This window comes from Xiphophorus couchianus, chromosome 19 (assembly GCF_001444195.1).
Source record: "Xiphophorus couchianus chromosome 19, X_couchianus-1.0, whole genome shotgun sequence".
NCBI lineage: Eukaryota > Metazoa > Chordata > Actinopteri > Cyprinodontiformes > Poeciliidae > Xiphophorus > Xiphophorus couchianus.
In genome coordinates this window covers 8,697,392-8,841,570 of record NC_040246.1, presented here as the reverse complement: position 1 = coordinate 8,841,570, position 144,179 = coordinate 8,697,392, and the positions used below count along the sequence as shown (strand labels likewise).

Genomic DNA, 144,179 nt, shown 5'->3' with positions numbered 1-144,179 from the left:
CTCGCTTTTGTCTGGTCTCACATTTGATGAGGGAGCAACTGTAGTGTTTTAATTTAAATGTGAAATTCCCAGTTCTCTGAAGGAGAATGATGCTATTTCCCCCCTAGTGAGTCTTTGGAGAAATCCTCAGCTCCCCTGTGCCTCTGTAACTCCTAATTTATTTCAAGAGTGTGTGTGTGATTAGAACCCCCACCTCCCCAGCCCTTCCCAAATTACTGTATCACATAAAACGCTATAATTAAATTAATATTGGATGTAATAATTACTTTGTGGATTCTCATTTTTCATACACACAGCTGTTTTGTTGCCTGAACCATTAGCATTTGTCTGCTGCAATTAACAAAAGCTCTAATGAGATTTTGTCTTATGGATGTGTGTGTGTATTTGAGCGTGAGTTCATGACGTTCCCGGTGAGAGGGTGTGTGTGTGTGTGTGTGTGTGTGTGTGTGTGTTCGCAGTGCGTGATCTGGCTTCACATAGGAAAGGGTTAGCGGCCATGCACCTCACATGCACCAAATATATATCAGCTCTGCATTTCATGACACGTTAAAAGGGTTTTGTCACCGCTGGATTTTTATGGGTATCTCAGGACAGAGTAATTTAGCCTCAATGAGAACATGAACTTTAAGAAAAAGGTGGAAAAGTTCTGACTTTTTAATGAATAAAGGTTGAAGAATCTCTGTGGCGCCAGGAAAGGTACATTACTCTCCATCCCAACTGTAATGTATTCCACTACTTGTGAAAAATAGCTACATTTGTCTAATGCATGTCATGGAACTGATTTAATTCTGAAAGATGACCCGTTCCGGCACTTTCATTCACATTCTCACACTTACCAAGGACATGAGTCATTTTCTTTCAACTACAAGAGGTTGAGTTTTACATCGATATTTAGGATGAGTTAGGGAAACTGGTTCAGAGGAATCTTGAGTTTTATTTCTGCACGAGATACATTTTATTGCACATTTAAATACAGAGCTGCTGAAAAGAATTAATTCCCTGTGAACTTTTCTACACGTCGTAACGTTACTGCCAAATCCTCAATGCATTTTGTGGGGATTTTATGTGGCTCACTAACACAAAGTGAACGTGTTTTCAAAAAACATTTTAGTCAACATCTGAAAAGGGATCAGGACATTTTTTCTGAAATCTTTTGCAGCTTCCTGGACAACCATACATGGCATTTTCGAAAAAGCTCAATTTTGTTCTCATCCAACCAGATGACACGTTGTATCCTGTTAAGCTGGAGCTTCCAACCCCAGTCTTTGAGAGCTACTGTCTTGCAATTTTTCGATGCACCCCTGTCCAACACATCTGAATCAGATAGATGGCTCATTACCAGCCCTCTGCAGAACTTGATGACTTCCTGAGGAACCAATTTAGGCATTTGATTCAGGTGTGCTGAAGCAGAGATGAGGCTAAAAGTTGCTACAGGAGTGAAGTAGAAGAGATCTGCCCTAAAATCTGACAAAAGTGGGGGAAAAAATTCTTATAGTTTGCTTTTAACAATAAGCAAGCTATAAGAATTTATCGAATTTATAAATGTCAGCTGCAAGACAGACATTCAGCTTCCATGCACCACAAATCTGGAACAAACTTCCAGAAAACTGCAAAACAGCTGAAACACTGAGTTTCTTTAAATCTAGACTAAAACCCCAACCTTTCAGCGTTGAGTTTGAACCATAATAAATAGAATATTGATCAACAAGTGACGTGTATTGATGACTTTGATGATGGCAAAATGTAATATTTGTCACTGGTTTCTCAATTGTTGACTGTATTCTGTTTTTTTAATGACTTTTTATCTTTGTGTTTTTAAGAGGTAAAAACACAAAGATCTTTGAGCTGCCTTGTTGCTGAAATGTGCTACACAAATAAACTTGATTGACTGATTGATAATGACACCATCATAAAATATTAAGTCAAATGTTATGATCAATAACTCAGTACTTAAATAGCGTTTTTACCAAATATGTTTTTACTCTTGAGTAACTTCTTGGACTTTTTACTTTTACATGAGTATAAATATTTTGTAGTACTCTTACTTGAGTGCTATGTTTGGTTACTCTACACTCCTCTGGAGATAACTGTCCATTAACAAGTACAGCATGTGTCACTGCAGTGTATTTTGACTCTCAGATGAACCTGTCTTTTCTTCAAACAGGACAACAGTCTCCATCTCTCTGTCTATCTCCCTTCTGGTGTCTACAGCAGACGGACTCCTGCACCAGTACTGTCACTGCGGATGAAAATGTCCCCTAGTTATCTGCCTGGGTAATTGCTGTCTTGTTTGGTTAGGAGATTAGAGGGCTGAAACTCTTTGTGTGGTCTTGGAGATTGAACAAACAGGCACCAGAGAGAAACCCATCCCAAAAAAACCACAAGACTCACACTTGTCTTGTGTGAGACATGATGGTAAACCAGATGGACTAGCACAGGTGATAATTGTAGTGGTTGGCGTGTTGACGGGAAACATTAGGGCTTTAACAATGTGGCTTTATTTAAAAGCTTTTCTGCTCTGCGATGTAATGTTACCAGAAGTTTGCAGACTAAGGAAGAGTTTTTGGACAATTCTGCTCCACAACACTGAGTTATCACACCTGGTAATTCTGCTCTGTCTTAGCAGAAAAGAAAAACACTAAAGATACTGCATAATTAAGTTTACAAAAGCCCCAGTAGATTAGTACAGGATCGGGATGCAAATATTACTGCAACAGCTGGTATAATGTAGTGCAGTTCTAAACTTTCAGCACTCCAATCCTGATTTGATTTAACAAGCTGTTTAAAAATAAAAATACCCCATATGAAACCACAGGGTTTTTTCAGGGCATTGGAATTACTTTGATGTGGAAAAGTGTGGCAGTCTCAAAACTGGGCATATAAAATAAATCTGCGGTGTAATTTGTGGGTTTATTCTGACAAATTTGTGGTTTTCTTAACAATCAAAGTATCATTTGTGATTATGTACACTGCAAAAAAAGAAAAAAGAAAGTTTGTATCCATCCTTTAAAATATTTTGTGAAAGGGACTTATAACATTATCAATCACAACATTCAAATTAGCTGGGGTTTTTTTTTTGGTGAAGCAACTCTATGTTTTGTTTACACATGGTTAATTAGAGGGGTAAAAAATAAGTTATGAGGTCAATTATCAACAATTTATATCAAAAAAGAGAGAAATCAACCTATCATTAGCCTACAACCTTAGCAAACTGCGCTTGGTATTTCATGAAAATTTGTCTAAGCTGTATGTCAGATGTTTTTTCTTTTTAGGAAATACTTAAGTGTTTTTGTGAAGTGTTATTAAAATATTACAGCAGCTTTCTAAACCCCAAAAACATGAGTTTGAAAAGAAAACATTGTAGAAACTGTGAAAAAATATATATTTACCAAAATAAGTTTATTTTGACAATAAACTGAAAGCAAAGTAATAATTTGTTCATTGCCAGTTCTGTGCGACCTTTGACCTTATCTGTTAAACAGATTTGGGCCTCTAAACATGAAGTTTGAAGAACCCCTGGAATGCTGTATAGAACTGAGGATCCTGCTAAAGTCTGGTTTTGGTCTTTCAGTGTGCTGTTGCTAGTCAGAAGTGACAACCTATATTTCAACAGCCTGCACTTTTCCTCTCTTTCTCTGAGGGTGGTATCCCATCACTGCCATGCCTCAATCTACCCTCTGCACAATACTACACTCAGCTCCTTACTATTAAGGCAGATTTCCATTCCAATCTTCTTTTGGTACGCATGCTTTTATTTCTCCACTCTCGCTCCTTTTTTTTTTTTTTTGGTCTTTCTTTCTGCTGTCCTCCCTTCCATGAAAAGCAAAGGGAATGTCAGCCTCCTCTTGTCACGGTGCCTCCAATCAGCGAGGCCAAAGCTCAGGGATCATGTTTGATACTGTCAGATGGCCTGGAAAATTAAAAACCCAATTAAAGTGGCAGTCCAGAGGTCAGCTCCTCTGCATATCAAAAGCTCTCCTCCAGCTATTCTGCCCAAATTATATCTGTTAACAGCTCACTTTGCTTAGGCTGCAACAGCACGGCATTTTGGGCCGTAATAAGTGCTTTCCTCGCTTCTTGTTCCATCAAAGGAAATAGAGATGAAGAAACCATTACAAATAATTTTTCTTCAGTCCTTCATCAGAGAAGAAAAAAAGGGTTTTTTTTGGAGTATGTTACTAATGTTGAGATAGAAAGGAGTTTATTTTTAGAGTTCTTTCTTTTTCTTCTCCGTTACCCACACGTGACATGCTGCATTCCTGCTCATATTTGTCTTTAGCTGTTGAGATATATCCACCAGCCAAGCTCCCAATTTCTCTTCCACTTCCTCTATCCCTCTTGTTCTTTTGTGTACCCTGTTTTACCCACAATTCATTAATTCCTGTACAGCGGTGGGGAGAGGACAGAGAGGAATGGCCAGCCAGGCTTAATGGCATGCGTCTTCGGCTGGGCTATTAATATTCAGCCTTAATGCTTCTGATAACCGGGCTGGGGTGGAGGGCTGAGCGGGGGGCACCAAGAAGCTTGGTCCAGACAGCCTTATTAAGCAGCTGGAGTGGAATGATGCTCACTCATGTCTGTGAGCAAATGCACAAGTAAACACATCTGCATGCACGCACATTACAGTACGCACATCCACTTGCAGTCAAGACCAGTTGTCTTTGGGACTTCAGACAGGATGAGGGTGTTCCCACTAAAGCGCTTCCCACATGTTAAAGGTTTGGTACATTGCACATCATCAGCAGCATGTGATATTCCTCATCATTTCTGTATAGATTATTAATCTCATGTAATAACTTTGTCCAGATAAATAAAAAAGAAAAAAATCATGTTGACATTCATTTTATATATACATTTTTTTATTTTCCTTCCTTCTGTTTCTCTTTGCATAGCAACTACTCTACATTTGGTCTCTTAGCTCCAGCTCATTTACATTTAATGACATGATAATACACATTAGCAGACTATTTCAAATAATTACAGCCTTTCAGTCGCTTTTCGCCTTCACCTCTTTCGCCCAAATGTTCTTCCACATCTTACATCCTCTGTCCCCCCCCTCTTAAACTTTTATATTTCTCATGGAAATAATAGAAAATGCTTTCCCAAAGAAACAATATGTAATAATATGTCAGAGGGACGGGAGAAAAAAAAATTGAGCAATTTTTGAAAACGGTGCTGAGCGGCAGGTTGAATAGGACATTAAGTTCTTTCTTTGGTAGTGGTGGGTATGTTTTTCCTGTCATGGTGATGTGGACTTATGTGGATGCTAACAGAAGGTAGCGGCTCTCAGAAGGTAGGTAAAAGCTCTCCTGTCAACTTAAAAATGGCTTTTTTAAATATACTAATATGTGTAAATACAGGCCGAAGATGCACTTTAGGCGAGGCAAGTTTATTTGAATAGCACATGTCAGCAAAACAAGATAATTCAGGGTTGTTTACGTGATTAAAACATAACAAAACAAGCAACAAAGATTACATTTTTCAAATGTCATTATGAAAACTATTGGAAATAAATTAAAAAAAATTATCATAGCAAAATATTGGAATAAAGACAAAACTAATCTGTGTTCCATTAGTTCAATACTTGTATGCTCTGTCACCCATGTTTTAGTTTTAAACTCCAACATCCTGCAAATGCATTCAGGTCGGCAAGAAGATTAAATAAAATCATAATATAAATAATATGAATACAAAAGTGTTTCAGAAAGGAACGTTTTTGGTTTTTAAAACATCTTTATGTGCAACGTATCAGCTGCCCCATACAAAAACACAGAATGTAGCAAAGCTATACATTGCATAGTCTTCTTAAATGCCATTTATCAGCTCCAGGAATAAAAATAAAAACACAACAAAATAGCACAAAGGGAAGTGCTGAATCGCATTCACCTCAAAGCAGATCCCTTTTAGCCGTGTTTGAAGGCCTAATGAGAGAACACTGTTGGCACCCACTACTCCCTGTGGTCCGCAAAATACTCTCCAGTTCACGGTGTCCTGCAGAGTGATCTCTGAACCTAATGACTCTGAAAGTGGGCTGACCATGCCGTTCCTGTGCTTTTGTAACAGATGGCAGTAGATAATATGGGTTGAGTCGAACACCATTAACATTTAGGCCAAAGGTGTGAAAGATGAAGAATGTTTTAACCCTATTACATTCTGCAACACCTTAGGGAACACCCATGCTGTCGAACAAACATCTTTTTGCCTCAAAAACCCCCTATCTGTCAAATACAATTGCAGACATGCATCTTTGATGGGTGAGTGTGTAGCTGTATTTTTCTGTGTAGGAGGGAACGGAGTAGTTAATAATGAGAGTTTTCTAAATGATGGCTTTTTTTCACGTCCACAACATTGCGGGAATAAACCACGTGGAAGAGTAAGCAGAGCTCCCTCGTGGTGCCTGAATGAATCTTTTCCTTGCTGTTGCACTGTAGTGGTCAAACAAATTAAACTCAACACCAGTATGTAAGTAACTTTATGTAAATTATGCCGTTAATGTTCTGTATCGTGCTGGTGACTATGGGCTGGTGTGTGTCTTTCCTGATGAATCTTGTCTACAGGCTGGGCTGGAAGTTAATGTTCGTTTGCCAGGAACCATCAACAGAGTGGCCTCATTTTTTTTTTTTTTTTTTACCATCGACTGTCTTGTTCTGTTTGTACTTTATCATTACTCTTTTTGTTTTCTCACTGTTATTTAACTATGTCAGAAGTGGGAACAAAGTATCTACGATCCACTTACGTTTTGCTTAGAGGATAGAAAAAATTTATATAAATTATAGATGCAGTGCTTTGTTTAAGTATTTATACATTTTTAGCTGCGAATATTGTGAAGGTGAACCTCTGCCCCAGTTTCAAGTCTTTGGCAGCCTCCAAAAATCTTTCTTGTAGTGCTGCCCTGTAATTAGTTCCATTTGTATTTTCATCACCTCTGAACAATTTCTCTGCAGCTGCTGAAGAAAAGGCTCCCATAGCATGATGCTACCACCACCATCTTTAACTCTGGCAGGTGATATGCTCAGGGCACAATGTTAACTTAGTATTTTGCATATAGACTGATTTTCTTTTGTCTAATCTTACAAAAGCACCTTGCTTGCTGTGTCTCTACAAAGGCTTGTTGGAAAAGACAAGTGGGATTTCTTCATCAATGGCCAGATTCCACAATGAAAGATTTGGCCTAAGGTTGTACTGGACGTTAAGGAAAATTTTACTTGGGCGGCCTCCCTTGCTGATGAAAACGATTTTTAAAAACAAATTGGGTGAAATCTGGTGGAGGAGACCTTGTTTAATTGGCTGAGCTTCAAATCAATCACAGATAGCCGGTTATTATTTGCTGATATGTATTTGTCACTGAGCTTACACAAGATTAAACTCATACAGTCAGATTGTAACTATGTCAACACAACAGAACAAACAAGGAAGCAGGAATTACTTGTACTTTTACTTACCAGTTCCTTTAATTGTAGTTCCTTTTATTTAGATATGAAAATATTCAAAATCTTTTTAATCTATCTACGATGAAAGCATCAAATCAAATTAGTAGCATTCAAATTTTCAGCAAACAAATATAAACATTTTAGATCAATGGCCTGTGTGCTATGATTTGTGGGATGATCATGATGCCTTTTCTTTACTGACAAACTCTCAGTTTCTGAGCAGAGTAGCAGGCGGCGAAGCGGCAGGGAAAATGGGTACATCACCTGTTGCAGGAAGGCAGAATCGGAGGAAACAAGGCAAATGAACACTAACAGCGCTAGAAAGGAGGAAAGGCCAAAAACCAACCAAAACAATAAACAGAAAGGAAAACACTAACCTAAGAACACAAAATCCAGATGCACAAACAGACAAGAATAAGCTTTAATATGACGTGTAGTGCAAAAATAGGGGAGCACAAAGATAAATGTCGCTTTGTTAAATTCAACCATTTCTGGGCGCTCCCTGCTGGTTTGGGGATCTGATTCAGTGGTTTAGTTTGCTTCTGCCTTGAGATGGCTCTACATAAAAGCCAGGTGTGTTTCTCCTTCCAGCATGTCGAGCTGTGGACCTCTGGCTCTGCTGTGGGTCATGAGCCTCCGTGGTTCTCCTACTGATCTTCTGGCCCGGCCTGTTTGGGTGGATAACCATGTCTTGGTAGGTTTGCTGCAGGTGATGAGTTGATAACTTCTCCCTGAGTTGTTCAAAGATTGACATATTTTATTTTAGAACTAAAGCCTGCTTTAAACAACAGGAGGCAGATTGAAAAGAAATGCAAAGGGAATTTTTCAGATTTTTATAGGAAAACATTTATTTCAAACCACGTGTCCTTCTCCTTTCATTTCACAATTAGCGACTTTGTGTTGTTTAAACACATTAAATCCCGACAAAATACACAAAGGTTTGTGGTTGTAATATGACAAAATATGAAAGAGTTCAAGGGATATTAATATTTGTACAGAGCACTGTATTTTCTTTCTGCTTGATTCTCTCCTGGCATCCGCATTATCTCCCTTCCATGTCTTCCTCCGGCTGATACAATTCATACAGCCACGGAGGACCGCAGGATTTACGCAGGATTTTTGTTTCAGCCATCTATGGAATTAAGAAGTGTATCCTTGCATTTCATTAAATCCTGCCTAATGAGATGACTGTCTCTCCCCAAAGAGCAGATGATAAAGTACTCCATGCCACGGTGCATAAATTAGCAGGGTGAGGTTAAATGCTGGAACTGACTCATGTTTCACAAGAGGACCCTATCCAGCAGTTAAATCAACTCACATAAATACTGCCAACTGCAGCCTTAATTCTCCTACCTTCGTAGAGCCTCCATCCAGACTAATGGATCTTTTTTCATCGTAACTAAATCAAAACAGAGTGGAGCAGAAGTAGCAATTTGTAGATTCTCTGTGCACTTGTTCGGTCGATAGCTTTTTGTTGCAAAGAATCGCAAGGAATCGGATTTCGCCATTTTATCCTTGTAGGAGTGTTTTAATTTTAATACTAACACAGAGTTTCAAATTCACAATTCTGTGACACCTCTATAGAGGTCGGTAGCTTAATAACAGACAAGTTTGAAATATATGTAGCTAGTTTTCTAGCTGCAGATTTTAGGCAGTAGGATGAAAAAAAAGAAATGTAAACTGTGTCTTGGAACTTACATGTCACTAGTTAGTCATATATATTTTTGACTGGAATATTTACAAATAATTATTAATTGCTGCCATTTTTGTTTGTGTCCTTTCTACTTTTTTTCTTAAAAAATGACGATGAATATTGCTTTGATCTGTTTCAGCCTGAATTACATTCCAATTATGAGAAGCCACATATGGCTCGTGCACCTCGACAGGGCCATTTCCGATGTTACAGTGTCATTACCGGTGATGAGGAAACACGCCAGATTTCCTTCTCCACAGATGCACAGTTGTACACGCAGGCTGAAGTGCTTGCAGGGATGGGAAATGAAAGAAATCCTTGAGCCAAAAGTCTGATTTGATCATGACATCTAATTGAAGGATAATTTTCACAAAGTCTTTCAAACACCTGACAGCTCCTCAATTTCTGTCCGTCTTTTCACCATACATTTTTTTCCCTCCATGTTTTAAAAGATGCTCCTGGCTGAGTTACACTTCATGGGGGGTGCTCTGAGAGTTTTTGCTGATTTTTCAGGTGTTCTAAGCTTTTGGATCCACGTGGCTATAATGGACTTATTCACAAGCGGTCCTTGTCTCTCTAATTAGTGGTCCCCCCTCGAGTCGTAACAAGGGCACTGACGAGAGAGCCTTTTCCCAATGATAATGTGAATGGATACCTGCAGGGGGAGATTTCTGCACTGTTCCTCATCCTGTCAGCCACTCTGGGTAACACTGGGGCTTAATGAACCTGAAAACAAGACACTGTGTGTGGTGAGGGAAGTGTGGGTGCATGTGTGTGTGTGGGTGCCTGTCAGGTGGGTACAGTAGAGCAACTTAGAGTTTGGAACAGTACCATTTCTGTAGTTGAACATGTTCCTCTATATATTTGGAATTATTAAGGTTGTGACGGTACATCCAGCTCAAGACGTGAGATAATGCACAATGTTGTTTTGCAAGAATAATACAAGATGTTACCACTGTTTCTGGGCAATTTTTTTTGTTTTGTTTTCGCAAATAGAGTAAAGATTTTATGTGCTTTGTTTTTTTTCCCTTAGTCTGAGAGTGCAACACCCTAATCAAACAAAATCCAAGTTGTTATTGGTAAATCATGAACAAGGATTTTATCTTAGGCAGGTGAAGCTTGCAATGCTTTACATGTTAGTTTGGGATCTTATGTTTCCTCCTGGGTGAAACAGGAGGAAACATAAGATCATTTGTGCTAAAGTTGGAGTCCTTTCTGGGAATATTCACCGCTGATCCATTTTTTATCACTTTGTGGATATTTGCTTTCTCTGTATTTCCCTGGAATGACAAAACTTTACAAATGGTATTGTAACCAATTATAGACTGATTTTATTTTTTCATTTGTTCTGGAACTACCTTAGATCAGGCCATGATGTGTCGCCGATTAACATCTGTTAGTCTACTTCATGTTGCCAGGCAGGTTCTTTGTGATTCTACCGGTCTGGAAATAAATAGGCCTGGGTGTAGTTGACTGAACTTATTGAACTTTGTTGATGACAGTTTATTCATACTTTTCTAGGGCGAATTGAATGATATATACAACAGAGAACTATAGTTGGTTTGAATAGCCTTTTTTCCTTTCGTGAACAAAATAATTTGAAAACTGTTTTCTGTATTCCTCCAGGCTCTCTTTGTTTTATACAGCAATTGGTTTGATGATCTGAACAGCAAGTGTGCCAAGTGAAGGTGAGCTAAGCTTGTCCATGAGATTTAAAGATTTAAAGATGTCTTAGCTGTAACACTACAAAGGGAGCCAACAACATTCTTTCAATCAGAGAGATAAGGTGTATGTTGTGTAAGTGAAAGATGATCCGAGTTAACCCACACTCTGCTTTCCCGCTAGCCCACTGCTCAACATGTATTGCGATATGTGTGTGCTGCCTGCGAGATGGTCTGACTGATAACTTGACGTCGCAGAGATGCCTATCCTGGATGCATGCAATGTCACAAACGTCACGTGTGATCGATCGAACACCGCATCGTCTAAGTGAGAGGTCATTGCTCTCCATATACAGCCTCAGGGGAGGAACGGGCGACAGAATGCCTGGTCAGCACACGGTCACATTTTGGATGCATGCCTCTCCCTCCCTGCCCTCCTGAGTGTGTAATGAGCTGAGTTGTTGTTGGTGAAGCACACGTCACTCCATGTGACATTAGGCTCAATCAGTGCTGCCATAGATGACCCCTTGCTTTACCTTGGAATGCTTGGCCCTTCCAGTGTGGGGCTCCAGCTACCTTTTTGAAGCTCGTTGACATTGAATGATGTGTTAGTTTATTATGGGAGATAGGTGTCATGTCAGACAAGCATTAAATCCTTGCAAAGTGAACCTTACATTTTTTTTCTCTCTCCAGTAAAACTGCTGCTGACCAAAGTGAGTATGCAGCGATTGGCCAAATTTATGACACACCACAAAAAAACTAGACGAAACAAGATGGACTGGAGGAAAAGCAGGTGAATTATCGACAACTTGTGTGTGATGGAAGCAGAGAGACAGAGAGAATGAGCAAAAAACACAAACAGAAAAAGGGAAAGACGGAGAGACAGAGATAGAGAAATGGAACCACAGATGTGGCGGGGCCTCGGGCTTTACAAGTCATTACGGTGTAAACTGCTCCAGTGGCGATGTTGTGGTGAGAGCACAGGGGTCACCATCTCATGGGTGTGTCAGGCCATGCATGCACGCATACGCATAAGCAGACACACACAAAGAGGAAGCTGAAAGAACATCTGGATACATGCCACCTGCCTGGAGGAAGTCATCTAGTTTACACACAGTGCAGGAGGGGCTTTGTCCCTTCCTGGATGTGCAACCTTCATGCTAGCTTGCACCACTGGGAGAGGATGGAGGACGAAGTGGAGAGTGAAGAGCGTGCAAACCCAGACGCACTTAACAGGGATTAGGTGTTCAGGTAAACACGGATGTCGTGACGGGAAATGGCCGCACCGCTGTCTCATCTGCAGATCTTTTTTGTAAATCATGTGCAACTCCCTGGTGTGTGCTTAAAGGGCTTTTACTCAGCAAACCATTTGTACTGAATTGAATTAAAAGTCATTAATAGAAAAAACTAAAACATGGTTGAAAGTAGAGAACCAAATTCCATGAACAAAAAATAAAATATTATAAGTTACAGTGCTGTAAAATTGTATTTCCCCCCTCAAGGAATTATTCTATATCTATTTTTTTTGTTGCTTTTTTTCACGTAAAACTCCACACCATTATCCACAAATGGAGAAAACATTCGCTTACTATGCAAAGGAATTTGGGGGACTTTTATTTATGATTCAACAATAAGAAAGAGGCTGGGGAAAAATCTATCATTTGTCCTTAAACAACTTAATGATTTCCCAAGACGTGAGCAAAATTATTGTGTGAACAGATGACATAAAAGAGGACTTTTTGGATGAGGTACTTCCATTTATATTTGGCATAAAGCTAATATAGCATTTTAGAAAGAAAATATTTTACATGAAGGTGAACAAGGTGATGGTAATGTGATAATCTGGCATTGCTTTAGTGCTACATGATCTACATGGCTACCATATTTAATGTAACACTTAATTCTGCTTTTAACGATCAGGAGCATGCCTTTGAATAGTACAATATACAAACAAGAAGAAGGTTTTGGAGTGGCCTATTCCAAGGCAGGACTTAAATCTTATGCCCGGAAAACCCTAAAAGAAGCAAAACGCTGCTTATTGGCTGTTGTAGCTGCCAGAGTTGGCACAACCAATTAGGTTTAGGGGCCAATTTTGTTTCCACATAGGACCAGAAAGTTTTGTTTTCCCACTTAATAAGTGAAATAACTTAAAAACTGCAGTTTGTATTTTCTCAGGTTGTCCATGTTAGATTCTAACATTTGCAAAATCATTTGAAACATGAATGAAATCAGACAGAAAAGTGACTCAGTTCTAGGTATTGACCATCTGGCAGGAGCTCAAGCTAGCATGCCTCAAAACAAATGCATTCATTAGCTTAATTTATCATGGTGGTAAGCTCAATTTACTTTTGCTTGTGCGAGGCTGGCTCATTAAGATTCAGTCTGCCGTTTCCTCGGGCCGTCCTGTGATCATTTACGCAGCGTTCAAGCATTATGGAGCCAGATAGGAAGCACTCCTAGGTGGAGGTTATCTGCCGGACCTGCTGAAATAAAGAAAGAGGGGTTGAGAGAGTTTTTGGAGGTAAATGAGAGAATGGGATATGGGGGTGGGGGGTCAGCAGAGGAGTGATCTAAAGAAGAATGCCGTTGAGAAGAGGTGGCATGAAAGGAAGGCCTGGGCGAGTGACAGAATGGATGTTACAAGGCTGGGATGGAAGAGGAATGGAGAAACAGCGAGGAAAGAGAGGCACGTGACTAAATGTATTCTGATAACTGAACAGCAGATGTCTCGCATGGAGCTCCTTTGTTGCCTGAACAGCAGGACCCTGCACTTCAGTGGGCTCACTTCACACTGCATTCATTTGCCTGCCAGCTGCCAATTTAGGGTAGCGAGAGTGAAAGAGAAAGGAAAGAAAAAGAGGAGATGGGAGGGTGGCTCACACCAGTCCATTTCTCCCCTCCCACTGCACGTCTTGCAGAGAGGCTGCCATTCCGTCCTCCCTTTCCCCCCGGTGGCCTGTACAATTAGTGATCTGCATAACCACCCACACCTTCACGCACTGCTCTTACAGAATGGGGGAGAAGCTGTCTTTGTCTTTTGGCTGCTGTACAATTGAGTTGCTTTGGACTTGGCTGGAAGCCAGAAACCGTGGCACAAAACTGCATGGTCTTGATGGATGATGGATGCTCCTCGAGTCCCGTTTGCTCACGCAGCCGATTTGGCAGGTTGGAGATGAACTGCATCAGCTGCCTTCAACAGCCCTTTTGTTGAAACACCTTCTAAGCCGTGGCAAGGGAGAAGTTTGTGAATTGCACGCTCCCATTGTGATCCCAGGTACCTCGGCTCAATAGACGAGCGCTCTCATTAAGACCGCAAAGCCCACAGTTCATTAACGCCTGGGTGAAAACAAATTTGCACCCCTCTGCTAAGTGATGTGAGCCGAGGGGTTATGGTATCAGGGCTTTGGTGAAAGTGGCTATATGAGGCAGGATTAAGGTGACTGCATTCACATCGTCACAGTTCACCTGATGCTTGCAATCTACCTGAGAATTAAATTCCATCTCACGTTGGGTCTCCTTGTCTTACATGATTATTTATTTATTTTTTTTAAAGTATGAAAACTGTCAACTTTTGCTGCAATTAGGATTGCAAATCTTTTCACCAACTCTGTGCATCTAGAAAATGAAAGTTTTTCCAAATCTTCACACTCAGTCAGAGTGGATGGAAAATGTCTTTGTGTATCAATTTTAAAGTCTTGCCTCAGATCCGCAATTGGATTTAGATCTAATCTGTTCCATTGTATTGCTGGCTCAATGTTTAGGGTCATTGTTCTGCTGGAAGAACCTCTGTCCAGGTCTCAAGTCCTTTCACTGCGTCTGCCGTGCTTCACTATGGAGATAATGTGTTCAAGTTGATGTGCAGTGTTAGTTTCCCATCACATTGTGTTTTGCTTACAGACCACTGACCACAGTTCTCTTTGGTCCACTGACTGACTGAAGCACCCTCTTCCACATAGTTGCTGTGTCCCATGCAGAGTTTGTAGCATGCTGCAAGATTGACTTCTTCTGGATTTTTATCAACAATGGTTTTCTTGCCATTGTTCAATAAATCTCAGATTTAAGGAGTTCCTAACCAGTGGTAGGCTGATTCTCCCTGCAGCTACCTAACAAATAACACAGGCCTCTTGGCTTGCCACCATGCTTAATGTTCCCCTGTTGATTTAAGTGAGCGACGGTATCTTGATAAATTTTCAGGTTTAACTCACGTTTTCTGTTGAATATGTTCAAGTATTTAGTTGTAGGGGCTGCACAGTGGCGCAGTTGGTAGCACTGTTGCCTTGCAGCAAGAAGGTCCTGGGTTCGATTCCCGGCCGGGGTCTTTCTGCATGGAGTTTGCATGTTCTCCCTGTGCATGCGTGGGTTCTCTCCGGGTACTCCGGCTTCCTCCCACAGTCCAAAAACATGACTGTTAGGTTAATTGGTCTATCTAAATTCTCCCTAGGGGTGTGTGTTGTGTGTGAATGGTTGTTTGTCCTGTATGTCTCTGTGTTGCCCTGCGACAGACTGGCGACCTGTCCAGGGTGTACCCCGCCTCCCGCCTGGAACGTAGCTGGAGATAGGCACCAGCAACCCTCCCGACCCCATTAGGGACAAGGGTGAACAGAAAATGGATGGATGGATGGATTTAGTTGTAGCTTGAGAAGATATGAAGATATGCTTAAGAGGATGTGAAAATTGTGCTTCCGTAACTTTATTGCTGAGTTCCTTATTAAGACTTGTGCAGTGCGTCGTTCAGGTTCAGAATGCACACACTGATCAACCATCACCAGCTCATCTGTGTTGTAGTGGCTTGTTGCCGCACAAAAGGCAGCAAGAGAAGATCCCTCTCATCGCCCACCTCGGTGTCAATTCACAAGACAAGCGAAAGAACAAGCATTATCCCTACTTCCTGAGTTGGCAAGGAGTGTGATAAAAACTTTTTGATTAAAGGAAGCGAATAATCTATTTCATTCTGAATCGAGAAGCGGGAAAAAGAGCGGAGGATTAATCTTAAGGCCGTCGTTTTACTGCCTATCCCCCCTCCTGTCTTGGAGCTGAAGAAGCGTGGGTGAATAATGGGGTGTCCATCAGCCGTGGGCTCAGGCCCAGATTGGGATTTTCTCTGGGGATAATACAAAGCAGGGCGACAATTGATGATTCATAATGTACAGTTTTAGCCTGGCGATAGCGCCAGCTATTGTGGTGGGCATTAGTATTACAGTTTCTCAGCAAGTTGTTTCTGTCTGACAGCAATCTTTGCTTCCCCTGCTGAGGCGGGGAGAGCCACAAATTTAAAAACATGTAGTTTTGCTTAAGAGTGTCTGCACAAGCATTTTCACCCAGTCAGACATGCACAATAATATAAAAAATGTCTCTGAAAGAAAGGAGGGAATCGAGCAACAAGGAGCGATGAATAATGGCGCCATTTTATGTCTACTTACTTACATCTGCTCCCTCATTTTGTGTGCTGAAGCTGCTTGAATAATCCTCCTAACAAAGTTGTCTGGCTCTCCAGTCATGTGAGCAGCACCTGTCTAAGTGGAGGTTGAGGCGGCGCTGGAGGATCCAAGGAAGGGACGCTATCCATCAGTAGTTCCATTTGATATTTAATTTAGACTTTTATGAGCCTTAGAGGATGGACCATGTCATTTTTCTCTGCTGTGCTCTCTGTATGGATGGAGGATAAATTCTCTTCCTCCATGGGGCCAGCATAAGCAAGGCCCAACTTAGATTTATAACTGTGTAGTGCTGGTGATGGTTGTCACAATTAGTGGCCTACATACAGCACCAAGCACACAGGTTTATGTGGGTAATGTTATTACATGGAAGCAAAAGTTTAGGGGATAAAAGGAGAAGATTTAGGTTAGAAGGCTGCTATAAAAGTTGACTATTATCTATAAATTTGAAAGCAGATATTTACATTCGCTGTATAAAATGATAGCTATTTTTGTGAGACATCTGGAATTAAATCCCATTTTAGGTCAGATGGGAGTAGGACTAATAAATAATTTCTATTTGGTAAGTACAAGGATAATGGTAGACATAATTATACTTTTTTTTTTCCTATAGTCACTTTGTAACTAATTGGCAACCTGCTTAAGGTTATTGTCCATTTGGAAGACCTGCTTGTGTTCAATCTTGAGATGTTGCTGCAATGTTTTCACATCATGTTGTTTTCTAATGATCCTATCTATTTCATTAAGTTCACCGGCTCCTCTTGTCTTTGTCTTCAAAGCCGTTAATGGCCACCAAGGCCAAACACTTGAATTTGTGTTTCATCAGATCACAGAACATAACTCCAAAATGGAGATTTTTTTTTGCTACTTTTTATTTAGCTTGCGATATAGTTGCTTCTTCTTTGCTGATCAGCTTTCATGCCTTGTTGCTAGTGATGATGTCACTCAAGAAAGCAGCATGTTTGAGGTGTTGCCTTAAGATATATTCAGAACAGAGCCTTCAATTAACTCAGATGTGGTGAATTTGCTTATCAAAAATCTACCAAGACATCATCATTACTTTTCTCAAATTATATAAAATTATAGAAATCTAATGTAAATTGCTAGATGTGAAAAATAACTTTGTTAATCCTAATTCACTAAAATAGGAAAAGATTAGTCAGACAGTAAAAATATAATGGTTATACATATTTTTATGCAGTGTAAGCAGGTAGCTGGTGTCTACTGCAATCTTTGCTCAGAACCATTATGATTCTGTCACATAAGAAAGCACTAGAACAATAACCCTGTTTAAAAGCTGCCCATTTTGCATTAATCAAGTGAGTTAGTGAAATTATACACACATTTTAACTTGATATATAGATGGACTAAAATAGGTGCTTCTCTAAGAGGGTAATAACGAGTTTTATAAACTAATTCTTTCCTAATGCTCTGTTTGACTGTAATTTATAGCTTCATTTATTACCCCTTTTGTATTAGTAATTATTTCTAAAATACCAAAGAGCCATCTTTTCTTTCCCTGCTCTTCTTAGCCTCTGATTTATTGTCTCAGCTCTGGCCTGATGCCGTCTTCCCAAGGTGTGACATTTCAAAATATTTATAGCTCTGGCACATTAAAGGGCTTCCTTTGAAGGTGACCGACTGCTCTTCCACACCGATGTAATTAATAGAATCTCAGCTCACTTGCCAGATCTTATTTATCCACCTCCATTCTGCTGAAACACTGCAGAAAACAGCAAGGTTTCGGCTATCTTTTTCACCCCATAAACAGCCCTTTTAATGCCCGCAAGTCCCAGGATGCATTGCACGGAGGGGTGAAAGGGAAGCCATTCCCGACGCTCCGAAAGTTTAATATTTTATTGATTAGATTCAAGCCCCCTGTCCAAAGTGGCAATTAAAATTCAATTAAACTGACTGAAAGCATCATATTAAATTTCATTTCTTTATGAGCTTCAATGCTGGAGGACTTGAGTATAATCACACGCTTTTTAGATTATATTATCCTGTTCATTCACTATAAAAGTGACACTTTTAGGTATACTTTCAATATTTCTTGAGTATAACCCTCTAATGAACACATTTTATAGCCATTAAATCAACTATTATCCAGCATTGCAATAAAGAGAAATCTCTGCTTTTCATTCTGCGCTCCAGATTAGAAAAGATAGAATGTTGCCTTTTTTTTTTTTTTTTTACACAGGTGTATGAATTAAGCAGTGATTTGAAATGATATGTTACAATTACCAGTTTCATTGTATGTACAAATATGAAATGGAAGGGAAATAATACATAGTGTTCAGAAAGTGTGTCTCCACCAGCTTTGCTTTTAGATAATAAAGTTTTTATGCATTTTTATGTCAGAGGTATGGAGGGGAGGGTTCAGTTGAATTTAGGTCTGAACTTGGACTGGGCCATTCTAACTTAAGAACATGCTTTGGTGCAAACCAATCCACTGTAGTTCTAGCTAAATGTTTAGTGTTTTTTGTTCAGGTCCCATTTTATCTTCTACCACAGCCTCAGGTTTTTAGCAGCATCGAACAGGTTTTGTTTTTCTTGCCTGTATTCAGCAATATTTTATAATTTGTATTTTACATCTTCCCATCTACTCTAGCCAGTTTCCTCGTTGCAATTAAAAGACACATCCTCAGAGTATAATGCTGCCACTACAGTGTTTCTGTGTGAACTCAAGATTTTTCCCCCTACAGATTTGTTGCTTACAAATGAACATAATACTTAGAAGGTTTTTATTTGTAAAAAACCCCCAAAACAAACAACAAACAAAATAAACAAACAAAAGAAAATTATGGAAAATCTTTCTTTTACTTCATTTGTAGTCTAACTTTCATGCTGGCATAAATGCCATTGTATTGCATCTAGGATGTTAAAGGGTAATATAATAAAATTCAAACATGTTTGATGAATTATAAATTCTTTGCATGATTCATGCTTCAGAGTTTTTTTTTTAATGCTGTTAGAAATAAAAATAAAAAAAAAATTGCTAAAAGCTTCTAAAGGAATTTTGTTTACAGAGACCTGATTATCTGGTTTATTTATGTTTTTGGTTGTAAGTGGTTTTTATTTCCCATTTTATTTGTTTTTGGATGTTGTGTTTTATTTTGGATGTTTAAAATTTCTTCCAGTTCCAGTGTGGAGTGCTCTGCACAAAGTAAAAGTTGAGAAGGCAAACATGCATTATTTTGTCATTATAAATAGATGACTTGAAAATGGTCTCAAAACAATACTATTTTCTATCATCACAGTCAGTTGTGGGACAATTTATTGCCCTGTCGTCATACTCCGACCTGGGATGTGGATCTTTGCAGCTTATCATGGACTTCTTGGCTGCTTTTTTGAATTAATGCACTCCTTGTCAGGCCTGCCAACTCAGGACTTTGCAAATTTGTGCCATTCTCATTGACGAAAAAATTTTTTTTCTTCCACTTTACACTTATGCTGCATTTCTGTTTGTTTCTCACATAAAATTCCCAAAAAGTGTATTAAAGTTTGTGGTTGTAAACAGTCTTTAAACACATAAACCAAACCAAGCAAGGCCTATCAATATAACACAGACAGTTAATAAAATTCCCTTGTTGTTCAGTGTTCTTTGTTATTAGGATTTTGCAAAGTTTTACATCTACCGCTGTGACATTAGTCTTTTTTACAAGCAAATTACTGTCAAGTCAGGATAAATGTTAGTGAGCCATATATATTTTAGTTACATCTTATAAAGGCAGGACTTTGCAGGCTTGTTAGTACCTTTGCAAGGCAACTCTGAGTCAGACTGGTGGATATTGGCTTCCTCAAGGGAACCAGGAATGTCTGCGTAAAATTAATTTGCAATCGGTGCAGGAGTTGTTGAGGTATAATGCTTGGAAAGAAATGGCAGCATCATGATAGCGTTGACGAAAAAAAGGGATGCAAAGATTGGGCTTCATTTCTCTGAAAAGATAAATGTTTTGTTTTATGGCAGAATCTCTAATATTTACGGAGCAGTATTTTTTAAAGTGGCACAGAGCCGGATGTGGTCAGGATGTCTCCATTACTACAAAAAAGAGAGAAAAAATAGACTTGAACTTCTGATCTGTTAATTGGTCAAGCTCTCATCCTCGGCCCACGGAAAGGCAGAGCAAAGCCCTTGATCCCTCAGCATCCGCCACAGTGAGCAAAACTGTTCAGATGTAAACAGAGAGCTGTGCAAGAGACTGAGAGAGCTTGCTATTACTGAGTGCATCTCTGTTTCCCCCCCCAGACTCTTCGCTCTGCGTGATTATTCTCTCAAGCTCCCCGAACAGCCCGCCTCTGTAATAAAGATATTCATTTACCTGATATGGAAATCTTGTTCACAACTGATCCCAAATGACTGTGGAATAAAGTGGGGAGGTGAGAGGCGACGGAGGTGGATAGAGGAGGTGATGGGACGGGAGTGTGGAGGGAAGGAAAATATTAAATATTAAATCGGAGTGAGTCAGTGTAACTCTGGGAGTCAGAAAGATAACAGAACATGACTTTGAACAACTTGCAGGTGGGATTTTATTGACATGTGGGGCAACTATTTTCAACTCAGGAATCAGTGAAAGTAATAAAGTATTCTTAATAATGGTTGATTAAATGAATGGAGATCAGTGCAGATATTTAAACGTGCCCTCTATGTGTTTTTATCTGAATGCAGTGAATGAAGTGGCTTTTATTTGAAAAGTATTCAACTGACTTAATTGTTTTCTCATGTTGTTACATTAAACCACAAATAATATTGTATTTTGTTGGGATTTTATGTGGTAGAGAAACAAGAAGTAGTTAAAAGTTTTAAAAAAGAAAAATGATTCATGGTTTCCATAATTCTTTTACAAAAGAAATAAAGTTTGTTGTGCACATGTGATCAGATGCTCTTAATTGAACCACATTTCACTACAACTACAATGCTGCTACAGGTGTTTTAAACGTTGGTCTGGACTTTACTATTCTAAAACATAAATGCTCTGGCTATATATTTATTGTCCTGCTCGAAGGTAAAGTTTTTTGCTGCCTCAAACAGGTTTTAGTTCAGAATTGCCAGGATTTAACTATGTTCCTCTTCTACCTCTTTTACTGACAGTTCCTCGGACCCGACTTAAGAGGAAAGGAGATCGGGCTTTTTCTGTTGTTGGTCCTCTTCTATGGAACAAACTTCCTTTCCAAATTAGATCTGCCCACAGCCTGGATCATTTTAAATCGCTTCTTAAAACTCATTTTTATCCTTTAGCATTTAATTAAACTAGTGTTTTGATACTCTGTTTTTATTCATTTGTGTTATTGTCGTTCTTGTACAGCACTTTGGTGCAGTTTTATGCCTGTTTTAAAGTGCTATATAAATAAATTTGACATTGACATTGACATACCATGTTTTACTCTGGGGGTTTAGTATTCAGTGTTCTTCTGTGTTCAGGGAGTTGTTGTATAAAAGTGGAAACTACACTTCTCCCCACCACATTGCAAGTATACAGTCCTTTGTGTTTGTCTTAATAGCATATACATAATCTCAAAACAGATTGAAGATTAAAATTCATTGACATTTGTTTATGTAATGCAAGAAAACGTTAAAGAGCTTCATGAATATGAGCACTGTTGCACTGCAGTATTGGAATTGTCTTTAGTACTACTTAAGATTTTAGTTAAAAGACATTGTCTTAACAATATGCTGTACTTTATACTAACCAGGACACATTAGTAAGAAATAGACAGTTTGCAGTGAGGTTACAAAGTTTAAAGAAAACTCCCACTTTTGTTTTTTTCTCATATGAGAAGCAGGTGTATTCTCACATTTGGATGGAGCAAATGAGATACAGGGTGGTGATGATCGTGTCCAAGTTAATCTCCCCTTCTTTTATTTTGTTTAAATGTACAACTCATTCATTTCAGGTTTTATTGTCTCTGTCAGAGGAACACTGCTTTCCCCCATAACATGGCCACCATGCTCAGCACATCAGGCAAGTTCTTGATTCTGTATTCAGTAATTTAAAGCCTTTATGGAAATGCAATTTCAGGGCTCAGTGCTTGTTTTTCTAAATTGTACTCAAGGAATTAGCTACTCCAACCACAAATCAGTTGAATTTATGCCCAGTTGTAATACACTTTATGGGCCCATGGTACATTGCTTCAAAAACAGCAGATGTGGAATTATGATAAATATAATGAGGGTTTTTTTTTTCCTCTTTGCTTGCCTCTTTCTGTCTCTCACCCTTCTTCCTTCACTCTCTCTCGGCTGTAGGGAAGGGGGTGAGGGGAGGAGGACGTGAAGCGTGTTTATGTACGCCATACAATACATTTAATGTCTTAGTAAGGGCCGCCAACAAAACCTGATTAATGTCCTCATCTCTTTTATTAGAGATAAGAGTGGCACTGCAGTCAGAAGATAGAGAGGGTGCTATAAATCTCAGGCAAAATGAGCAGTCAAATAATCACTCATCAGAAATGAAATCTACATACATTAACACTCGCAGACGTTCTGCTGTGAATATAAACATAGGGCTTACGGGTGATGAAGCCGCTTTCATTTATCCATATACTCTCAGTGTGGGTGGAGGTGGAGGTGGAGGCGGAGGCGCCTGAACACTGTAAGCTCTCAACTGGCAATGATGTTTAAGGGGCTTCTGTCCTGCTAAGCTACGGTCCACCAGACTGAGCATGTGTCCAGAGAAGCAGACATGCAATCATTAGAGCAATGGATGAGTTGGATGGCAGAGGCAATTAAGCATCTCCCTGAATAGGACATAATGTTGATCCATCCCTACGATTAATCAAGGCATGCATTAGACAGTGATGGGCGACCCCATGCCTTTGTGACAAAATGATTCTTCATCTCCTGTTTGGGGAAAGGGGTCCTGAGGTCCCTAATGCGCCTTAGAGGTGCCCCAACGAAATCCTGTCATCCATTTTGCTTCCATCGCTGACAGCTATCAACCTGTCTTCTGCTCACCAAGGAACATTATCTGATCTCCCAAGGCGGTTAGCGACAACGACTAAGATCATGGGTGGTGGCAGCGGACAAGCAGACAGATATGTGAAGCACAGAGACTGTTGCCCTGCTTCTGTGAAATGGTAAATCCACATAGATGGAGCTACGCAAACTTTACTGGAGACAAAAAATGTTCAGATGCACACAATTTTTTTTTCTTGTATGTATTAACAGGACGTTTTAAAAGGACTCGATGCTGCTTTATACTTCCAATTTCCAGCATCTCAAATAGAAATCTCATTCTTTCCTTTGCAGTTGTTGATATAATTGAATTTCTTAACATGTACTCCTTGAATGAATTTCATTCAGGTACAGTTTTAATATTCCATCATCATTAAATATTAATAAGAAATGAAAAGTTCAATTCAGGTTTTCTATTAACTTATTCTTCAACCTTCATAAGACTGGCATGCAACAGAGTGTCTCTAGTCAGAAGCTTTTACAGCTATGTTGTAACACAGACTGCTACAGGATATTCTTTCTGCCCACCGCCATCAGAACTTTCTACAACTGTATGAAGAGCCTTGAATAATGTGAGTTACAACAATATTAAATTTCCCTTTTGAATCCATAAATCTTTGAACTGAAATTATTTGAATTGAAACCACTCTAAAGTAGTACAGACGTTACATCATTTATAAGTTGATTCACAAATCCTTACTTATTAACTCACAGGACTTTCCTGTGAGAAATGTTGGATTTAAACATTGCTGGACTAAATTAATTTAAAGAAGTGAAAAACAAACTGAGGCTGACCTTTAATTTGATTTGACTCAATCAGACTTTTTTAGGTTTACACCTTCAGCAGATGCTCTCTGACTGATAATAATGCATATTTCACATTAATCACTTATGATCTAGACGTCACAATGTGATTTATTTAGCGTTGCACTTACAACAGTGCATTTGTCACCCTGAAGAAATATTAAAGCTGAAAGATGATGATTTAGGACTGTATTCCTCCAAATGTTTTTTTTTTTTTTTTAACAAGCAACGCGTTTATATATTCCTAAAATTCAGAACGTATCCCGTCATTCCAGGCACTTTGTTTTATTCTATCTCTGTTCCTCTCGTCCCATATGGCCACCTATTCAGCTGTATTGCCGTAGCATGAGATCATTACCTTCATCATTGAGCCCAGGCATCTGAGCGCCTGTTAACCTGGAACAGACCCGGCTGTGCTGATGGTACAATATGCTCCTTGTTATTCTAGGATCATTGACGCTAAATCCCTGGCAATCAAGTCAGTTTTGTCGAAGCTCATTGGCTCAGTGGGATCTCATCTCATCTGTGTGCTCGAAATGAAGGCGAGAGTGTTCGGGTTAGTTAGGTCGTTAGGGAGAAAATCTTTGATAATGGCGCATGTTACATTAGACTCCTACAAACCAACGATAAGTGTTTCAGTGTCTGTGTAATATAATTTACAGAATGGTTACGGTAGATAAGAAATTCCCCGGAGGTATGAAGTGGAGATGAATCGTTCCTTGTTAATCTACATTTGTTCCATGCTATATAACCAATATGCACTTATAGATTCCTGCTGCAGATGATACGTGCTCTGAAATATTCGCTTAAACCATCCATCTCTCTTAGCGGCAAGATGTGTTTGGTAATGCTATGATCATACATGTTTAAAACTTTAGTTTCAAAACTTGTCAGAAACATGACATGGTAATATACAGCTCTGGAAAACAGTAAGAGACCACTTAAATCAGTTTCTCTGATGTAACTTTTTATAGGTATACGTTTGAGTAAAATGAACATTGTTCTTTTATTCTATGTACTACTGACAACATGTCTCCAGAATTCGGTGTCGCAAAAATTTGGTATTTATTTGTAAAAAGTAAGAAATGGTCAAAATAACTTGACCTTAAATAATTTTCAGACCTTAAATAAGGCAAAGAAAACAAGTTCATGTTTATTTAGAAACAACAATACTACTCATGGAGAGTTCAGAAATCAACATTTGGTGGAATAACCAAGAGGATTTCAATGGGGTTCAATGCAGTGGACTCTTCATTGTTTTTCCAGAGCTGTGTTTTCATACGTACATCTGAACACCAACTAATAAATTAACAAGATTAAAGATTTGATTAGTAAGACCTGTTAAAAAGAGGTAAATGCATATGTATGTAAACTTTCAGAATATAATAGCTTTTAACCTCTTGACTTGTACATTATGGAGTGATAGTATAGGTCAAGTTGTGAAAAGGCAAAGAAGGCTAGACATTTTTTCTGTTGGGGTAATCAAATCAGGAGATATATATTGTAGATTCTAGATTTTTATTTGTATATCTGTTTGAGATTGCATCCTTTTATCACATTCCAAATTTTGATCCATGTACTGCTTTAATGTACATCAGATATTAAACTTTGTCATGTTTGTGTACAATGTAGCAATCCTAATAATTTTGCTTGTTGCGCTAAAAGGTGTGATTCATACCTCATACCTCATACATACTGCATATCCAGGACTTGTGAACATATGTTCCATGAATGTTTGCAATTTTATTGGTTTTTTGAATCCATCTGATTCTGGACTTTACAAAAACATTATGAATTCAATTCAAATATGCATACATTCTAATTGATTCTACTTATCAAACAATTCATCAAGTTCAGTTTAACATTCAATTTGTTTTTTTTTGTTTTTTTTTAAAGATTTGCATCAAGCCAATAACTTGCAGTATTCACCCCTTCACGTCGCGACACTATGAGAAGGAGTGTCGCAAAAAGAGCTGCAAAAAATGAAGAATGACTTTGCAGCAATCGCTCATCCTGAGCATGCATATTGAGAGAGAGGGCACGAAAACTCCCCTCAACAGGAAGAAAGATCCAGCAGACCTAGTTTCTATCACATCAAATTCGGACAAAATATGTTGAAAAGTGGTTGAAAAATAATGACATGTGAAACAGTTTAATTTGACTACCATGGATTTGGACTTCTCTGGTGGATGATTCTGAACTTTTGAGTTTACGTGATTCTTTAAGCAAATCTGCTGCATCATCTTTTGTTTATCCTTCTTACTCTGGCATGTCAGCCTTTCGGAGGAGGAGCAGGCCATCATCATGGACGTAGCATCACGCGTCTCCCACAGCCTTGCAAGGTTCCTGGAGGAAAGACATGTTGTCAGTGCACATTCATCACACAGTCCAACGTTGGAAACAGATTTCCCTCATAAGCAATTTTGCTCGTTAGAGTCACAGCGCAGACTTGCTGATTGGAGTAACTCTGAGGCTACAACTCTGAGAGCGAAAGAGAGAGGAGCATGACTGAGAGGAGGAGAGAGTGGGAGGGAAGGAGAGGGCCTGACACGTTTTACAGTGATGTGAAAGCTGAGATGTTGATTAATGTGTATTGCTCCTGTCACATAAACTGAATAAATAAATATCAAACAAAAGCTGGAGGAGAAGCTCATTTACAAACCAGGAAATGAAAGTTCCATTTAGTTTGGGAGTAAGACGGACTGGGATGACAATCTGTGGACATGACTGTAAACAAGAAATCAGCACTGTGAAAGTCAGGACTGTGAGCCCATGTGCCTGAAAAACCTTGTGGCGTTATTACAAGCATTCCTTAAACTAACGTAGTTCAGTTGTTTTGTCACCGACAAAATATTAGGTGGAGATCTAACATTGTGTTTCCAGCTCCTTTTCTGTAATAAATGGCCGTGCTGGTTAGCATGCAATCAGGTCCCGAATGCCTTCAGAAGCAGTGATTGGTTTCAAAACAATCGAACGGGGCTTACAGTTAAAGTGGGGTGCAAAGCAAACATTGTTTATGAAATTTAAAACCCCACCCAACATGCTGCAGGAGATGGATGATGATAACAGAGTATTTCACAACGGCACGACCCTGCTCTGCTCATTAGGGATAGGCCTGTTTATTTTGATCTTCGTGTCCCATTCACAAACACGCTTGTTTACATAAATAAACAATTTTATGTTTGCTGCCATGGAAACAGGGTTTACACAGGCATAGAAATCACCGTTTAATGGAGTAAGATGTTTACATGCCTGAGAGTGCATACTTCAATTGTCACATTATGGCTTCTTATAACTATGTGGAAGGAAGCGATTAAAAGTGACAGCTCTCAAAGTTGCAGCAGCTCCATGGAAAGCAGAAAAAACATAGCTATAAATCAGTAACTACTTGGTTTAATATTATTAATTTTAAGTAATATTCTGGTAATGGTATTAATTGATTTATTACACAATAAATATGACAAAGAATTATTTTAATTCTAACCACTAAAGTATTATAATTATTAAAAATCATAATTCTAAAAAAAGCTTTCTTTTGCTTTTGTGATTATTATTAATAATAATATGATCATATTAAAACTACTCCTCATAATAATGATCTTACTTCTTTTGACTGAGTACTTTCTTGACATTATTAAGATAACAATGATAATGATTAGTGTCAATGATTATTATTACCACTAATATCTCTTTGTAATAAGGAAACAATGAAGGGATGGCTGATCAGAACCAACATACAAAGAACTGCAGCAGTTTCAATAAGTCAAACAAGAAAAAAAATGACATTATCATATATGTGGGAAAGAGACAGTGGTATTTGTTGCCTAAAAGGAAACTGTATTGCATAGCTGTGTTGAAAGAACCACTTATAAATACATAAATGTTTCAGATGAAGCACTAGTTAAAACCAAAAGGTTTCACTCTTACTCTCATTTCCTTTAGTCTTAATTTCCCTTTAGTCATTATTGGCCCTTTCAGCTGGAGCTGCGCTCTAAGATAACAGTGCAAATTCAAAGCAAACCCTTTTCACAGATTTGTTTGTTTTGTTTTACTGATATTTTGATTGATTTATTTTCACCTTTATTGAGATTATCCAATAAGAATCAGTCAGTATGGCTCCGTTTGATTCTGAAAGGCTCTTTTTGAACTTGGTTTAGTTGTTCACTTGTTTCTGCTGAACAGTAGTTATTTTGTGATTTTACATATTGTATTCATTATACTATCCCATTCACATTGAATATTTCACATTATAAATGAGGCAGGAAGACATTTCAGCCAGTTGATTAGACATCATTGATCCTTACTAATTAATCTTTGCCAAAAACACACAAAAAAATTCTTCTGCAAATATGGAAAGATAAACTCTCTTTGTTAACGAGCTCGTTTTATCAGGTCAGTGATGGCAGCTAGCCTACCCCGCTGTCATTCTCCTCATGAAGAAATGCACTCATGCAGTAACTCCTCTTCTTGCTTCCCTCAGCTCCTTTTCTTCCCTCCCTGGATTTGCAGATTCCATCTCCTGCCCCGGCATCTAGAGAGAAGTCATTTTACAGTTCAATCAGGAATCCTAATAAACTGACCTGTGTTTTAATGACTAATTCATTGTCTCCTTTACTACCTTCATGGGTATAAAGCAGATTAATGACTTGAGCAAGGTTAAAAACAGTACCACTGTGCTTTTCCTTCAACTGTTATCAATCATCCTTTAGATTCTTGAGAGAGCTACGGAAATTGAAGAAAAATTAGCAATCTTCTTGATGGATGGCAGCATAGGACAGAGTGTACATTAGATTAGTGTTATAGAATGAAATGGAAGACAGCTTGTGTTTTAGGATATGCTGTTTATATGGCTCAGGCGCCGATGCTGTATTTCAGAATAATGCCACAGTTTAAGTAACATTAAAAGAAAATCACTCACTTCTATTTCTCCCAGCTATCGGCTCCCAAACCTAGGATTTCCCAGGCCAGTTTTACTGCAGACCCTGCCGTGCAGGATAACTCTTCAAAGCCCCGGTAAAAATTCCCAATGAAATTTCAATAAATGTTACAAGTATTAAACAAAGTGCCACAAAATCCACCTGAGAACAAGAACAAGAAGAAGGTTTGACTGTGTGAAAGGAAATTATAAGGACATAGGACAAGAGAAACAAATTATGCACAGTGATTTGTCCACAGGAGAGTGCATTACTAAGCTTATTATATACTTTTAAAAGTTCCCTATAAAGGTTTGGATATTTAAGAAACATTTAATATTGTCCAAGCCTTAAAGTTGTATGTTAGTCAACATGTCTTTTCCAACTCTAAACGGGAATATTGTTTCATTAAAAAGATCATGTACCCAGGAAGACATGATTCATAATTTTTTTGTCGTGTGTTGCTCACTAAAAACAACAATGAAGTGGAATGACAGAGGTAAAAACTACAGAAAAGAATGATGAGGAGCAACAACAACAAAGAAAAATCAATAAAATCTGTCAATATTTGGAAAGCATCCCTAACTCTATGAGTGCCACTTAATATGATGTAGTTTAGTCCTTTGCTGGAGGATTGTAACAATGTTTCTGATTTTTAAGATATTGCTCAAGAAGCGTTTTGTGAAGCAAATTAAGCAACTTTATTTTTACAAAACATTCCCAATTAAATTTCATTTGCATTGGTTTAAAAGGTATAACCAAATTTCCAAATATTCCAGACAGTACCATTTTTATCTTAATCTAAAAGTGGAAAGAACATAATTTCACCATGATCCGACCCTTGATCATGGTGCAATTATGAGCAAGTGTACCTTTAGTACCAAGAGACAACTTTTTTGACAACTTTTCTTTGGTGAAGAGCTCTAAGGTTTTGACGTTTAACGTTTAGCTCGCTTCATGCTCTATCAGATTCAATTTGGGACTTTGGGACTTTTGCCTTTGCAAAACCGATTTCTTAGATTTTATATACCTACATTTGGAAGTGAACTTTATTTGTATTTAGAAGGTTTACCTCAGGATGGTTTTACCTGTAGTAACATCCTTGTTTCCGTATAACTGTCCTTAAAATTATCTGGAGATTCTAACTCATATGTTTCATTGCATTTTCTTTACAATATTTACAAGGAAGAGCTTTAAGGAATAACTCCTGGGAAAACTTAGATAACAGTGTGGAAAGTCAAGAACAGGATTTCTCATGAGTTCTACTTCTTTGACAGTTTCTTTACTTTTTCCTCATACTGTACTTCTTTTTTTGTTCAGAAATCCCATGGAAGAGAGAGGAAGACGAGAAAAAGGCAAAAGGGGGGATGGCAGGGAAAGGAGAAGACAGGGTGTAAGGCTGCGTCTTTGTTTACCATTCCATATTCCCATCTCTCGCTCACACGTATGCCTCTGCTGCATCTTTGGGCCCTTCCCACTCCTGGCCCAGTCATTTCTGACAATGTTAATGATTTAGAGGAGAGCCCTCCACAACGGATGATTTGTGACATGCAGGAAGTCTCGAAATGGGGGAGGACTCGGCAGGTTTTTTCGGTGGGGAGTGTTTGGGATCCAGGGATGCCTTGAAGATAGTGATTCATTATATTTAAGACAAGTGTGACATCCTACTTCAAGGAAGCAGCACACTTATGTGTGGTGGTGGTGGAGGGAGGGGCGGGGGGGGGGGGGGCTTTTTTGGGGGGTGGCCAAAGTAGGGAGGGGTAGGTAAGTACAAAGGAATGCCTTGGTGTTTTTTGGAGATGACATCGGAATAGGAGGCAGGCATATGGAGACGGCAGCCTGGAAAATAATGGGTAATGGAAGAATTTAGCCTCAGGCTATATGCCTGCTTTGCCTACTTCTGTATAACTAGTATATTTATAATTCAAATACATACCTTTAATAATTAACCACTAGTGAATATTAAAGGAGAATGTGGGATATCTTTTCTGCAGAAGGAGTCAGGTAAAAACAGTATTAAATTTCAAATTTGACAACTGTACAGAACAAAGGATGAGAAAATGAAAACTGAAATGTTATTTGACATTTTTGGGCCAATTTTACTTTAGGTAAACAAACAAAAAACAGTCATGTAAGAGTGGGATATATATTTTTTCATTTGACAGTGAACTTATGTTTCATTAAAGATAAAAAAAATAATTAATAATACCACCAAACATGGCTCAAAATGAAGACACATCTTAGTAAATAAGAATTTTATTATCTCAAAAGTGAATTCCTGTTCACTTTTTGAACAGTAATTCAGTTAAAAAAATTTGAGATTTAAAGTGTTGATTTCTGTTAGTTTATAGTATTACAGCTTACAAAAACTAAAGTACTATATAAGGTCAATAAAAAGGTATTTTTAATACAGGAGTGTTATGTTAGGACCTACACAATCATGATGAAAGCTGTTGGCTTGACAGTTTTTCAGCAGACAGTCTTTGACAAAGAAGTTACCACAAAATGCTTTCTTTTCCTGGAGTGGTTTCTCCTAGTATAATGGAAAGTTGAGTGGAAGAAAAAACATAGGATATAAAAAAGTGCACAATTATAAATGCCACCTTGACTGGATAAATAAAGTCCATTCACTAGTTTCAGGAAGATTCACAAAACCAGGATTGCAACTGGTGTTCAAGAACCACCACATAGAGATGTATTGAGGATATGGGCTAAAATGTCACAAATGCGAATTTTAAATTTTTTGTAATTTAATCAATTAAATAGATTAACTTTTGACAATATTCTAAAATGCAGAGACGTTTATTGACCAACCTTTTAAACAAAGTTCAGTTAGAATACAGAAAAGTTATTATGTCCTGGGTTTATTTTTTCATGCAGTTGTGATGAACAGCTCCTGAGCAACATGGGGGTACAGTTGTTTAAGCTTCCCTGGACCGTCTCCACCAGATTTGATTGTTGCTTGTAGTCGCTGTGAACCTGCGCTCTGTAATATTGAACGCAGCACCAGCAGTGGTGACAGCCTCATGTCTGGGCAAAATACAAAACTGCAGCATGAAAAACACAAATAACATGGCAATCCATGTGATGATCACTATGCAATAAACTCTGAGCCTGCTTACCATACAACGGTAGCATTTGAGTCACATTTAGCCTGCCGCAAGTCGAAAATATGGACAATTTTTTGCCCTCATCTGCATTCAGCTTTGAGTGTGCCTTTTAAAATAAAACCTCCCAGAGGACAGTGTGTTTTGTACTCTGTACACAAGTGGCACAGAAAAGCTCTCACAGACTGTGTCAACTGATGTTATGCAAACACCAGCGTTCAACAAGAACCAATGCATTTGCATCACTGGGATCTTAAACATGCCCCGCTTTCATACAGGCCCCACTTCTGTCGCTTCCTCTTTGATGTGGCTCATACATATTAAGAAACCGAACCCTGCAGAAGGAACATCAGCCACGCATTCACCAGAGCACAAACTCAATTTGTGCAACCTCTCGGAAAAAAAATAAAAGATAAAAATGCTGCATTAGTTTGTCCCACTTTATTTCCAGAGTTAATTAGCAAGTGAGAGATTGGACAATTAGTTCATTCATGCTAATTGATTATAATATTACTTCTTGGTGATGATGGGATCATCTCGGAGCATTCCTCCAATATTCTACTAAGGGATTTGATCATTTATACAATGTTTTTTGTGTAATGAGGGGCTTTAAAAGAGCAAATCAGCAAGGGAAATTGTTAATTCAATTCCACTCAGATAAGTCAGAGGAGTTGTTTTTTTTAATATTATTTTTAGGGGGAGTTGATTGGGTGAGTGGGGGGGCAAGCACTGAATGACAGGGATCTTAGAGAACATCAGTGTCCTTTTAGATTATTACTCACATCACCACAAGTAATGGGAATCTCTAGTTCATTTCTGTCACTTGCACAATAGGATCTGAACCGATTGTATCGAGGTTGTTTCGTTCTGGTGCTCATTAGTGAAAAGCAATTCAGGTCATATCTGCAACAGAAAGAGAGCCATCATACTGAGATAAACTGAATATTGCCTCATGCATCTAAATCAACGGGTCTTTGCTGTGCAGCTTGTAAAACTATATTTTCTCAGCCATTACGATGATTCAATACTTTGTTGTCATTGTAATAATGATTTGCCTACACGTGTAAGTGAGATATTATATAAGCATCTTGCTTACAATTGAACTGGTACACGGATTGTTTTCTGAAGTGCAAGTTAACAACAGTGAATCTAATGAAATGACAACAAGTCAAAACTTTTGAGGAGTTCATTAAAACACAACTGTCATCCAAAATGGCTGACTTCCTGGTGGGCTTAGGGCATACAGTATCTCCAAGACGTTTTGTTGTCTGCCTTGCAGCATGCTACTTGTGTGCCAGTTTTTGTAACTCTTAATAAAATTGGTCCAAGGAACTGTTGAACCATTTCCTGACTTCTGTGTATATATATATATAAATAAAATGAAAAGGTTACTGCTGCTCAGCAGGCAATTAAAAACTAAAGAAAAATAATAATCAACATTCAGGTTCAAAAGTTCTTCCCCCACACCCCTCAGTTCTTGAGCATAATTATATCCTGTCTCTACTTACTTGGTTGTCAGATATCTGCAGTGTGAAACTCAGGTGAGGACTTCTCTCCCCTTCACAGCTCTAACTCCATCACAGTGTGACAATCTGTCAAAAGCCGCGGGCCGCAAGGCAAAAATAGGGGAAAAAAAGGAATCTGGAGGAATGTGCTCGTGTATTTCACTTGAAAAGTTAAACCGTGAGAGCTCAAACTTCCTCCTGGAAGACCCAAGGAAGACATGGGTCCAGATTATGAGTTAACTTGAAGAAAAACACTAACTTTTTTTTAATGTATAGATCATATGTTACTTATATATATTCATAAATATTGCTCATGCTCTCTTTCATATTTAATACTCTATTTCTTAGAAGTCAGCAGTGAGTTCTTCCTCATTTTTTTAAAATCTTTACCATAAAAATCCTTTTTTCAAATTATGACTCCTCTCAGCTGAACATATGCAGCAAATAAAAAATTAGGATTCATATGTGTGTAATATTGAAGTATTACACTTTTTTTAATTTTTTACTGTGCTTAATAATTAATAGCCCATCCCATCTCTCTATGAATATTTACATGTAAAGTGTCCCTGGGAGCCATCCATATGCCAGAGGGAGGGAAAACTGTGTGTTTACAGCATTAAACACTCAAATATCGTCTGCAAACCCGTTTCGCCTCCAACCACGAAAAACACGTACTAAAGCATGGAAAGCATTTTATTTGTTGTTGCAAAATGTAACCCGTTCAGGTTCCATCGAGATGTGGCAAGTCAAATTACACGTCCCCCTTATTTTGTGCTGAGGTGAAATCCCTGGACGCACCTTGTCTAGTTTGAACATGAAGGGAGATCAGAAATAATCTTTTCCTTTGTTTTCCCCCCTTCCAAGTGCAGTGACATTGTTCATCGAGATCACCCTCCACTTGCTGTGTCAAAGTGTCAAAGGTCCTGTTGTTGGTGAGCACCGAAATCAAGATGAAGAAATTACACACGGTATTAGATTATGCCGTACGACGCAGCAGAAGGAAAAAACAAACAAAACAGGAGGATTCAGGCTGGTTTGGGAAGCTGATTGTAGATTTAAGTGGGAGGAAAATCAAAGACAAACATTGCACGTTATGAATGAGTGTGTGGTTGTGCAGCTCATTTCTGCTGCCAAACCTTAATGCGCTACTCACTTCTAATCCCGGTGGTTGACTTCTCTCTAGTTCTCTCTTTGTATCTGATGCAGAAACACGGAAGAAATGCCGTAATGGAAGAGCGAGAACGTGTCCTGACCCCCCTGCTGGAGTGTGATCATATCCACATATATCAGCCTTTGACCTTTGAGGGACACACATGAGGAATGTTGAGGAATATCACGAAATCCCTCTTCACTTTAAAAGCTAATAATGGATAAGTGGGATACGTAACACAAACAAATAACACTGTTCCTGGTGAACCTGGGCATGTTGGGTTCTGTTGCTTTCATTGGTGATATTTATCTAGGAAGGAGAAGGCAGAGTGTTTTTGTTGCCGCCTCCCTGCAGGTCCCCAGAGCTCTCAGATCTCCTCTCGTGTCTCCTGTGTGGATAAGTGCTGGCTGCAGAGGCAACGCTGCTCTTTGATATTTCACTCCTAATTTGAATCAGTGGTCGCTTTATTTGACAATGCCAGGTAATTACCTGGGTAGCCTCGCTCGGACGTGTGAACTCCTGCAGAACCAGAGAGCAGGGAGTGAATGAAGGGGCTTGGGGGGAGCGGGGGGAGGAGGAAGAGGGAGAGCTATCTGGATATCAGATGGAACATGGATAACATAAGCAGGAAAAAAAAACAGGGGTACAAAAACAAACAAAACTTATATGCATTTGTTTACATGCGTTGTATTCTGCCGGTATCGTGAGTAAGAGGTTTTGCTTAGCAAGTCGAGTGTGTTAGCAGAGAATTCCTCAGTGGTTTTTCTGTGTCATGCTGTGAAGCAGAGCAAACATGAGGTCACACAGGGAAAGTTACACAGATGAATGTGGAAGGGAGGACATGGTGCACATAATCCAAATTAATAGGTTTTGTCTCTTAGGCTGGGTCATTTGATTACATGTAGGCGTGTGTGTGCGTGTGTGCGTGTCTGTGTGTTTGTGGTTGGATGGGTGAGTCCCTGTGTGTGTGTGCGTGTGTGTGTGTGTGTGTGTGTGTGTGTGAGAGAGAGAGAGAGAGAGAGAGAAAGAGGAGTCATTGGCATGTTACTAATGAGCCAGTGTGTAGAAATAAACAGAGGAACAACTCAAAAGTCAACTTTCTGTGACTTTAATGTGGACACAACATGAAGGACACCTCCAAAGCTAGAAGCATTTTGAAATTTTACTTTAAATAAACTAATATATCTGAAATTGACATATCTGAGCATTCAAAAATATTAACTGCGGTTGCTGGTAGTGTCAACGTCAGTATTTGTAAATGGCCGGATGTGGAGCCTTATCAATGTTGTTTATTGAACAGGAGAGCAGTGTTTGCTCCCCGGTGTGACCTGAATATCAAAACGCGTCGCTCCACGTGAATGCAGCTGCGTTCAGGCGGACTTCCCGGCGATCTCCTTGGAGGAAACCAGCCGACAATGCAAGCGTGGAAGGACCTGCAGTTTCACAGGGATACAAAAACAAAAACAAACAAAACAAAACAACAAAAAAATAGAGAGATTAAGAAAAAAAAATTAGCTCAATAAAAATAGTAATTTCAAACGTTTTAAAATTACTGCTACTGCTACTAATAATTATTATATTTTTTTATGACTTTTTGCACATTTTTTTTGTTCTGAAAGTGGAGTTTTGACGCCGTTTGTATTTCTAAAACAGAACATTTCAATTACCTATTTAATGGCTATGAGAGCATGAAGACTTTTAAAGATCTCTAAACTTAGTGGCCAGACAACAGAGCGTTTCCTAAATTCCTCTCAAAGAGGAGGCAGAGGTATAGAGAGGGAATTTAATGAGGGGCTTAAAGCGCGCAGCGCCTAAAGACATATTTCCTCTGATCAGCGGAGGAGGGCGACTTTATTGGACATGTTTCTGTTTCCAAATCCGCATAACAGCCAACGATGCGTGCATTTCTTATAATGTAGATAAGGGAGAGAGAGAGAGAGAGAGAGAGAGAGCGAAAAAGAGAGAGAGAGTTTGATATGTAATAAAAGGTGGGCCTGCGCTGCGTGTTTAAGCCCCTTAAGCCTGATAAATGATGAGCGACAGTGGCACAGCAAGAGGGTCAGCGCTATTAACTCCTCGGTTTCCCGGCCTCCACTTAAACTTCTCTCAATTACAGCTGGTGATATGGCTGCAAACGGGCCACCTGTAAATACATATCTATATAGGAATTAATTTCTTCAGTCTTAACGCTAATAACACTCAAAATGAAAAAAAAAACGAAGAAGAAGAAGAAATCGGAGTCTTGTCTGCAGGCTATCTTCCCCCCTAAAGCCGTGTGTCAAAAGGAAACACAAGGATTATGGCTGGTGGCGTTCCTAACACATGCTCACCAGGTATTCTGGGACAAACAGCCAATGCAAGCTCATTAAATCAGCATTTGGTGTATCGGAGCAGGCGTTAACGACGGGCTCTAATCTCGGCGGTGACCTGCGTGAACTGTGTCACAGCCGAGCTCCGAGGCTCTGCAAGGCTGGCTGCAGAGCGGAAAGAAAATACTGAGACGTGGAGCAAAAACACAAGAGGCCTGTTCTTTTCCAATACGAAGAATGTAAAAATTCATATCTCATATTTAATACTGGATTGCATTATTATTATTATTATTATTATTATTATTATTATTATTATTATTATTATTATTATTGTTATACCGTAGTAATAATAATAGTTATTATCCATCCATCCATTTTCTGTTCACCCTTGTCCCTAATGGGGTCGGGAGGGTTGCTGGTGCCTATCTCCAGCTACGTTCCAGGCGAGAGGCGGGGTACACCCCGGACAGGTCGCCAGTCTGTCGCAGGGCAACACAGAGACATACAGGACAAACAACCATGCACACACACACACTCACACCTAGGGAGAATTTAGAGAAACCAATTGACCTGACAGTCATGTTTTTGGACTGTGGGAGGAAGCCGGAGTACCCGGAGAGAACCCACGCATGCACAGGGAGAACATGCAAACTCCATGCAGAAAGACCCCGGCCGGGAATCGAACCCAGGACCTTCTTGCTGCAAGGCAACAGTGCTACCAACTGCGCCACTGTGCAGCCCATAGTTATTATTATTATTATTATTATTATTATTATTATTATTAATAATAATAATAATAATAATAATAATAATAATAATAATCCCAAATTCTTGTCTGAGGGTTTGAGGCATAGTAAAGCACTGAAATTGATTAAATTTAGCATTTTTATTCAGTTTCATGTAAAACTCCTTCAAATAATAAAATCAGTTATGGGATAATTTGATGTGGACGACAGATTTTTTTGGTAGGTTCCATTACGTTTTTAAAATGACTTCTACTTAGGACTCAACCATAAGTAGAGCCTAAAATAAAGCCTAAAATGAACTTAAATCATTAAAAGTGAGTACATATATTTCAATGTATATATTTAACAACTAGTAAAAGACGGGAAAATGATTAACCCTTGCAGAAATAAAAATAATAATAATAAAATGAGAAACTAACAAAAATGTCTATCGCATTTTTGAGGACGTTTTGTAGATCTGACTTTTTGTCCTGTAGTCGAATTTTAATTAGCCATTGTTATTCTTTCGCGATAAATGAGTCGGTGCCTGCTTATGTTATTTAAACAATTAAGCACGTATCTTTGAACAAAACAACCAGTCGTGTAAAATCTGTAATTAGAGTTTTTCTTGTTCTTTTTTTTCTGGGCCTCCTCGTATTTTTTCCACCACGGAATCCTCCGCCAGTCTCTTTTGCATTAGCTGCGGCCGCCAGGTGTCGCTAGAACGCCGCACATTTCGCTGTTCTCTCCTCTCAGAGAGAGGGAGAGAGAGAGAGAGAGACCGGGGGATGAGGGGGGAAGAAAAGCCACAGTTACATTTCGTGTTGGCCTCCCCTCTCTTTCTCCTCCTCCTCCTCCTTTCGCAGACCCTCTGACACCAGAGTCTGAGAATCGGTGGAGGGGAAAATGAGGCTTTGGAGCTGAAGAATTTACAGTTAGTCGCGAAACTTTTACAAGTATTTGAGCTGCTCGGTGCCTTTTTCTTTTCTTTTTTTTTTTTTTTTTTTGAGAGCTTATAGTCACATTTCAGTGCGGGGGTCAGAAGGAGTTCACATGCAGAGGACTGAGGTAATGATTCATAAGAAAGAAGAAAAAATAAAAACTATTATTTGGTTATAAACAAATATAGGCGATTTTGTAATTAAGAAAGCTCTTACGTGTGTTTTAATTACTGGTTTGGCTAAATCGTTACGTTTACATTAGTTTTACTTGGCGCGAAAATACGCATTTGAGCTAATTTATGGATCAACCTCTGAATTTATTTATTTATTTATTTATTTATTTATTTAATCCCAGTACCAATAAAATGGATCAAACCGTTTGAGGTCTTTACTGTCCGCGTCTCTCCTGCAGTCTTCCTGCGATCCCGCCTTATCTCTGCCTCCCTTTACATTAGCCTCGCTCATTTGCATAATCTCAAACACCGCAGAGGGCCAAAGGAAGAACAAAGTTACAAACAAGATTAGGGCGAATTTATTTGTTCCTCCGAGCTGAGCGCCGATTGTTTCTCCAGGAGTGTTTAAGGTCACTAAGAGGATTTGGAGCTCGTTTGATATCAGTGATCGTTTTCGGAGGGGTATTAAAATCAACAATGCGTTTCTCTCCATAGTTAGCAATCGGCTTGTGTGTGTGTGTGTGTGTGTGTGTGTGTGTGTGTGTGTGTGTGTGTGTGTGTGTGTGTGTGTGTGTGTGTGTACGGGAGGGGGAATCCTGCAGAAGAGTAATCAGAAATGAGTAGAAATTCAGCGCCGTGGAGCGTTGGTCCTGCTGCACCTTTAGGATGTGACATCTTTAGCCCCGGTGACTGTCCCAGCAGTGTTTTCCTTGAAATGGATCCTTCCCCACCCCACCTCCTCCTCTTTAATGAATCCAAACGCAGCTGGCCATGTCCCCACATGGACACCGAGCGCTTTAACCCTAAACTGACCTCAATTTGACACCACCAGATGAAATTTTACCGCCTGGTAATGCCATCTTCTGATTTGTTTCTTGCGCGCAATAGTTGGTATGAAATTTTTTGTTTTTATTTTCTCACAAATTACTATTATTATTATTATTAGTTTAAAAAAAAAGAGAGAGAGAGATAGAATTGTTCCGCTTGCAAACTGAGAGTTTATTTGAATGTAATTACGCAATGTATCCTAAAATGCTTCGCATAAAATTAAGAGATTAAACAGCAATGTGTGTTCTATTTTATAAATAGAAAAAGACGGGGTTAAGCATATTTAATCTATTTGCAATCCAATTACGTTTAATTCTAAAACAATTTTAAGATGCAGTTCATTTTTTAGAACTACTAAAGTCATGAAAAACTTTTAAGTTTTACAATATCCCTTTGGAGCAGTTCATAATAACACACGCTCTTTCTGTGTTTCTTCGGGGCAAATCACACTTTTCCACATTAAATCGCACGTCAGATCTAAAAGCCTGCAAACTTTAAACATCAGCCGAGATTTCTCTTTAATGAGTCCACCAAAGAGGTCACGAATTCTGGGTTGGATTTTAAACAATTCAGTTCTGGGTAAGGAGTAGAAGGAGAAAAAGAAAGAAAAACAAAACTTTCCAATTTTGCTGTGCCTAGAACGAGAAGAGAACGCGTGGTCGTAATAAAAGTGTGTGAGGGTGAAGCGTTTGCTACTTACCATGGGTCATCCAAAGGGATAGTGGTTGAAAAAAATAAAATAAAAATAAGAGATGCAATCGTTAGCACAGAACTCAATGAGACCGGCGGTGTTTAGGTTATGAGAATCAGAGTCTTCAAGCGGCACGGCGCGCCGGACCGGCTGTGTTTACAGAGCGCACACAGAGACCTGGAGACGGTGAGCGCCCTGGCTCCCTCTGCGCGCAACTCTGCAGCTCCTTCCCGGGGTATTGCGCGTCGAAATGTCCACACATACAGCCGTTTGTCAAAGCCTGCAGTCCTGCACATCCCATCTTCCTCCCCCACCCCTCCTCACTTTATGCCAACAAACATAACTGTTGTCACGGTTTCATTTATTAAATCATTTTCCTTTGTTGCTCAACTCCGCTGTCTGTATAATCGGCCCTCCATATGCAGCACTGGCTGGGTATTTTTGTTTGCTGGGAGAGTTGTTGACCCTCCAACAGTAGCCACAGCCCATCTCCCTGAGCGCTTAATCCTAACCTGTGAATAATTAATTTTCACCATCAAAAAATGTCACCGAGCTCCAAATGGAGCCTTTATGCGTTGGACCTATCAATACGGCCACGAAGGCATGTTAGCACTGATGGAGCTAAATATTAAAAGGGATAGATGGCCTGCTTCTGTTTTGTGGCTAAAAGTAAAAAAAGAAAGAAAGAAAAAAAAGAAGAAGAGGGGCTTCATTGGAATCGATGGCCGGAGCGTTGCTCCTCCTCTAAACTTCAATCTTCTCACATGATTGATGATCTTGGGGGAGCTTTGATAATTGACTACTCTGAGGTAAGCTCCTATCATGAGTGGGGATTGGGCGGAAGGAACATGCAAAATTAGCACACCTCCCCCCCCCCCCCCCCCCCCCCTTCGCCGTCCCCCCCAAAAGATTTTCTCTCTCTCTTTTTAAATCTTGGATAAGTTCATTGTGGACCGATAGGGGTGTTTAATTTCCCCCCAAATAGCAAAAGACCTGGTCGCCTTCAGAAGGTTTTTAAAGGGCCAAATGTGGTGGTGGAGTAGGTTTTGGGGGTTGTGGGGGCTGATTCATAACCTTGGGTGACACTTCAAAACCGGAAATGTCCTGCAAGGAGAGTTTGCCATAAATAATAATTTAAAAAGTCCCAAGTCCTGCTAACAACAACACTCTTCAGCGCAGAAGATGTCGCTGAGGAAAGACGATCCAATATTAGCTGTGATCCGGTGGAGAAATGTGGAGAGGGTGTGTAGCTTTTATTTCGAAGTGAATAAAATCATAAAGAAATGTAAAAGACAATAAATAAATAAATAAATAAATAAATGTTGTACAACTTTGTTCCGTCTTCTCTTCAGTCCATAGTCATATAAACAGAAAAAAAGAGAAACAAAACAAAAAATCAAGAAACATTAGATCTCCTCCCTATGTGATATCTATGCACAGCAACAATTAGCGGCCAAATAAAAATATATTATATAAATACTTATGATGACAAAAACCACATAAGAAGTGAGTGCCATGTAATAAAGTCAGTATTCTATCCTATGTTATCAACAGAGGGACCATGAAGAAAAAAAATAAAATTGAAGGGGTGACAAAATGGAGGCACTGAAAATCCAGGACTGGCACCTCAAAAACTGAAATCCATTGTAGATTTTTAACTGTATTGTTGCTGGATATCTAAAAGTGGCTCAGTATAGAGAAAAAACACACAAAATATTTCATATCCATATAAGAAACATGATGATAATCACAATGACACTGATCTATAGGGGTGGCCATTGCCCCCATTGCCCCCCCTTGGTGGCGCCACTGCATAGCAAGAATTAGCAGGAGATTAGAAGGAATTACGGAGATATTAAGACCGCACATCAGTTTGTAAACCCGAATACATGAAACAAATGAGCGCCATGCACTAAACACGGTATTAATATAATAAATAGCTAATTCTCCCCGCAGATTATTAACAATTGTTTGTTTTCTATCACTGATAAGGCTTCAATCCCAGCGCGTGTATTTGGATACATTGTGCGTAATTTCGCCTTTTCAATTCTGATTTTGTGTTGCCTTATTCCAAATGAATATTCATGCCGATAAGTTGCAGTCAGTGTTGTGTTTTTGTAGAACTCGGAGGAGCTTATATCCGCCCTCACACTGAGTCCTCTCCTGCTTTCTCTTCAGGTCGCTCCTCGGTGAAACACAGGGATTGGGGTGGGAGTTTCGAGCTTTTTCTACCCCCAGTGTGGAGTTGAAGCCGTCCCCGCGCCTCGCATAGACACTCTGCATATCACAGGATTTGGTCTCTCCTCTCCTCTCTCTTGTGCGGAGCTGCTGCAGGACTGGCTATGGCCACCGCTACTTCCGGGATCCGTCATTTCATTCGCCCACCGCTCAGCGCTGCGAACTGACTCTGTTTCTATAAGCAAGCCAGCAGCCAACCTGCCAACACTCGCTGACACTCACTCATCTCAGTCTCGCCAAGATAGACGAAATACCTACGGGGGAAAAGAAAAGGAGAGATCCGAATCGCGCTCTCTTAATTTCTACACCTTTTTTTTCTCTTCTTCTTCTTCTTCTTTTTTTGCGGTGATAATAAAACAAGATTGCGATCTGGAGGCATTAAAGGAGACGCGGACTTGCGGGATGAAAACGGACTAAAAAAGATTCGTCCTGCTCTTGAACATCATCACCAACCGTCATTCATTCATTACCTTGACAACCTCTGGCTTTGATTGACAGCTGGAGTGGCAAAAAGCCATGAGACACGACAGTTTAGTTACATGCAGGTTGTTGATGGGCCGATTGTAACCTTCACTTTGGCGCATTTTTTTCTTTTCTTTTTCTTTTTTTCGAGGAAAGAAGGAAAACAAGAAAAAAAAAATTGCTGCAAAAACTTCCCGATGCGACGGGTTGAACTGAACCACACTGGCGAATAGGAGAATTCGCACAAAAAGTTGGTTGAAAGAGGGGAATCTTGCCACTAAATCACTTTCCGATCTGGGATATTAAACATATACGGACAGATTCGGGAGTTTATTGGAGCGCAGCCTGATGGCGCAAAGGGTAGGTTTTAAATCTCACTCCGCTTTACCTGCTCAGATCGCAACCCCCTTTTCTAAGTCGGGGGCGCTGGCAATTTCACAAAGTTTTCTTATCAAAGCGGCTCTATTTGACATTTTCTGCTGCACTTTCACTCTCCACGCGAAGTGACAGCCTCCACTTTTCCCGACGAGGCTCCACGAAGCAGTTTCACGGGAGACTCCGAACTATTTCGCTGTTTTTGCGCAGAGGGAGCAACCTAACTTTAAAATGTTTCTGGTAATGATAAAATTGAGTTGCGGCTCCTTAATATTCGACAGCTTTGCGCTGGTTGCAGCGTGCTTTAAGTCTCTTCATTGCGATTGTTTAAAACCAGAATGAGACAAACATGCTTTATTTAATGAAATGCTTTTCGTATAAGTTTTCTTTCTTTCATTTAAAAAAACAAAAAACAAAACAACAACTACATAATAGCATATATATATGCGCTCGCTTTTAATTTTTTACTTCAATTTCATTCCCAGTACGATGAGCTGGCCCATTATGGTGGGATGGACGGAGTCCCGGCGTCCATGTACGGGGACCCGCATGCGCCCCGGCCGCTTCCCCAGGTCCACCACCTGAACCACGGACCGCCGCTCCACGCCAGCCAGCACTACGGAGCCCACGCTCCCCACCCTAACGTTATGCCCACCAGCATGGGCTCCGCTGTCAACGACGTTTTAAAGAGGGACAAAGATCAAATTTACGGGTAAGCTTTGCATGATTTAGACATGCAACTAAATACTACTCTCTCTCTCCTTTTTTAAAAAGTTAACAACTCCGGGTGAATTTTAGAGTTTATTTCCCATCGCTTGGTTTTAGTGAAGCTTTGTGCAGGTTGGAGCTTAATTTGGAGCTACGTTGTCGGTTTTAGGGGAGTTTTGTTGGTGTGTAATTTTACACTCATTGTAAAAGCCTGAAGCAAGCAAGAGTATCAGCCCTGAGCTTGTAAATTAATATGGAAGCTCTCAAATGTGGCACAAGGAATACATAAAAACTATTTTAAGCTGATTACATTGTTGCTTTATTATTACTGCCAACAATCATATATCAAATGCAAAATGATAATCTGCATTTTTAACGCTTTAGTTTAGCTGGCATTTAAATTTTTTTTTAAATAAAACAGTTTTGCTGTCACACACACACACTCTCTCTCTCACACACACACTCAGACTGCGTTAAAACGCGCCGTGTGTCCTCCGGAGGCTACTTTTCTAAGATTATTTTCAAACAATTAAAGAGAAAAATATGATTACAGCCACTGATCACTGATACTTACACAGCCAGTGTTATAATCCACGGACCTAATCTCTTTTATTCTCACGGTTATTCAATGTGCAGGAACAGTTTACACCCACTTTTACTTTGCTGCAAATGAAAAACTTGGGCACCAAGTCATTTTTTTTATATCTCGAGATCAATTTTTAAAACAGTAATATTCTTTTTTCTGAAAGTATAATTTACATTTAAAAACATGCTTATTTTTATGGACTATGTTATTATTTGTGTGAATCATCGCCGCAGGCCTCCTCGGAAGAAAATTACAAGGCTCAGTTTATAGCGAGGTTAATTGAAGAATCATATCAGTAATGTGGATATATATATATATATATATATATATATATATATATATATATATATATATATATATATATATATATATATATATATATATATATATATATATATATATATATATATATATATATATATATATATATATGTATATATATAGCCTATATATTTTAATTCCAAAGACATCTATCACTCTGTGAGTTTGGAGTTTTGTGGCTTCACGCTGCAAGAAATGTTACTGTCAATCAGTCGATTATTATATTGAACTCAGAAGAAGAAGAAAAAAAATCCCAATTAAGCACAGCTACTTTCATTTCTAAATGCATAAAATTATATTACAGCAGACGCCACGGGTAAGTTGACTCGTCCCGAACACACGACCGCTTGGTTAATGAGGAGTAAATTTAACGATGGTAGAAATTAAATAATTAAAATAATAATTATAATAAAAACAAACAAACAAAAACCAAGAGAGGTGTTCGCGTATGTTGCGTGAGCTGCTTTTTTCTTCTTCTTTAGCTGCGTCTTGTACTGTGAGGATTGTAGAATCATGCAGGTTCGCTGGGACATTTTTTGCAGTGGGGTTCCGTGCAGCCGCTGCAGTGCTGCTCGTATACACTCAGGCTGCTTGTATTTTCTCCCCCTCCTCTCTGCAGTCACCCTTTATTCCCACTGCTCGCACTGGTTTTCGAGAAGTGCGAGTTGGCGACGTGTACTCCGAGGGAGCCCGGCGTTGCGGGAGGCGACGTCTGCTCCTCAGACTCCTTCAACGAGGACATCGCAGTCTTTGCCAAACAGGTCCATTCTTCAGCTTGAAAAAAAAATTACAATAAACTAAAAATAAAACAGAACATTGGCCGGGTTCTGACACACCATGTTTCTGGTATACCCATACTTATTATTTGCTGTGAAAAACTTTCTCGACGTTTTTAGCGGCTCACAAGTTTGATTTCTGAAAAAGGATTTCTGGGTCAGAATCAGAAATTAAAATATATGTATTTTTGATCTTTGCTTTATTTTAGGTCCGAGCAGAAAAGCCTTTATTTTCATCAAATCCAGAGTTGGATAATTTGGTAAGTGTGTATTTCTGGGTTCAAAAAAAGAAAATAAATAAATGTGCGCGTTATTTGAAGTTGCGCGCAGATACCAGATCCGCATTATATTCCTATACCGAACCCATCTGACCAGTAAGTGATCACGTTTGAGAAGCAACTTGTTTTCCCTTTTCCACTGCAGAACATGCGTTTATTTTTTTACACAATGCCCTTATGACAAGCAAATATATATAATTCAGACCATTTCCCGTTCTAATTGTGCCTGTTTTGCTTTCTGTTCCAGATGATACAAGCCATACAAGTATTACGGTTTCACCTCTTGGAGCTAGAAAAGGTACCTTATATCAATAACCTTATGATCAGAGCTGCAACAAATGCTCATGCAATGTTTAAATTGTTCCAGATAAAACAGAAACCGAAAGCAAAGACAGTGAGAGTTTTAGGATTATCTCTTTTTTTTTTTTTACACCATAAGATGTTTTATTTAACCAATTATTGACGCAGCTGGAGGAACTATTGATGTAAAATGTCAGGGGCTCTTTGCCCACGTTGCGCACTGCTATTGATCCGCAGATTCAGTTTCAGCCGCTCGTTACAGGCACACTGTTTATTTTTTTTTTCTTTTGTCCGTTCAACTTGTTGCTCGGGTCTCGGGAGAATAATAATAACCGCGGCAACAATTTGACTATTGTTTCCTCGCCGCCGATAATGCACCTTAATTTGAGTTATTCTTGGACTGACTGCTTTTCCGTCTCCACCCTGAATCATGCTGTGTTGTTTTTTCTTCCATCTCTTTCTTATATTTTGTTTTTATGACCCTGTAGGTGCATGAGCTGTGCGACAATTTTTGCCACCGGTACATCAGCTGTTTGAAAGGAAAAATGCCAATAGATCTAGTGATTGATGAGCGGGATGGCAGCTCGAAGTCAGATCACGAAGAACTTTCGGGATCGTCGACTAATCTCGCAGATCACGTAAGTAATCCAACTTTTTCTGCGTTTTATGTGACGTCTCTGCTGTTGACTGAGAGTATTACTTTGAATGCATTATGACAAATTATTATTTTTTGCTAAAAAAAACACACACAAAAAAAACTTGACTGATATGGTTCATAAAAGCAGCCTCTTTCGCGCTGCAGTTGTGTGACCCCTGTCTGTAAATAAAGCGCGCTCTGTTCTGCAAGTAAAAGAGAGGGGAAAAAAATCGATGTTGTGAGGTCAAAAGCTACATGTGATACAATAGACTGAGTTATTGTTTTAGTCTTTTGATTAGGAGCAGTCATGTGTGCATGATGCGTCCCTGTGCGCTTGTGTTGCTGGAGGTTTGAGTGGGTGCGTAGAAAAACGCGCATTTATGGAGTAACGCACGCAGAAAGGAAAGGAGGGGGAGAAGAGGGCAATTATTAGTTGCGCAGGTTTAAAGCTAAAGCAGGGTATCAGCGCTGTAAGCTTCAGCTTTAGGTCAATATTTAAAAAAGAAAGAAAAGCTTTATATTTGGGGGGCTGTGCGCGCAAATCTGTGGATTTTTGGAGCAGAGGTGGAGAAAGTGGGAACCTACTGAGAGACATCTGAGAGCTAAAGGCTTACCATCAATGTCAAGTTCACAAGGCGTATGATGATCCGTCTGGAGGATCCTCCTATTGCTGTTGATGTTAATGTGTTTAATTGTTTCGTATTGATTTGCCGTGCGTTTTTTTTTCCCTCTCTTTTGCTCTGCTGTTGCTTTCTCCTCTGCTGCTGCTGCTTTATGGCCGCAGGCTGCATAAGGCTGAATTCAATTATATGCACCTGAAGTACAGTAGCTTTAAATTTGAAGATCGATCCTCCAGTTTAAATCGCGCATTTTCGGTGTAATAAACACACACTCTCCGCTTCCACTCGCCCTGCGCAGTATGGACTGGGCTGACACTGAAGGATTGAGCTGATATCTGTGCTCGCCTGTGATAAAACCTAATGTTTTTTTTTCTTTTTTTTTCGTGGGAGTAAAAATGATCTGCTTGAGTAACAAAGTGGCTGGTTAAATATCTGTGCTGCGCAAGGCCAAGCCTATTAGGAATTAAAGCAGATTTAAGTGTTATGCAAAGTCTGTGCGCTGCATCTGTTGAGTCTGGCTATAGGCCTAATAGCAATTGTCCTGTCGCTTATGTAGCGCCGCTGCAAGTATGCAACCAGGTGAGCTTTATTTAGGGCTGAGAACCCGGAGGAAAATCTGAAAAGGAAAGAAGAAGAAGAAGGAAAAGAAACTACAACACTGTGATCCTCAAACACAAGTGCAGAAATGAGGCATGCTGTTGTTTATATTGCAGAGATTAGATAAACTGGCCTGTTTAGTTTCATGGCAGATGGTTGGATACTCAAGCCAATTTCCGATGGATCCTCAGACACCAGCTCTGCATGGCTCCACGCGATGAATATTTTTGATAATTAGAAAATGAAATGTGTCAATAAAGCAAATAAAGAGCAGCAATAAACAAAGCAGGCTACATGACAGGCTATTTATCTGGGAGTCGTTTGGACTGACCACCTCATTAGGCATTTAAGGTTTGAGGGATTTATTTCACTACTGTGGCACCACTGAACTTTTTATTGCACCTTAACTGCTGGGCTGAATTTCACCAAAGCAGAAGAGAGGGTGTGTGTGTGTGTTTCCCCTTGTTTGCCTCCATGGTTGCAGAGATCACTTTATATATATATTTGTTTATTAAATCAGACTTTTCTTATGTATGAAATATCAGTGTCCAGTGAATTCCAATGCTAGATCTCCCCTAGTGAGGTACTGGCGGGATGATCATGAGACATGCTGTAATTAAAACTCATGGTTATTCTATCAAATATTTACTTCCAACTCCTCCCAAGTCAAACAGCAGTATTGTGTTAAAATGAAAATGAACTAGGGATTTTCTTTTCTTCTTTTTTTTAAGTTTTGTAAGCTGCAACTTTGTCATTGTCTGAAAGCAAATGTTCACAGTGACAATGTTTCTATTAGAAAACTAGAAATGAGAAAATTGGGATAAACGTTATCAGTAGTTTATAGGATAAAATAGAAATATTCACCTACACGTAGTGATTTCAAAGAAACTGATAGTTTTGCAGTAGTCTCTTTCCTGAATTGTAACAGTGTTGATTTTATTATGTTATATTAGTTATTGTTTTAGAGATAAATATTGCACAATATGAATGAGCACAATAGTTGCCATTTCTATCATAAAATAAAGCCTCATCCACAACCTACGATTTTTCCCCCCATTCTATTTATTCACTCTCGCTCTGATTTATTATTAATTTCTGTCCTTGTCTCACTGAGGAGAGGAAGCTGGTTTGATAGTTAGATATGCTAATTTATTTAGTTAGAATCTCTCACGTCCATTTTTCCCTCTCTCTTTGCTTTGATATGCATTTTTAATATACAGCCCCGGGCTACGTCTCATTTGGAAAAGAAAGTTGGTTTTTCTCTAGATGATGAAGCTCTTTGCCGTGTGTCTCCTTCCCCTCTTTCTGCCTCCCCTCCTTATACCTGATGGTGGAGAATAATAAGCACACTTTTATTTACACTTGAATGCAGCACTGTCTTGCAGATGATTGGATTATAGTATAGTGAGAACAGGATGAGGCCTTGCTGACACTGTTGATTTCCCTTACTCGCCCGGCTGTGGCTATCTCAGATATGTAAGCCCACCCAGGGCTTCCCAACTCATTGCCCCTCCTCATATCCACTCCATCCCATTTAGGGAAAGAAAAAAAGATGCCGGATTACACACAAAGACTGATAAGAAGAAAAAGAAAAAAGAAAAACAGAGCAGTGTAGATTCTGTATATGGCCAGTATGTGCACTTTCATGTCTGTATAATTAATGAACAAAATTTCTTTTTTTTTTCTTTCTCTGTGCTACATCCAATTAGGGTGACAAATACAATTAACAGTCTCTGAGTATTATCTGCTCTAATGAATTAGTCTTTATGTCTTCTGGTGCCATTGTGTCTTCATATTAGCATGCAGCTCTCTTTTTTCCCCTTTTACTTGCACATTGTAGACTGAAATGAATGAGTTTCTGCACAGTTTAAAATTTGCTTCATAAAAATTCTGCGTGATTTGCCGGCCCCTGCGTTTTGTTTTGTAGAGCTTTCCTCGGGGAGTTTTACTTGCTCCCATAGTTATAGTGCAACTTATCTCAGCAGTGCATGGCAGGCATGGGAGAAAGGAAAACAAACCGTTTCTGTTTGGATTCCCTGGTGCAGGTTTGGGGTGCTGAGCTGTAAAGTTAGAAAGCAAATGCAATAGTTCATTTTGAGCCCTTTCAGTGGAGATAGGTGCTTCGGTCTGGTCTGTTTCCGCACATCGTGGCGCCCTGAAGCTCAGTGAGTTGTTTACTTAAGCCCTTTGTGTAGTGATTTCTTAATTTTGTGGCCTTAAATTTCATTTTTGGTCACGGTTCAGATGCAGATGCTTCTTGTAAGCCATATCTAATCATTCTCACCTGTTGCATCTCCCACACTCCACTTATTTTCTGCAGCAAAAATGAATGCAATAAACCATTTACAGTCGGCATTTTAATATCATCATACTTCTGGAATCAGCTTGGATTAAATGACATGATGTGTGGCTAATGATAGTGTTAAAAATCTATGTTTAAGACTTATTTGCTGGAACTAATAAAAACAAGCAATGAAATGGAAATGTCAGTTTTATTCTGACAGTTATACGTCTATTCTTATTTGGGAATTACATTTATGTTTATGCCAGTTCATGAGTCACGTTTCAAATGTATTTTTTTTTTTTCTAAAGATGAATATGCTTGGATATTGTGACTCCTGCATTTTGGTTAAAAGAAAGTTGTCAGGAATAAATTCATTCCTCCTGTCTGCTTTATAACATACAGTTGTGATTTATTAGCTGCTAAATTAAGGACTCTTTAACCGGGGTGCTGTAAAGCACCTTGTAGAGGTACTTCATACTTTTGTAAAGTGGCTGCACATAATTATGAACCTAACCCAACAAAAGCAAGTAGAAAAAAATATGAAAACCAATTTTGTTTCTTTCTCTGTTTATGTTAATATGCATCTTGAGACGTCAAGCCTCTGTATGATTTACATCCCTGTGTGCTAGCTGTTCTGTTCATGTACACCCATGTTGCTGCAGAGCACACACAGCGGTTGTCATTCTCAGCATTCACATACGCCAACAACACAGCACAAAGACATTTTGCTCTCTCCTCTCCGGGTTTCCAGGGAATTTAAGTGAAATTCAATGATGCTGCTAAATCAATTTTATTTGAAATTCCTAGGGATGTAGGCAGAGTGCAGAGGGGGACAGTAAAATTGTGCCAGGCAGGTGTTTGTAAATGAGAAACATGGGACAGCAGCAAGCTTCTCCCTGCTCTCCTGTGGCCCCGCTGCACTGCCAGCCTCTCTTCCCATATTGTCTCCTGCTTTTATATTAATTACAACTTGTATTATCAGCCGCCAGTTGCAAAGACCAGCAAAAGCTTGTCTCTAGAGACCGTGCTTCTTTTGTATCTTACTCTATCTAGTCCTGTTGTGTATATTTGTGTGTGTGTACTAGCCTGTGCGTGTATCTGTACTTGCCAGCCAGGATTCTCTTCCTCCTCCTCCGTTTCTCCCACCTCCTCCTCCCAGTAACACTGCTCTTTAACACAATTAGTGAAGAGCATAGAGTGAACCATGTTTGACTCCTAATTATGCCCAGCTTCAGGGAATAGTCACATGGGCTGGAAGCATTTGCTGCTTCCTCTGTTTTTTGGTGTAGGTTGAAGATTATTTGGGTGACACAATCTCTTTTATTTTTCTCCTTGCAACTTGTTTGAACTTTACCAGACCCACGGGGCTTGTGACAAAATGGTTGTGTGTGTTTGTGTTGTGCGCTGTCTGATGATGCACCCGCTGCAGTTCGCGGAGGCCCTCTAAATTATTCATGGGGAGGAGAGGCTGTTGCTTTTGTTACCGCATGTAACGTGGAAAGTTAAAACATGCTTGTTTTGATATTTGTGGTCTTGTTTTGCTCCCAAGATCATGGGCAGAGGTTGAATTACAGGTATTGAAGGGATAGTTCAGTACTGGTAAACGGTAAAGAGCGGGTAATATCTAACCTACACCAAAATCCATCTGGTTTTCACAGCCACTGCTCTGGGATAGATCGCTTTCGTCACAGCAGGCACAGTAATCCGACATGCAACGGAGGCTCCAAGTCAATTCATACCCACATGTTGCCATTTTGTCCCTTTATACCATCATTTGGTGCCCATAAACAAACCATACCCAGTAGTATGTATTGTGGATATAAATAAATATATGGATACTAACCTCTGGTGTAAAATGTCAATGTCTTGAGAGAGAGAAAATTGTTAAGTCTCTTGGTGTCTTCATTAGATTTCAGAGTGGTTTATCACAACAAGGTTTTATGAACCTTTAAGCCACATTACATTTGCATTGGGCAGGTTTTTTACACAGAGCTCAATTAATATTTACACAGGAAATGGAGGTCGGAGAAGATTCTTCCTATGTGAAACAGATTTTGAGAATAAACATTTAAAGGGTTTTCAGGCAAAGTAACAGTCCCATATGAAAGTAAAGCAATGTATTAAAATATCACCTAATAATTATTAATTTAACAATGGTAATTGTTGGATTTTTACTTTTTTAGTACTTTACTTTTATGTGAAACAATTACTCTGAGCTGAAAAACTTCTTTTACCTGTATGAGTTTGAGACAGGAAACATTTTGGAAATTCACTGCCTGCCACCTTTATTTCCTTTGTAAAAAAAAACAAACATAAACTGCTCAATGCAAAGTCTACAATGATTTGAAACTAGATCCAGCAGATTTCACTTCCTTACAATTTGTAACTGCATTCCATTTGTAGGATTGTCATTTTCTCGCTTCATAATTTCATAATCACAAATAAACCACTTTGTAATGCACTTAAACTTTAGCATACCAGTTTAGTTGTCTGGGTAGTTAAGTATTTAAATTAATTATTTGAATAATGAGCAATAAAATGCTTTAATGTCATTCATAATTTAGTTTATTTGTATATTGTTCTCCGAAGATTATATGTTACACCTTGATTGTGGTTCTGATTCCTGTTTAAACCAGTCGACTCTTGTAAGATTATGACCCCTGATCAAAACAAACAATAAATAACCTTCTGCTGATTAATAAATTACATTTAAAGGGCCATAAAACAGAGTTTGCATACACTGCTTATAATGTTTTTGAGATTGGAGTTGTCTAAGACAGTTTAAATTCTTGTGAGCCTTGGTCTTTACCTGTAAGCCATTAGTTTTAGCCACCAGGACCACTCCAAACCACATGCTTAATTTAACTAAATTTAAAATGACAACGTATCCCTTGAAATAAAAAAAGGTGTGTGTGATCTAGTATCCTCTGTATTATTATTATTACTAGGTCTGAAAGTGCTGCAGTCCTCTTTTTAGTCTTTAAAAGGGAAGCTAACAAATCTCCATCTATATCTCAGCATACAGGCACATTAAATCCATGGGGTAGCAAATCACAGCAAAATATCATTCCCTTTTATGCCATTAGCTGAGGTGTCTTTGAATTTAATTTAGTGCCAGCACCATTAAAAATGACACATTACTCTGCAATGATAGCTAAATTAAGTCCTATCGATTCGGCTGTTGCATTAAAACCATGCTGTGGCTGGAGAGGCTCAGATGGAATAAGTAAGCCAGTGTAGATCTTCAACTCTGTCCTCTGCCTCGCCATCACTGTGAGGAAGTACAACCCAGTCATTTTCTTCTATTAACACAACAGCAGCTCTTCCTGAGAGCACAGAGCCGAACTCCGCTTAAATACATAATGCACTCAGGGAGCCGGGGATTTTCACCACTCTTTCTTTCTTGCTTTCGAGTTGCATTTGACAAAGACAAGGGGATTGATGGGCTTTTCCCACATTAGTGATTTTATTTAGCATACACAGTGTTGAGAGCAACAAAAAAAAAAAAAAAAAAATACTTCAACAACCGCTCCGGCTGCCATGTGTTGATCAGTGGCCCCGGGAGCGAACGCATCACAATCAGAGCAGAGACAGGGACACTCTGGGCTCACTCCTCAGGGTTAAAACCGACGCATGGTTTATTGTTCGCCCTGTCTTCTCACCCCTCTTCTGAGTAATTCTCAAAGCTCTTCATCTGATTGCCATCCGGCAAACAGCTGACGCTGAGTAGGCCTCGAGTGGAGCCCTGAGTCTGAAGGGTCTTGTGTGTTTCTGTCTGCTGTTTTCAGCTCCAAGCTGTTTGAGAAAACAGCCCGCCTTCCCTCTAAAAACTTAGCAGATAAAAGGGCCCCGTTCACAGGCAACGGCGGTTGGACTCGCCTCCGTGGCAGAACAAGCAGCAGCACATCAGGACTCTGTTCCCAGGGGAGTTCAGCTTTTCAAACCTCTGTTAGTCTCCTGGCCCTGTCCTGTCTGTCCTGCTCCAGTACAGCTCACTCTGACTCCTGCACAACGGCGGGCAGGCAGGCGGACAGGGGGACGACTCTGTGGTGGGACAAGAGAGAAAAGGAATTTAAAGACCCTCAAAGACTCAAGTTGGACAAAATGGTAAAACTCTCCTGGAATGATCTTCTGCATATTCATTTTTCCCCTAGGTTTTGTGTAAATGTCTGTGTATTTGAAGAAGAAAAAGCCCATAGCGGGAACTGAGAAGTGAGTTGAGGTTTGTGGGAACCCTGGGTACAGGCCTGTGTTTGTTTGGCTTGGGTTTTGCTCAAGAGTCTGCTTCTCTCACCCTCCCCACCCCCCAGCAACCTAGTCCACCCCCCCACCAATAACATCAGAGCCAACATGTTGTCATTGTGCTCAGGTGACATATTAAATTGAGAACGACAAGCGAGGGTTGCGTGAGCAGCCAGGCTGTATCAGCTGGTCGGCGCTTCATCGCTTGTGTGTGACGCGACAGTCCGTCCTGCGGTTGCCTGAATGGCAGAGGAAATTCCACCTCTAGCCTGCCTTCGTGTGGCACTGATAAAGCCCTTCCTGTACAATAGAAAATCCTGTTTCCCCGTGTGCACTGACAGGGCAGTGGGAAAGACCGGCAGAGAGAGGAAGAGAAGGGGGAGAAAATAAAAAAGGCAAGAGGAAGGGCATTAGGGAAGAATATTTGTTTACGGACACGTCTTTGAAGTCCCTGTACACCTAAAAGTGATTGTGCACGTATCCATGTTCATACTCCGGCTTTTATTATGTCATTATCATGTGAGCTTAAGTGTATTTCTGCAAGCTGCTGTGGGCGTTTGTGTATGTCAGTGTGGGCGTGAACACATTTTTGGCAGATTAGCAGGAGAATCACTGTCATATCTTATTTTCATTTCTGACTGTAGTAATGATTAATGGCAGCTGTGGTGTGTTTGGACTTTTTACCTCTATATTTCTCTCTTGACACGGAAGTCTCAATTGGTTATGGTATAAATGAACTCCACTGGGTTCTGCCATATGTGTTTACATGATTATTCACAAGCGCTCTACTTGCAGCTCTCAATGTCAGCTGCCACATTAGCAGTGCTGCATTTTGCTCTCATGCCTTAATGAAACACTTTGATTACAGCTCTTTGACTTATAGCCAGCTGCATGAGAACATCATTTTCTTTCTATTTATCTGTGATTATGGTAGCTTCTTTGATTTTCTGCTGGCTTTGAACTAACCATAGAGACTCTTTACCTTGCCAAGATAATAATAATATGCTAAGAACCCTCACCGCGCCTTAGAGACGTCCCTTTTTATATGTTGAGAAAATTAATTTCTATCCTTTTTTCCCTTCCCTCTTTTCCTATCCATCTCTCTCGCCGTGTGGTTCGTGGTTTGGATCGGGAATGCCGTTGGATGCACGGATGGATGCCTGAATCCCACACTTATGTTCTTTCTCTTTTTAAACCCTTTAGAACCCAGCTTCCTGGAGAGACCACGATGACGCCACCTCCACACACTCAGCTGGCACACCGGGGCCCTCCAGCGGGGGACACGCTTCACAGAGCGGTGACAACAGTAGTGAGCAAGGTGAGCCAGCACAGAAATGGGCAATACAGATATACAGACAAGGGTGACCATATTTACTACAGCTTTATACATTTATTTTTTTTACATAAACACACATGCAGTGCCTTTGCAAGAATTTAAGCCCCTTTAGATTACAGTTTACATTTACTCTGATACCACTAAATAAAATCACCTTCCCATCAGCTTTGACCAGCTTCTACCTTCATGTTGCAAGGAGTGTTAATACATTTGTGAGGCGTTGCGTATGAGCAAAGGATATAAGTAAGCCTCATGCACCAAATGGACATTTTGTTCTAAAAGCACCAGAGCTTCCTGTCACACTTTGCATTTTTTCACCTCTGTTCATCTGAGCACAGTCAAACCAGAAAGCAAACATGTTCATCCACTGTTCCGCTCAGGCACGAACCTGAGCAACAGTCGCTTTACTGCACCAACCTAAGAACAGGCTTTTCAAAATCTTGCTATTAAAAGAGCTAAATAAAAGCCGGTGATTAATAGTATATTTCTGCTAGTTCCCGCTTGAATATGAACCATATTAACTTTGCCCACACAAAAGCTTATAATCATGTCTCATAGTGTCTTGTGTTCAGTGTTATCTCCCACTTGACATGCCAAACATTAATAATGCATTTCAAAACAAGACTATTTGAATTAATTACATAGCATGTGCCACAGCTGTCCCCCTGTTGGTATTTTTGTCACGGTGTATACCAGTTTTGACATGTAAACTGGAAAACCAATAGGCTTTGTGGTAAGTTTAGAGGCGAGACCAACTACACTGACATGTTGCTTTGAATGTGCCCTCTTTTTTTCTTTTTTTAAAGATTGTGTAAGCTGTTATGGATCTCTCTCTTTCTCTCTCCCTCTCTCTCTCTCTCTTTCTCTGCAAGTCAAGGCTTTCATCAAACCAACTGATGTTCCATGATTTTACCTGCAAAAACCTTCCAGTTTACCTCTACAAGCTCCTTCATCATGGGAAAACTTTTGGATTAGTTCCATCAATAAACATTCACACATACTGATGGACCTATTCTGTTCTATGTGGTGTGTATGTCATCAGGCCAAAACAGTTGTTGTTGCAGCTTTTGAACCGTTGCTGACCACATACTTGGGGGGACAGATGGCCTCTGTGGTTGGATGTGTCAATAGTAGTTGGATCTAATTCTTATCTCAGACTCTAGTTGGAAATGATTAAGCCTGTGATAGCTAAGGCCTTAATAAAAGAATAGAGATATGTAAAATCTCTATTATTTCCCTCTATATATTTTGAACCATGCATCCTTTTCCTACTTGTAAATAGTGCAGTACTTTATATTGGTCTACCACGTAATGTCCTAATAAAGTCCATTTAAATTTGTGGCTTTATCTTGGTGAAATAGGTAGGAATACTGCATAACGTGGGCGCACAATTATAAATAAAAATCAGAGAACAAAAGAGTCCAAAAGGTGACCGTAATACAAAACAAAGTAAGTTTTCGGATGCCTCCTTGCAAGAGAAAGTGGCTTTCTAGAGGAAGAACAGCCAAAAGGGGAGGCGGGTGGGGGTGGGAGGGACTCTGAGAAAGAAATGCACTGCCTATTGATTATCTTACACACATAAGTACAAGTGACCTGTAATCCACAGAGCACTTATCGACTCCTTTCCCCACCGTATCCAGTAACAGCAGATCAATGCTGGCCAAAGACAGTTACGGTACAGCCCCATGTGCTGGGCCTACACAGATCAAGGCTAGATCATGCTAAATGCAGCATCCACTACCTTGGGATGTTTCTTGATAAAAACCTACATATGCAGCTAAGAGCTGAGTAAAAGATTCAGAAAAAAAAATCACAACAGAAGTTAAAGAGTAAAAAAGGTGAAAAAGTAGGCACAGCAAATAAAAGACAGAGAAAAAGGGAATGGGACCAAGGGCAACTGATTTAATGGTCTAATGAGGCCGTCCTCTAGCCAGTTGTTTTGTGTGAGGCATTCTCTGACCTTTTGCTTCGCTCGGGAGCCCCGCCGCCTCATTTTTCACATTCTTGCAATTACGTTAACGCTTGAAGCGCTCGCTGACTCTCGACTCTGGCCCTTCCATTCTGACAGAGCCTTCCCACTCCAACCTCTCCACCTTCCCCTCCTCTCCCGCTCCTCACTCTGCTCCACTCCACGCATGAACTAGCCACCAATCTCAATACATCTCAGCATTAAATTTGTAGTCCGCACTCTTGAGTCCAACCAAGAAATCGCGAAATGTGCGCTTCACTTCGGTAATGGGGTCTTTAACAGCTTGGCCTCTCTTAAAAGGGGTGACAGTGTGGATCAGTTGGTTGAAGAAAGAGTGGATGGGCTGCGCTGAAGGAAGAGGAAGGAGTAAAAAAACAAAAAAAAAACGTAAGGTTTTCCTGCCATGAACAATGATCCTAGGAACTTATTGTGACCTTTCACTTTCAGATTTTTGGATGAACAAATAAATCTAAGGAGATGTTTCAGGAGGCAACACACAAAATGCCTCTGGCTCTAGATGCACCTTGATTAACGGCTCTTTGGCGCCCTTCCAATCTTATTTGGAAGCATCAAGGACTTGAATAAAGTTGATGAATGTGTGCACCTTAAGATAATACTTGCTTCTAAGCATGAATGAATATTTCTATCACTCAAAGTGTTAGGGAGCAGCAGTATTGAGTTTATTGGTTAAGGCAACCAGATTCCTGCCTTAAATGCACTGGTATTTCAAAGAGTTCTTGATCCCATTTGTTCGCAGGCCCACAGGATCATGCATCCCCTATCATGCTTAACAGTGGGCATAAGGTGCTTTCCCACATATTCATCCTGTGTTTCACACGTCTTTAGTGAATCTGACTAACACACACGGTTCCATTTAGACAACTCTAAATTATTACATTCACAATAGCTGGACAGAAAAGGCATTTTTTCTGACATGCCTAAAAAAAATAACTAGTTGGCATGTAAATTGCATTTATTGATTGTTATAAAGACATTTTACCTCCTTCACCATCCAGATCACAAACTTGGGTCCTCGTCCAGCCCGTTGCCCAGTGGCAATAAGAAATGGGTCTCTGTCCCACCTCCCTATGGAAGCAAAGTCATAGATTACAAAAGTTCTTAGAAACTATGATCTATTTAAAAAAAAAAAATGTTATTTCTGATTTCAGTAAAAGCAATTGTCTAATACCCTGGGGATTTTCCTAATGATTGAGTAGATTCAGAAAAAAGGTTTTTCTTATCTAATTTTAAATTGTATTACTAAAACATGACAGATATGCATTCTTTATAATCTTCACACATTTACCAAGGATGCAAACAAATTTGTCCAAATCTCTCTCAATATATCCTCCACAGCACCGATTCAGCATGGTAGGCATTGCCTCCACCTTGGTTCCTGCATGTGCATACGATTAAGTCCAAGAGTTTGCATGCCTCTGCTTCCGTCCCCACTTGTAATTATTAGTTATGCATGAATACCAAATGCACAATGACATCTTGAGTGCTTGGCAAAGGGGATTTCTGCACCATTCCCAGAATCTACTGTAAATGGAAATGGCTCAACAGAAGAGAGGAGAAAGCATTTTGTACATTTTCTCAGCAATTGAACAATCCCCACGCTGTGCAGATAGACAGGCTCCCCAGAGAGACCGAGAGAGGCGGAGATGGAGAGAAATGGGAGGGAGAAGCTTGAGTGTTCGGCTCCAAGGGAGCGCGCTCCGCTTGATGGTGTTGTGGTACATTTGCGTGTGTGTATATGTGGGGAGTGCGGTGAACCCCCTCAGCCCCGGCTAGGGGCCCCACTCTGCGAGGTCTTTGTGGTTTAGCTCACTAGAAGGGGTCATTGCTGGCAGGGACACGACTCCTGGTGTCCCAGCGTGAGCATGGTTTGTTGAATACTGCATTTGCAGGACCTTTGGCTTTAACTTTGCTTTTAGCAGCTCTGCCTGGTACTTAAAATGTTCGAGCAATGCTGGTAGAGGAAGAAAAAAAAAGACTCAATTATTCATTCAAAATCTCTGCAAAACACAAGACAGCGGTCTTGTTGAATTTTAGTGGCATTTACTCCAGCTCTGGAAGGATCTGTGAGGCGTGTCTGTGTATATAAAATATACGGTTTGTGTCTGTTTGCATGTGTGTGTGTGTGTGTGTGTCTGTGTCTGTGTGTAGAAGCACACACGTGCATGTGTTAGTTGGCTCCCTTTAAGTGCCTGTTAGAGTTTAATTTAGTGTAGTAATTAAAGCTGAACACTAGCCCATAAACAACAGATAAACAATAAAGCAGACCCACGGCCTGCTGTTTCATGGTTCTCTCTCCCAGCTGTTGAAGCACTGATAATTTTTTACACAGTGGCCCAATCTCCCAATCTCCCCACAATACAACTGAAGCATCAAGGGTGTGTATGTGTTCTGAATGTGTGGAACAGTCTGAAAAAAACAACAACACCTAAATGCTTCAGATCATAAAGCAAATTTATTTTCACACAAATAAAAAAAAATAATCTGTTTTTAAATGATGATTTTATTGTGGAGGAGGTAAGCTTGTTAATGAATAACCTTTATGTGTGATCAGGTTATCTTTGTTAAGTTTGATGATCTGAATTATTTTAAGTGTGAACACAGATGGAACCTGTGAGGGGGTAAATACTGATTCACAGTACGGTAAATACATGGTTTATATAAGCTTCCATTAGGAGCAGAAAACGCAGAAGCTCAGACAAGAAATCAGTGAGTGTAAGAGAAGAAGTCATGTAAAAACTCAGCAGCAGCGGTAGAGAGCACATAAACATTTAACAGAGTGCAGCCATGATGTGCATCAAAACTTATAAACCGTCACATCTCACTCAGCAGCAGTGAGTGAGCAGGAAACAAGCTGAAGATAAACTCTGCTAATGAGGATAACAATGCTTCAGTGCTTCTCCATACATTTTGTGCAACTTTAGCCCTCTCTCCACATGAAAGCCTGAATGTTGGTCAGGTGTCTGCTGCTTCTCTGACGGGTGCAGTATGTCTGTCTGTCTGATTGTTTGTTGGGAAGGGGCAGGGCAACTACTGAAAGCTGAGAGGAGTTGCCGCGAAGAAGGGAAGGGGGCAGAAAACATGGTACAGAGGGGATACGTTCATGATCCCATTAGCATAAAAGAGGCTAAATTATTCATGTGGAGTGCTTAACCTATGGGGAAAACTATAGTTAATGCACATAGTTTTAAAATGGATCTCTGCCTGGCTCTGTCCCAGCACCAGATTCTTGCTAGATTCAGCATTCGTGAGCATTTACGGGAACGGCCGCCATGCATACTCACACACACACACATGCACACCCCCATATGGGCGAATGTGCACACTTGCTAAAACATCAGTGCTCCTCAAGTTGTTTCTAGGGGTTCTTCTCCCTTCTTCTCTCCATCTTCTCTCCGCCTCTTTTTTCCATTTGTTCCTCCATCATTTTCCCACTCTCTCCCCTTCCCTCACACTTCTCTCTTCTTTCGCCCCTCTCCGTCTCGCCTTCAGTGCTGCAGACTACCTGGCACTCATCCAAAATGTGATTAAAGAGAATGATCGGCTCCCTCAGATCCCTCTTTCCTTCCTCCCTTCCGCTCTCTCTTCCTTTCTTTCTGTCTCTGTCTTTCTTCTTGACCTGTTGTTATGGCTTGAAAACAATGAAAGAATGTGGACTGTAACAGCACTGCCAGTACGGTACAGCCTTCCCACTACATCACCATCACCCCTTGCCCTTCAATCTAGCTTTCCCTTTTCACATCTTCTCCTTTCGCCTTTCGTCTTTGCCAGAGTGCTATATGAGGCCTCGTCCCTCTGGTCCATAATCATGAACAGGCCCTTGGCGCGACCTGGCTAACCCGGCCTAGCTCTGCCTGAAACTGGGTTTCAGCGTAGCAGGAAAGGCACATTAACTGGGTCAGCCTAATGTGCAAACTAATGTTTGGAGAACATAGGGAAAAAATTACCCAGATTATTCTGACAGCAGCTGACGAGAATGTCTGCTTTGCACCATTAAGGCAAAAGCTTTGGGGAGATGTTTTTTTTTTTCCTTCCTCCCATGAGCTCGTTTTCTACCCTGATTCCTACTCTAGTACATGCTCATATGGTTTCCCTCTGTGTGGTGTAATGCCTCGCATAAGAATTCACACTTCTTTAACTTTTGATTTTTGTCACATTACAACCACAAATACAATTTTTAACTGAAGCACAGTTTCCCCACAGCATGAAGGTGCACACACTATGTTTTGACATGGGAATGGTGTGTTCAGATTTGAATGAAGACCAATGCAGTCATTTCAAATCCTGTAGCAGCTTCTTTCATATATTTTCTGGAGGGTCATGTGTTGTTATCTTTCCTTTCATAGACCGCTGTGAGATGCTTACCCTGTTTCAAACATTTCCACACTTTTATCTCTCACCTATCTACCATCTTCCTTTGTTTTCATGATGCCTTTTATTTGTTTATCACAGTTATATTTATGGGTGTCAGAGTAAAGGGGGCTGAATACGAATGCTCACACTCCTCAAATGTTTCTTTTTTTAATTTGAATACCATTTGCATTTACTTCATAAACGTGCACTACTTTTTATTTGTTTATCCCATAGAATCCCAATAATTACATTAAGGTGTGTGGTTGCAATCTGGCTAAATGGGAGAAGGGGTGTGAATAATTTTGCAAGGCACAGTAGATGAAGACTGTGAAATCTGAGAGTGGCTTCAGCGCAGTTTAAAAGCTCAGAGGAAACACAATTGTCGGCATGTAATCAGAAATTACCAGCAGTGACTTTTTTTCCCCCTCCTTTACTCAGAGGCTTTGAACAACAAAAACAACAGAGTGAGGGCATGTTGTATCAGTTCATTATGGCGTGGGTTTACACGCCCATGTTCTCCTGCTGATTACGCCATTGTATGTGGTGGTGATGTGGAGTGCACTGGGGTCTGATGTAATATGGCTAAAAGGGATTTCAGCACGTGTCCCAGAGGGCATCTCCACATCCATTAATGTTGCCGTCGTCGTATTTTCACAAGGATGACAGGACCTCTAGATTTTTTTAAAGGCCTGGAGTGTTTTCCCAGGAAATCTTTTTTTTGTCTCGTCTCGAAGGGCTTTGCCCAAAGGAGGGGGGGGGGGGGGGGGGGGGGGTCAGCCAAGAAGTTACCTTTGAGAGGTGATAATCCAATTTCTCTAGCACTCATCAGATTTGTTTTCCTCTTGTTTGGCAGCCTCTCTGTGAGTGTATGTAGACAGAGATAGAATGAGAGGCAGAGACTGCGAGATGCCGCTGATTTCTGTGTCCAAATCCGGGCCCCATTGCTGATTGGAGAGAGGTCATAGAAGCCAAGTCTGTGAAAGGCACACCTGCGGGGAAACTCCAAAAACCCCTGACTGCCGGCTTACACTGGGTTGTTTAAGGTGTACTTAGTTGGAGTATAGCCCTGACTTCAAATGTCCTTTCCCCATCTTCACCTTTGTGTTTGACCAATGGGCCTTGTGCTCTTTTACGCTCCTTTCTTTCTTCAGCCTCCCTTGGCTCTTTAATCTCCTCTCCACCCCCACCCTCCCGGTTCTCCTCCCCCTAATGTCTAAAACCCTGCATCACGGCAAAGGTCCCTCCAAAAAAACAGCACGCGGTTTTAGCAGAGTGGCTTAGCGAGGCTAGCTGCAGCTTGTTCACTGGCTGCGTGGTTTTTTTCCCTTCCTCTTGTGTAAACCGAAGTTTGCACTCCGGAGCAAGCGCAAAAATGCAGCGGAGCCGCTGTACCCTACAGGTACCGCTTTAACATGCTGCCACAGTCCAAGAGAGTGGGAGGATGATAAAGGAAGTGTGTTACAATCCTTGTTCTCTTCTCTCTGCTGCTGATTTTCACGCGCTCATGTTTTACGTTTATGCAAAGCTTATGAGGGCATTATGCAAGATAAGCTCATTTTCTAGTCTGATTCCCACTCTAGTACATGCTTTAATGACTCTTAAAGCCAAAGGGCTGCTTTTTTTTTTTTAGGAATAATAGGAGTCCCGCGCTCTCTCTCCGTTTCCATGTAGCCAGGGTGCTTTTTCCACACCTGATCACTTTTGTTCACCCATTTTATGGCTATTCGGGAACAGGCAGAAGTGAGCAATTTGATAGTGTTTATCGCCACAAGCCCTAATGTTTATTGGAAGCAAGCGACTAATAATTTTTGATTACCCCAGAGGAGGTATTAGCCATGTTAGTCAGCAAGGATAATTTCTTATTTGCATCCCTCGAGCAGAGCGCACTCCAAAGGAACGCTGGGGCTAAATGTGCAACAAAACGAATCAAACACGCCAAACGAGATGCTCCATCCTGGCTGGCTGCGGGGCGGAAGCTGAGAAAACCTTCATTATGCATTTACCATAATTCATTTAGAGCGATATCAATTTGTAGAATACAGAGAGATGTTTGGAGGGGGAAGAAGGAAGGAAAACACCATATCAAACGAACAGAAAGAAAGAGAGGAGAAAAGCGAGATGAAAAGGAGAAAGATATTCAAGGAAAGCTCTTTGCCAGGGTTTTTAAAAGGCTGCTCCAATTATGCTGTTTTCCATGTTTTCAGGCAGAACTTGCATGTTAAATTGTGCAATCTTTATCAATGTTATGCTCCAAACCTAAACAGAGCAAATGATGACTTGCTTTTACTGAGACAGTTTGGCTCAGGAATTTATTTCTTTCCCATTGTTTTCTTAAGATTGAGGCTCTACCTCAGGTGTTTTTCAAATTTCTATAACCAGATGCTTTAAAACAGTAAAACAGAAGTTAAAATTTTTCATAAAGCAAGAAAGAAAGTAAAGTATTTATTTGCACTGCATGTTTGAAGTAAATGTTTCCTAATTCTGGGTAAAAAAACTGGAATCAGAATTAAAGTGGGGAAAGATTAACCCCACGTGCAAAATTCAAGATGGCTGCAATAATCAATAGTTAAGTTGCAGCTTGTATCTAATTACATTTTTAAAACTTCTAACTGCATGTGTAGGCACTATTTATAAATGTCTTCCTATATTGTTTAAGTATGTTAAAGCAGACATATTCACCTTTATTAGCTTGTGTTGACAGCTTGTGGTATTTAGTCTGGTCATTGAGTTCAAGAATCAGCAAATCTTTCTGACTTCCTGACTTGCAGCTACAACATGGCAAAGTTGTTCCCACTAGACATTGGCAACATTCATTTAATTGTAATATTTTAAGTTTTTTTTTTTTTTGCAATAAGAACAAAAACATTGATTAAAAACTATTTGTAATTTTCTGTTTTAGTCTTTTGGGTTCAACACCTGTTGCTGCACATACACACACTGTGCTAAGAACAAAAGCACATACACATCATCATTATCGAACACTTCAGTATCCAATTATTGCAATCTACCATATTTTGAAAATCACTGACATTCATTGATGGTCTTCTGTAACAGTAATCTAAAAAAATCTAGATTTTGGACATATTACCTCCATATTTTATCTATTCACCTTGTAAATTTGGTTGATGTCAGGCTTTTCTCTGTGTACCACAAAAGGCATTCCAAGTACCACTAGCTGTAGCTGTACCACCCTTTGAGAACCATGACTCCAGTTCAAATATTTCCCCTCCGTTCATGTAGGGTCACTCTGTTTGGCTTCGATCTTGCTTACTCAAAGGTTCTTTTTTTTATTTGACGGGACAGTTACTACATGCTTTCATTTTTCTCTCTTGGCAACAGTGCACACTAAATAAGAGAAAGACCTTTAAAAGCATCTTTCCCTCTGCCTGATGACTAAGGCCCCGTTTAAACAATTGGAGGAAACTTATGGAGACAGCTAGTGCTTAAAGAAATGAGAGCAGACAGAAAAACACACTACTATCTTGTGATAACCAGTGCTTTCTTTCATTATCTCTGTGTACAAATCTCCACCTTGGAAAAACTACACTCACTCTATTGCTTCATTCAGGAATAAAACAATGAGCAAAGAAAAACCGAGATAAAAATAAAGAAAAAAAAAACATTTAACATTTTCTAAAGTGATGGGGGAATAGCTCTGTTGCTTAGTACAAATACTTACTCCCAGGGATGCAGTCCTTAGACAACCGAGTGTCTGCAGGAGACATCTGCGAAGCCTGACCTCATGACCCCAGAAAGAATGTTCTTAAGGTGGGGGGAAAACAGCCTTTACCACTACACCGCGGCTTACAGGACAGTCCGAGCAGCTGCACAACAAACCCAAGAACTCCACCGAGTGAGTAGATGGAAAATACGTAAAAAGGATTGAAAATGTAGAGTAATAACAAGGCAAGGTGTTCAGGTTTATGGGTGATGGGGAAAAATTGGAAGTAATGTCAGCAACAGCATAGCTGGACTTGCTGTGAGTTTTGCCTTGCAGGCTTGGCTGCCTCGCTCTCCTCCAGCCTCCCATGAGATCGTTTTCATCCTTTATGAGTCAAAAAGGAAGCCTGGTTGAAAATGAGAGGTTACGCAAGCCAGACCCGAGCACCTCGGACTGAAGAGAGGAGAAGATCCCCGCTGCAAGGGCCCTGCTGCTATTCAAAGCACCTGCCATTGTGTGGGCGCTCATCCAGGCCCATTGTTGTGCAGAAATTAGTCGTGCTCCTTTTGGCTCCCTTCAGCTCCAGGGGCATGTGGCAGATCCCCTCGTTGTTCTGCATTCAGACATGTGGTTGGGGAGATACGTGGCCCCGGCTACCATCGCTACTGGCTGTGGCCCTTTGCCCTCACTTGCATAGCAATGCACCCGCTAGCTTATTAATTATTTTTTCTTATCTGCTCTCTGTTGTTGTTCCCTTCTGAAAAACACTGTCGGGCCAAAATTCCTATACTTATCTTTCCCCTTCTTTTGTAGTCCTACTCTTCATTTTCCTTTGGAGTATATGCTTATTGTTCTTTGGAGCACCCTCATTATACCCGTGGTTAGAGTTTAAGGCCCTCTCTCTTTGATTTTGGTCTCGTAGGGAGTAAGCGGTGGGCTGCGGGAAGCTCTAGGGCAGGCCCGGCTCTCAGGGCTCCCCAGCGAGCGTCTCGGAGAGTGGGCTTGGGGGTATTGTGGAGCTGGGTACCAATGCAGGATTGTCGGCACCGACGCTGGTCCGGGAGGGGTGAATGTGAGGGGGAAAATTGAAAAGTTGATAGCAAAGGCTGTTATGAAAAAATCTGAAATAAAAGGAATGAAGAAAAAAAGCGGCAGGGAGGAGAAGGGAGGTTCTAAATGAAAAGCAAACAATAAGTTGCACTAAATTGCTAGAATATGTATTGCAATGCAGAAAATCTTTTTAGTTTACTACATTTAATGATGATCTTCTTCTTTGTCCACTCAATTAAAATCACACTAACAATAGGTCACTATAGGTAATACTGCTGTTACTATGCTGTAGAACCAATTTTTTCAATTGAACAGCACATTTTCTTCCACAATCATGTTTCAAAAAGCTTACATAAAAAAAGAGAAAGAAAGAAAAATCTTATTTCTCATTTCACAAATCATCTCCAGAGTACTTGGTTCTCTCTAATGCTTTCTTCTCTTAAACTTACCTGACAGATTTTCTACAGAATTTTGGGTCTGGAGACTGAGTCTTGGAAAATGGTTGGTTTTGAGTCCATAGAACCATTTCTGTGTTGATCTGGCTGCATGTTTTGGGTCCTTGTTATCCTAAACCACCCTATGACGAGCCATTTCCAGTTAACTGGTAAACTCCAACAGATCTTTACATTAAAATCTCCTGGTAGTTTAAAGAGTTCGTGATGTCATGCAATCTAACCACGGATACTTCATAACATTTTCCAGATTCATCCTTTGCTTTATTTTTTATTAGGTATCATCCAGCTTTATTTATTAAACTTTGAGTTGCTTTAAAAAGTTTGAATTGTTGCTCTTCTACATAAACTTCTGAATTATTAATTAGAAGTTACTATAAAGTCTGTTCAACATAAGAATAAATAAAAACATGCTTTCATTCTCAATATGTGATTTATTTCCTAACTGAATTTATTTCTGAAACTAAAGATCGGATTCTTGTTTTTTTCAGTGTAAGATTATTTTTGCTGCGGTAATAGATTTTTTTATTGTAATATTTTTTGCACCTTTAATCGGGGTTGTCAAAAAATATGCACATCTTTAGATATATATCTATGACATTTAGTACTTTCTGTGGGAGCAATCGGCTCCTACTCATCCGATCCCACTGATTGCAATTTCTACATGCCAGCAGCTGTCGAGCGCCTCAGATCAAAATTAGTGCCATGGAATTGGGCCTTAATGAAATGACCTGCTGGATTTACCTTACGGAGCAGGGCAGACAGTCAATACTGGCCTGGTGAAAACTGCCTCTTTGCTTGCTGCTGTCCCATTAACGAAAGGAAATAGTCCCGAGTAAACGTATTAAGCTCTACTTCCACCTTCTAATTATATTTTTTCCCTTCTACCTTCATAATTCATTCACTTTTTCATTAGGTTTTAATATTGAAAAAGGCTTTTAACTGACTCCTTCCTCTTCATTGGGTCACCTGTTATTTGTCACTACGTATTAATGATGTGTCAGAGTAGTCCATTTTAGTTTATATTGAGAGAAAATCCCATTTGCTACCGTTGTTAGGAAATGGAACTATATTTCCTTGCATGGTTGTTTCCATACGGATGTTGCATCATGGAGCTGAAACAAATGCTTCTGCTTCCTATAAGAATGAGTGAATTTATGTCAAGGCCCTGTGGAGGACAGTGGTCCCCGGTTATAGACTTGTAAAGAAGCCTGTAGGTGAGGGGTCTTGACAAGACGTGAGCAGCAGACTCTCATATAAAGCTGGATCTGATTTCTCTGCTAGTTGGCTCCCAGGAGATATGTACTCTACCCTCTGTTGATCAGGCTGTTATTCACAACTGTTAGGAAAATACAGTGGTAAAAAGAATGAAAGAGTAGTTTTGTGAAATGAGATGCTCTCGTTCTGCATGCCGTAATTCCCTCCTAGGCTCAGGATAAGAACAAGGAGAGCAAAGGAAAAACTGTTTAGGTAAATGAATGCATTTGAACTCCTCTCCTTTTGTCTCGTCATTTTAATGTTTTCCCCGAGTTGTGTGTGTGATGGACTTGTCAGAAAGCACATCTGCATTTTGTGTGGACATGATTGCTTCAAAATAACAGGGAAATATATCAGCAAGAGTGCAGACAGTATCAGCTCCTCACTGATCTGACTAATTTATGAGGGTAAACTGCACTGACAGAGAGAGATAGATGCAGGTGAAGGGAGGAAGTTTTCATTGACTCTCTGGAGCGGGCCAACCCAAAGCCCCTGGAGGGATCTCTCTCAGTTTGAACTTTATCAGGGGCTACGCTTAATCAATACATTATTGGAAAAAGAATTAATTACTAAAGCAGAATAAAACAGCTGCATTTTAAACCAAGGATTCATCAATTCTGTAATCTCTTGGTTACAGCCCGGGTGTCAGGAGGATCATTTCAGCTCCGTGTAATGAGGAACAGTGGGAGTTTACTCCAACCCTATGTTGTCCTCCTCCTCCTTCTCTCGGTTTCTGACCCCTCCCTCCAACCAACAGACTTTGGATTCTGAGCTCTTTTTCCACCTTCTTTACTGTTGACGATACACCTTCCATGCTCTGCCTGCATTACGCATCTTTTTTTTTGCTCTGAAGGACTTGCTCCCCACCCTCCTACATTCCCTCCACATTCCTGTCTTTGCAGGAAAGGGACGAAAGGGTATTAAATCTGAAATCTCTGGTGCGAAAGCTGACTTGTTCGGGGACATTCCCGCTGCTGCAATCATCAAACCGGACATTCCTCCGCTCAGACTGGGACACTGCTGGTTTTGCAAAATGAGTCAAGGACATAAAAGATAGGGGAACTTAGACTAACTCTTTCTGATCAGCTCGGCATTCTTGAGTAAAGAATTCAAGAATATTGATGCCAAGCAGGACCTTGAGAAAGTATATCACTATAAAAAAAAAACTCCATAGCAGTTTGCACAAACAAGCCAGGTAGGGGATGCAGCAAACAAGAGTAGTAAGGTGCTCTGTTGAGTTTAACTATTTAGCCTGCATGCAAAACACTGTGACAAATGACCAACACTGCCATTACGCTATGGTGAAACTCAATGGTGGCATCATCCTATGAGGTGCTTTATTTAATAGGATCTAGAAGTCTTGTTATGGTTGATGAGATTATGGAAAGATGGTATTAATGATAGAATTGTGAAGAGCTTGCACAAGAATTGAGACTAGGTAGGTTCACATCTTGCATTGCAGAAACCTTAAGCAATAGTCCACGCAGGTCTATTTTATTTTACAAAATTTTACAAAATAAAATAGACACTAATTTAAGTCTCTAGATATCCAAACTAATAACACAAATTACTGATTCAGTGTTTCCGGAGTCTATTATTTCACATTTATGGTCTACTTTGTGTTTTATTACATAAATCCCCCCAAAACACTTTGAAGGTTGTGGTTGTAAAAAAAAAAAAAAAAACATAGAATGCTAAAGGGGTGTAAATCCTTTGCAAGAGAATACCAACCTCAATAGATTTTTAGGATACAAGTTGACTGACTTAAATGAATAAGCACGTTTCTTCACATGGCACATGAGTATGCCTTGTGTCAAAGTAACCTTGGCTGAACTGTTGTCACAGCCACTGCCATGCACCCTTCGCAGCCCCTGACCCCAGCCCAAAGCCTGTAAACCGACTGTCCTTGACTTTCCATAATGGAGGATTTCAAGGCAGGTTGAGAAGGGGTTATGGGTGATGAATTGGGTTTTTAGTGAGCTCATTAGGAAGCCAAACAGAGTTTAGACTGGCGGAGCGGAGCAACAGTGCAGTAATCAGTTCTGCTCGCTTTGTTCCCTGCCTCCAGGACATTTGTGTGGAAAAAAAAAGAGCGGGGAGGGAAAAAAAAAAACTATGGCATTTGGCTGATGGGAGGGCTGCTGAGCAGAGGCTACAATCTGATGGTTGACTTGTTGATTTATAAACCTTTTATTTCATTTACTCTTTCAGCCACAAAGTTTTATGTGTAGACGTCTAGCATACCTGCTAATTTTGTTTTTAATGGTACTGTCTGTCACAAGTCCATCAGAAGTCTGACTTAATTCGTTTTTTGCTCTCTTTATAAAAGAAACATGTATGTCTTATTCCTTAATTGCCAGTGAAGTCAGAAAATCATGACTTTTCAGATCATACAACACCATAAACAGTAGTTGCTTTTCTGAATCACAAAATCAGAGCTACTAGCTTTTTCCTGCAGGATGACATAGTGTATTACTCCATTGATCAGATTTATTGTCCCTGTCCCAGACGTTTGCATAAAAATTATATTTGGTTTCATTTTAACTCAGTACCTTGTCCATCTTGTGTCTGTCAGGAGTATTAATGAATCTCTACTCATTATTTTATGAGTGAGGTGCAAGTTTATGCCCGTAAGTGAAGGTAGAGTATCACTACAGTTGACATTTCAGAGCATTTTTCACTAACAGACAGATCTGTACGATGCTTCGGCAAATTTCTTTGTTTTCTTTTGTGCCATCTCATTTCTTGATTCCCATTTTTCAGAACATTATCATTCCAAAGCTGAGCAACTTGTCAATTTTCTCTGAGCCAGAGCTAGTTAGTAAAAAACACAAGTTTGGAAACAGCTTGTTTTACTAATAATCACACTTGTTTCAATTCAACAGAGACCAAATTACTTTAGGGAAATATCTATTCTTTAATATTTAACGTAGCATCAACCCTCTGACTTATATATACTTCTTTTGGTATTCCAAACTCTGTCTTTTTTTATTTTTCTGTTGTAACAATTATAAATTATAGAGTAAGTCAGGCCGAAATGCTGGTTACCCCACTGTGAAAAGTCTTTATTGTGCTATTTTAAAAAGACACAGAAAGTCTTGGTTTGCAATTTTATACATGCAGGTTTGTGAATTTATAGAAAAGAAATTAGCTTAGTTTGATTTCAAATGTAAGGACGGAGCAGCAGCAGCAGCTTCTGCCGCTGTGTTTAGAGATTAGAGAGAGAAGGGTGGAGTTGTCAGGGAGGCAGAAAGTGTGAAATGTCTGGTGGAGATCCAAAGCCCTTCATTAGCCACTGATCCCTGTCTTCTGAGTGAGGGGCAGTCATGGGCATCAAAACTCCCTTTTAGTCCCCCTCCCAAAAAAAAAGCAGAGTTAGGGGTTGGATAGTAGCTCCCCCAACCCCTGCAATTTAGCCCTTTGCCATTCATGCAAATTGGGTCCTGACATCTGCGACAGACTGCCTCTTTTCTTTTATACATCTTTATTCCAGCTCTTTCTCCTTCCAACTATTTTGCTTCTCAAATAAATCTCCTAATGGATGGCAAGTCCCCTTCCTAGATATGTTATTATTATACTACATATCCACATTTGTGTAATAAAGTTTGTAGAAATAAAAAGCAAAGGTGTGGAGTTGAATTTGTCACACCCCTTTACTCTAATACTCAAAAATAAAAACCAAAAGTCATCTAATTAGTCACTACACTTTGTGCAATTTAGTCTCAGTGTTGATGCTGCTGTTCTGTATTGGTTTAGAGAATATTAGTCTGCAAACAGCATCTCGAAGACCTACTATGTCTCAAAGTCTGGCCCTAAATCTAAATGAGAATCTTTGGGAAGACTTTTAAATAATCAGTGCTCTTTATCCAAAGATATTGAGCTTGTTTTGTTTTGCAAAGAAAATTTGGCAAAAGATTTGACAATGTGCAAAAGTGGTAGAGATGCTTTTATGTGTTTCACATATTCAAAGAACTGCAGGAAAGTTGTAGAAAACATGGATCCACAGAAACACAAACAAAGCTAGAAAATTATTATGTTGTTATTATAGGTTAATTGGAGGGATATTTTAGGCTCTTGGCAGAGTTTGAGCATATAAAAAAGATTAAGAGAGGCACAGTCAATGACCCTGGTAAAAAAAATCCTAAACTTCCCCCCCTGCCTCCCTCTTACGTCTGGACCCAATACTCCTCTTTGGCTCCAGGGGAGAAGCTGAAAGAGGAGGGTGGCTTCACTCCAGCCCATATTTTGGGTTATAAGGTAAAATAGCCTAACTGGTTGTTAAAAACATGTTTTACCTCCAACTCTACACCCTTCATCCTACCCTCTGTTCCCCCCCCACCTCCCCTGCCTGCAATTCTTCTACCTCACCCTCCATGGCAGGGATGTGCACAGTGGGGTCAGCGCTGCGCCTGTGAGAAGAGAGAGGCCTCGTGTTGGTGTAGAGGCGATAGTTATCTTCAACATTCCAGGGATGACATAGAGATATCTGGCCGATGGCAGGTTTAGAGGGCTTAGAGAAAGGGGCAGAGAAGGGAGGCACTGTACAAGAGCTGATGAGCACCCCTACACACACACACACACCCACACGCCAACACACACATTTCACTTCGTCCTTCTCTCCACGCCTTTCTTACTGCTTGACTGCCTCACTTCCCCACACACAGAAAACAACATCTAATTAAAAGCTCTTATTCCACTTCATTTAAGGGTACACTTAATGATGTGCTTTTTTTTGGGAGGGGTGGGGGAAGACAACCCGACATTACCTCTCATGCGAGATGAATCTCTGAGTTTCAGTCCTCGGGATTCAGGTACAGCTGTGTTTCACATAGATGCTTGTCTTTATTTCTCTGGGATACTTTTGGAGATATAGAAAAAAATGTAGAGAGGAGGGTTATGTTTCTCTTTCACCTTCAGCCATGTGTCCTGGTGGTAAAGGGGGTGGCAGACGAGGGGCGGGCAGCAACATCTGAGTTTGGCGGGCGGACTTGCTGAAGGAGAGAGTTTGTTGTAATTGCTCTGACAGGTTTTAAGGCTGTTAATGACTCCGGCCTGAGCGCCACCAATTTGTCAGCATGCTTGCTGTTTACTAAGCTGTTGTTTTATGGTCCAGTGCAAAGGGGGCTGCTGCTTGTTTAAGCACAGATCAGGAAATAATCAGCGTAAAACGCAGGCTGCAGTGGTGCCGTGCACACTGAGACTGTTCCGTTTAGAGCCCTCATCTACTGTATGGATCTGAGCGAGTGCTGCACACCATATGGCGTGTTCACACAGAGAAACAAAAATGTCCTGATGGCTTACTTAAATTAAAATAATAAAAAAAAAAAAACAAAAAAAAAAACGGATGGTCAAGTATGTTTTATCAGTAAAGGGATTAGGGTCTTTTTGCATGAGCACGAAGCATATTGCTAGCATGTGGTTGTAGCAAGAAGGATGGTAATCCTCAGTCACCATGGAGCAACAGAGGGCTAGCTGTTCCACCAGGGTGAAAAGAGCCTCTTCGCATTTGTGCGTGTGTGTACGGGAAGGAGATTGTGCATGTGTCAAAAGCATGTGGTCCCAGAGTCGGCAAAGACCCCTCCGTAAATCCAGAGTAAATAAAAGGGGTAACCAGACGGACAAAAGAGAAGCCCCCACTGCTTCCCTCATTCGTTGCCATTTGGGGGGACTGAATGTGCTAAACGCCGCTTATGTTGGCTGAAAAGTTGAAGAGAAAAAGAGGGAAAAGGGAGGCTCTAAATCCCCCTTCTTCTTTTCTCCTCATTCTCCACGGCCAAGCCTGCAGGGATGGAGGTGGTGTAATAGGAGGGTGGAGGGACGGGTCAGAATACTGTGCTAAGGTAGAGAATTCAAAATAGCTCTTATAGCCTCTGCTTCTCCATCTACTCGTGCTTTACTCTAGCTATCTTTGTGAATTTTCTCTTCTTGATTGGCTGAACATGCCTGACTAGTCTGGTCTGACAAGGGTCATGGTTGAAGAGGTTTTGTAATTGGTAACTTTAGCAGCAGCTTTAGTAAGCCGTTGCTTGTACACTTTTGCTTCACTACATTGAAGCAATGAGATTTTTAAGCAGAACATAAAAAACATAAACAATATCTATCGAGCAGGTTTTACAACTTCAAACTAACAACTTTGTAAAACTCAGATCTGTGAAAGAACAACAAGATGCAATTTTATGCTTTCTGGATATTTCGAAAATCGAGCTTTCATAAAAATCAAACAATTATTTCTCACAAGAAGGGGGGCTGTCCCTTTATGCACCACTAAAGTCTATAAGTACAATAAAATCCTACAGATTATGTGACAGAGGCATCTGTAAAAATAGAACCAAAATAAAAGAAAATACAGTACAGGTCATTGACTGCTTTATGAGACACACAATACCTAACTGATTTAGCCTTTTTTTTCACTACGCAATATAAAGTTGTGCACCACATATCAATATAGATTTTTCTATCAGAACCTCCAGAATAAATAACATTTGTTATTTATTGTTGTGACAGGCTGTTACATTGTTCATTATTTATTCTAATTAATAATGACTCTTCAGAAGCTTTTCTATCACAACAATCAATAATTCTGTACACTGGACTCACAATCTGTGTGAGCGAGAGGAGCCACTCTTACTCAGCTCTGCAGCTAAACAGGTATTCCTGTGGAGCAAATAGAGTTTTATTTTAAGTGAGATTTACAAAATCCTGCAGGTGTTCTATGTCAGATAGAGTTGGACTCTTCAGAAAGATGAAGTTCATCAGCTTTGCTGAAAAGTTTGAAGCTTTCTATTATTTGCTGTGCTCCCTGTTGAAGATAGAGCTTATTGTCGGCTCTTTGCTCCCTCTGACTTCATTTTCAGAAGACCTCACTGATACTGAAATCCCTGACTTTTTGTTTTCTTCCCTCATTACCAACTTCTGCACCCAAAATTGTTTGTGAGCAAGTGACTCGTTGATTGATAGGAAGAAATTTCCAGCCAGGTTAATTGTAAATTCATCAGCCAGCTCCCCAATGAACCTCCAGTTTCTTCACTGCTAACCATAGCTAAGTTTAAGTGTGATTTTCATGGGTGGTAATATTTCTTACTTGCGGTCATATGCACAGTATTTCTATGGTTAACCTAACCATGGTGGCTTCCCCAGTGGGACGTTACCTCCTGAACATGAAACATCGGCTCTAGTGTCATTACAGCCTCCCTGAAGTCCCCCGTATAGTCTCAGCAAAGACCATGGGACACTTTGTACTCTGCTCATTTTTTTGCACAACATTTCCTAAAGGGACCTCGAACGTACCAACATTAGATAAGCAGAGATGCAATGTGTTTACAGTCCTTTCTCAGCCCGATAATGAGCTCAGCCCTGAGACCAATTTACTCACAAGGAGATATATCTGAATGCATTTTTAATAACCGCCCACTGGTGATGAGAGAGGGAATGTATGTGAGCGTATAATGTGCTCTTGGACTTGGGCTTGTTTGTTTGCCAGTGTGCTTATTCATTCTCTCTTACCCTCATTGCGTCCGGTCATTGTCTTCCGTGCTTGCCTGATTACACTTTCGCAGTCCCTGCGCGTATGAAAATATGCAAAGAAACTTTCATTGCAAACACTTTAAGTCAAGATCTTGATGGAGTGAGGGAGAAGGAGGAAGGAGAAAAGGTTGAGGGGAAGAAAGAAAAGAGGGGAAAGTGGGTGGGTGGGGGTGTGCTGCTATCTTTTTTTTTTTTTTTTCGTCTCCAAGGGCGCTGCTTTTCCAAAAGTGCCTGGGGCTACACTCCAGCACCTCGGCTCCCTTAGGCCTTTCGACTGCCTCCTAATAGCCAACCCCCATCTGTGTCACATGGCCAGATGATGGGACGCTTCCCTCTGCTCTGCCCTGTACTTTTTTTCCCTTACCCAATTTTTTTCTCAGAGTGCACATCCACGCAGGTTAGAATGGCAGAGTTGCCAGGGAACAGTCAGAAGCCATTAGCGTTTGGGACAATTTGCCCTGCAGCGTTCCTTCTCTCGCTCATAAGAAAGGAGTGGGGGTGGATGCAAAGCACCAGCTCTCCTTCAGATGTAATGAGGTTGAGCAAGTTGGATCTTCTTTATTCTATTTCTACTCCTCCTTTATTCTTCCTGCTTCTCCTTTTTCTTTTTTCCTTTGTTTCTTTCTCTTTTCTTATTTTCTGTCCACACTTTGTTCTTCTTTATTCTTGCGATGAAGTAAAATGTTGGTGCATAAACAGATTCAAAGACAGCTATTGAAGTTGTACACAGACTTGCTGCTGTAGAAGTCGGATCTGTAGACACACGCCAATATCAGTGTAAGACAGAGAGGGGCAGAAACGCAGGGAGAGTCTGGTTTCATCCTCGTGGGCTAGAGCAGGAGGCAGCAAGCATGCTGGGTAATGAAGTGACAGGTCAGTCTGTAAATACGCACGGGTCGCACTGGCCCTGGCCAGAGGGAAGGCTATCACATTGCAGTGAAAATGGAAACGTCAATAAAATTAATCTGCCAGCCTTTTGGCCACTGTGCGGCTCTATTGGATGAGCCTGACTGCTCACAGCGGGAGAGGGATTTGGAGAGTAGCTCAAAAATCAACACAAAACCTGGTGCCATACAAACAAACACCGAACGGAGCATAAACATTATTCAGCGAAGCTCAAAAGCAAAGAAACAAAGGCGGGGTGGTTAAAATTCACAGCTCACTGGTTGTGTTTTTATTGTAAGTTTCGGAGCAAACTGGGGGAGTTGGACTCAGCTTCCGTCTGGGTCGCATTTCTCAGGAAGCCTCTCACAGTCAGGGTAGGGACCAAAGTTTATTGTTTTAGGCTTTCCTGAACAAGGATTCGTACTTAGCCTGGGATTTATGGCATTTGCAGCTAATGAATGCCCATTCTACAATTACAACACCCCTCGTCTGTGTCCCCATTCCCATATGTCCTTCAGGAGGGTGGTTGCTTCTTTAGCTTGTCGTCGGCACTTCCTTGTTTATCTGTTCCTTGTGGCTCTAAGCCACTGATGTGCAAAGAAAAACACAGCACTGACTGAGAAGTAGAAGAAGTTGGGAAAAACATAAAGAAAGACAAAAAAGTTTTTAAGAAGTGCAGGCCCCTGCTGGCCTTGTGTTCTTCATTTATTTTGCATTTGATTACACCACCAGTCGGATCCTTTTTCTTTTCCCCCTTTTTAATGTTATTAGCTGAAATATTTATGTGAGATTAAGGCTTGTATAGGTGGCTGTGATTGATGCCTCGCCAAAAACAGGAGGACATGTGCGTCTGAATTTTGAGAATGTCAGGGTCCTTCGCTTCCTTAGTGGAGGAGTTTTTCAGATACATAATTTAGATGCCCTCAAGGAAGGCTTTCAAGGCATTCGTGCCCGGGGGCAAGAAAAAATAACCATGACTGTTAAAAGTAAATCATTTTTGCTAATGCACAATTAATGCCAGGGCAGAGGAACAAGAAAAAAGCCAAGGGACAAAGATGGAAACTTCAGTTTGAAGGAGGCGTGTGTCCATGTTTTTGCCAAGAAATCAAACGCTGATGGACATTAATGCAGGCATAGCCATCACTGGCCTGTCATGCTAATCTTATGGCTAGATTGGAGGGAAAGAGGGGGGAGTTTTGGGGTGGGGAGGGTGGGGAGAATAGGACGAGTCCATTATGTGCAACAACGAACTGCAACAACGAACCCCCTCAAATCACAAATCAGTGCTCACGCAGATCAACTGGATGTTGTAAATTTATGAATCCTTTTTTTTTTTTTTTTTACTGTACATATCTGCATAACTCCATTCTGTCCCCTTTGGCTCTCTTCAAAGGATGGGAAAAAATGCTCTGTGTTAAGTCAAGCATGCAAATTTAATTGAATTAATGACATGAGTCCTACTCTCCACTGTATATGAAAGCTCCTTGTTCATTTCTTTTTATTTCCCCTTCCTACTAGAGAAGTGGGATGAAGAACACAACGTTTCAGTGCCCAACCATAACATTTGAGCCATTAACCCTTATTCCCCTGTCTCGTGCTCTGGGGTATGGAGCAGCTCTATGTAAACCCTGCAGCCTCCATGCAGGCCTTCATCTAAGGCCATCCTAATCCCCCTATACCGCCTTACCTTCACAACCCAACACCAGCTTTGCTTGCACCAAATCTTTCAGACTAAGTGCACCAGTTTTGAATTCCAATCTGTGGTATTTGTCTGTTTATCCATCCATCATAAACCTTAAACTCAGCTTTGGCTGTATTTTTTTCTGTGTTTCATCCTGTGATGTGGTTTGAGATGTTATTTAACCCCGGGTTTGGTTTCTGCCCAGGAGATGGCTTAGACAACAGCGTTGCATCGCCTGGCACAGGAGACGACGATGATCCAGACAAGGATAAGAAGAGGCAGAAAAAGCGTGGCATTTTCCCCAAGGTGGCCACAAACATCATGAGGGCGTGGCTGTTCCAGCACCTTACGGTAAGCCTTTCTTAGAGCTACATTTGTCTCATAATAACCTTTGCAGAAACATGTCCTAGGAAATAACACATGCACATATTGGTCATCGGTAGCTGCTGTTTGAGCAAGTGAAAGGTTGATTTCAGCTTCCTGTCAGAGGGCCACACTGACCAGGTCAATCTCATCACTCTGGACTGTTTACGTAGCTCAGTTCTGCAATGCCTGACATAAGAGCCAGCCAAGTTTGTATGCGGTCCTGAACAGAGTTTCATTTGGGCACCTTCCATCTCCTATCAGGCACCTTCTCCAGTAATACCGCCCTGATATTATAGATTTTTTAACCTAACATTATAAATGTCGTAGTTTACCACCACAAACAATAAACCAAAAAAAAAAGCAAACAATATAATACATTTGGCTTCAAAACTGAATTCACATGTGCACTCAGCAATAACACATAACTGGCTACACCTCATCTGTTGCTTGTGAATACAAATAGCCACTCAGCAAGCTTTATGTGAGAATGAATCTGGACATTTTATAGGAATCTTTAGACAATTTATTAAAGTTCAAATTAAACATTAGCTTAAAGGAAGAAATTGGTGTTTAGAGATTTTGAACATGGCAGGGTTGCTGTTGTGATATGGGCTGGTCAGAAAGGATTTTCACACATACATTTTTGGGGAATGGTTTGAAAAAGAGGAAATATTCACTGAGAATACCATCTTTGGATGGACAACGCACCAACCATTGAAGCAGATGGGCTACAGAGAAATTTGGTGGCACTATTTCTGCTAAGATGCTGTGTGAACTTTCATGAAAGCATGGATACAGGATTCCACTGTTTGTGTTGTTTGTCTGGGAGATCTTGGCAGAAAAATATAGGTGGTGCTTGTGTAGAACTGTGACTGGGGGTGCTGAGTTATTTCAACGACAAAATCTCAATAATAAGAGAAAACTAAAATTCAGTTGAGTTGGAAATGTTTTAATCTGATTGAATTGGTACAATTCTAATTAATTTCCTCCATTTAAATAATTTAAAAGTCCTCACCTTATTAAAGAAACCAGTTTTGCTCCATCTGGATTTAGAGTTTCAAACTTCAAATATAATTTGATAAAACCGATAGTCTAGCATTGACTAAGTTTCTGCTTATCTGTGTGCGCCTTATTAAAAGGGGTGGTCTACATGTCCTCTCACCCTTGCTAATGTCAGGACATTATCAGAACATCAGGCTGTATTGATTTTGCTACACGGGTCAGATTTCAGAGGGAGGGGGCTGTGGTGAGACACAAAAGCTGCCTTAGCTTGTAACTCTCGGCTGCAGAGAGTAGGAGTGACAATGTAGATCAGTCGTGGGGAGGGAAGGGGGGATGGGAAAAGTAAGGAAGTCTTAGTAAAGAGCTGGGGGTCTCACATATCACCCATGCAATAAAGAGGGTCAGGTGCCCCCTGTGCAAAGTGTAGAGCCCCCTACCCCTTTACCAAAGTGCCCACTCCCAGCTGAAAGCCCCCTCTACCCTGATTACCTAACCAAAAGCCCAAGTAATAAGCGGCCAGCAAATACAGCCTAATTGAAAGGGCTGTAAATCCATTACATATTGGTCAGGGATAATCAGGAGTGCTTTAATCACTTTTATCTATTCAGGAGCAGTGAAGCTGCAACAGCAAAGCCCTGAGCCTTGCAGGCCTTAGCGGCTCCACCACGCCAGTCTGCACGCTTATTATTCTCATCATTATCAAAATGACTTCACAGCTGTTCACAGCGCCGTGGCTCCCTGATGGGAGAGCTTCTCGCCGAGCTGCACTGATCAAGCTTCATTCACACACTGAAGGCAGTACTGAGGCTAAACGTAAAAAATTTTTGAGAGCGACTCTTTCTGCTGTTGGTATTTATTCTTAACTTCATGATCGAAGAAATATGCTTTATGGATGCACAAAATGCATGAAAACATCTGAAAGATTCTGATTTTCTTTTACAGTTTCCTTTTACAAAAGAACCCTTGTGAAGAACAATCGACAGATTTCTGTTAATTGTGTTTAAAATAAAAAAAGATGGTTAGGATTGGTTGGGGCAAAGCACAGAGAAAGAAACATCTTTCAGAGACCTGTTTAATTCAGACCAAGCAAAGCTTTCAAGACTCTCTTTTGCTGCTCCGCGCCCCATTATAACATTTCCTTGCTTGTGGATGTTCTCCAATCTTTATTTGTTTCTTTTGTGCAAAGCCTGAGCTAGTCTTGTACAAATAATATTCCCTCCCTTTTAACCTGCTTTCATTTCTATGCCAAGGAAGAGGACTAATTGAATTATCCCCCTTCTCTTCTCACCATCACCATCCATTTCTCCCACCCATAAACTCTCACCCCCACACCCCAATACACGCACACACACTCATTAACCATTCTCCTTTCTTTTAATTTGTTAAGCAAATGTATTTGCAATAGCTGGATGCGTTTGTCCAAGGGTGAATTCTTGGGGACTTTGGCCCCTGAATGGCCTATAGCGGCATTCTGCCATTCACGCATTCATTAACTGAGGGGTGAGGAGTGAAAGGAGCGGCCTTGTATTTTTCAAACTGAGGGGGCCAGCATGAAGCTCCTCTTCCATGAGCCACAGGGGTCTCCCTACATATGTTCTCAACATCCAGCCATTGTCACATCTTCTGAAAGGCTCAAAAGGACAGGACCCCCCTTAACACACAAAAAAACAACACGGGCCAATAGTAACAACTGTTGGCTTTTAGATTCAGTATAACAAAATTGCCCTCTCCCTCTGCCCTCCCACTCTCCATCCAAAGCTTTGCTCTGACCTCACACACTCTCTCTCTCTATCGGGAGAGATCACAAGATTGTTTTGATCATGACAGTCAAATTCGAGAGACAAACACATTGTAGCTCATGTTTACCATCAGTCTTACAGTGCCAGCAATCCAGCTGCGAGGAAAGTACAGGTTTTACACCATATTGATTCCTCAAAACATGAACAGACTCTATAGAGAGGCTATGGTATTCCTGACCTCTTTTATATTGGGGCCACATGGACATGCTTTTGGGAGCAAGAAAGCTGGCAACCTTAAATGCTCCACATGTAATTGACCAACAGTTGGCTGGATCGGTGGGCTTTGACTGGTAGAAGAGGGTCAGACCGTCTCTCTTCTTTCTTCTTGTATTCTGCTTCTTGCTCAGCCTCTCTAATGCCACACCCCCTTCTCCCTTTCTCCCTCTCCATGAGTTTCTGGATGTCTTCCAGCCACATTAGGGGAAGGGAAATCCCAGACTGTTGGAATAAGCTTTTCAATACTACAGGGAGATTATGTTATCAGTAAGGTAAACTTCACTGGTAGGGGTAAAATGTTTTGCTCCACTGCAAGAGCGTGGGCCAAGAGGGCACTGGATGGGTATACAGTAAGTTGGAAAAAAGGATGAAAGAGTAAGAGATTTAAGAAAGTGATGCTTAGGCTAAAGTAAACTCCAATATTTACAATTAGCCCCATGGCGCCCTTGGCCTTTCCTTCCCACTCACCCTCCGCTAGCCTTTACTCACCCCAGTAAAGACAAAGGTCGGACCCGCAATGAAAACAGGAAGCACTCTGACACAAAGAAGCCAATCTGAGCTCTACTCCAGACTTTTTGACTCATCGAAACCCTCAAAGATGTATGAAAGTATAGGGGTACGAGAGAAGTTAAAACCCCTTGAAAGTTTCCCTGTAGTGTAGTGAAGTTGAGAAGGACTGTGCAACAGAGGAAGAGTGGTCAGTCAGATAAGTAAGTTCGTAGTCTTCTCAAACATCAAGCGTCTCAGGTTCTGTGCCGAGCCACCCTTTGGCCCGGGTGTTTGGGGAATTGCTGTTAAGCTGCTAAGCCAGGTGTATTGGTCCCTTGGGCTCCTTGAAAGGGAAGTGATATATCCTTTGGTAACTCAGAGTGTCTTTGGGCTGCGAAGTAGAACTAAATGCACAGATGATAACATTTAAGGTGGGATTCAGTATCATTTTAGTGTACTTCTTTGTATGTCATAAGTGTGACTATTTGAAGGGGACTGCCTCTTGAACTATGTTTTTACTGAGCTTATGAAATAAAAGTAGCCATGATAAAGTTGCAAACTCTGCAGAGCTCAAAATGCCAGTGCAACAAAACAAATCCCAAACCCTTACCTTAATCAAATACATTTGATCACAAAAGTGAGGACCTTTGGGGAGTTGAGTTCATTGTGCTGCAAACATCATTAGATACACTACTGACAGTGCCCCCCTCCCTCTCACATACACACTAACAACCCAAGCCCAACATAGCAATAGTCTCCATGACAACAGGGTGTCATCGTCAGGTCGAGCCCTCCTGTGGGAGCTGCTCTCACTGCCACCCTTTATAGGCACACATAAAAGAGTCGGCAAGGGTCATTCACAAGACATGGGCACAGGCGAGGCCAAACCCTGGTAACGGATGTTTGCTCCATATGATAAACAAGGGTGCAAGTCCATCCCCTAAAAAAAATGAGAAAGAGTATGTTGTTTGTGCAGACTAAACATTCAGTCCTGTTGTGTCCTCACATTTTTTTTTTGTTTAAGCTCCTCTAGTCCTACTAATCCTTGTGGGTTGTTCCAGTACGAGCAGTCCCTAACTGGTGGAGACACACATCTGCAAATAGTTTGAAGTACCCAACTCTATTTTTCTTCAACTGCCAAAAGCTGTTTGTTTTATATTTGTTCTTCTTTTGAATACACATGATGGAACATTCTATTTTTTATGTAAATACATTTCTATTTTTTCTTCTAATCTTGTGTAATTACATCTATTTGTATATTTTTGTTGAAATGACATTACTCTTTAAAGCCATCAGCTTAGAAAAGAACTTACTCTAGCCTTTACGTCTGTGATTGAGATTCAGTTTGCTTTTCCACCTCCTTAGGTTGTTTTGAGTTTGGATGAAGAGAGTTTGGAGACAAAGGAGAGGCAGGGAGTGGGTTTAGGGATAAGAGCGAGCATGGGGAGGGGGTAAAGAGGGGGCTTCTAAGGGTCAGAGAGGTGGAAGCCTGGAGGAGGCCCACACACTAATCTGTCATGTGCTTGTTTGCCTCAGGAGCCCAAAAGTCAGTTCTCCAATCACCCGTAGCAACCCAAGCAACTGTTTTGGTTCACCGCCACTATCCAAATGTGTGACTAACAGTGGAAGATGTAGGAAAAAAGAGTCATCACATGCCTTTTGTGGGTGCCTTGTGAGTGTTTGCAAAACAGATGTTAGAGACAATTTGACATTGCTTGGTGATGTTTAGCTCTGAAGTCATTGAAAGTCACTGCTAATGAGAGTGGAGGAGATCATTGAGGAAGTTAGGGTTTGGTGCACAGCTATTGTCTGGTCACTGTGTTCTCATGTTGGCTGCTCAGCAATCCTGGAAAACAGAGATACAACCCGCCTCTATCTGCCATCTGTTCGTCTCCTGTCAGGCTAGCATAACAGTGATAGACCGACAAAGACAGAGTATCTCAACTGTAAACACAACAGTGGAAAAACTCTTGATTTTAGATGAGAACTTCTCTGTCTGCAGATGTTTGATCGCTTTGTCTTTCTAAGGCACACCTGAAATGAGCTGAATCAAGTTTGTTGCTGCTGCAAATCGACTACTCATTCTGCCCCTTCGCTGTTTTGCTTCATTGCAATTTTGGTAACTTTGTTCCTGCTTTTTGACAATGTACATCTGTAAGGGGCGCATTTGGTAAACAATAAATTTATTTATTTTTAAAGTTGTACTTATGAGCTGTTGTAAAGGAAAGTTGCTATGGTGCTTTAATAAATGTTAAGAGTAATTATGCTTTGGTTAGGAATTCTAATCTGGCATATTTTATAAGCAAGAACTGACAAAACTGGGGTTAGACTTGGACTCAATTATAATAGAGTTTAATACAGAGTTTTTAGATAATATACAATTTTATGAAAAATAAAAAAGTTTTCAGATACAATTTAATGAAATTACATGGGGAGACAAAGACATATACAAAAGTTTAAATGTATAGGTACAAATTGGATTGTTTATGGTCACAATATGAAAGCAGGAAAAGAAAGGAAGGCAAGGTGAAGCTATGAAATGTGGATTTGTATTAGTAAACGGGCAAATAAATCTGGAGTCCATTAGTGCATTGTAGTCCTATTACCATTTACAGTGTGCTTTTGGCATCTATTGCTGTTTTTTCAGAGATTTAATGCTGTATTTGAACGCAATAAACTCTAATTCATTTCTTGCTTTGACATCAGACCTTTACACTTTGCCCCCTAATCCAGATCTGTCACAGCTCCACTTCAAAGCCAACTCACCCCACATGGAATCCACTCGCATGTAAAGCACACCGCATTAACATTGCATTCTGCACACAATTAGTGTGAGAAAGTGCTTACACGCTTCCCTTTTATTACTTTTTTTGGTTTTCCTTTTTTTTGTTTATTTTTATTCTCATAGGTTTACTTAAGGAAAATTAGCACCTTGCTGTTTTGTGTGTGTAAATGCAGGGGCACATGCCCATCTTCTCATGTTTCCTCTCATTTCCACCCCTGCCTGTTAATTTTCATTCCTGCTGTTTGCATCTTAATGCAGGTTGTTTAATGAAGTAGCAGAGATGAGTGTTTTCGTTCAGGGACTGGTTACAACATATTCCCACTGCAAGGAGGTGATTAACCCATGTGGAAAACCACAGTGTTTGCAAAAAGGAAAATAAAATACCCCTTTGCAATAGTCTAGTATGACAACAATGCAGAAAATCAGGATATTACTCAAAGTGCTTCCTGTAATGTGATGCAATATGCATGCCTTTAAATGATGTGGTTGGAGTGGGATTGACCTCATTGAAGAGCAAAAGCACAGCATGAGTTTGACTTACCCCTGCAGAGGTGACTGCACATGCCCTGACCACAGCAGACAACAAACGGAGCATGGCCTGCTGAAGGCAGTCAGATTTATAAACTCACTGCTCAGAACAGAGACTCTTAAGAACACACATGTGTTAAGCTAACAAGTCTTTTTTTTTTTTAAAGACATACTCTGCTCCAAACCCCAGTTTGGGATCATTTCCCTGCCGTTAGTGCTGTTAGTTCATTCTTTAGTCAACACACTACAACTTAACAGTGATACCGCCTTGCACAAGTGTTTATACATCTGGAACTTTGGTACATTTTACCTTACAAGAATACTTTTAAAGGTATTTTGGGGGACTCACACATCATTGGTAGTGAAAGAAAAATTATGCACAATTTTCCATTTTTGACTAACACTCTCAATAATGTCATTTGCATTTGATTTTATCTCCCTCCCTTAGTCAATATTCAGCATTGTTTCATGTGTCATAGAGGCGATTGTATTTTCAGGGTTATGTGCAATGTTCATTTTTCAATGGTATTTTTTGCATGCCAAAAGGTTAAACTTGGATCTATGAAAAAGTTCAAGGGATATTAATATTTATATTTCAAGTCTGTCCATCATATCTGAGCTGATTCTATGAGAAATAAGATGGAATGTGACTGTAGTAAGGGGCCTCACATGCTATTCTTTGACAACATAGTATGCATGTATCGCAAGGTGGTTTTTGATTCTGTGTTGCTTTCCCCTTTTAAACTTTTGTGGGTTATCTTACTCATAGCAAAACATAGAAGAGGATTTGGGTTTCACATCTTGGAGTCAGTTCCCTTAAATTACCTCAAACCTATTCTAGGTTTCTCCCCTAAGGACTAGTCTCATTGCTCCCATGATAGATTGTGGGGCAGTGGCAGGAGCTGTTCCAGCGGTGGCTGTTGCTGTTGCTTTTTGCAGGGTACAATGGAGGCCAATGAGATTCTGCTGCAGGCTTCCAAGCAGCCTCAGCACCACTTTGATATTCATCTCACACCAAGAGAAGGAAAATGCAAAAGGGAAAAGGAGCAGTCAACATGGAAACAGCAAACCGGGCTAAACTAGGGAGGGAGGCAAAGAGAGACAAAAGGTTGAAGGATACAGGCGCAGAGACAAAATCAAAAACAGGCTGTGTGTTTCACTGTCTGGTTTGTCATGGGACCTTATAACTCCACCAAATCCCTCTTCTGCTATTGTGTGCAATTTTCTCTCCCCTTTTTTTTCCTGATTTTTCTCAAATGCATGCTTTTGTTTTACTCAGCACTCAGTCCATAGGCAGGCAGTGGGATTCCTGCACAGTAGGATCCTTATAAATGGGAGCCATGTCTCTTGTTCTTGCCCTCCTCTCCCCAACACTTCCTCACCTTTCAATTTTCCCCATTGATATATTTTTTCTCTTTTTCCCTTTGAACATATGGACTGTTTTTTTAAGGTAAGAGACCAGTCCACATCAAACACTGAGACTGAGCAGGCCAATTTGTTGCTCCTTTAGCTGCCTCTTGCCCTCTACCAGGACTCTCATTGAAAAACAGACATTTATCCAGAATACTTAAGCATTTTTGTCAGCAATACAAGTAGTGCTTTGGAAAAAAAATTATTCTGCATTTCTTGAAAATCTTATCATTTTGCAACCTTAGAACCACTTTTTTAGGGGGAATTTATATATAATAGATTCACACAAAGTAGCACAGAGTTATTAAATGGAAGGAAACTGATGCATGATTTTCAAAATGGTTTATAAATAAAAATCTTAAAACTATGGGAAGTATTTAAAATAATTTACCTTTACTATGATATTCTTAAATAAAATCAAGTGCAAATCAAAGGCATCCATAGGCCACCTATTTTGTAAACAGAATGGGAATGTGCTAGGATGCCATAGTCAAAGTCCAGTTATACACCTGGAACTTTGGTAATTTGGCAATTTTTGAAAACTGATGTTTACATACGCTTGAAATTCAATATGACTAATCCTAATTTATTTTTCAGAGAATAATCAGTAGAGATATACTTTTCTATATGCCCAATGCACTTTTAAGATATTGTTTTTTAAAGATTTTGAAAAATATCAACCATTGTCTTTCCACTTCATTATTACAGTGTGCCTTGTGACTGTTCACCACATCATAATCATTAGACATGCAATGTAGTTTCTGATTGTAAAGTGACAAAATGAAAAAATAATACATAACCATGTGTTTTAGTGTCTTTTTACAATTAGAAATGTTAGCGACTTCTTGGTTTTTCTCAAACCACATTCTGCCTTGCACCATTCTAAGCCATATAAAATGAGCATGCTTGATAGACCAGCAAGCCTCTAAAGGAAAAATAGGTTTTCTATTCACTGATAATAACACACAAATGGATAAAGGAAGAGGACAACCAATCAAGAATCAAATAAAGATGGAAAATAAATATATAAATTCAAATCTGAGCAAAGCAGGTCTTGGCTCCAGATGTGAATCTCTGAATATTGATTGTGGGGAAAGCTAGATCCCCAATGTCCCCTAGGCTGCTGCAGCTGACACACAAAGCACCTCTCTAAAGCCCATAAACCAGCTTGTACAATTATTTAGATAAAGAGAGCGACAACAGCAGTGCATGCCTCCCAATGCAGAACCTCCTCCTTCTTTCTCATCCTCCTCCAACTCCTGCTCCTCCTCTTCTTCTCTCTCATGCAGCATGAAGATGAAGAAATGCAGGAGAGAAGAAAAAATGTGGGTGGGAGCAAGTGTTTAATTAGCTACACATTTTTGAATCTTCCTTAATGTTCATTACTGAAACCAGGGGCAATTACAAGTTCAAAGGGGTTTAGGGCACCCGCAGCCTGCATAATCATTCACAAATTAAGCGCTACTCATTTGTCATAGCACAGCATGCACACAGCTACACAGATGCATACATGTTGTCAGAGTTGAGTCATAGAAAGGCTGACAGGCATCAATTTCCATATAGGCACAAATCACAAATCTAGGCGGCTCAATCCTCTTATGGTCCAATGCTTTGTTTTCTTCTGACAACAGCAAACACCACTAACACCTTCACCTTAGCTTGCTCTACATTATACTGTACCCTTGGATTCATCCTCTTATAAGTGTCCTGTTTGCTCTTACAATCCCTGCCGCCACCTGTTCTCTCCTGTCTCGATTCTTCAGCTTTTGTTATAAACCATCCACCTCCATCTTCCCCTGTGTCTGTCCCTCCCCGTCTGGCCGTGTCTCGGCAACACGTGACACAAGTGTGTTTCATGTCCGTCCCCCCGGATGTGTATCTCAGTTACCTCAGGGGCAAGGTCGCACCGGCTAATCCTGTCTTCAGGTGGCTGTTTAGCACACTGAGAGGAGAGCTCACAAAACCGGAGGTGAGCTCCTGTTACAGGACTCCTTGACCAGAGGTCAGCTGCGACACTGTCAGTATACACAGAAACATGCACACACGTCTCGCCTGACTAGCACATGCATACGCACAACGCCAAAGCACATTGAGCCTGCTTATCTATGGCAGCTGGCTCATTCTTTGTCTCCCTTTCCTTGTTCTTCTTTAGAGGACTACTGTACCACTTCGAGTTTCGTCTTTCAGCATCTTCTCCTGTTCCCGGGTCAGTCTGAGTCTTGTTCACATTAGGATTCCCTGATATGATCTCCATGAAGATTTGCTCCGGTGCCCATGCGTTGCCTGTCCAGCTCGGCACCTTTATTGTTTAAGCCGCTCTCACACAGGGGGCACAGTCAGGTCTCTAGTGGATTGAATGGAGCCCTATCATGTGTGTGTCATCCTCAGCACAGAGGGAGAGGGAAATCATTTTTCACTGGGAGAACGACATCCATCTCTGCTGCCAAACGCTGGCTGTTTCATTAAGTAGCCCATCCAGGCAGACAGATGTGTTCACCACACAGCCATGTTTGCCTATGCAAGAGCGTGTATTAACCCACAATCCTTTGGGGGAGATTAATAGGCTACCGGCCCCTTTTCATTGATTATCTTCATGCCATTTTCCCCCTTTTTTCCTTGGCTAGATATTAAAAACTAATGAAGCCTATTGAAAATGGGAACCACGAGTCTCTTCACGGATCATTTTAGGCTATTTGAGCTCAAACAGAGAGGGATGTCTTTAAGGCACAGTTTGAGTCGAATTAAGAAAATAAATGCAGAGAGCGGCTTTAAGGAAAAAAAAAGAGCTCGACTGTAAAAAAAGATGTGTGCTTAAGAAACGACAACTCTGCTTTGACACATGGAGCGGAGATGTGGCAGATGTTAGCAATTCCGCAACATAGCGCAACATTCCTAGTGTTCGAATCATGTCCTAATTGCTATAATGGAGGTCGTAAGCGCAAACAGTAATAGAGCTGAAGGGATATGTCTCCAGCAACCTGAATCAGGGCTTTGCTCAGTAGATCTGATACAAGATAGTTTGTAGAGATTTATGCAAAAAAAGTGACATTTTAACAGTTGGAAATACCTGCAATTTGTCCAAAAACCACTGGTAATGAAATGAACAGATATGTTCCAATCCATCTCTTATTAAGCATAGTGCACCCAGCAATAAGACCTTTTGACAAGTGACGATTAAAAGAAAATATAACCAGCCTTTACTAAATGGTGTCAAATATATCCCAATCTATAGCCTGAACACATCCTGCATTCAGACAGTGATGTTTCTATGATACTGTAAACTATTTTAATTAGCCTTAAAGTCAGTCACTTAAAACTCAGAGCTCAATATATTTTAATCAATGCTTTTATTTTGAAGGTTTACAGGAAGTTGTGACTAAATTCATCTGCTCTATTAATTATTTTGACAAAAATAGACATTTGTTTAACTGCTTGAGACAAAGTTTCTTAATTGGCAGTATTGTTGAGTACGAGCAGACCATTATTTTTAGGCAGTATAATAAACGTGACAATCTATTAAGTTAAAATTTCAAAGCAAAACATTTACAAGACAACAAACATCCAGCTAACAGTTAGCTAATTTAAGATTAGTCACTAGACTGCTAGTAGCAGCTGAGAGAGGACTGCTTGAGCCATTTTGATATGCATGTAGTTGTAATGAATACAAAAATGTCTTTAAAAATCCATCCCACAGTTCTACAGCCCAGACACTTTTACCGATTCTTGCTTCAGTGTTTGATGGTAAATAAAAAAAATAAATATTTTATTAGTCAGATCAACAAGTATGATATCAAAGGAAAATTTACTTTAAAAGGAAATATTAGCTATTTGAAATTTCATCATGGACAATAATTGAAACAGGAAATAATTTAATTTCTGATACTTAAAAGCAGCTGAGCCAAGTTATGTCTTTGGCATTGCTGTTTTGAGCAGGGACGGCGTTGTGTGCTTAAGAGCTTCATGTGATATATGGGTGCATCAAACCTGCGAGACGGAGTGAGCAAAGAGTTAAAAGCGTCCGTGTGATGGGCTCACCTCTGCACCAGGCCTGGTGAAAGGCGGCGGGGTGCTGTCGGGGAAAATGACTTCCTGAGACATTACCATCAATCACCAGACAGGTCAGGCCCCCCAATTCTGCCATGAGGACGGACAAGAGGAGAAAGGGGGATGGGTATGGGGGATTAAACTTGAGTGAACCATGGCAGATTTTAGGGTGAACTGACTATTAATCTACTCCTTTCATCGTCCAACTGTGTTATGTCCTTCTCCTTCTCTTGCCTATCTGTCTCATCATACCTTTCTCAGATTCTATTTTCCATTCCCGCATAAAACGGTTACACAGGCATTCACGAATGGCCCCTGCTGATCAGAGTCCTCTCTTCAGCTCAATTGCATCATTAATTATTCCACAGGCAGTGGGCTAGAAGCAAATCTAAAGAGAGGACGAGAAATAGAGCGGGAGCAAGAGTTAGATGATGAGATGGAGGACAGCTGTCTAACACCCCCAGTTGGTCTCTGTCTCTCTTGCTTGCTGTAAATGAAGGATGGGGAGAGGGGAGGGGCTTAGGTTACCTCAGTAAGCGGTTGTGTTACATTCCTGAGAAGGGAAGGTTGAGGGGGGGTGGTTCAACGAGTTGTTGAAAAGAACACAGACGCTTGTCAACAGCCTCTGAGCCAGGGAGCCATCATGCCTTGCGTTAGACCTGTAGGTCAACGACCTTCTGTAGCATCTAGACAGAAAGATTTAAGGAGAAAAAACAAAACAAAACAAAAAATCAAACCATAAGTTACAAGTCACAGCTCGTCTTCATGTAAGGGGTGAGCCAAAAGTCTTAAAATTCTGAGAATCCTTCTTGCCTATATACTGCAAGTAGCAGTTGGGAATCTGAGGATTATCCTTTTTAAAAGCAATAGAAGGAAGACGGAGAGAAAACGGCAGGCACTCAAAGTCCTGTTAAAATGGCCCATTAGATTTAAGGAGTGAAAAGTTCATCAGCTTTATTAATGGGAAGGTATATAAATGAAGTATGAATTACCTGACTTTTATAGAGTGGCGCGAGTGAAACCGGAGAATCTTATGATATAATGCTTTAGTGAGCTGTTCTGAGCGCTCTGATGAGCAGGCTGGAGAGAGGAGGAGAAGAGGAGGACGGAGCGAGCAAAGAGAGAAAGACTGAAGTGTGCTGGAGTCCCAGGAGTCCAGCGGCTGGAAGCTCGCCTGACTGTTGCTAACATGCGTGGCTGATCTGGTTTGCTTCGAGAGAAGGCTTGTGGCTTCCGGGCTTGTTCTCTGCGAGTCATTAGCTAACAATGTAAAACATTGACCTAGCAAAAAACAGGGTCAATCACATTTTATTGTTTTTGATCAGCCACATACAAAACATATATTTTTATTTATAAACATGAATGTGTGAAAACAAGCTTTGTGCACACACGCTCACACACACCATCATGCAGTCAGACACTCAAAACACACATGCTCCCCACCATCCTGTAATAAGCGGTAAGCTGAGCTAGCTGATGGTCATCCTCCCATGGGGCTGCTGGGTTGCTGCCAACTTCCTGCCTGCTTTGTCAGTGGATAAAGCGCCTAACAAACAAGAGGGCTGTAGCTAGGCAGGCCAGCCAGGTCATAAAGGTCACCTCGGCCCCCGGGCAGGATTGAGCCTTAAACCACTACAAGCCGAGGGAAAGAGAGGATGGAAGAATGCACTTAAAGATTCAGCCTAAAAGCTGCAAAAGCCTTCTCTTCTCTATTCTACTTATGTCTTTGCAGTGTTTCATAAAGGCATTTTAACTCTTTTGACATGTTGAGGAACATTAAGAAAGGGAAAGATCCTGAGGGCATTTGTCAGTCCACACAGCTTCATGCAGCCAGATGCCCCTGGGTGTCGAGCAATGACAGAAGAAATCTCTTTGACTCAAACGCACCTAGATGAAAGGACAGCACCAAAGACGTGTATTTCTGACAGGAGAAAAACTGCATTCAATGACAAAGAGCAGACACAACAGTTTGGCACAGAGTAAAGAATGACTAGGGCTCGGTTGGCTTTATGTCATTCAATGCACCTCTGATTTGCAGCAGTTATATAAGTCAGTCCTATTGAAAGGGACAGAATTTGAAGTGTTTGTCTATAGCAGGCCTATAGGAACTTCTCTTAGATGCATCCGGAATAGAAAAATTCAGGCATTGGTGGAGAGGGAAAAAAAGACTGCCTTCCGCCCCAGCTGTCCATTCAGACGGGGAGAAAATTTGACATGGTTGACTTCAACACATTTAGCATCATTAGCAAACAGGAAGTGTCCCCTGCAGCTGTTTTTTGGCAAGGAAGGGGGGTTGTTCCCGACTGAAATGTAATGGACAAATGTTACCCCCCATGTTTGGCTTTGATTTCTGACCTTAAAACAGAAATTGACATTACAAATGTCCTATGATATCTCCCAAATTGGCTTGACATTCCAAGCTTGACCCCAGGGGTTTCTTGTTTGTCTTCTGTAAGTGGTTGTGCTCTTGTTGTTGTATCCTGAGGCTCACGATTAGAACGCACAGGCCTTTCTCTGGAGAATGTGGAGTCTTAAAGAGACAGGGGAATAGACTAGGAAAAGAGAGGGAGACAGCTAAAAGGGGTGCTGGCTGCATACTGAAATCCTTATTCTCATGAAGATGGATAACATTGAGGAGCTGAAGTATCAAGTGGAAAGAGATATTGAAGCCACCCAATTTTTCTATTCAAATCAAAGATCAGCACCACTTCGAATGGTGAATTTAAACATAATCTGAAGAACACAGCAAGGGAAGAAGATTAAGTAAGAAAGGTTGTGGTTGCTAATAAGTGCAGAGTGGTTCATCTTATGGTTTCATCTTTGCTGTTTGCATATGACGTGGTTCTATTGATATTGTCAAGTAATAATCTTCTGCGTGTACTGGAGCTGTTCACCACTGAGAGAGAAGTGGTTTTGATGAGTCTCAGCTCCTCTTGTTTGGAGGCCCTTCTCAACAGGATAAAAGGCAGTTGGATTTTTTCAGATTGGGGGATCAATCTTTACTTTAAGCAGAAGAATTTAAATATCTTGGTTTCTTGTTCACTAGTGGTGATAATGATGGAGCGATGATGCGTGATAGATAGGCGGATTGGAGCTTTGTCTGCAGTAATCTGGGCACTGCTCTGGTCTCTCAGGGTGAAGAAAGAGATGAGCCAAAAAAAGGACACTGGTCTGTTAATGTTCAGACCCTGACCCTAATTATGAGACGTAGATCTTGATCAAAAGAACAAGATCACAGAAACAAGCGTATGAAGTTAGCTGACTTTGTAGAGTCATTGGGATTAAATTCTGAGATAGATTGAGGAGCTCCATAATCCAAGGGAGTTTTAATTAAAGCAGTTTCTCCCCTCTGCATTGAAAGGAGACAGTTTGGGTAATTTGGACATTAGATCAGGATACCACCTGATCTACAGAGGGTTTTCAGGCAGTAGAGATATACCAGAGCTTAAGGTATGGACTATATTACTTTTCTGGCCAGGGAACATCTAGGGATCCCCCAGAATGAATGAGGTACAATGGACATTGTTTGTTAGACACTTTTTCTGATACACTCCATCAGAAAGATTTAGGTTGCGAGTGCTTATTTTCTTGTTGGTAGCTTTGTGCTTTCCCAATATTGCTTGAATACTTTGGTCTGACTGCATAGAGTCCTCTCTTTTTTACTTCTTATCCAAGGTGTGCTGTGATATCAAAAGTAGAAATCTTGAATCAGAGACTTATTAAAGTTTAATTTTTGGGTTTATGAGTGGCAGCAATAACAAGTGTTGTAGATATTGTTCCATATGGGAAAAATGGGGGTGGGTCCTCTTTTCTGAAAAGGCCCACCAGGACACTAATGATCTGCTTATAGCTCTTAAAAGTACCTCACAAAGGCGGGATACCAATTACTTCTCACTTGCAACAAGCAACATCACAGAGGACCAAAGAACGGGGGAGTGATTTTAGAGAATTAGAGAAAAGTGCCAACAACTTAAAAGTAGTGAGTGGGGCTGTGTGTTCACATCAGACAAGCTGGAGAGGAAAGAGCAGAACAGAGCTGGTGCCCCTGAGCAGGCAGTTACCACAACAAAGACTGCAGACTGGTCTGAAAAAGCAGGCCAAATTCCTGCCCTCTAGGACCTGGCTTAAAGGTTGAGTGAAAACTTTGAAATATGTGAATGAGATGAGCTGAGCAGAGGTGAAAAAATATGGTGTGGAGAAAGCACGAAATGAAAGAAGAGGGTTTTGACACCACCTAAGTTGTGCTTAGAGGATGGATAAGAGATCCTGAAGGATCTGCTCTAGATTGTGTTGATGAAATGTTACTTCATGAAAGTAGATAAGATGACATTGACCTGTAAGTCTAAAGTCCTACAACATCTTCAAAGGATATACACAGCTTATAAATACAAACATGACAGATATATTGGGAACTTCACTTTGTATTTGTGAATTTTCAGACTTCAATCCATATAATGAATCAGATTTTAACAGTCTTATTTTTTCATTGATCTAAGGGATGTTTTCCTACTCTATTATACATGATATTGCTTGACAAAATCCCTCTAAAACATCTTCTTCTGTTTGTTGGTCAATTGCTATGTCTGGAGGTGCATTGGGATTTTGTGGGAGTGATTGCTATTTAGCCTCATGGAGACTGGTACAATCAGATGCCTATATATTTACACCCTCCAGGGCTTCTTCCTCACCCTCTCTCCATTCAGCCCTCCCTCCATCTCTCTCCTCTTCACTCACTTTACTTTTGCTGTAGCTTGGCAAGCGAGCAGGCCAGTTATGGCATAGAGCCTCTCTACAACCTTGCACTGTCTCCAGTGAACATAAATTAATGGTGTAGAGCAAACAGGCTGCTGGCTGAGATCCAGGAGCTGGCTTTAGGAGCCCAGCCAGCGATTGTTGTGGGGGGGAGCTGTGGTAGCAACAGTGGGAGTAGTACTGATGCACTGCCAAGCAGCCTACCAGCCAGCCAGCCAGAGAGGTAGACAGACAGACTGGGGGCCTTTTCCCTCTGTATTAGATGCTGTAAGCCCCACTTATTCGCATTCTATTTGCAATCATCACTGTTTTACTGTTGAAGGGAGTCCACAGAGAGTGCTTATTGAGTGTGGACGCTTCAGAGTTTGGAGTGGGAGAGACAGAAGCGTAGTGGTATGTTCTGAATGCAGATTGTATGAGGTGCAGATGTAAATGTAGTTTCATTTGCTGTTATCTGAGGTTGGCATGCAGTGCGTGCGGTTTGTTGTTTGGCATCATGTGAGTTCTGTTTATAAGTAGTCTGGATCTCTTAGAGTGTGTGTGTGCGCGTGGGGGTGCTTGTTTGTGTGTGTGTGTGTGTGTGTGTAATCAAGAGGGCAGGCAGCCGGGTTGAGTCATTGAGTCATGCGGCATTCTTGCCCCATTTCTGACTGTTGTCAGGAAGCAATGTAGTTCCTAGAGAAATAAAACAAACACCCTGTGATACATCCCACCTCTACCTTACAAAAGTCTGCAAAAGAAGAGGAAGAAAGCAAAAAATACAGTATGATACAAAATGTATATGACACTAAAAAGACGTTGTTTCTACTTTTTCTCATATGCTGTCATACAGTGGCCTGCAAAAGTATCAATGCCATTTTAACGTCTTTAACCTCAGATTCTTTTCTTGGGGCTTTGTCTGCAGTAATCTGGGCACTGCTCTGGTCTCTCAGGATGAAGAAGGAGATGAGCCAAAAAAAGGACACCGGTCTGTTAATGTTCAGACCCTGACCCTAAATTCACCATTCAAACTACCCAGATTCTCAGATTTAATAACCTAAGATACTTCTAGGGGGGGTTCTATTCTTTTTCTCTGGGAGTAAGAGTTGTGAAGTGGAAGGAAAGTTATACAGTACATTGTTTTTAGTTTGTTCATTTTCTTAAATCGTAAAATAAAAATTTGGGGTGCACTTGTGTGCTCCCATCATTATTCTGACTCTCTTTAACAAAATCCAGTAACCTCACTTTAAAAGTCACCTGTATCGACCTAAAGACACTATCCCCACAGTGAAACATGGTGGTGGCACCATTATGCTGGTGGGATACTTTTCTTCATCAGGGACAGGGTAACTGATCGGAGATGACAGGAACATTGACAGATGTAAATGTGGGGTAATCCTGGAAGGAAAACTGTTACAAGCTGTAAGAGACTTGAGAATACAACGGAGGTTCATCTTCCAGAAGAAAAGTCTTTCAAAACATACAGCCAGTGTTATTTTTATGTGAGAACCTGTGCCAGGACTTAAAAATAGTTGTCCACAGATGTTCTCAATCATCCTGGAGAGCCAATGGCCGGTAATTTCCTCACTATTTTGCAGAGAAAATAGGCCAAACAAACACATTCTCCTCCTATCATAACAAGTACAGGTAGGCTGAGTGCAGAGTAAATGCTCTTCACTGTGCTGTGATTGTTTTTGATTTGAAAACTTATGCTAAATTTATTTGACATATCTGTTTGATCTTTCATTAATGCTGATATGCATTCAATCTCATTGTCATTTGTCAAAGAATCCCAACCTAATATTATTAACTATGACAACTTCATATTTAAAATATGCCAATCTTAGCCCTGCTCCATGCAGAATCCATATTAAAATGTCATTCCTTCATTTGTTCCTGACAGTGAATATTATTATCATCTTCCAGTCACTTTGATTAAAAACAAATATGATTCCAATCAAAGTTTGAATGCAATATTTCTCCAGAACTTGACACAATAAGTCATAATAGAACTGCTCAATGATTACAACACAAGGAAAATAACCTGGTAAAATAATATTTTGCATGTTTATTTTCCAAAATAAACAAACAATTCAACTAAGTAGAAGATAAAAGCAGATGATCTGAAATCGCTATCCAACAAACAGCATAACTGGGATCTAATCACAGAAGTCATCCCGAGCAAATCCTTTGTGTTGCCATGGCACTGGAGGTAAACAGCCAATGGCCTGTGATTTCCTGGGAGTCATTAGCATGGAATAGGTTTGCAAGCCACTGCAACCTTTTGACCTGGCTCCATAACTCATGTCATACACTGATGATGTAATTAATCAATGGAGGTCCACCGGCGGCTCCTGTGAGGGGGGCTGCATGATCAGTGGGTGGAGTGGAAGCATCAGAGCTGGGAAAGTGGTGGGGGTTGCACGGAGCAGTTGGGATAATGATCGGGCTGTGGGGTTTGATGACGGCTGCAAATAGGTGTCAGGAGAGTACAAAAGTGATATATAGCAAACTGGGTGTTGAATGAGTAGATGGGAGTCAGCATGGGCAAAAGGTGTGCTGTGAAGTAAGAATGGTCCAGCAGTACATGTGGTTATTATGTGTGGTGTGTGTTAAAATGCCAAGCTGGGCTCAGGGGGAGTTTAAGGACCGTACCCAGCAGATGATAGAGCTACCTCAGCTTGTAATGTTCAGAAACCAATGGGGCTATTACTTCCAGGCTTATCAGAGAGCAGGGAGCACATCAGACCCTGCAATTTAGCCAGTAGTCAGTCACACATACAAATATGCAGACATAGCTCGATGCTTTGATGAATGGCAGAGTGTGATCTGCCTGTGCAGATTGTCAGAACAAGGCTACGTGTCTTAAAATAGATTGCATCGCATGTCTTTTTGTTTTAAATGCATTTCTATATAATTAACAGAGTGGTTTCAGCTTAACCAAAGCACCAAGACAAATTGAAATTGACCGAAATCATTTGCAGACTGTTATTACGCCTTGCAATAAAACCTTGTAAGGATATTGGCTTTGGTGTTTTTAACAGAACATATTGAATGGATCCAAAGCTGTTTGGGAGGTTATCAATACTCTTCCTGTTCTTCCAGTGTGTTTGTGTTTCGGTCAGTAAATAGAACATATTAGGGGTGACTACTTTCTTTTCCAAGTCTAAGATTTTTTTTGTGTGCTTATTGGCTGATTACCAATTACCAGATTTACTTACGATTACCATTAACAGATTAGTTTGAGGCCTAAATAGTAATTTCTCATATTTTTACAGCAGTCTATCTTACTGTGTCTGAGTAATTGGTCTTGAATCATTAAATATGCGTGTGTATAAGCATCACTGGAAAGGTGAACTCTTCAGGATGCAGAGAAAACTATTACCTTTAGTTGTATGTGATTGCAAAGGTGCTTTGGATAAGAATTTATACCATATTAAACCTTTTTCCTATTTCTTCAAGTTATGCACATAAAATAATATATTTTATTGGGATTTTATGTTTTTGACTTGAAAAGAAAATAAACAAATAAATACATTTATCCTCTTGTATTTATTTAACTCCATTGTATTTATTCAACTTCATCAACACTTTGTAAAACTATCCTTGGCTATAATTACAGCTACAAATTGTCTTTACCATCTTTACACATCTTCACCCTGAAACTTTCGGCCAATTCATCTTTGCAAAACAACTCAGGATCACTCAGAGAGATTGGAGAATATTCATTTTTAAGTTTCAGCAGTTATACTTGTTATATACAAGTATATGCTTTCAATATATAAACCATTTCACTTTAGCTCTGACGATATGTTCAGGGTCATTGACCTGCTAGAAGGAGAACCTCCACTCCAGTCTCTACTATTCAGAAGCCTCTAGCAGTTTTTTTTTTTCATGGGATTCCTCTGGGTTTTGCTCCATTCATCTCCTCATCAACTCATATTAGATTTTGACCCTGCTGATGAAAAACATCAAAATGTTGCCACCACCATGTTTCACTGAGGGAATGAGATTTTCATAATTTTTCACATTAGGGATATTGTTCTCTAGTTGAAGTATCTTCCACCTCACAATTATGTATTTCTTATTTTTGTCTGCGGTAGAAAATCCCACTGAAATGCATCATGGTTTGTGGTTGTAACGTGTAAACCTGTTGCAAAGGTTTAAGGGGTGTGAGTGCTTTTACAAGACACTGTGCCTTGTGTGCAAGTCTGGAAGTGCATCAGTGAAAACGTCTTGCAGGATTGCAAGGAGAGGAAGGAAGATCATAGAGAGCTGGAGAAGGAATGAGTTAAAGGGTGAGACATGGAAGAGGCATGAGCTGGACAAAATAGGATTTTTTTTTCTTTTACTGTCATGTCTATGCGGTCAGAGTAAATCTCCTTACTCAGGGGTTTTGTGTGCAAGGGGGCTTTAACGTCCCCACTCTCCTTGATGAGACATCTTTCTTGTTTGTTCAAACCATTCATTACGTGGAGGCTGCTGGACGAGCTGTGCCGCTGGCCGGCGTATTTATCACCAGGCTAGAGCGTGCTTTGGCTGACAGTAGGCGATTGATGACCAGGTCTGGGCCTGAGAGGCTGAAGAAGCCTTAATACAATGTAAATGACCCACCCCCATTTCCAATCTAGGCTAAACCTGAACCCCATCCCTGCCAAGGTATCTTTACCTAAGAATCTGCCTGTGGTTTCTGTGCACATGTGCATATGTCTGTGCTTGCTCTGTTACATATGCAAGAGAATTTAGATGAACACAATGGAAGCATAGAAATTTTAGGGGTGTGGGAAAACAGGCTGTACTCCTGAATCACATTGCTGTCGAAAGGATGTGCACAAATAAGGCAAACATGCAGATGTATAGGCGTCTATTTTCTCTCTACACCAATACGTCTTCTCTTTGTATGCACTTTCATTTGTGCATACACACACAGACACACGCACCCGTACGCACAATAACTCTGTCACTGCTAGCCAAGGAAATGTCAGCACCTGGCAATCAAAAATTGCATTTCTATGCAAGCATTATCATTGTCCCTTAGTTAATGATTTTAGCATATTAAAAGGGTCTGTGTACACAAGTACAAATCAGATTAATCCTCCTCTGCGGCGGGGACTCATTATTTGTCCAATCTGAGTCTTGTTTGGTATTAATTGTGCACATTCCTTGAACCATATTTTTAATCTATCCTTTAATTAAAACATTGAAACAGGCAGGACTACCTGAAAAATGAAATCCTCCTCCACACCGACATGACTTCACACTTACATCAATTATTTCCACAGTAAATGAGAAAATGCTTCTTGAGCAACTGTTATCACGTCGTGTTAAAATTGGATTCAATTAGCACAAGCCAGTGGAGCATTACCGGCTGTAGAGTTTGCTTTCTTGATGAGCTTGAGAGCTGAAATGACGAGGCCAAAGTTTTGATGATTGGAGGTCGTGTTTTTTTTTGTTGTTTTTTTTTTGCTGGAAAAAGGGGAATGTGTGTCAGTGATGCCTGAAACCATCTGAAAATAGAGAGGGATTTAAACGTCACCTTTTCAAAAAGAATTTTTCTTTGTTTTGATTTGCAGGTGTCATGCCTGTGAAGGTTTTTATGTGCCTGTGTGTATTTCTGTTTGCACACGCTTTGGGTGTGCATGCACACGGGCTGAATGAAACACATAGTGTCTCATTTGTTTCGTTTGCGTGCGCCCCGACTCTTAATCTGGCCCTTAAAGACATCTGTCACCAGCGATCACTGTTGTTTTGTCATGCTTCATAGCAGGCCCAGAGGGAGCGAGGCAGCCCAAGGTCTGCCATTTATATCAACCAATGTTTTTTAGATTGGACCTGACACAAATAGTTTCATTGCAACCCTTGTCGGAGATTTCCATTTTCAGGTAAAAAATGCTGGCAGAGCTGTAGAGGAGATTTCACAGTATTCAGTTCCTTTGGCATTAGCCTCTATTCAGCTGCTCTCTGTGAAAAAGCCACCACTAGGATACATGTCAGACATTCAAGGAAGGATAAATGTATTTGCTGCAAATCTGCTCCCACTCATTTTGTTGCCTGGTATTATGAAAGGATTCTCAGACACTACAATATCTGCGTTGGGCCAGCTGCAAAGTCTTGTCAGCCTGCGTATGTCTGTTAGAGTCTTCTTTAGCTCTGCGTGCAACACATATGTTTAGTATACACACTACATATGTTGAAGTTATTTTTTTTGTCTGTGTGGGCGGCCTGGGGATTTAAAATGGGGCTATCATAACTGACACTTTTGACAAAACTTGTTTGACCAGCTCTGACTGGTTTAACACTGAATTTTGAGCGTGATTGTGTGCAAGAGGGGGTGAAAGCATGCATCCTGAATGTCCATACCGTGTAAGGGAGTGGCAGGGTTGGGTGGAGGTCACAAGTAGGTGCAGTCTTAGATTACACAATGCAACAAACGCAGGGGCATATTGCATGCATACAACAATGTGCAGCAGCATGCAACATGACTCACACAGCCCTTTTAACTCTTCCAGATTTTGCTATGTCATAAAGACAAACCCCATGTTTTTGATTGAGGTTTTTATGTAACGAATCAACGTAAAATATTGCATGCATTAGTGTACGGTGAAAGATGGTATTGACAGCATTATGGTTTTGAAGTACAAAAACAAACCTTTTTGAATATATTTTTACCATCTGACCCATTCTTCTTTGTAAACCATTTTAAGTTCATTTACTTTAGATGAGCTACATCTCTGAATATCAATCTTTCAATTTTACCATAGATTATTTGTTGAATTTAGCTCTGGACTTTGACTGAGTCATTCTTTTTGTAGCCCTAGCTGTATGTTTATGGTAGTTGTTCTACTGGAAGGAAATCATCCACCCTGCCTCCAGGATTTCAGAGGCTGTATTAAAGTAAAGTCACCCAAACATCTACTTTGACCAGCAGATGTCCCTACTCAAAGAAGTTACCCCTACTGCATGATTCTTGCACCACCATGTTTCACTATGGGGGTGGTCTCTTTAGGCTGAGGTGCACACAGTGTATTGCTTATAAGCCAAAATGTTTAGCTTTTTCTCAAAAAGCAAACTGAATTTCTTATAACTTTGTTCTGTTCACGCTCCCATAAAGGCCTTTGTGGAATAGTTGTTATCCTATGAGGTGTGGATCTCTGCAGCTCCTCCAAAATAATAATAGGTATCCTGGTTTCCTGCTTCTCCGATTAATCAGGAGACCTAGTTGAGCTATTAATTTAGGTGTAGAATGAAGACTTCTTAGACTTGCACTTCTGCCATATCCTCCCATTTTCCTTTTACTTAGCTGTTTATGCTCCTCTTCAATTTGGTCTCTCACATAAAAGTGATAATACATTCAGGTTTGTGGCTGAAATACTTTGAAAACAAGTATGTTCATGTGTTAATTTCCTAGAAATGTCCCTGCTTCTGTTATGTCAAAGCAGCTCATGTTTGTTTGTGTTTGTCTCTGTCTGTTTCCTCCTGCAGCATCCATACCCCTCTGAAGAGCAGAAGAAGCAGCTAGCCCAAGACACGGGCCTCACCATCTTACAAGTAAACAACTGGTGAGTTAAGATTTCCGCCTTCCCTATCTCCGCCACCAGCATCGCTCTGCCTTTCATTCTCAAAAGCCTTTGCCTCCATGTCTACCCACCAGCCATGACGGCTAATACTCCTAAAGTGTGAAAACCGTTTATGTACATCCCTCCCCGCCATCCATAGACACACACACTCACAAACAGTGACAACCTTTGTGGCATTATTATGTTTGAGCTACCAGGATGTGCCAGTGTTACTGGTACAGTGTTCTGCAGCTGAGTCTGTGATCTTTGCGGATTTGATGTATATATATATATATATATATATATATATATATATATATATATATATATATATATATATATATATAGTTGGATATATTGAAAGAAGCAGACAGAGATCATAAGCTGTCCCTACATCTCCCATGTCTACCGCACCCTTTATCCACAAAAAAAATAAAGATAAAATATATATATATATACAGTATATATTCCAAGCTCTGCCACGAACACCCCACAACAAGCAAAACTGCCTTCCACTCCCTCCCCGTTTTACATGAGCTATATGGTGGATTAAGGTTTTGGTGGCCTGGCCAGCAGGGTCTTTGTAGATGGCTTAGCACATAACTGGGGGTGGTGGATTAAATAAAATGATCACAGAAGCAAAGAAATGATACAGGAATTACTTATCAAAATACTAGCCCAGGTTTTATCTGCGGCTTAATTTGGTTCAGTACATTCTCAGGCTGATGTTCAGATTAATTGAACTGACAGCCTCCTTTCAAAATTTCCAGGAAGGTATTTGCACGGATTTCAGGTCTTACACAAACTTAATTATATGGAACCCCATTTTATCATTCTAATTCCATGTAGTGGGGGTTCTATTTACAAATGACAAGTCTGTGCCTTTTATTCACAGCTTTCCTTAATATATTTATCAAAGCGGGTTCATTTACAAAGTGCTCTATCTGTTGGATACAGGCAGGCCGACATTAACGAAGCTTTTAGGTTTATCAGCCTCGCAGCCTGACAAGCCACCCGAGGGTCAATTGATTTTTTGGTTCTGTGATTCATTTTTTTCCCTCATTTTTACCGGATCACAATGAGAAACATGCCTGCAGAATTAGCCGGGTTTGTCAGCCTTATCTATCAGCCACCCACCCCCCCACATCTCCCAGCGCCTCCCTTCCTCTTCCCCCCTCAAAAAACCCCCAACCTAAAATGGCTCTGTCTCTTTCACACACCCTTTTGCTTTATTCCCTTGTAGCCAGGGGAAGTCAAGCTACTTAAATTGGCCACAGGAATCGTTGTTATCAGACTTTAATGCACCCTACAGTGTGGATAGCATTTCAATTACACCAGTAACCAAAGATTAGACCCCGCTTGCCTGTTTCATGCCTCATGCCACGTTGTGCACCTTACCTACAGGAGCAGAAAATTGAGTTGCCTTGCCTATGTCATGGTGATTAATGTAGAAATACTCAGCTAAACTGGGAGGAGAGAGACAGAGTAACAGATAGAGGCATAGACAGATATAGGCAGAGTCCCTGACTTATCTTTAGTCATGAAATTTAAGCATCAGATTTATCTTACCCGAGCACAATTTTTTGAAGCCTTGCAAAAGTATTCATGCTTTTTTATTTTCTTCTAATTTTGTCACATATTGTCCACAAACTTTGAAACAAGAGAATTAGGTTAATCTGATGAAAAAGAATATATATTCTACTAGGGTTTTCTGTCATACATCAACACACGGTAGAATTGTGAAGTGGAAGAAACCTATACAATGATTTATTGGTATAACTCTAAAAATGTAGTTATGCTTGTGTACAATAGGTTGTAGAATCACCTTTTGTTGCAATAATAGTTGGATGTGTTTTTCAGGTGTTCACCAGCTTAGCACATGTACAGTGTATTTTTTTTTTTTTTTTTTTGCAAAATATCTGAAACTCAGTCAGGCTGTGTGGAGAGTTTCTGTTAACACATAATGTGGATTAAAGTCTGGACCGTGACATGGTCAGTCTACCTGGTGAGGATGGGCTGATCTCAACCATTCTGCTGTAGCTCTTGCTGTATGTTTAGGGCTTTTGCCCTGCTAAAAGGAGAGTCTCCACCTCAGTGTCACAGTTTTATTCATACAAAAAATTAAGGTCATGCTATTATTTTTCTGTCCACTTCAAATGTATGCACTACTTATTTTTGATCCATCACATAAAATCCCAGTGGTTGCAATGTGACAAAAGTGAAAATGTTTAAAGGGTATAGAAGGTTTGGCAAGGTGCTGCAAATTTATGTGCATATGTATCAATGTAAAATTATCTACACATGGTCATGAAGTTGAAAAATGACACAATAGCTGCACGAATAAACTTTCACATGGAGTAAAATGTTTCTAACTAATATAAATAAGACATAAATGAAGAGAAGAATCTTGTACTGCGAGGCCATCAGTACTTTACTCTGAGTTTTGTCAGCACAGGATGCTTCCACATTAAGGGATGTGTTACAGGGAAGGAGAGGCGAAAGGATGACGTTTTCCATATCTTACTTTTCATGCCAGTAATTTACAATGTTCTGTGCTGATTTATTTCTAGTTCTACTCGGCCCTTATACGGCCCATATGGGGATCACTTGAAGCATTTCTGTGTTATAAAAAGAGAATAAAAAGAAAAAAAGAGCAGCTTTCCAAATTCCTGGCTGGCCCTCACATTGTTCTGTAGTTCTCTTTGATGCATGGCTGCTGCGACGTTACCCGGCCAAAGAGGGGCCGAGGGAGACAGAGACAGACGAAGGGAGAGATAGAAGGAGAGGATGAGTGGGGGCGGTGGATGGGAGGGGACGGCCGCCGTCTTCGGTTACCAGAGCTTTCCCTTGGGGAAAGGATGTGCTGAATCAGGGCTTTGTCCTCGGGCACAATCGCAGCCCGGTGAGGGCACAACGGCGCTCTGTGTGATAGTCAATGGACAGTGCATCTCGCTCTTTTCCCCACTTTTGCATCGTCAAACCTCCTCGCACCCGTACCTTCCCTCCCTGTACGTTAACCTGCCGCTCACCTGTACACGGAAAACAAAACCCAGATGGTTTGAAGTCTTTTGTGTTAGCACCGCCGACACGCTCCACCTGCTTCAGTATCTAGTGCATATCATTAGCTAACAGCCTCACCTGCTTGTAGCCCACACCCCATTAGCTGTTCAACGTTAATAAAGAGCAAAGGAAGAGGTTAAAGTCCACAATCGTGCCTCCCTGGTGCTGAGCAGATGAGGAGGAGGGCTCAATTGTTCTGCTAATAGTTCCAAAAGTGTGTTTGTGTTTGTGCAGGCTATGCACATTACAACAGGAAGCATTTGCACATGCACATGTGTCTGTACCCCATTAGTTAACCATAAAGTAGCGTTTTTGTTTTATTTTTTGTTTTTTTTCTTGACATTTGCACCCAAGACAGATTGGAGGCGTGGTCTGGAAAAGGTGAGGGCCATGTCTCCCACTGCATTGGCGTCTGCACGCTGAAACATTTACCGTTTACAGTATCTAGCCATGTATTTGCCTGTCTCAGCAGCTCCTGGTGTCCTGCTATCAGTCTGTGCTAAATGGAGCCTGACTGAATCCTTTCATGTCATAGTGTCAGACCCAGGAAGATGGGCCCTCACTCACTTCCATAAACCCACACGGCTGACTATCCCGCCATTATTTACCTCCGCAGCAATGCCAATGCACAGCAGCACACACATTGTGGGGAGAGTAAAAGGGGGGTTGTTTCATGAGTGTGGGAAATGACGGTGATGACAGATGACTGGGAGAAACAACATCTTAAAAAAAGGGAAGGAAATCATCCTTTCCTTATTCCCTCATCTCACAGGCAGTCATTTCTGTGGCAGAGGGAGAGACAGAGCAAGTCAGAGAACGAATATGTCACTTCTTGGCATCTGTGATGACTGACTGCTGTGCCACTGGAGCACTAATAACAATAAAGAGGGCAGTAAGCCACACGCTATTTTTACTTCTCTGCCTCTTCTCCACAGCCAAGGGGCAGGCTACATGCACAGACAGAAACACACACACACACACACACCTACATGCACTGGGGAGAGACTCTAATTAGCGGCAGAAAGCAATACAATGAGTGAGTTATTAAGACATAGGGGCGGATCGCGGCCAACCTTTGGCCCTTGTCAGAGCACAGGTCACATGATAAGGGAAGGATATCCGCCAGACGACGGCGCCAAGCAGCCTGTGCCCATTGAGAAGATGAAATAGGCTAAATCTCTGCAGCCATTCAGGGCAAGGCATGGTGCACTGATTGTTTTCTTCAATGAAAGAAATAAAACTATGTTCAGCAAGGTGATAAGAGAAAATAAGAAAACTATGACATAAATATTGAGTCAAAATCATGAGGGATGTCCTCCAATACTTTAGTGGTTGAGATATCAACAAGTGTAGGCGCTTGAGATCCTTTTACTTAGAGCAAAACTGAAAATGGTAAAGCCTTTATTACTGTGAATGTTAAAAAATTATATAAAAAACATTACTTGCAAATAGATAAAAACAATACATTGTGCATACTATTGATACTGTCACTTCTGTCATTGAGTTGCTTGAAAACTCGGTAGCTTTAAGTACCTGCAGGGCGCCTCAGTATCCTTATCCATCAAAGGGTTAACTTGGTTTGGAAAGCTGTTATAATGTTGTAAATACATTTAAAACATACAATTCTTTTCTATGGAGCAGTTCGCTAAAGTGCTATGCTAGGTTAATGTTAACCTATTTTCTGTTTTGATAAATTGTCTCAGTTTATTTACATTTGGTTCCAGGTAATTATGTGTGGAGAATATGTAGAGAATATTTTATGCTTTTTTTTTTTTTTTTAACTTTTTTTAAATTAAATTGCAAACATTATAGACCAGTGTTTCAGCTGCTCTTGGCTCATTTATCCAGAGCAGCTGTCTGGGAATATCACAGCACAACACATGGGTGTGGAGCTGCAGCACCCAATGCAGTCTCTTTTTCAATGTGGATGAATGTTACTGTCAACGGTGAAAAGCACCAAGATTGTGAGTCAAAATCCTGATGTATTAGATTAGCCAAATATTAATAGCCTATAAAAGACCTTTTCAAGTCACACCAAAATAGGGTGTGAATATTAAAAGCTATCAGTGCTCAGCATGGCTGCATGATTCAGCTGTGTAGCTGATTGGGTGAATTCATGACATTCTTAAAAAAAAAAAAAAAAAAAAACACCACCACAATTTATTATTACATTGCAGCCCAATCATATTGCTTTCAGAAATTAACCTATTTATGTCAAATCTTCATTTGTCTCATATTGTGCACACACAAACTGCTCTAATATCTCTGAACTCTTTCGTTTTCCTTACAACGGGACTCCGTCACTATTAAAATCTTTCCTTCTTTTTTCCTCCTGCTTGAACAACCGAGGTCCCTCTAAGAGTTTTTGGTTTATATCTCCAGGGGTTCATAGCTTTGTTAAGATTCATGAGCAAAACTTTTAATGATAAAACACATTTGTTAGGAGTATGTGAGAACAACATAGAAACAGAAAGCGCGTTCCTCCAAGGGAAAAGTATTTTCCACTCCCATTTAATGCCCAACGAGACACTTAAAAACACTTGCTTTTATGATTTTTTATGATTTTTTATGATTCTCTGGTTTGGCAGAAAAATGCACTATGAAATGCAAAATAACAATAACTAATATTTTCCAAATGTAACAAAGTTGTGAAACTGGCCTAGCTGCCTTTTTCCACATTCTTTCTAAGTATTTAAGTCTTATGAATCACACACTCACAGGCTTTTGAGGTCCTCCACCCCCTCTTCACTCTCTTCATGTCTGTCTTAGATTTCCATCATTTCTTTTTTTTCTGCCACAGTGGCAGTGGCCAGTTGAAGGAAGTTGCTGGTTAGCTATCTAACTTTGACCCAGATGAAAATGTCATGCCTTTTTTTGGCAGCAATCAGGGACTCTCAAAAGCAGCCATCTCATACCCCAGACTTTCTAAATATACAGTCGGAGAGTGGAAAGGTTACAGCTCTGCGTGTGTGTGCGGGTGCGTGTGTACTCCACTGTGGTGCTACAGTGAGTGTATATGTGCATCTAACTAAAAGGAGAGACTATCAGGACGCTGCCAACATAGGCATCATGATCCCTCTCATTTAGGGACCACTAATTGGCAGTTAATTAGCAGAATTGACTCTGTTGTCAGATCCCAAGTGCAAGCCCCCCTACTAACACCCTCAGCCCACTAAGTTCATTTGATCTGGCTGCCTCCTTGATGTCATAATAATAATCCCATTTTATCAGTTTTGGATGAAGAAACTCGTTTGGAAAAACATATTCTCATTATTGGCACCGCCGGTACGGCGCAGACTCCCCGTCGTAGTGGGTTTCATTTTGATTTCCACTCTGTTCTGGAGTTGTCACAGATCCAAATAGCTGCTCACAGCAGAATCCAGACACATGCTTTACTCACAGGGTAAGCCATGGGAGCATTAAACAGCTGATGCTAATGTGTGCCACCGTGTTTATGTCTGCTCTAAGTGTACAGCATGTGTTGCGTGTGAGTGTGGGAGCCCTGTTGAAAATGTTCAGTGTAATTAACAGGGCCCACTCCCCTTTATCGGGCACCGGGGGCACATTGGGTCAGAGCGTGGCTTGGACACCCACCGAGGTTGCGAGGCGAGCCCGGTGCCCACCTCTCTGTGTGTGTATGATTATGAAAAACAGGTGGTGGATTTAATAACGCTGGCAATGTCGGGCGATCATGCACAAAGAAGCAAAAGAAAAAATGAATGCCTTTTTACTTGTTTTCCCATTACATAGACTCTCCAAGGCTGTGGAATTCTCCCAGCTAAGACGGCATGCAAGCAGAACGAAGCCAGACGAGGCAAGACAGAGAAGCAGAGCGCTATAAGAGACATTACAGAGAAAGCATTAGAGAGAGAGGGAGATGGAGAGAGATGGGAGGAGGGAGGTCTTTGTACTTCTCTGCTCCTTTTGGCTCTTTTATTCCTCAATGGCTTGGTTTTATTGGTGGGTCGTTTAATAACAAGGGCTCCACGTTTGAAATGAAGTCGGGCTGCGTTTGCGTGGGCAGGCCTCTTCCTTTTAATTTTTTCAATTATTTATTTTTTTATTTTTTTATTTTAGAAAGGTAATTTTTTTGAACCAGAGGTGAGAACCGGATAAAGATTGAGAGAATACACCAGAGAGAGCGAAGGGAGCGAGAGGGCGAGAGTGTGGGAGAGGGAGGATTCAAAGAGAATACAAGGAAGGAAAGTAGGTTAATTTATTTCGTTTGTAATGCGTGAAAAAAAAAAACTTAAAAAAAAAAAGTTAGTGGTTCTGAGAAGTCAAGTGTTGGGATTCTATTTTCATGAACAAGAAGCTTAATGTGCACGGGCAGCCATAGTAAGCCTGCTAGAATCTCCCTGTGCCTCAGGCCATCTGTGAGCAGAATAGCAATTTTATTACTTTGTCATTAAACCAATTTCACAGCAGTATTGTTTGTTAATGAGCAGCCGCAAACGAGCGAAGATGTCACGTACTGGAATAGCAGCAAGATTTGTGACCCAGGCACTCCTCTATCTCATTCCCTCAACCTGTGCCTCATTCTTATTCTTCCTCCTTAACATCCTTACTGTCATCCTCACCATCTCTCTGCCGTCCACCCCTTCCTCTCCATATACTCTCCGCTGTAGAGGTCCTTGCCTCATAAAGGGGGAAACTGCCAAAAGATAAAATGCAAAGTCTATAGAGTCGAATCCCTGTTTATGAGCTTCCATTTGTCTTTAGAGCTCATTCGTATGGATGGTTTTCAGGATGTACAATTTGAAAACCCCTTAGAATTTCTTATTATTTAGCTCTTAAACTTTACATGAGTCTTAATGGCTGACATCCAAAAATACAAAGCATATGATTATCAGGGACTTTTTGTTATACTTCATAGTTGTTTACGTGTAAAGGTGGGACTAGGGCTTTTTTTTTTAGGTGAATTTGGTGAAGTAGTGACATTTTAAGTAGAGATGAATCAATCAGATTTTCATTGACTAATTTTAGTGTTTAGACTACTATTACCAGATTTCAACAATGTTTCTTTTTAGAATTTTAGAGATACACTGATAGGCTGGCCAGAGATTAAAGTCAGAGATTTTTTTCTAGACTTGCTCTGATTACTGATGAGCAGAGGAAATACTTAAAAAATGAAATTGTTTTAAGTTGCTTTATTAAATAAACTGAGTAAACTCAATTTATACCTCATCTGCATCACTGGTGGATCTACTGCCATTATTTTGATAAGGAGCAGAGGTGATGTCACACTGTGTGAGTGATGGAAATTCCCAAATGAGTTTTCTTTTTGAACCTAATAAAATTGTATATGAAATGATCAGACTGCAGAGCTAAGAAATGGCAAAGGAATCAAATGACAATGACTGAAGAGTATATCCAACAGGTTTTCTTCCAACTCTTTTTGTACCTCTGACCAAATTTTTAAACATTTCACTGATACTTAAAACAGCTAGCTTTGAGTCCTTTCCCCACAGTGACAGCTTCTACACTGAAGAATGCAATCTGTTAGATCTCATTTATGTTGCTTTCAGAGATCAGAAAAAAGATCATCATCTCTAATTTTAGGCAATGATCAGGGCACTTATTAGTAAGGGTCTGCTTTTACAAAGAAAGCCATGCAATTTAGCTGCTGTGAATGTCCCTTTATAGCTCGTCACTCCGTTTTACTCTCGAGGTGAGTCTGAATGGGCTCCTGGTCATTTTGTGTTTTACGACCGAGGGAGGACCTGCGACGGAGAGTGAGAGAGAATTAAACAGTGGCCCCTGAAGATCAGACAACCTGACAGAGTAGATTTGGAATAATTAGTTTTATCTGCCGGGAGAGCTAGCCGGAGGATCTGCGTGTTATCCACAGGCTGCTGCGCCTCTGCAACGATGTGATGCCAGGACGCTGTGTATGTGTTTGGGAGGAGGGAGGGGTTGGAGACACTAAGAAGGATAAAGTTGACCAGGTATAACAGAACAGCCTCAGGGTTCTGTGTGTATGTTTATGTGTGTTGGAACAGAAAAGGACAGGAGCTCCTTCTTCTGGCTGAGCTTCTTAAACTCTGTGAACCTTGATGAGGTATTTTCTCTCTGTCCAGGCATGCTCATTTTTTCACTCTTCTGTTTTTCTTCACCTCCTCCTAGAGCACGTCACCTTCCCTTTTTACTCTAGTTGATTCACCAGCACCATGTTTTATCTTTGCTTTGTTTACGAGCTGTCACATTCAAAGAACCTCCAGCGACCTTGCTCCTACTCCTTTCAGTAAAAGTGAGTGTTTTGGGATATAAAATGGAAGAGAGTTGTAATCACATTCTTAACAACACTATGGTGTATCATTATTACTTGGTGTGTGTGTGTGTATAATGTGTTGGGGTGTGTGTGCGTGTGTGAGAATGTTTTCCAAAGCTGTGATTCATGGCTCCAGTGCCCTCTGTGGCTTTGAAGTGTAGGCCAATAAGACTATCATGGAAGACTCTATAAATCAATATAGTTCTTTGTCGGTTCAAGCTGCTCTATCTCAGTTCAGGCCTGTTATAGATGAGGAATCAGTTATTCTGGGAATGACTATTGTCTGCTAATGGGGAACAATGGCAAAGCTTAGGCCTTATAGAACAACATTAAAAAGCTGAGGAGGATACAAATAACAATAGAAAGAAAAATGCAGCATATCGGGTTATACCTGACCTACCACCCTGAATACACCATGCACACAGAGTAAAATGGTGGTGGTCGCATCATGCTGTGGGATATCTTTTCTTTAGCGTGGACTGGGGAGCTGGTAAGAGTCAATGTGAAGATCAACAAAATTAAACCCAGATTAAACCTGGAAGACAACCTTGTTAGAGGCTTGAGACTGATTGAGAAGAGAAGTTTTCATTTTTGATGTTCACAGAGGCTATCTACTCAATCTGACTGAAGCAGTTCTGCTAGAAGTAAGCAAAAGATTTCTGTCCCTCAATATACAAATCTGGTATAGAGATTTCCAAAAAGACTTTTAGTTGTACTTGCCATTAAAATTTTGCAAAATGTGCAGAAACTAGAGAGATTTCTGCACATCTCTCTAGTCTCTGAAGCTGGAACACATGCATGTTTTTAGTTCATATTTCTGGTGAGTTACAGGCAGTGGCTGCAAGCATTAGCCAGAACTAGAACGTGGGTTACAAAATGTAGAGAGTCACAGAATAAGGAATTTAAATTACCTAATTCTGTATCTCCTCCCAGTCTGGATGAATATTTATTTCCCCATCATAAGTGATGATGTTTCAATGTATTTGGTGCTGGGAATGCCTTTTGTGCTCTTGTGCGCTCAGAGGTTCTCAGTTTTTAGCTCCTGCTCCCAAAAGAGAGACTACAAGGCTCCCCTCAGTATACTCATGGGTGGAATAAAAAGAGATTTAAGAAAAAAAGTTGTCAAAAACAATGTGAAATGCTGATTTCTATTTCTTATTTCCTTCACTGCTTGTTTCAGCCTAAAGTCTTCTGTATTTTGAGGTTGTTACTGGAGAATCGCACATGACAGTTCAGAGACTCAAATTCAAGGGCCATACACCGCAGTGAAGGCTGAACTGACTGAGCCTTTGTTGTATTTGTTTAAGGCTGTCACATGTGAAGCGGGCCGGTCAAAGCTGCACACAGCCTGTGGTGGAGCTGATCTGAGAGGCAGAGGGCTCGCTTCAGGCCACCAGGCACATCACAGTCCCTGTGGTCTGCTCCACAGTGTCATCGCCGCTTCTGCCAGCAGTCCCCTCCACAAACAACAGCTATTTATATCACTAGCCTGCTGCTTGGCTTTTTAGCCCTAAACTCTGCTTCTGATCGTCCCATCCCTTCGGTGTGTGTGCGCGCGGGGGGGTGTGTGTGCTGAGGCGTATGTATGTCAAAGCAGTTATGTGCAACCGAAACGGCGATTAATTATTCAGTATGGGAAGTCAGAGGCAAGCTGCCTGCATTTAACTGATGACTCTCGTGGTCACAAATAGGTGAATTCGGAAACTCAGACATCTTTGAAATGTGCACGATAGAAACCCCTTGCGCCCTGGGAGGAAAGTAAAACGGTGGAGATTCTTTTTGGAAACATGTGCATGTGTGTGTATGCACTGCAGAAGAACAGATTCTGCATTCAAACAAAAAAAAACAAAATAAGGAGCATCCGGTTCTGCTCTCTACTACTAGCGAATTCACTTTTAAATTAAGGAAAACAAACAGTTGCAAATCCAAACAGTGCATTTAATTCTGCAAAAGGATAAGTGTTGCTATTGGCGGGACTTTTCTTCTCTTTAAACTGAATCCATTGTAGTCATAATGGAGAAAAAGAGGGAAAGATAGAGATGTTTGATGTGTACCAAAAGAAATAGATTGGCCTTATTTCCTGCCTGGCTGCTGAAATGCAGACACTTGTGTTGCCTAGACGATGCAGGCAATTGACACTCAATTTTGTTTGAAATATCACGCCTCTATCATGTCATTATCAGCCTCCCCTGGTAATCCACAAAGCCACCCTGTTTGATATCTGACAATAAGCGGGAGTCACGGAGTCACTGAATCTCTCACTCGATTACCAGGCACAGGGAGGAAAAAGAGGTTGAGAATAAAAGGGAGCATAAGATGACAGAGCAGGAGACAAAGAAAGGGGTGAATGAAATAAGAGATGGAAAGATAATGCAAGAGAGACGGAGAGGCTTAAAAAAGCCACGTATTTGTATGATAGCGGGGGGGAAAGTGTCTGAAAATGGAGATTATAACTGCCCTCCTCACACAGGCGTACAGAGGTGGCATTGTGTGGGGGACGGGGAGGGAAGGGTGGAAAATGTGGGCAAGTGGGGTGGCACACTTCCCAACTGAGAAAGTGAGGTGTTCTTGTAAAAACACCCACTTATCTGAAGAACGCTGATGGATAGGCTGGTGTAATGATAGTCTCTCTACTCCAGTGTGTGTGCGTGTGAGAGAGAGACAGTTTGTGAGTAAGCCTTTTCTGGAGCTGCATGAAGGCAGGAAGCCCTCATCCACTCATGAGGTGAGAAACTGGCTCCTGAGGAGTGAACCTTACCTCCCAGTGCTGACAGCCTCTGTCATACTCCATGTGCTGCAGCCTATTACAGGGGGCTAATATTGACTTAGCCACACTCAGAAAACAACAACAAAAAAACTACCAAACTGTTTGTACCATAGATTTAAGGCAGGCAGAAAATATTGCTTGCACACATATACACATTATTGGAGTGTTGCTTTAACAGAGTGGGTGTTCATATGGAAGTACTCTCCCAATAAGTAAGGTGGAGGTCAACTTTTCTTGTAACTTCCTTATCTACAGTGACTTGTCAACACTCCACACCCATTTGTCCTTTTTCCATTTTATCATGCTATAACCACAGTCTAAAAAGTTTGGGGGGCGTTCACGTTCACCCCTTTGACTTTGATACCCCTTAGATAAATATGAATCTAATCAAATCCCACATCTGTGTAGTTTAATCTCAGAATGAGCACAGCTCTTCTGTGAAGGCCTCAGTAAACATTAGTGAACAAAAAGCATCATGAGGACCAAGGAACATAGCGGACAGTTCAAAAATAGGAAAGCGTACAATTGAAAATGTACTAAAACATGGCTTTCCACCTGATCTTCAAGAGGGCAGGAATCATAGAAGCAGCCAATAGATGCACAGTTTCTCTGGAGGAGCTGCAGAGACCCACAATAGGAAGTGAGGCAAGAAGGAAGTCATTGTTTAAAGAACGCTATAAGGAGTCCCACTTGCTGTTTGGCATGTTGCATGAGGATGACACACCAAATATGAGGTGCTGTGGTCAGATGACATCAAGGTTATTTGTTTTGGCCTATATGCAATGATAGAAAAGCAACACTGATCTGTTGATTTTTTTTTTTTTTTTGGTAAAGGAATGAGAGACCAGGTTGATGACAAGATAGGAGGAGCTACTGTGACTTTCAGTTTCAAATAAACGCCACATTAACAAAATAAATATACTGGGGTTTGTGGTTGTAATAATAATTAAAAAAAAAAAAAGTCGAAAGGGTGTGAATACTTTTGGGAGCTACAGTATTAACGTGCAGAAATACTCTCTGGCAGAGGTACCAACCTCTGAAGAATAGAAGGTTAATATGAGAAAAAAACCAAAGGTCAGACTGGTAGAAAGAGAAAAAAAGATGTGAGGCTGTACTTCTTTCTTACATCAGAAAAACTGGTAGAGCTAGGGCAGGTTAGCCACGCTAGGTTGCTACAATAAGGCCTCTTTCATACAGGTGTGTTGACGCCTGGGGCAGACTTGGCCCCAGTCCATTCTATTCACCTTGGCTGATTTAAACAATAACTATCATATCTCTTAAAGGAAAAAGGAGGGTAAAGCGTCAAGCAGGAGATGCCTAAGAGCTGTGTCGAGGCCAAGAAAAACCCCCGCTGACATTGTCAGAGCTTGTTGGTGCTGTGGTGAGGAAAAAAAAGATTGTTTTTTCTCTCTTTCTTTTTTCTAAACCCCCTCTCCATCATAACCCCCACATTTTTTTTCCTCCTCTGCTTTCTCACCCTCCACTTCTGTACTAGATTGAGAGTTTTTGTGCCGTAGGACAGAATGTGGTGAGGAGACAGAGGAACAAAGTGCTGCTGTGTGGAGCAGCAGCTGCTGCTTGCCGGATCAAAGGGGCAACAAGCGTGGTCTTCCTGGTCCGACACTTCTCTGGAGGTGTTTGACGGACAGTCAGCAGCTGGGGCCGCACAGCCCGCCCTGTAGGGGTCAGGCCGCTGGACTACAGGGCCCAGAGCTGACATGCCCTCTCTGGACAAGGGGAAGAGGGGAGACGGTGCTAGATGGGGAGGGCAAACAGCAGCAGGGATGTCTATGTTTATCTCGTTTTGTTGTCTTTCTTTCTCCTTTAAAAGACAGAGACAGTTTAGGGATTTCTCTTTAACTCATTCGTCGGTGCTAGCCTCGTTTTAGACTTAAACCATCAGTAGCCAAGCACCGCAGTTCACACTGCAGCGCTCCAGCTCTGCGATGCAGAGGATCAGAGCTGGAAAAGGGAAAAGGAGCACAAGCGTGCCGCAGTGCTATTGATTTATTTTAATTAGCTCCTCGTTAAATCCTGTCAGTTTCCAACACAAATATATAATTCTTTGTCTGATTTTCCACTGGAGTCTTAATGACTCGTACTCCCCGGGTTTCTGAGAGAAATGACTTGTGTAGCTCGACTGACGGAGCAATGCAAATGTTAGTCATATAGGGCAGAGGGATGTTGGGGGAGGAGGGATGCCGCAAATGGGCGATGAATGGAGTAATAAAAAGGAAAAGAAAAACAGGTCAGTGAAAGTCCATGGAACAGAGGTGAAACAGTCCCCCTTTCAGACGGAGACAAAAGATTGTGTGTGGGGTTGCGTGGGGCGCTGTGGATGGGAGAAGGAAAGATAGACGGAGGTAAAACTATGTAAACACAGTGGTTGTCCCAAATTTAGGCCCTCTCTGACGTTTCCAAAAAAAAAAAAAAAAAAACCTGCTCCTGCCTCATTCTGCTTCACATCTGCACTAAATCAAACATGGGGGTGAGGTAATGTTCACCCGACATACATCCAACAACGACTCCTGCTTTAGCTTAAAGCGGAAAGTCAGGAAGAAAAAAAAATTGAGGATACGATGAGTTTGAAGAAGCTTCCTTTTTCTGTTCCAGCACTTCTCAAACTTTTTATGACCAGTACCACCTCGGAAAAGTCAGACTTGTTTTTTTTTTTAAATGCCACCATTCTCAAAGATTTTAATGCAGTCATACAATTGGATCTGGATCTCTTCAGTCCACAAAGATCCATTTACGTTAGAATTCAAAAGGGGGGGACAACAGAGGTGTCTCTTTTTTCCCCTCCAATCTAAAAATACAGCAATGACTGCCATGCTTATGAAACGTGTTGAACATTAAAAAAAACAAAGAACGTTTGTCTGCACTGTTCATCTCATTAAATTGTGTTTAAAGTGTGGCCCACAGACCATTTATGGCCCCCAGAAAGATTTTGTGGCTCCGCTATTCAAAGTTTTTACATATTTTGGCCCATCCGTCCAGGCGGTTGATGTAGATTTTAACTGACAAATTTAAGCCTCCTTAAAGTGAAAAATGTTAAGGCATTAATATTTTATTAACCACATTTTATGTTGCTTCCATCAAAATTTCAAAGTAAATCAGAGCACAAACAACCTGTAACATTTACTCAAAAGCAGACTTTTTTGCGCCCGTTCGTAAAGTTGTGAAAGCAATAATGACTCACATCCTGTACTTGTTGCTGAGAGCAAACTAAAGATTTTGCTATACCCCAAAAAAGTGAGAAAATTGTTTTGTTTTTTCTTTTGTTTTCTGCCATTGCACAATTAAGTTATTTTTGAGCAGGTAAATAAAAAAATCAAGAAAAATCAAAATAAAGTTTTGTGTTTTTGATTAAATGTTTTTTTGTTTGTTTGTTTTTTCAGGCATGCAAGTAACTTAAGGTTGAATTACAGTGTGCTATAACCTTTGCACATCAGCTCATTAAATCTTTCACATACACACTCAGTGTGAAAGAGTACTTTACTTCATACTGGTTATTCTAGAACTCTTCTCCATAGTCTTCCTCTTTGAGATAAAGTGAAACAAAGATAAATGTGAATGAAACCTTGACGTTTCCCTCTACTGTTGCTCAACATCCCTGTTAATTCACTCTTCTTTTCCACCTCAAACAATGGATTCCATTGATGACAACATAACTTTTGACTCTCGCTAAAGGCAGGCCAAGAGCCTCTAGGGGTACATATACCTCAGCTTGAGAACCATGGATCTGTTCCTAATTGGAGATGTGAAGCCTGCAATCTTGATTGTTTATGATAAATTTGGTGGTCCTGCCATTTCAGCGTGGTGGAAATCTTACTGTATATGTAAATTGTTATGGAGATTTTGCTGGACCTTAAGAGCTGATTATATCACTGGTGTTGACACTACAATAGATCAGCTCGAAGATGCAGTAGCCCCAGTATCTGACCAGACCGTAATTAGTGTTTGCTTACACCTAACACACCCTCTTCATGGGGTTAATTTGCATGCACTTCCTGGTCAAAGGACACAGAGTGATTGGCCGTTTCAATAAAAGAGGAGATCAAACTGAATCCTTCCCTCTTCTGTTTCCAGTGAGCTGTAACTCAGTTGCAGGCAGTTTGGGATCTTTGTTTTGGGCTGAAGCGGAAGTATGGAAGCAATGAGCCTTAATAGGAACCAGAGGACAGTCGTGTTTGCAAGCAGTGATCATGGATTGAGCTCAGCACATTCTTGTACAGATTGTGTTGCATGTAATCTTCCTACAAGGGAGACAGAAAGGGGCCTTGGAGACTGACTGACGAATGGAAACTTCTACTCTCTTCCTTGGTTTTTGAGTTTAGAAAAATGGGCATGTTCTGGTCAACCATACAGGCAATAAACTGTCAACATCCTTGTGTTGAAATTTCCAAGCCACAATCTTTTGGAAGTTGCGCGTAGGCGCGTTCAGTGTTTCTCTGCCTCATCCAGCGTTAGCTGTGACTCGCTTTCCTTCTTTCATCACAAACTCGTCAAACGAGTGACCCTGCTCTTGATTGGCGGGGTTTCGTCTCCCTCCCTCGCGCTCTCGATCTCTTGGCTGTGCTCCAGGCTAAGGTGGTTTGGCATGACAATTTTACAGCGCAGGAATGCTGACAAGACGACAGAGTTACCAGGTGTGGCTGCAAGTCAGTTAAGCAGAAACAAGGCCTCTCTGACTGACTGAGATGAGGAAATAAGAAAGAAAAGGGCAAGCCCCGAGTCAGACAGACAGGTTTGCACTGATTACATCTTTAAACTTCCAGTAACCTTCCACAGAATGTGTCAGCCTCTGTCATCTTGTGGAGTTTCTTTCTGCATAGAATAAAAATATAAATCAGTACCATGCAAAAAAAGTATTCAAATCTCTAGCTTTTACACATTATGTCCAGGTATGACAACAGCTGGACATAATGTGAAACGTGAAGAAAACGATTAATGAATTGAAAAGTGTGCCTTTATTTTCAGTTTGGTTTACTCTCATTTCCCTTTGTAAAATCCAGTGCAACCAGCAGAAGTCGCCAAGTAGCAAGCAGAGAACTAGCAACGTACATCGCTATAAATCATATAGAATCAAGATTCTCTTGTGTGACTTGAAAATAAATGTTTGCCGATGTTCGCTGTCTTGTCTGATTGAACTTCGGCTGTTTTGAAGTAAAAGAACTATATGTTAAAAGTTTTAGTTTCTATATGAGCAAACCTGTTAGACAAGCCACAAAGTATTGACTCAAAGGCACAAGCACAAATGCATTACACACTTTTCAGATCTTTCTTTTTTGAAAAAAACTAAAATATTTGAAAACTATAGATCATTTCCCTTCTACTTAATGACCGTCTGCAACTTTGTGTTGGCCTGTCCGAATAAAGCCCTCAAAAGCAGAAGTTTGTAGTTATAACACGATGAAATGTGAGAAAGGTCAAAGGGTACGAATACTTTTTGCAAGACATTGTAAAACTGGGAAGTCTTTAATTTTCCCATGTCAAAATATGCACTAACATACAAAGCTGGACAAGGTAGTTAGCAGATAAAAAGCTTTCTGTGAAGCCCTCCACCTCCTCGTGTGAGAACAGATATTATTAACCAAGCATGCAGTGTTGATCCAGCCTTGTGGAGACCCTGTGCCAAGTGGACTCCTGCTGCCCTGGCTCCATCATTCATATCTGTCTGTTATTTTCCTCTGTGACTCACAAAGACACAACAGTCAGGGCCCAAAGCAAGCCTACCACTTCATATAATGGAGGAACCGGGTCCTCCGTCATCAAGTGGAGATGCGTGTGTGTGTGTGCGTGTGTGTGTGTGTGTGTGTGTGTGTGCGTGCGCACGCATGTCTTGCACCGTTTAGGGGGCACGTCAGCTAGAAGAGCTACTGTGAGCCAGTTGGCAATATGCTGCGAAGAATGTGCTGACATGTGCAATACACACAGCAGCTCGGGTTCACGTGCACACGCGTTCACGTGCGCGCTTCTCCAGGTTTTTTTTTTGATGTGCAACATGAAAATGTGTTCAAGGCTTATTGGCTGGACGACATTAGCTCCTTACATTAAACAGCAGTGGAGCTGCTGCTGGCCCCTCCTGCGGTGTTGTACACATTCTGAGCTGTATCCCGATGAATGACCTCCTTATGACCCCTAACCCTGGCTTTAATTATTTGTTTGAAGACAGCATGGAGTTCCCATGCTGAGAGGTGCTCTGTGTACCCTCTGTGTGCATGTGTGCGTTGCCGCTCCTGCGCACTAACACTGAGCAGAGGCAGGCCGTAATAAGCCGGACCACCAGATGTAGATAATAAAACACGAGCTTTAGGCTGGAGGTTTGAAGCCAGTGTTTCCCCCCTGAGAGTCTTCTGTGTTCTGATTAGCCTTCGGACACGCCGGCGGTGGCTGCGGTCGTATCCATGGTGGCTATGTGTCGATTTCCAGCGAGTACGTATGTTTTAGCGAGCGGTTTAGGAATTCTCGCTCCCTGTGGTCAACCTCTGTGAGTCTCTCGGGGCTCCGGGCTCATCCATCTGAGTGTCCATCCAAGCTGACTTGCCATCATCTCTAGAGGATTCTGTGTTGTTCTTAGCACACTCCATTAGCTGCTCACGGGTTGAGGGAAAACATTGTTATCAAGCCAGAGTCTGATAATCTCAATTGGCTTTACTCAGACTGATAAAAGGTGCTTTAAGGCCACAAGAGGGGGGCCACGGTCACCCCTCCCGTCCCATCACTGCCTTCAGTGTACTTTTTTGCCTGCTGGTTACTGTGGCAACCCTAAATCTAAGTCTTCGTGGAGTGATATGGTATTAGTTAGAGCTGGGAATACTGACAAAAATGAGACCCATATGAGAAGCTGACTTTGTGGGAAGTACTTGGATATCTGTTTGTCTTCACAGCGGTGAAGTGTTTTCATATTAAAAATGGCCATTTCAATGAGAGCAAACATTGAAACCTTATTTCCTGTGTACTTTAGGTACAACATTTCCTTTAAGAAGTTGGATAAACACAACACAAACAACACTTTTTTTTTCCTTCAGAATATATACGGAAAATTGAAAAGGGTACTTTGATCCTACTGCTCCGCTCTCTCTGGAGAAAGTCCTCTGCAGTCACTGGAAATCATACGGTCAAATTCAGCACCTGGGTAGAACGTTCCTAATATTACGTGTTTATGGTTATGACCCAGAGTGGGTATGAATGCACATGGTTGTGATTTTCAGCCCCTTGGTGAACGTAGAAAGGGAGAAGGCAGGGCATATATTTTGGCACGCACCGTGCTCAGCGCTTAAAGCAGGGGCGGTGAGGTTCAGAATTATTGCTTGCTTTTCGAAGCTAGTTTTTCTTCTTAGTTTTACTTTATTTGTGTAAAGGGACAATGCAAATTCTTTAACAGGCCGTGTAAATGTGCCAGAGTTCCCTATTTAGGCTTATCACCATTTGTAGTTTCTGTCTGGCTGATGGTGCAAAACAAGGTTAAAACATTAAGTCACATGATTTGTTTTGGGAAAAAGTCTAATAACTAAAAGAGAGACAGAAGAAAAAATTAACAAAAAAAAAAAACATGGCTAATATGCAACAGTTATTAATTTATACTAATGATGGTTACGAATGAGCTGCTCTGGCTAAGTTTGTGTGTGTGATCTTACAGTCTTCTCTAGTTCCAGCTCTCATGATCATTTTAATGCAACATATTATATATTGATAAAATATCCGAGTTTCTTAGGATGTGCAGATGTTTAGTGCAGATGACTAAAAATGCTCCTTTACAATATGCGTTTGACTTTAATTTAATTTTCTAAAGCTCATTTATCTAATATTTTTTTGCATCGTAGTTTTTAATGATAATGTTCAACTGTTCATACAGTTTTATTTTTGGGACATGATATTTATGTATATCTGTAAAGCTACAGTATTTAAATAGTTTCTTATGTATCTGAAACTCATCAAACTTAATTCTCTTCCCAACCTTTGTTAATAAAGTAAGTTGGGAATTTTTTTGCAGACCAAAATTTTTGTAATCATCTACTTCCAATAGTCTCCTTCCTGCTTCTGTACGTATATTTTCTGATAACAGAAAATAACTTATAGCTTGCAAACATAAGTTACTAGAGAAGACTTTAAATTAAGAAAGATGCCTCCTACTATATGGACACTGTCTGGTTTTAATTTCTTCAGTTGTTTCTGACAGCAGAGCTTACTTATGATTTATCTGTTATTCTGTTGAAAAACCTCCTCTGGCCTAATTTAAGTCCCCAATAATGCAAAGGAATCAAATGATTCCCAGTCTAAGTACGATTCACCTCCTTCATGTTTTTCTTTTTTTTTTCCTTATCCTCATATGGATGTGTTTCATCTTTTTTCTCTCAGGGGCTCACAGGACCCCTGTGTACCTGCACTCTGGATGCCCCCTGGCAAATGAGTGCCGCGTCTCTCTTTTCCCAGCCGTGCATTTTGTACATTTAACCATGTCACTTTGAGCCGGGCAGATTACAGCCGTTTAAGTTCATTGGAGAAGGTAAGGGCAGGTATCAGGGCTTCATGGGGGATTAGGAGCCCAAATTGGTTCCAGCTCTCCCTTCCTTCTAATGACCAGTTCTTTAGCCATATTGATGGTGCCGTGGGCCTGTATGTTAGAAGACGGACGTGAATCCCCCCCCCCTCTCTCCCTCTCTCCTGCGTGTTTTTTTGAACCAGCATGCTGGACAGCTCCAACGTGATCTGAAACTGTTGTTTAATGTCAAACACATGGTGTTACCTGCGAGACTACGGCCAACTTTTTTTTTTTTTTTAGGTTTTTTGAAAGCATACGTGAAAAGAAAAAACGGCATTGGAAAGGGGTCAACGTTTCACGGAATGTCGAGAGCTGGCTTGGTTTTTGTGACCATGCACCCTGCTCTTGACAGAGCCCAAGGCACGTCATTCGAAGTTAAAAAGGTTGCCCCTGGCTGGCACTTACCTCCCGATGACCTCTGGCTCCACGCTGGTAAAGCCACAGGAGCAAGGCCGGCCGGGAAGGCTTTGTGGAGCTGCACTTATTCGCTGCTGTGGTGGTGATAAAACTTCAGACAGCCTAATTGATGGGCTCACTGACATAACAATACCTCGTGAAAGCACGAAGTGGCCCATGCCTGGTCCTCATTTCTAGACAGCTGGAAGGGGAGCAGAACCCCCTACAATGCAGTCAGAGAGGGGGTCCCACCAAGGGGAACTGTTGCAGTGGGGGTAAAACGGTGGGATGCAATGAAAGGAACCATTTGTGTCCTGCAATTTGCTCACAAAGAAGCCGACGCACAGCAAAATAGCATTTGGAGAGACCAGCATATACAATTCTGTATGCTCTGTGTGGGTAAAGTTGGTATTTGCTGCATAGAGCTGGCTGAAGGTGTGATTGAGAGACGAAGAGGGAGAAAGGGATGTGCCCAAGCCTCTGTGCCCAAGCTGCACTTAATACTTGAGGAATGTCTCCCCAATGCCCATAGCAACCAAACGTAATCAAAAGCTTTATTAAAAGAGTGGGGAATAGATCATATGGAACATTAAAAGTATCCCTCACTGGGTTCCCAAGTTAGCACACAATTGCCCTTTTGTTTGTTTCTGTTTTGTTGTGTGCGCCTCTCTCTCAAGGACTTTGTGGCTAATGTTGCCATTAAGTCATGCAAAACTGTTTGTCTTTGTGGAGGTCTGTGATGAATCTTGCTGAGTGTGAAAGAGGGGTTGATTTAATGTTTATTTCTTCTCTTTGCCCCCCTCCCCCTTCTCTCTTTCTGTCAGGTTTATTAACGCCAGAAGAAGAATAGTACAACCCATGATCGACCAGTCAAATCGAGCAGGTAAAGAAAAAAAAAAGCAGAAGGATCCAGCCAACCTGCACGAAAGTGTTCTTAACCCTTGTTTCCCCTACATGAACACATTCAAAAAAATCATGCCTTGAACCCAGATTTTTCAACATTACACCCCTTCACCTATTAACTCTTTTAAAAAAACATTTCTATTCACTCTGTTCATTCTCTTTTCCCCTCTTTTCAATGTGATGCTCTAAAATGTTGCAAGCCATTTGCTGATCTACTCTAATTGGACATTTCCCAGTCTTAGTGGAGAGAGGGTTATATTAGCATTCTCTGTGAATTACTAATTGGACACAAGAGGAGTGCTGGAGAAGCTAACAGCAGCTCATGAGTTATCTCCTTTTTTAGTCTGTTTTGATTTGATTTAGGTTTGTTTTTTTTATTTATTTTGCCTGGGGTTAAGTAGGTTTACATACTCTCACCTTCTGCACTAGTTTTATGTTCCACTTCCTCTGCAATCCCTCTTCTGAATTATGTCTTTAAGTATTAAGAAATCCTCTAAACTGTGAAAGCGTAAAATTTTAGTAGGAGAAAGAAGAGCTTGAGTTAAAAAAAAGCCTATACAAACACATGTGACATGTATACAGATGCATTGTTACATTTCTTTAAATCTTAATGCCACAAACTATATACAATACCTGAAAATTCAACAAACATTTAAGACTGGGCCTAACAAAGAAAACAAGCAGCAAGAGCTACTTGTGTGAGAATGGTTGGTTGAAAAAATTCACTCTGGTAGCAAATCTGGTAGTGATAACCTTTAAAAACTTGCATCTTGAATTGACAGCAATGAATGGTGGCTAAACAAAATACTGTCTTGGGAGGTGAAATGAAATCTAGATTTTTATTAGTGAACTGTTTTTAAAACAATATATTATTTTCCTTTAACTTCAAAGTGATGTGCTGCTTTGTGTTGGTCTATCACTTAAAATGTCCAATAAAATAAATTGATGTTTGCTGTTGACTGAGACAAAATAGGAAAAAGTTGAAGGGGTCTGAATACTTTCACCAAGGGACTTAGAGAATACAGCCAATCATAACCAAAACCAGATACAACTGAGCTAACTGATGATTACTGCTGAGCTCTGTGGGATCAGATAAATCATTCATACCAGTGGATAATGACACATCCTATAGGTCAAACAAGTTCAGTGGCACTGCATCTCTTGTTTGTTAGAAAAGAAGCGCATGCTATAAAAAGCACATGGCTTATTTTGTCCCTCACAGCAACAACTCCTCTCATCCTGTCAAACTGCACGTCCTCTTCTCTTGCTTTGAGAACAATGCATCTTCCTTGAGCATGGTTTTCAATGACACCGACAGCATGTACGCACAAGTGTGTGTGTGCTTGCATGCATAAGGACCCACTGTATGCGTGTTTGCATGCCACGTGTCAGTCAATGCAGTCCACAAACACGAGCACAATGTCTTACAGTATGTTTGGGCTGGAGCTGAGACAACTGCTGATTGTCTGGTGTGTTCTCTTTTCTTCTCCCCCTCCCCCACTCCCTTTTTCATGTCCACGTTTTGACTACAATCAGGTTTTCTTCTTGATCCTTCAGTGAGTCAAGGAGCAGCGTACAGTCCAGAGGGCCAGCCAATGGGCAGCTTCGTGCTGGATGGTCAGCAACACATGGGGATCCGACCAGCTGGTAAATGCATCATCATATATCTATTTTTTTTATCTATCTTTCCAACACCCTTGCTTTACCGTCCATTAGCTTCACTCTTGGCTGTTTTGCGAAGCTGAAGCTCACTGATGTGACTCACTGAGATGTAGCCAAGCCAGTCTAGGAAAAGTCCTCACAACTAACCACATGAACCACAATGACAATGTTTATTCTTCTTACAAGTCAACTTCCCTGCATAGGAAAAAAAAATCCTTGGAAGTAACCACAGTTAAATCTAAGATGCAAAGCAACATGCACAGTGCCTTTAAAAAGTATCATCATCAAAAGAATAAATGTTTTTTTACATCGATATGTTACATTTTTAGGTATTTCATTCAGGTTTTATGTGATCAACACAGAACAGTGCGTAAATGTGATGTGGAAGGAAAGCGATATGTGATTTTTGACATTTTATACAAATTAAATCTGAAAGGTGCGGCGTGTCTCGTAGTCGCTCTGATTCCACTAACTAAAACACATTGACACCGTTGCCTCCAGAATTCTCCAAACCTTTAAAATAGAAATTAACACTGTACATCACCATAAACACACCAATACCATTGTAAAACATGGTGGTGGTAGCATCATACGGTGTTAATTAACAATTAGCATGATGGAGTTGGTTTTAGGAGTTATAAAGATCCATAACTCAAGTGGTAAAACTGTTATGAAGAAAATGATTTTCTTCAATAGAAACAGCAAAATGTGTTGATTTGAAGATGGATTTGTCAAAGACAAGCAGATATTTCAGTCTTTAGATATACAAAGTATTTAAAGACATTTCCTATAAGACTTGAAGCTGTAATTGCATCAAAAGATGCCCAAATACAATTGTTTAAAGCACATTTTAGATATTTATTTGTAAAGGAATTAAAAAAAAAATTCAAGTATTCCTTCAAGTTTTTATTATACACTACTTTGTGTTGGTCTATCATTTAAAATACCCCTAAAATACATCTAGGTTTGTAGTAGCAATGTGAAAATAAATGTAGAATGAATTCTTTTTCAAGGCACTGTCAACGCGCTTGCACTCTTCCACCTCTGCTTCATCATTTCCATCTTAAGCTAACCAACTTCATCCTGTCTATCAATGGGTCTTCTTCAGTCTTTCTGTGATTCAAACTCCTGCTGATCCTTTTGTTTCTGGCATTTATCTCCTCTCTCTAGGGCCTATGAGTGGAATGGGGATGAATATGGGCATGGATGGGCAATGGCACTACATGTAACCTCCATCTTGTAACGCAAAGAAAAAGGGGGAAGTAAGTACTGGGAATTTCTTTGTTACATGTTTTACTGTTGTCTCTAGGGGGCGAGTCAGGGTCAGATTTTCCTCAGAATTCCTTTCCAGCTGAACAGCACGTTGTCTTTTTTACGGCAAGTTTTCATCCCCAGCAACAGTTCTCGGCTAAATGTTTTAGCAACATGCTTTAAGTGTCAAAGTGGGAGGGCAGAGGATGAATTGGATACTTGTGAAAAAAGTGGGAGTTGTCCTGAGATGGCGAGGACCCCGACTTGTAGACGCCAGACAACAGGGGACAACAACAGGATAAAGAAAAGGGAGGCGGGGGGAAAACAACCTTGCATGGCATCCACAAATTTATTTATCACAATAGCGCCATCGCTCTCCTCGTCGTGGACAGCCAATGCAAATGTTGGACATTTAGGGAAAAAATAACATCTCCTGGGGAAGGGGCTGACAGGGGGAAATTAAGCAGGCTCCAGTGAAGCGATAAAGAAGGAGAAGTGAAACTGTCCTCCGAGTGACATAAATCTGTCTGGGGAAGGATTGATGCCCAAATTATCTTATATGCAAAGACGGGAACACGGCAGTACATTATAGTCCCTGAGCTAGATATACGGGCTGTGGGTGACATGGTCGATCCTTCAATGGGGATTTGCTTTGAGATGGGTATTGGTAGGAATGAGCGTGTGGGGGAGTGGGGGGGGTGCTGTGTGTTTTGATTATTTTTTACTGGAGGGAGACAATTTAAGGGGGCCACTGTAGGGGCCAGCAGTGACAAGCCTGACCTGGGACTCTAAGACAGAAGACACTGAGATAAATTTAAATGGTTATTCATACAAGAATCTATTCTGTATCCAAAATAAAGGAGATCTCTAGTACACATATACACACACAGGCTGTCTGTGTGACTGGTTGCACACATCCGACACAGCTACAGTAGGGAAAATAAGTATTGAACATGCCAATGTTCAATACTTATGTTTTTCTAGTGGGTCTATAGAGATTTAATTCAAACCAGATGTCAGTTACAACCCAATTAATCCACACATAAAAGGAAACAAAACAAAACAGTCTATAAAGGGTGTGTTATAAAGCGGAATAGTGCAAGGAAAAGTGTAGAACATGCTTACTAAAATGTGTTAAATACAGAAAAGAAAGGCCTTTTTTGGGCATGAGAAATTCGCGACAGCAAGTCTTCTGTATGCAGAAACTAGCTGCATGCGTTATTCAGATGTGATGCTGACCCATTCTTCCGCCCAGTCTTGGAGATTCTGGGGATCTCTTCTACGCATTCTGGTTCTACAGTTCTTTCAATCAGATTCAAGTCAAACAAACTGCTGGGTGATTTTAGGAGCTTCATGTTCTTTCTCTAAAACCACTTGAGAGTTTCCTTGGCTGCATGTTTGGGATCATAATCTTGCTGAAAGATCCACTTTTTTTTCATCTTCAGATTCCTATCTGTCAGGCCGATCTGCCGAAAGACAATCTTGCACCATATTTTTGAGATAATATACATTACGATTCCTCCAAACTTGGGACTGACAATGACATTATAAGAGATCAATGTTGACATCATCTGAACATACTTTATCTTCCCAGTACTTCACTAGTTTGTCCAAATTTTCTACAACAAACTTCTCCTGAGCTTCAAACACACTTTTTCTTCATCAGTGGAGTCAGATGCTGTGAGCATGTATCGAGGCCTTGATGGTCCTCTGATGGAAATCTTACAGAGAGAACCTGGCCATGCCTGGTTTATTTCAAAATGTTCTTTCCTTTTATTGATTCTGGCTAAAATCCTGCTCACTGGAACATTAAAAAGTTTAGAAAGATATCTGTTAAGCATGTAATTAGAAATAGTAAAGCTTGAAAGGTCTTGAGAGGGCTCTTTGTTTTTACCAATCAAGATATGCTTCTTATATGATATCTTAAGAATAAGAGACCCTTCTGGGGTAGCATTAATGAATCTGGTATTAACTAGCATCAATAGGGATAATTGTTTTCTGCATATTGACAATTTCAGATGATTTCTTGGCTTTTGTTAAAGTTTTGCTTTTTTTTCCCTTCATTTGTTCAAATCATATTTTTTGGCTTTCCATTTTAATACATACAGCTTGATTAATGTCTCTATTTGTTTTGATTTTAAATTGCCTTGGGATAACTTGAGTTTACCCATCCCCATTACAGATAACCTTAACGTATTTAATACTTCTTCCCCCCCACCATAAATGCCATTCTGCTACGGTGCTGGCATTTGAAAAATCAAGACTTATCACATCCTAAAGGAAGCACGGCAGAGCAGATTTTATTTAACACCCAAACTCCCTTGCTCAATGGGGCACAATATAATAACACTTACCTTGATTAAAAGAATCCTTTATATGTAAATGCAGACTGGATTTTCCAAAGGGTCACAGCAGCAATTCTTCCGACAGAGATCATTTCACCCCTCCAGTGCTGGCTTTCTTTCTGTCTTTAGAACGACGTTCGGTCTCATCCCCTCCTGTCTCCGCTAATGGCGCCTGAAAAAAAAATGAAAAAAAAAAAAATCAGGAAGCAATGTTCCCTAAAACAGTCACACAGAGACAACATTTGCTCAGGTTGACTAATTCTTAATATACGTCTATATAATTTTGAGACGATTTAATTACGTAACATATTTTATGCTTCATGAACAATTACATTAATAGCTTAATACAGAGGAATATTACCCTCTCTTGATTTGATTACACAGCCACACAATATGGTATATTTGGTACTTAATTATGGCCAGCCATTGAGCAGGACTACTGTGCCATAACAGAAATGCAAAGCCTATTCAGGAGGCAGGCATGCAGAGATGGCAGGACAGGGGCCCAGTCTGTTCCTCAGTTATTGTCTTCAGATGGTTTTACCACTCTTGTTAATAAATGGGGGGAGTGGAGGGGGCTTTCGGATCTACTTAATGGAATGACAGCAGCTTACAAGAGAAGAGATTACCAGTTTACAGTGTCAAAAAACATCTGCTGGGCCTTTTAACAGGAGCTGATCTGGGTTATATGGAGGCCGGGGGCCCCCATCATGCCCTCCCATCCTGAATATTTTATTTATTTTACGACCCAAGTAGTGAGATTTTAAAACGGTAGATGGCACAGGTTTCAACTGATGAGACCGGCTATCAGTCGGGGCCCTCTCCTCTTCCTGCCTCCACTGGGGCCTTCCAGTGTCACTTCTTAATTGTGGTGTACTAAGGTGGAGGAATGCAGAGAGCAAGCATGCCTGGTGACCTTACAGTGACCTCTCCTCTCCTATTACGGCTTCATTCCCCCTGAGGTTCACATTACAAAGCAGGGCCAGCCCAGACCCAGTCCCACCCCAAAAGGCCCCCTGGCTTCACAGAGGCCTCCCGCTCGCCCGCCTCTCCCCGCAGGTTCTGGTCCTCCAGACCATCAGCGCTCTCACACTCTAGTCCCAGACTCCAGGAGATGCAACCTTCCCCCCTCCAGCACATCTTCCTCTTTTCTTTCTGATTGCAACAAACAGTCGGATGAAAAGCCAAACAGCGGCACTGCTGAGCCAGCTCTGTGTCCTGGGTGCTGTCACAGTGAGAGAGATGCCAGCATGCTGAGGTCTCCACACATATGAAGTGGAGACCATCTTAGGGGACATCACCATATCCACCTCCTTTTCCCTTTCATTCTCTGCCTGCTTCCTTTTATCTTTGTTACTTTGTCTCGCTGCGGCTTCCTGCTCTTGCTGATCTTCCTCTACAGCATGTTGCAAAAGTATTCGGACCCCTTAAATCTTTTTGTATTACACCCACACACTTCCATGTGTTTTATTGGCCTTTTTGAACGTATGCCAACTCAAAGTGGCGCACAGCTGTGGAGTGATGGAGGAGCTCATGATTTTCTTCAATTTCTTTTTTCCCATGATGAAAATTGTGGCATAACATTTGTATTAAATCTCATTTACTTGGATACTCTTAAATAAAATTCATCATTTAGTGTCGGGATAAATACAGCTTTTCTGTAAACACATTTAGTGATTTGTTCGATAACATTAGAGGATTAAGTGACAAAAAATGAAGAGCGATTAAAAATGACCAAAACAAGGCAGCCTACATGGTAACTGTGGAGCAGCCGTGGACGTCTGTTAAGAGGATCCAAGAATCTTGCAATCCAAAAAACTTCCTTTAATAGAGGAGTGGCAGTAAGAAAGCTGTTGTTGAAAGAACACCAAAAATCTTGAGTCTTTTACAGTCTCTAACAGGTTTTTCTTTAACTCTTTTTCTATTGACAGCTTCCCCACACCATGATGCTGCCACTGCAATTTTACATCAGAGGGATAGTGTCATTTTAATTCCACCTCCACAACCATGGGCTTCTTTTGTGTTGACCTCAGGCAAACAATCAGAATAAAAATATGAATTTAGAAAAAAGGCTTAAGCGTTAAACCTTTTCTTCTCCAAGGAATTGTTAGCCTAAAAATTCTCTGTTTCAACAGACAAAATGAGGCCTGATGTTCACGGTTTAGCTGATACAACTTTCTGAGCCCTGAATTATTTAGCCTCTTCTTTAAGGGATTTCAGAGTAAATATGTACTCGCAGAGACTTGTCCCCGGGGGAAATTGCTACTAAATTCAGCCGGAGAATTGACTGTTCCACTAGTAAAAAGTATTAGCACTTCTCCACATCAATACCCCTGCTCGGCTTTCCTCACATCCTCCAGGACCGCCGCTGTCTGTGGATCGCTTTCCAACCTGAGACCAGACCACAACGCTATTGGGCATTGTAAACCACTCACCATGGACTAAAATAGCCCGGCGCAATAATGTCTCTCTTTACATGCGGAGGCTAAAAGCTCTGTAGTCACACACGCAATGTCATAAAGTCTGCTAAGCTCTCTGTTGGCAAAGTTGAGGTTAAATTGAATTAAGGCCTGTTAATGGGGAAGGAGCGTGTCAAAGCTGCAGTTTTATTGACTCCATGAATACATTTCTCTCCCTCTGTGTTTCCCTCAGGTCTGCCAGTCATGCCAGGGGAGTACGTACCTCAGAGCAGTCCTATGGGCATGAGCATGGGCCCACCCACCTACTCCAACCCTCATCAGATGCCTTCTCACCCATCGCAGCTCAGACCCGGACCACCACCTCGCCATGCGTACCTTACCGATCATCCCCACGCTCCCCACACCATGCTGATGCACGGAGGACCCTCGTTGCACCCAGGAATGACCATGTCTGCACAGAGACCCCCTTTGCTCTCACCCATTGACCCCAGTACTGGAGGATATGGCCTGGACATCCACGCCTAATAGTAAAGGGACGAAAACAGCAGCTACGACAAGAAACACTTCCAAAAATAAGTAAAAAAAGGAGAGAAAAAGAAGAAAGCAGCCCACTATAAATCCTATTTTGAGACTATTTTTAAGAATAAAAGTGAACCCTTTTGACCAGAATTTGACACTAAAGAAGCAGAATTCCAGACGAGCTGTGATTCTTTTTTAAAAAATATTGTCAATTTTGTTACTTTCATCCAAAAAAATAAAAAAATAAAAATGGAGGACCAAGCTGACAAGAACACTTTGTAAAGTCTTGGGCTTTTGGTAAAGATCAACGCGAAATGTTTTGACATAAAAAAAAGGAAAAAAAAAAAAAAAAAAAAAACGTGCGATGAACGGACAGATGCGCGTGATGGAAAACACACACAGACACACTCTTTTTGGCACATGCCATGACACACATATTTTCATGTGACACGCTCTTTCAAAATGAGAATAATATCACCCCACAGAAGTTGAATAAAAACAAAAAAAGAGAAAGAAGCAGAAAGACTCCAAGAGTTATAACTACTGTAGTATAAAAAGTATAGATAAATAAGTTAAAACTTGTGCATTTTTTTTTGTTTTGTTTTGTTTCGTTTTGTTGATCACATGTTTTATGTTGCGCTAGTTTTAGAATTAAAGGTTAACCTTTTTCTCTCTCTCACACTGTGTGTGCTCCTTCCTGGAGAAGAAACTCTCTCGCAGCACAACACTAAACATGGAAAAAAAAAGAGGAAAAAAAAACAATAAGAAGATGGAACATCTCAACAAAGCTTCAAACCACAGAGGGGCAATCAGGTCCTCCCCCCTCCCTCTAAAAACAGGGCATGATGGGAAAAGGCTGCTAAAGGATTCAGTTTGAACATTTGTCATGCCCCTCTCTCTGTCTTTTTTCTTTTTCTTTTCTTTTGGTTCAAGGATGAATGTTTGCCCTGTAGGTTTTAAAGGAGAAAAAGGTTCGTTGTTTGACTTGCCCAAGCACTGGATTGTGTTGGTTTTTGTACTTTTTTTTTTTTATTTCAACTTTTTTTTTTTCTTTTGTACCCTGGACTCTCATTGGTTAAGAGCCTTTGGAAGGAAGCTTGAGAGCAACACTCTGCAGCGCTTTCTTCACGTGCCGGATTGACACAATTTTGCCATAAGGACAATAACTGACACAGATGTCGATTCTGTGGCACTGGAGAAGCATTTGATGGTTGATGCACCAAAAAAACATAAGCGGAAAAAGAGAAAAAAAAGAAAAAAAAACAACAACAAAAAAAAACAACAACACTTAAATTATGAACTCAATGCTTTTGGGAGGAAAAAAAAGCGGAGAGAATATTGTAACAAACTTCGTACAGAGTTCAGTCTATTAATTGTTTCATGTTAGATATTCTATGTGTTTACCTCAATTGAAAAAGAATGTTTTTGCTAGTTTCAGATCTGCTGTGGCATTGATATTGTATGTCCATGAATTCCTTCCTTTTTCAGCACGTGTTCCTCACTAGATGATAAGATGCCGTCTCCCTTAAGCTTTGTCAGAAATACATTAAATACTTGTATGAGGACTGTGACGTAATGTTTAAAAGGTGTTCAGTCACAAATGCTGTAATAAATATTTCATTTTTTGGATTTTTGTTAGATTTTTTTGTGTTATTACCTGTGTTGCATACAAAGTCGTAATGGACCCTCCCCCTCCCACACTCCTACATTTTAACAGAGCTCAGCTTGGTTGGTTAATTATTGTCGGGGTATATTGTTGCATGTTACATTTATTTTTGCACATGGTTATAAAAATACATCACTTTCTCACTTTGTTCCTGCGCTCTTCTTGCAATAGATTCCTTCACTGCTGAATGGCCCCTCTTAAAATGACAAAAACAAATTGTGGCAGAGGCCCATCTTGCCACGGCAATTTATTCAGGCACACAAATGTTCCCTTCAAATGATAAATAACTTTCAAATGCAAATGAAGGGAGCAAATTGCACAGCAAACTTGCCACCAAGCCATTTTAGTTGGAAATCAAATGATAAAAAAAATTAAAAAAATCTGACATGAAGGTAAATAAAAGTGATTGACTGTAACTTCCAGGTGATGGTGAACTTGAAGGAAAAGAGAGAGAAATAGAGAAATATTTTCAGGAGATTCATTTTTGTTTTACAGTGTCTAAATTTAAAAAAAAGTGGGGAAATAAGAATTAAATTATTTTGTGGCTGCTCCTCCCTGCTGTAGATGCCGAATAGTATTTTTCTTTTCTTCAGAATTATTAGTATAGAAAAAACAAAAAAAACACAGTAAGACTTTGCTTGGAGAATAATTGCCTCCATGCAGCCAGAAGCATGGCTGGCTCGCACCGTGTGATTCTACCGTTTTGCAGCGCCGCCTGTTGGCCGAATCTGTCATTGTCGTCTGCAAGTACAACTCAGGGCTGTGATAGGCTATCCCTTCTCTCTTTCCCCCCTTCTCGCTGCCTGTGTTTGCCTGCGGCCATCCAAGTCATAGCCTAAAACCACAAATGACGGCATTTCTCTGTCTGATTTTTTTCCACGTTTTTTTTTCTTTCTTTCTTTCTTTTTTTTTTGTCCTCTACGAAAAAAGTTTAAGCTTCTGCAATATGTGGTTCAAGGCTTCAAATAGACAAAGGAGGATTTAAAAAAAAATTTTACGGTAATTTTATTTTCTACCAGCTATGTTTTTTTTTTTAATGAAGCACACAATGCTATTGGCACAAGCAGTTTTGGTACAAATAATAATAATAATAATAATAATAATAATAATAATAATAATAATAATAGTGACTCAGTATTTTATTCATATGTTGTTTAATTATATTTAGTTCTTCTTCAAAAATCTAAATATAATGTAAATATATATATATATGTGCATTTTTACTAAAATGCTTTTCTAGGTTAGGCTTGATGTGTTTTTAATTAAACATTTTAATTTAAAACATTTACTACATTTTAATTTCGAATCTTAAAATGTCTAGTCTTAAAAAACGTGCACTTTCGCTAGAAATCTTATTACAAAAAAAAAACCCAATTTAAAAAAAAAAGACGGAAAAGGACATGGTTAACAGGATGATTTATATTTATTTGCAAATTTATTGTGTGTCCCTATGCTCTCTAAATGTTATAATGTTATTTATTTTATATGCTTCCCATAGGTTACAGAGCTTCAGTTCCACATACTACCTAGCAAACAAACAAAAACTGCAAATTTCTGCAGCTGCACCTACAAATCTGGCCTATATCTTTTATTTTATTTCCTATGCAAACATATTGGGCCTCGGCCACGCAGTTAAATAAAAAAAAAATCAAATGTTTATTTATAGGGTTTACGCAATAGTTGAGTTAACAAACATGTTTTTTTTTCTTCTTCTTTCAATAATTTATAACCTATTCAGCATTTCTGTTTCTCTTTATTCTGGAGGTTTAAGCGGAAAGGAAAGGAAATGCCGCTGATTTTTCGAAGATTATCAGTAAAAAAAAAACAAAAAAAAAAAACGTGAGTGTTTCTATAGATGGAGAGGATTTTAATATTAATAGTTTCTTCCCTTTCTTTTCTCTTCCCTCTCTTCCTCCCCTCCATCCCCGCCACCTCCTCCCCGAAGAGACAGAAGGTAGATTGCCTCTGCTGCTTTCCTTTTGCCGATTCGGTGTGACAGGGATGATGGATGATCCAGCCGAGCTAAACAACTCCTCCCCTTCATCTCCTCCCTGTCAAAGCCAGTCCGGGCTGCTGCTGCAGGAATAAAACAGGGAATATATTCCCTCTGCTCTGCTGCACAATGCAACCTCTTTGCGCTCCTTCTTCTTCTTCTTCTAATGTCGCCGCAACAATATTAAAAGTCCACACAATGAGCTGCTGCAACATGTTCATAATGACGCTCACATTATTGCCTTCTTCCTCCACAGAGAGAGCGAACAGAAGGCTGTTTATCTGTGTATTTTTGGACACATAAGTGCATTTTTTGAGCGAGAGGAGGACATAAATTTCTTGGCTGTCTCTCTCTCTCTCTCTCTCTTTTAAATCTCTGATTCGGTGGTGATCTGAGTGTCCTGCACTGCGCAGCTGCTTCTCCCCAAAAATGGCTTGCTCAAGGGGGACAGTTTTTAGCTTCTGTGTATGTATGCACTCTGTTACATGTGTTGTCCTCCTTTTTCCCTTTTTTTTTTTTTTAACATTTCAGCAGTTTTCGCTCCTCTCGCCATAAGGTGTTTCTATGACTACGTTATGCAGGCCTGCGTGAGCGGGTCAAAGGCGGGGGTCCCTGGGAGAAAAGGGCCGCATTGAGCTGATCATTTATCAATGTCAACCACATAATGATTCTCCCTGCAGTCCCCCTATTGATGAGGATAATTACATTAGCTCAGAGTGACTGATCAATAAAGCCCGGGGAAATGGTTTATTATAGCAGCACCGAAAAGGCTTTCTAAGAAGGAACTTCTTTTTTTTTTTTTTTTTTTTTGGCTTTTAATAAGAAGCAGGGCTGAGTTGTGCAAGTCAAAGACCAAACACGAGAGACGAAAAAACATTCAACCGGATACATTTTGTGAATTTGGCTAGAATTTATTTATCTTCTCTCCCCCTAGTTTTCTACTTCTCTTTATTATAAACAGCATCTTAACTTGAACTTTTGATTTTTTTTTAACGGAAACAAAATGCTTTTTGTAGTGTTTTTTTTTTCTTTCAAAATAGGAGAAAGGGCTTATTTCCCTCGTATCCCACGATACGAGGGAAAATAAATAAACTGGGTAAATTTGATCAAGTTTGTGAGTTTTGCTTTGAGGCTCTCCAAAGTTTACCCTTCCAACGGGCCAAAGGAAAAAACAAAGAATTAGACGTGAAATGGAGCATTTTACTTATCAGCCTGAAGAAAATTTCCCTTGTTGGTATTTTTCAAATGGTTGGTGGATGGAGGACATATAAATCCTCATCTTGTGCGATTATAAGCCAAATCAAAATAGAAGAAGCAGTAAGAAATGTTTAGCTTATTTTTTGATTTAAATATCATTTTGTTTGTCTTCTAAATGAGAAATAACACATGATCATAAGAAAGCAACAGCTGGAGTATAGAATATAAAAATCATCAAATTAAACCAGACCACAAAAAATAAAAATAAAATTGATTTCTGACTTTTTTTCTCCTTATCCCATAAAGGCTGTAACTCTCTTCTTGAATCCCTTAGGGTGTGTGTGTGTGGTTGTGTGTGTGTTAATCGTCAACAACTTACACCCTGCAGGAATGTTGCAAACTCTTTCGCCTTAATTCTCCGCGGTGCCCCGCGCCAGCCCCCATTTACCACTGATGAGCGCGTCTGCAGGAGACAGCTCCATTATCTATTTATCATTTATGATATATATATTTTTTCCTTCTCAGACAATGGAGGGAGAAACACGCGTTCACTTGAACGCATGTATGCGTGCGTGCATGCACAGCCGTCACTCATTTCTCTCCTCTGGCCTTTTGCTAATGCCTTTTATTCCATTTATTTTTTTTAATGCAAATTTATCCATATTTTCATTTCCAAGAAGAAACTCTCCAATACTTAAGTTTTGCATAAAATGATTAAATTACTGCTAACATTTGTAAAATTGAAAAATCTCCGTTAAACAAGTGGAAAATATTTACAGTTGAGATTTAAAAAAGGCCTTTTATTGTTGTTATTATTATTATCATTATTTTTTATCCTTCAGTTTCAGTGACTGCACCGTCCTTTGCGGACATCAAGGCCTAAAAAAAAAAAAACCCCAAATTCCTAATGATGTTAAAATGATAATGAATCAAATAACTTCGCATCAGGGATTTAGAGTTGGACGCTTGAGATTGCGGCGGCCAGTCCTGAAGCTGCAGAAGAAGAAGAAAAAGAAAGAAAAAAAAAGAGAGGCAGAATAAATAAAGCGCAATAAAAAGGGAAATAGCCGGAGTTTAGTCAAGCCTTGAGGTATTCAAAGCGTTATTTCAATCAGTTAAGATTTAATTAGGCGAGCCCCGGGCCCACATTTTCTCATTACGTTGCCTTTTTCCCAGCGCCTTGTTACAATGGCCTCCAGCTCGTCAATGTTTGAGCGCTTTCTTTTTTCTTCCGCTGAAATAATCGCGCTTTATGTGGCCGGAGAAGACCCTCCCTAACCCCCCACCACCCCCAAACAAATCCAACATTATTCCCAATAGGAGACAGTTGCAGCGGCGAACATATATCGATCCCTTTAATTTATGGCTTGTGTTCCTGTAAGTTGATTTTCTTATTCTTTAATTTACCTGGGTTATTTTACTTTTATTTATTTATTTATTTTTTTTTTTTTTTTGAGAGCTTCGAGAAAAGAAAGTGGAAATATCTTGCGGTAGCCGAGGGCAGCAAAGTGAGACATTTCACACGGACTGTAAATAACAGGAGTGGACTGAGAGGCTGAGGGACCCGCTCACAGTCTGTGGATTTCAGAACCCCCCAAAGAAAAAAAAATAAATAAATAAAAATATATATTTAAATATATAAAAACCGCTCCGGGCTGTTGATTAATGCGCACATTTGTGAAGGCACGATGCGCGCCTCAGATTCATTAATTAATAACTCCGATCTGATGTTGCTGAAGCAAGAGAGGAGGAGAGACCCCCTCCCCTCCTTAACGCACCCATGGGCGCACTGCTTTTACATGATGGCGACCCCTTCTGGAGACCAGAGTCCATTTGTTTACAGAAAGAACAAAATCAAGAAGGTAATCATGTTTGCACCCTGGTAAATTTATCAATTTTTTCCTCTCCACTTCTGAGGCGATGACTGCAGCGAACGCGACCAATCGTCTTATATTTACTCACAGGTATAAACCTCCTTATGCATGCGTCAGGAGTCCAGGCTGATGGTGAAATCAATAGAGACGGATTGCGGGGTCAATATTATGCTGCGCACCGGGGGGACTTGTTGTCCGACGCCCCCTTTCCTCTGCGCGTGTGCGGTGTGACACACAGAGAAATTAGCGATTAATAAGACAGAACCGCAGCATCTCACCCGAATCTCGGTGTTTAGACCGAGGAGACGTGAAAGAGAGAGGGGGCCTGGAGGGCCCGACTAACTCTGCTGCCATCATTAATCACAGCCCACTTGAAGATTCTGACTCAAAGTATAGAACCGGTAACCATTATCGTCTCGGGTGGCAGTTAAAACCTCTCCTTATTTTTCAAAACAGTGTAATGGCATACAGGTCCATACTGGAAAAAGAAAGAAAACGAAGACAAGCTAAGCAAAAGACTTCTGTCAGAGGGATGGAGACACAGGTGACCCATTGTAATAACATACTGGTCTGATTGTCTTGGAGTAAAAATAGAAAATAATAGATAAGGTAATCTGCCTTTGAATCATATAGTAATGACTATAAATAAAATTTTGTGTATTTTCTGCGCTGAATTTCAAGAATACTAAATGTAGAAATATTTGAAGAGTCAGTCGTTTTATATATATATATATATATACATTCCCCCTTTGGGGGAAGTAAAAAAGAGAAATATTAAAATATTAATATTAATACATATATTTGTGATGACTTTATTCATTTGTTTATTCTTCAGCCTTTTGAATCTGCCCTTCACAGGTGCTTGAAGGCGCAGTCGACTTGATGATGTGGAGATTTATGTGAAAGATTTCCTGCGTGACATTCTGTAATTTATCTGATAAATTCAGCATGTGGGAATTTCAGCAGGATATGACAGAAAGAAACAGAGAGAGAGAGAGCGAGAACAGCCCTGTGTCCCTGTTAGCAATGGAAGCTTCAGTGATGAAAAGCAAGAACCGGTGTCAAGAACTTTTTTAGCACATCACTACAGCTGCTGGGAATAAATAGTAGTCAACTGAAGAGCAGGAGGAGGAAGGGAAGCTGTGACGTCAGACTATTTGGTTGCCTCTACACAATAAAACCCCGGTGTGTACCAAACTCACAAGTCCAAGTTTGTTTCTCAACAGGGGGGTGTAAAGTGTTGTCAATACTCTGATAGCCTTCATCTGCCAGTAATGACAGGCAGCCGGCTCCCTATCTTATCTGCAGGCCAGGTAGGGCCATACCTGGGGGGAATAACTGCTGCGATAAAGAGCGTCCTGGCCAATGGGAAGCCTCTTGTCTGTCTGCGAGGAGTTAATGGAGAACGCCACTGGAGACAGGAAGTCCTCAGAAAGTGAAAAGCACTTTATTGCGCACCTGAATAGCCCGGCATAGAGTTTCTCCTCAAACCCAGTGGGAAAACCACATTACAGTTCCCATACACAGGGTCATTACAACCCTGCAATGCAGTTCAAGTGATCCATTCCATTTGAATGACAACATCCCATCGCTTCCATTCACTCTTTCCTGTTTTCTGTGACCGGGTGATGATCCCTGTGGGATTGAGATGTCGTCACTAAAGTGATGTCCTGAGGTCACAGAACGGCGGGATTCAAAGCATCTCTTGAAGTTTGCTTAAAACAAAATGCTGCGTCATCAGTTTGTCACTAACTGACAGTGATTGTTGCTTTCATGCAGCAACAGGTTAACGGCGCAATAATCCACCCTCCAGCAACATGACTTCACCAGGATTGCAAAAATGAGCCGTGGTATTGATCCCCTTCATGCTGACCCCCTACCAGCCGCATGCAGGATGTGTGTTTGGATGGACGTCCACATTTACCTGGGACCAAACATGTCAGAACACGGTGGGACTGTAGCCACGTTCAAGAAACACAATTTAGTGTTTTAAGGTGAAAATAAGCTGAATATTTCTCAATATGTCCCATTCTTCCTCATGCTAAAGAAATGATTGTGGCAATCCACCAACGAAAACCTAAAAAAATACCCAAAGAACTTTTCACATAAAACCACTGCTCTAATCCCCTGATTCCCATAATATTTTGCTACCTGTGGCAACAAGTGAATAAAGCACAGAGTCACATCACCTCTTTCAAATATGTCCACAATTAAGTCGAGTCCACATACTAGAGAAGTCCTCTGATCTGTGCGATACGATGACAAAGCTGGATTTGTTGCATTAAGAGACATAATCGCAAGGTTTGTTTTGACAAATAGAAGCATGATTCTGACTGAGTGTAGGGCTAGCTCAGTGTGCAGGGCCAAGCCTGCTATTATCATCTGTATTAGTTGCTCTGATTATGCTTTGGATTCAAGCTTTATCCTTGGTGTGAATCGATCACAATGTGGTTCATGAATTCCACAACACATACAGCAATCTCAGTATTAAAAAAAATCTGGTTCCTGAAGGCCTCTGCTACGGAACATCAGGGACCACGCTGCATCAGGCAGAGGTTAGAAAGTTTCACAAGCTTTGAGCGTCTCATCAAAAAAAAAAAAAAAATGGAGGAGGGCATGGGACAAACCAACCAAAACATGGTGGTTCACATAAACAGAGGCTGTGTAGGGAGTGCATTAGTTGGAGAAATAACCAAGAGGCCCATGGTAAGTCTGGAGGAGCTGTAGAAGTCCACAGCTCAGAGAGAATGTGACGACCAAAAAAGAAACACTGATTTAAATCCAGCTTTTAAGAAAACAGTGAAACTGGTTGGAGTTGATGGGAAGATGGATGGAGATAAATATGGGGCAACACTGAAGAAAACCGAGAGGCCGTGAAGGGCCTCAGACCGATTCAACTAATCTAATGAACACACTGAAGTGTATAGTTTGGAGACACAGTAGATCAGGGGTGTCAAACTCCAGTCCTCAAGGGCCGCTGTCCTGCAACTTTTAGATGTGCCTCTGCTGCACCACACCTGAATAGAATAATTAGGTCATTAGCAAGGCTCTGGAGAACTGATCTACACAAGGAGGAGGTGATTAAACCATTTCATTCCAGCGTTTTGTACCTGTGGCACATCTAAAAACTGCAGGACAGCGGCTGTTGAGGCCTGGAGTTTGACACCTGTGCAGTAGATCTAACTACTTACATTTATTTTCTAATAAGCTTGGACAACGTTCATCAAGCCATCAGTAGACCAGTTGGACACGGGGCAAAGGATGAGCCAAAATTAGTTTGGACTTGAATTTTGTCTCCTGCCATTTGAAAACCATTTCATCTCTGTTTTCTTCCAAATGTCACGATCCGGTCTCAGTGCCGTCTCTTGCTCCTCTACCCTGCTGGCTCATACCTGATCCTGTGCATGTTACTAAGCCTTCCTGGCAGCAGGCGATGACGCGCTTTCTGGGTCACACA

General features: G+C 40.6%; 1 protein-coding gene and 1 long non-coding RNA gene across 11 annotated transcripts; one reads left to right on the top strand and one right to left on the bottom strand.

Moving 5' to 3' along the window:
* Nucleotides 1-31,762: 31,762 nt before the first annotated feature.
* On the bottom strand, nucleotides 31,763-41,109 carry LOC114134017 (uncharacterized). Of its 3 annotated transcripts, none has more exons than XR_003593327.1 (3): nucleotides 40,327-41,109; nucleotides 34,654-36,083; nucleotides 31,763-34,423 (listed from the first exon to the last, which is right to left on the bottom strand). It is a non-coding gene; the product is annotated as an uncharacterized LOC114134017 (long non-coding RNA). The 3 variants fall into 3 exon arrangements; XR_003593326.1 differs by having other exon boundaries at nucleotides 31,763-34,798; nucleotides 34,918-36,083; nucleotides 40,327-41,107; XR_003593325.1 differs by having other exon boundaries at nucleotides 34,176-36,083; nucleotides 40,327-41,075.
* Nucleotides 41,110-42,497: 1,388 nt separating this feature from the next.
* Nucleotides 42,498-135,621, top strand: meis2a (Meis homeobox 2a). 8 transcript variants are annotated; one of them, XM_028000206.1, is made up of 13 exons: nucleotides 42,498-43,377; nucleotides 43,878-44,104; nucleotides 45,627-45,768; nucleotides 45,993-46,043; nucleotides 46,309-46,359; nucleotides 46,850-46,999; nucleotides 55,945-56,059; nucleotides 79,133-79,278; nucleotides 103,780-103,856; nucleotides 125,717-125,775; nucleotides 127,332-127,442; nucleotides 128,628-128,719; nucleotides 133,706-133,778. In XM_028000206.1, exons 1-12 carry the CDS (start codon nucleotides 43,366-43,368, stop codon nucleotides 128,684-128,686), a joined length of 1,200 nt encoding a protein of 399 aa, XP_027856007.1. In that variant the 5' UTR covers nucleotides 42,498-43,365; the 3' UTR covers nucleotides 128,687-128,719; nucleotides 133,706-133,778. The 8 variants fall into 8 exon arrangements, with proteins under 8 accessions (XP_027856007.1, XP_027856003.1, XP_027856002.1 ...); XM_028000208.1 differs by having other exon boundaries at nucleotides 42,499-43,377; nucleotides 127,353-127,442; XM_028000207.1 differs by lacking the exon at nucleotides 42,498-43,377 and adding an exon at nucleotides 43,519-43,632.
* The last annotated feature ends 8,558 nt before the right edge of the window (nucleotides 135,622-144,179 follow it).

Excerpts from the sequence above, each read along its gene's own strand:
- meis2a (XM_028000201.1), top strand. Across the intron at positions 56,060-79,132 it reads TGACAACAGTAGTGAGCAAG|GAGATGGCTTAGACAACAGC; the intron begins GTGAGCCAGCAC and ends GTTTCTGCCCAG. Across the intron at positions 125,776-127,331 it reads CGACCAGTCAAATCGAGCAG|GTTTTCTTCTTGATCCTTCA; the intron begins GTAAAGAAAAAA and ends GACTACAATCAG.